Source organism: Danio aesculapii, chromosome 18, assembly GCF_903798145.1.
Source record: "Danio aesculapii chromosome 18, fDanAes4.1, whole genome shotgun sequence".
Classification (NCBI taxonomy): domain Eukaryota; kingdom Metazoa; phylum Chordata; class Actinopteri; order Cypriniformes; family Danionidae; genus Danio; species Danio aesculapii.
The window spans coordinates 21,348,142-21,492,320 of NC_079452.1; the positions used below are offsets into that span (position 1 = coordinate 21,348,142).

The 144,179-nt window shown below is 34.6% G+C and overlaps 4 protein-coding genes and 1 pseudogene across 5 annotated transcripts; 4 read left to right on the top strand and 1 right to left on the bottom strand.

Moving 5' to 3' along the window:
* The first annotated feature begins 1,759 nt into the window (after window positions 1–1,759).
* On the top strand, window positions 1,760–30,963 carry LOC130245877 (uncharacterized protein C14orf132). The gene is made up of 3 exons (XM_056478659.1): window positions 1,760–1,833; window positions 20,116–20,389; window positions 30,644–30,963. Exons 1-2 carry the CDS (start codon window positions 1,807–1,809, stop codon window positions 20,332–20,334), a joined length of 246 nt encoding a protein of 81 aa, XP_056334634.1. The 5' UTR covers window positions 1,760–1,806; the 3' UTR covers window positions 20,335–20,389; window positions 30,644–30,963.
* A 14,134-nt stretch (window positions 30,964–45,097) lies between these two features.
* si:ch211-136a13.1 (HHIP-like protein 1) lies at window positions 45,098–73,208 on the top strand. The gene is made up of 9 exons (XM_056478513.1): window positions 45,098–45,558; window positions 53,197–53,843; window positions 56,002–56,145; window positions 61,513–61,841; window positions 62,300–62,426; window positions 64,094–64,239; window positions 64,330–64,411; window positions 65,845–65,927; window positions 70,565–73,208. The coding sequence occupies exons 1-9, from the start codon at window positions 45,295–45,297 to the stop codon at window positions 71,203–71,205; spliced, it is 2,463 nt and encodes an 820-aa protein (XP_056334488.1). The 5' UTR covers window positions 45,098–45,294; the 3' UTR covers window positions 71,206–73,208.
* A 2,705-nt stretch (window positions 73,209–75,913) lies between these two features.
* Window positions 75,914–95,663, top strand: LOC130245590 (protein YIF1B). Of its 2 annotated transcripts, none has more exons than XM_056478339.1 (8): window positions 75,914–76,112; window positions 77,505–77,725; window positions 80,148–80,252; window positions 81,386–81,464; window positions 85,810–85,867; window positions 90,411–90,566; window positions 91,481–91,574; window positions 92,666–95,663. In XM_056478339.1, exons 1-8 carry the CDS (start codon window positions 76,067–76,069, stop codon window positions 92,819–92,821), a joined length of 915 nt encoding a protein of 304 aa, XP_056334314.1. In that variant the 5' UTR covers window positions 75,914–76,066; the 3' UTR covers window positions 92,822–95,663. The 2 variants fall into 2 exon arrangements, with proteins under 2 accessions (XP_056334314.1, XP_056334315.1); XM_056478340.1 differs by having other exon boundaries at window positions 75,914–76,103.
* Window positions 95,664–97,235: 1,572 nt separating this feature from the next.
* Window positions 97,236–113,626, top strand: LOC130245329 (protein YIF1B-like; annotated as a pseudogene).
* A 9,282-nt stretch (window positions 113,627–122,908) lies between these two features.
* On the bottom strand, window positions 122,909–137,169 carry si:zfos-464b6.2 (uncharacterized). Its single transcript, XM_056478888.1, has 2 exons — window positions 136,925–137,169; window positions 122,909–124,383 (listed from the first exon to the last, which is right to left on the bottom strand). The coding sequence occupies exon 2, from the start codon at window positions 123,766–123,768 to the stop codon at window positions 122,989–122,991; it is 780 nt and encodes a 259-aa protein (XP_056334863.1). The 5' UTR covers window positions 123,769–124,383; window positions 136,925–137,169; the 3' UTR covers window positions 122,909–122,988.
* Between the last annotated feature and the right edge of the window lie 7,010 nt (window positions 137,170–144,179).

Below are 144,179 nucleotides of genomic sequence, written 5' to 3' on the forward strand. Positions count from 1 at the left end.
GCTATGAGGGGAAATGATGCTGCCGACAGCTTCTGTTTCTTTTCGCCTGGTACTAGTTGTTTTCTGGTGGTACCAGTTTGCCCAGCAGTTCAGTGTGTAGTTCGCTGTGCAAAAAAATAAATAAATAAATAAACAGCAGGCTGAAAATGTGGTGAAATCATGTGATCGCGACGGCTTTTCTTTTCTAGATGGCTTTTGAAAACACTATCGCTTGGGTTTGGGGAAAGGGTGGGTAGGTCAGTCGCTCAGTCGACAGCAAGCTGGCCTGGTCGGCTAAAGTGTATGTTGCGCCCTCTGGTGGATTTACGTGAGAAGAGGACACACGAGTTCCTCAAAAAGCATACACACAGCGACCTCTGGTGGATTTGCAAAAATAAAAACTGCGAGCAGACGAACCTGCGGTTATGCATCTCGCTGTCCCCAGAAATGTAGACCCGGGTACGTATCCGCAATGAGCCTGGGTTGACATGAAGGGTTGATAAAAAAGTGTCTGGTGCATATGGAGAAGAGAGAGTGTGTCCTACAGGTGGTTTGTCAAGCCCACTCACCTGCATGGAGCACACTCAGAATTGCACAGTGTTAAGAAATGAGGATTGCTTATAACAAAGTGACTGAGGTAATTAGAGAGTGCTATTGTTGAGCAATTAAATGCTCAATTATTACTAAAACAGATGCATCCTCAGATGTTTCTTGAATGTTTTTTTTTTCTTATGAATTAGACATTTAGCCAATGATCTGAGGCTAAAGAGATTGTAATATAGCATTAATCAATTATCTTTAATTGTCTTATGATGTGTAATGATGTACAGTGATGTTTTTCAATATCATTTATTAATTTCCCTTTGGCTTAGTCTCTATTTTAGAGGTCGCCACAGTGGAATGAACCGCCAACTATTGCAGTATATGTTTTAAGCAGTGGATGCCCTTCCAGCTGCAACCTAGTGCTGGGAAACATTCTGATTCACACACATACTCATACACTATGGCCAATTAGTTCATCAATTCTCCTATAGCGCATGTGTTTGGACTGTGGGGGAACCTGGAGCACCCGGAGGAAACCCACACCAACACAGGGAGAACATGCAAACTCTACACAGAAATGCCAACTGACCCAGCCGGGACTCGAACCAGCGACCTTCTTGCTGTGAGGCAACAATGCTAATCACTGAGCCACCGTGCCACCCAGTTGTGAAATACTACAGACACTGTAAGAAACGTAGGGTTCCACTCAACTGATTTGTTTTAGGACAACATGAAGGAATTAAGTTAGCTTATAAATTTGTTCACATTTAAGTGGATTGAACATAAAATAATTAAGTTGTGCCCACAAAAATAGCAAGAAATGTGTTGTTTCAGCTCATATTAAATAAGTAGTTCGAACAAACAGCTCCAAGTGTAGTTTGCTGTTTTATAACTGGTCAGATATCAACTTCTTCCCCAAATCGCATATGCATAATTGCATTTTTGACTCAAAACCCATCTAATTACTGAGATCATGACGACTTGTGACGACTATAGCCACAGTTTAGCTGCTCGTATGTTAATGAAGCACAATAATTCATGAACTGGCATGATAAAAGGCATAACGTTTACAGCCCAATAGTTGTGGAGAGGTAGGAGGCAGTTCAAGTGTCAGTGTGTCTGACTGTCAAAAAATAAAGTTGCATGAATAATTCTGCGATGATGGCGTGCACGTGCGAGCCTGCAGCTAAATCCTCCACAGACGCGCGCGCACACAGCGGAGACAGACGCGCGCACGAGGAGCGGAAAACACATCAACACACACTCGCACACGACAGGACGAGGATGGAGTTGTCACTGATGGCAGCGCAGGTAGGCTTTTTTGTCACAAAGTCATTTTTATAGTGATGTTTGAGGCTAATTTGGTGATTATGTTGATTGTCTGGTTTACTTATCGAGTGTGTGTGTGTGTGTGTGCGTGTTCAGCGTTTAGTAACTTTTGATAGCGACACACACCGCAGCGCAGGTACGATTTACCGCGCTTTTTGTCATAAAATTATCATTTATATTCATAATTGAGGCTAATTTGGTGACTTTCGCTATGTTAATTGTGTGTTTTACTTATTGTGTGTGTGTTTTAAAGGGGTTGTGTAACTTTTGATAGCCACACACAAAAATACTACAGTAAATTATAGTTAATACTATGGTGTTTTTGAATATATATATATATATATATATATATATATATATATATATATATATATATATATATATATATATATTTATATATAGACTGTATATATAGTAGTACACTCAAAAAATTGTGTTGACTTTTTTGTTTCAACACAATTCTTGAGGTTTTTTTGGACAACATAATGTTTTATGTTCAATCTACTTAAATTTGTTAAAACTATTAAGTTAGTGTAAACTATTACACTACCACCCAGCGTTATTTACAGTATATTTCCAACTCTTTGTTAATGAACACTACAGGATACTTCAGCACTATCTTGAACTAATAAGCTGTAATAAATTCTGTAGTATACATTTAGTTTTGAAAGTGTCGAAAGGTTTGTACAGTGTTTAGTTGTTTATATTATCTGTATGTTATGTTATATCTGTATCTATATCGGTTTGTTTATTATATTGGTTGGATTTGTTGCATTACCATGTGCATTATAGAATTACGACAAAAAATACAATATATGACTGTAGTATGTTCCTACTTATAAATTGCTTCACTATTATAACTCACTACAGTACTTTTTCATACTGGTTATGTTTGAGCAGAGTGCTTAATAACATTAAACATGGTATTATTCATCATGTGGAAGTAAAAACGAAGCACTTCAAAATGTGTTGACTGATACAATTAAATTATATCTGTAAATCATTTAATAATCAAGTCAAGTACTGATGTGCATATATTGTACATACACTTAAAATAAAGCATTTGTGCTGCTTGTTCAAACTACTTGTTTAAAATGAGCTGAGTTTTTTGGGGCAACTTGGTGTTTTGTGGTTGATCCTCGGGCTGCACGATCCTGGAAAAATCTGACATTGCGATATTTTGTTGTGCTGCAATATATATTGCAATATAAATATAATTTCAGGAGATGATTTAGAATGAACTGGAAGCATATCAGAATCAGAATCAGAAAGAGCTTTATTGCCAGGTATGTTCACACATACGAGGAATTTGTTTTCGTGACAGAGCTTCTACAGTGCAACAGCATTACAGAGACAGGACAAAAAACAGATAATAAATATATTTTAAAAAATAGAAGTAAGTAGTGAGTGCAAATTTACAGATTGACAAGTGTATGTACATGTTTATTACTATATACAACGTTATATGTGCAGCTGTTATGTGCAAATTGGCATGTAAAGTGTGTTGTTAAATAAGTGTATATGTGTATAAAAGTGTATAGCAAGTAGTGATGTTGGTTCAGCAATTATTATCATCAAGTGTTCATGAGATGGATTGCCTGAGGGAAGAAACTGTTCCTGTGTCGGGCTGTTCTGGTGCGCAGTGCTCTGTAGCGTCGACCAGAAGGTAACAGTTCAAAGAGGCAGTGTGCTGGGTGTGAGGGGTCCAGAGTGATTTTGGCAGCCCTCCTGCTCGCTCTGGATAAGTACAGTTCTTGGGGAGTAGGAAGGGTTGTACTAGTGATTCGCTCAGCAGTCCGAACTATTCGGCGTAGTCTTTGGAGGTCGTATTTAGTAGCTGAGCTAAACCAGACAGTTATTGATGTGCAGATGACTGATTCAATGATGGAGGTGGAGAACTGTTTCAGCAGCTCCTTTGGGAGGTTAAACTTCCTCAGCTGACGAAGAAAGTACAGCTTCTGTTGAGCTTTTTTGACAATGGAGTCAATGTGAGTGTCCCACTTCAGGTCCTGAGAGATGGTGGTGCCCAGAAACCTGAATGACTCCACTGCTGCCACAATGCTGTCCATGATGCTTGTTATTATTATTATTATTATTATTATTATTATTATTATTATTATTATTATTATCATTATTATTGTTATTATTATTATCATTATTATTGTTATTATTATTATTATTATTATTATTATCATTATTATTGTTATTATTATTATTATTATTATTATTATTATCATTATTATTATTATTATCATTATTATTGTTATTGTTATTATTGTTGTTATTATTATTATTATTATTATTATTATTATTATTATTATTATTATTATTAATTCCATATCTGTTAACCAAAACAGCATATTGAAAAGTTTATTAAAATAAGCAAACTCTGAGTGCATCAGTGCTGTCCTCCATTAAGACGTGCATGCAAATAATATGAAATGATTTTCCATTATTTAAATTTAAACTTAATTTAAAGGTGATTTGGACTATTCATCGTACTGAAGTTGACCTGAAAAGGCTCAGTTATGGTCATGCAGTGAAGCATCTGGTGTTGAGAGAGAATTAATCAACCTGATTTTTTTCTTCAGGCTCTTTATTATGAAGTGACAGAATGCTAATGAGAAATGTTAAGTGGACACAGGCCACATCTGTTCCCAAACTCACCCAGACCTGATCACAGAGGCAAATACGTGACCATGGACGCAGTGTAAAAAAACTGCAGCAAAATTGACTATTTTACTGGCATATTTGGTTGCAATGTGAAATAACAATTACAATTGTGCTGTAATTTTACTGAACAATTGTAATTGTTTAATTACAGTGCACTTATCAAATTTACAGTATTACCAACAACCAAAACTGCCAGTAACACTGTCAATTTTATCAACACAGACTCACTCTGAAAATATACCCCCGTATACATTTCTGGAGAGCACGAATTATGTAGCCAGAGCTATATATGGCTGCATTTCGTCTTTAAAACAAACGTTATGAGGCAGAATTACGCCGCCGACGGCTTCTGTTTCTTTTTGCGCTACCAGCTGACCGCTTACCTCCTTGTGGACGGCTTTTCCATTCTTACTAGTTTGCCCTGTACGTCGGCAAACTTGAGATGCAGAGAAGAGATGACTGTGACGACGAGGTTTGAGTCCGGTGAAGAACGGTTCCAGAAAGCAGGTAAATCAAAAACAGACAAAAAATAAAATTAACAAGTAAATAACAGGGTGAAAACGTGGTAAAATCTGAAAACGTGGTAAAAATCAGGCAAGGGCTTTTCTTTTTCCGGATTACTTTTGAAAACACTTTCAGTTGGGTTTAGGGGATTGGTTAATCAGCCAGTCATTCAGTTAGTCAATTGACAGGAGCCTCTGGTGGATTTACACGAGAACAGCAGGGACGAATATCACTTGCGAGAGAAATTTGAGATCTGAAAAAGCGTATACAGCGGCCTCTCGTGGATTTGTGAAAACAAAAACTGAAAAAACATGTATCTCCTAGGACGTATTTGGTGCTCTCCAGAAATGTATACAGGGTTACAGTACGTATCCATAATGAGCCTGGGTTGAATTTTACAGCAGTTCTTCACAGTGCAGCCTTGAGTCCTCATTCATGCTGTTTAGTTGTAAAATAGAGGTAAATATTGATCACACAGTGATCAAACAGTTATTGATTACATAAACATGATCAGATGTAAGGGGATTCCTTGGATTTACTTGGATTTTTGGTTGTAAACAATTAATTTGGGCTGAATTTAAACAAACAAATTAAGTTGAACATTATTAAATTTAATTTGTTTAAATTCAACACAAATAAATGGTTTGCAACAGTTTTGCAGACATCATTTTTTTCTCTTGATTGCAATTGGATGGATATTTTTGTATGACGCTAAAATGTTTCTCCAAACATTATAAATAATTTCAGCTTTTAAATATTTAATATCCATTTGCTTATTTTTTTATGTTTTTATAATGTGTTAGCGGAGCATTTTTGCAGGCGTGTTCACAGTTTAACATTCTCAGTGTGTCGGTGATGTGAGTTTAGGCGTTGTTTATTTCTGAATCAGGAGTGAAGTTGTGTTGTGTTTTCATATTTAATGCACTCAAACATCGCTCAGCCCTTTGGAAGTCAGAGTTTGGTCAGGTTTACATGAAAGGCATTTTAGAGTTTCTGAAGCAGCTGCACTCAATGCCCCATCAGGACATTATAATCATCTTCATCATGTTCATCATCCTCCTCCTCAGCAGGACTTAGTAACAGTCCAGATGGATGAGGAGGTGAAGAGAGACTTGCAGAGGTTTGGGCAGCAGATTCATCTGCAGAAACATTTAACCACCGAGGACGATAATTATAGAGTTGAAGTCAGAATCATTCGCCCTCCTGTGATTTTTCTTTTTAAGCCATTTTAAGGTCAATATTATTAGCCCTTTAAGCAATATTTGTTTTGGATTGTCTCCAGAATAAACCACTGTTATACAATGACTTGCCTAATTACCCTAACTTTACCCTAATTAACCTAGTTAAGCCTTTAAATGTCACTTTAAGCTAAATACTAGTATCTTGAAGAATATCTAGTCTAATATTATTTACTGTCATCATGACAAAGAGAAAATAAATCAGTTATTAGAAATGAGTTATTAAACTATTATGATTAGAAATGTGCTGAAAGGAAACGCCTCTCTGGTAAACAAAAATTGGGGAAAAATATACAGGAGGTATATAATAATTCAGACTTCAACTGTGTATGTTAATGTCTGTGTGTGTGCCATTCTATTCATTGAGGGTTCACTGCAAGTGTTTAATTATTAGCCATTATATTCTATATGGAACATTCCACCAATCAGAGAGTTGCAGCAAGCAACAAGCCTTTTAGCTCCACCCATCCCATGTACAGTTGAAGACTAAATTTTTTAGCCCTTCTGTGAAATTAGTATTATTTTTCAAATATTTTTAAGTTCACCCAAAAATGAAAATGTTCCAAACCTAGTTGAGTTTGAGCACAAAAGAAGATATACACCACCTTACAAAAGTCTTGTGGCCTATTTAAGTTTTGGGAACAGCAAATAATATCTTGACTTCTAGTTGATCATTTGGTATCAGAAGTGGCTTATATGAAAGGCAAAAGCCTCTAGATTACACTTATTTGAGCACAATAAAATCTGATCATGCCTTGATTATTAATGATTTGATTAGGACAGTAAGGTCTGACTCTGCTTAGACTAAAGTCTCATCACTGAACCTTCAATAATGTCCAGTATAGAATATGTGGTCATGCTGCAGTGGAAACAGAATGAATATTGTGTCTGACTCCATCATGAGCTTGGAGGACTGCATCCATACATCTCTGACATGACTCAAATCACTGATTAATAAAGTCATCTGGAATGGCAAAGAGAGCATTCCTGCAGGACTCCCAGAGTTCATCAAGATTAGGATTCATCTTCAACACCTCCTCCTTCATCTTAACTCAGACATGCTCAATAATGTTCATGTCTGGTGACTGGGTTGGCCAATCCTGGAGCACCTTGACCTTCTTTGCTTTCAGGAGCTTTGATGTGGAGGCTAAAGTATGAGGAGCGCTATCCTGCTGGAGAATTTGCCCTCTGCTGTGGTTTGTAATGTAATAGGCAGCACAAATGTCTTGATACCTCAGGCTGTTGATGTTGATCATCCACTCTGCAGATCTCTCGCATGCCCCCATACTGAATGGAACCCCAAACCATGATTTCTCCTTCACCAAACTTGACTGATTTGTTTGAATCTTGGCTTCATGCGGGTTCCAGAAGGTCTTCTGCAGTATTGGTGATGATTGGGATGAATTCAACAGAGGATTCATCATCTTCTGACACTTTTGCAAATGATCAACTAGAAGTCAAGCTGTTATTTGTTACTCTCACAACTTGGATCCACAACAAAGATTTTTTGGGGGGTTGTTTTGTACTATGGAAGTCAACTGCTGATATTTTCCTCAAAAGTTCTTCAGAAAATCTTCTTTTGCGTCAAACAGATGAACTTCATAAAAGTTTAGAGCCACTTGAGTGTGAGTAGATGGTGATATATATATATATATATATATATATATATATATATATATATATATATATATATATATATATATATATATATATATATATATATATATATATACTTATTTTTAGGGTCCCAAATCTGTATGATGCTTTCTTCTCTAAAACAACGGATGAGAGAGTTTTAGGGGATATTATGGGTGAATATGAGTGGGTGGTCCTGGTACTCTTCACATGCCTGAATGTCTGCTAAAGTACCAATACCAGTCATTCTTGATTATGTGGGGACATTTTTTTGTCTTCATGAGGAAAACGATTCATAAATCATCCGGAATATTTTGAGAATGTAAACCTGCAGATTGTTTTGGGAGGGGGGAGGGTGTAGGGTTGGAAAGAGGACAGAATCTGTACAGTATAAACATAATTTCATCTGTCGGAAGAGCCCATAGAACACAAAAACCCAACATGTGTGTGTGGCATGTTTACAGCGGTGTAGTTAATGTGAAATGTCGTGCATCAGTCAGATATCTGCAGCACAGTGATTCACTTGAGGTTATTATCTTCTGTAATGTGAATGTCAGATCAGCTGGAGACGGATTGATTTTTCATGTTTGGTTCATCCCCTTTTGGGATGTTAGTGCATTATTGAGTTCATGAAGAAAAAATGATGACATTTGATGAGCTTCTCAGGAAATCTGATCAGCATTAGAGTGCATATGAACTAGTTTATAAACTATAAAGAAACATTTGAGCTCTAGAAATAAAAATGTCATGACCATATGCATTATTTAACATGTTTATTGTTTGTTTAACATGTTGCTAACATGCTTTTGGTATGTTTTTAGCTTTCAAAAAAATATATTTTTTTACATTTTAGCATTTCACCACTGTGCTAATAATGCTAGACATTAATTAAGTCACTGGCATGTTTTAATACACTGTTTACATGTTTTAACATATTGCTAGCATGAACTAGCATTTCTAACATACCCTAAGGATAGAAAACATGTTTTATGCTACAAAGCTGTCATGACCATATAACATATGCATTATTTAATATGTTTCTTGTATGTTTAAAATGTGGCTAGCATGTTATACAACAATGCTAGACAATAATTAAATTGTTAGCACGTTTAAACATACTTTTTACATGTTTTTAACATAGTGCTAGCATGAATTAGCATCAAACAGATCTTAAAGATGTTAAACATGTTTCATGCTACAACTGCAGGCTGTCATGACCATATAACATGCATTATTTAACATGTTTATTGTTTGTTTAACATGTTGCTAACATGCTGTTGGTATGTTTAGCTTTCAAAAAAATTTTTTTTTTACATTTTAGCATTTCACCACTTTGCTAATAATACTAGACATTAATTAAGTCACTGGCATGTTTTAATGCACTGTTTACATCTTTTAACATATTGCTAGCATGAACTAGCATTTCTAACATACGCTAATGATTTAAAACATGTTTCATGCTACAAAGCTGTCATAACCATATAATGTGTATTATTTAATATGTTTCTTGTATGTTTAACATGTTGCTAACATATTATATAACCATGCTAGACGTTAATTAAGTTGTTGGCATGTTTTAACATACTGTTTACATGTTTTTACCATAGTGCTAGCATGAATTACCATCAAACAGATCTTAAAGATGTTAAACATGTTTCATGCTACAATTGTAAGCTGTCATGACCATGTTACATATGCATTATTTAACATGTTTCTTGTATGTTAACATATGGCTAACATGTTATATAACAATGCTAGACATCAATTAATTTGCTATCATGTTTTTAACATACTGTTTACATGTTTTTAACATATTGCTAGCATGAATTAGCATCAGACATATCTTAAAGATATTAAACATGTTTCATGCTTCAACTGCAGGCGTGCATGACCATATAACATGTGCATTATTTATGTTTCTTTAATGTTTAACATGTAGCTAACTTGTAATATAACAATGCTAGACATTTTTAACATACTGTTTGCATGTTTTAACATATTGCTAGCATGAGCTAGTATTTCAAACATGCCCTAAGGATGTTAAACATGTTTCATGCTACAACTGTAGACAGTCATGACAGTAACATATTCATTAATTAACATGTTTAGTGTTTGTTTAACATACTGCTAGCATGAACTAGCATCTCAAACATGCCCTAAGGGTGTTAAACATGTTTCATGCTACAACTGTAGACAGTCATGACAGTAACATATTCATTAATTAACATGTTTAGTGTTTGTTTTACATACTGCTAGCATGAACTAGCATCTCAAACATGCCCTAAGGGTGTTAAACATGTTTCATGCTACAACTGTAGACAGTCATGACAGTAACATATTCATTAATTAACATGTTTAGTGTTTGTTTTACATATTGCTAGCATGAACTAGCATCTCAAACATGCCCTAAGGATGTTAAACATGTTTCATGCTACAACTGTAGACAGTCATGACAGTAACATATTCATTAATTAACATGTTTAGTGTTTGTTTTACATATTGCTAGCATGAACTAGCATCTCAAACATGCCCTAAGGGTGTTAAACATGTTTCATGCTACAACTGTAGACAGTCATGACAGTAACAAATTCATTAATTAACATGTTTAGTGTTTGTTTTACATATTGCTAGCATGAACTAGCATCTCAAACATGCCCTAAGGATGTTAAACATGTTTCATGCTACAACTGTAGACAGTCATGACAGTAACATATTCATTAATTAACATGTTTAGTGTTTGTTTTACATATTGCTAGCATGAACTAGCATCTCAAACATGCCCTAAGGGTGTTAAACATGTTTCATGCTACAACTGTAGACAGTCATGACAGTAACATATTCATTAATTAACATGTTTAGTGTTTGTTTTACATATTGCTAGCATGAACTAGCATCTCAAACATGCCCTAAGGATGTTAAACATGTTTCATGCTACAACTGTAGACAGTCATGACAGTAACATATTCATTAATTAACATGTTTAGTGTTTGTTTTACATATTGCTAGCATGAACTAGCATCTCAAACATGCCTTAAGGATGTTAAACATGTTTCATGCTACAACTGTAGACAGTCATGACAGTAACATATTCATTAATTAACATGTTTAGTGTTTGTTTTACATATTGCTAGCATGAACTAGCATCTCAAACATGCCCTAAGGATGTTAAACATGTTTCATGCTACAACTGTCATATAAGCTGATGGTGGCAGATGTTGTTTGTCATCATGACCCATGATCCTCTTGGATTTGGTTAGTTCTCCTGATTTGCATACGAAACCCTTTCTGACGTTTCAAAGCTTGAATATTTTAAGTCAGATCAAAATACACGCATGCATATGTTTCAGATCACATATGGAAGTTGTGTATAACAAGAAAACACAAAGGCTGAATAATCAAATTGAGGAATTATTGATTTTCAAATGTATAATATGAGATGTAGAGAGCAGATCAGTGCAGACGGGCTCTATAATCTGCCTCCAGCAAGATTACTCTCTCTATAACACACACACACACGCACACACGCATGTTTGATGTATTAAAACTCTTCATTCGTCTGTCAGCTCAGCAGCACAAACACAGAGGTACTCTTTTATTTATTCAACATATGCATTTTTAAATCAAACACATTGTTGTATCATATTATAGTGAGTTTCGTGAGTTGGAGTGTTTGTGATATTTGTGTATTTTGATGCATCGGCATGTGTTTTATTCTTGTGATGTTCCTGCATTTTGTTCTGTTACTGGAAATGCATTTGACTTTGAGAACATTTTGATTGTTTGTTTACATTTTCAATTACATTAATGTACCACGCTAAAAACAATTCTAGAAGTATATATAATATATTTAATAATGTTGTAGAGAATATATTTAAAACACCACAAGAAAAGGGGAAATATTTTATATATTTATATATTCCATTTTTGCTTTATTAACCATTATTAAGGTTTTAAAATACAAAAACTAAAAGAACTAAAATAAAGAACAAACTAATAACCTAATCTGAAAATGTAAATAAATAATAAACAAAAACATAAAAAAGACATTAATATTTTAAATAAAAAAGTAATATAACTAAAATAATTAAATAAATATATAATAAACAAAAAATATTTAAATAGATAAAGCTGAAATAAAATAGAAAATACTATATTACTATACTATATATTAGATATTATTTTGAAATATTTAAGCAGTGTTATTGCATCCATTTTTACTTTTTAAACATTATTAAGATTTTAAAATAAAGAAAATAATATAATAATAAAATAATAAATAATAGAGAAAAAATAAATAATAAAAAATAGAGAAAAAAATAATAAACACAAAAAGAGAAAGAATTTAATAAATAATAAAGAAAAAATAGAGAAAAAAGTAAATGAACAATAAACAAAAAACAAATTTTAAATAAAGCTGAAATAAAATAAAAAATACTGCATGAAAACCCCATATAATACATAGATTAGATATTATTTTTACTTTATTAACCTTTATAAAGTTTCTATAATATAAAAGTAAAATGACTAAAATAATGAATAATCTAATAATATAAAAACAGAAAATAGATAAATAAATAAGTAATAAACAAAAAATATTATTTAAATAAAGCTGAACTAAAATATGAAATACCACATGAAAACTCTATAATAAATATATTAGATATTATTTTGAAATAATTAAACAGTGTGATTGCATCCTTTTACTTTATTTAACAATTATGAAGATTTTTAAAATAAATGAACTAAAATAGCTGAAATAAAGAAAACGCTAATAGAAAGTAAATAAACAATAAACAAAATATATTTAAGTAAAGCTGAATATAAATTACTACATGAAAACCCCTATAATAAAATTATTAGATATTATTTTAAAACAATTAAACAGCAATAGCATCTATTTTTGCTTCATTAAACTTTATTTACTGTATGTATTAAGATTCTAAAATAAAATAAAGAAAAAAAAGTACATAAATAATAAACAAAAAGCTTAATTTAAATAAAGCTGAATTTATATATAAAAAAAACTGCAAGAAAACTCTTTAATAAATATTATTAACTTATTTAATCAGTGTAATTGCATCCATTTTTACTTTATTACCCATTATTAAGATTCTAAAAAACAAAGACTAAAATAAAGAAAAATAAACAATAAAATAATTAGATAACAAAATATTTTTATATAAATTTACTAAATAATAAACAATAAATTAATTTGTTTTATAAATAATAAAAAAAATTCTATTAAATAAAAAGATCATTAATATATTCAATATTATTTTGAAATATTTATCCAGTGTAGTTGCATCTATTTTTTACTTTATTAAACATTATTAAGGTGGAAAGGTGGCTCAGTGGTTAGCACGATCGCCTCACAGCAAAAAGGTCGCTGGTTCGAGTCCCGGCTGGGCCAGTTAGCATTTCTGTATGAGTTTGCATTGTTCTCCCAGTTTCCCCTACAGTCCAAACACATGCGCTATAGGTGAATTAATGAGCTAAATTGGCCATAGTGTATGAGTGTGTGTGTGTGAATGAGTGTGAATGGGTGTTTCCAGGGGCGTAGCAACCAGGGGGGACGGGGGGGATCCGTCCCCCTCACTTTTAGGGGCAGACCATTTAGAAACAGGTAATTAATAATTATATGAACATATGATCTCGTACAGCCCCCCCCCCCCCCCCCCCCCCCCACTTTTAAAATGTCCGCTACGCCCCTGGGTGTTTCCCAGTACTGGGTTGTGGCTGGAAGGGCATCCACTGCGTAAAACAAATGCTGGATAAGTTGTCGGTTCATTGCGCTGTGGTGACCCCAGATGAATAGAGGGACTAAGTTGAAGGAAAGTGAATGAATGACTGAAATAAAATATAAAATACCACATAATAAACCCATGAGCTATTATTGTAGTCTTGTTTTTGATTATAGTGTCCTGCTGAAGTGTTTGTAAAAGCAGCATACATGAGAATGAGCAGCATGAATCTGTTGACCTTTCAGTATCCAAAAGAGGAGTGCGACATGTGGCAGCGGGACGCCTGATTATGCACATGACTTCAGGAGCAAAATCTGCGCTGCTTGTTCTCTGCATTTTAATCTAACGCCGCTTTACCTTGAGCTTCATCCAAAAGTTGTCTTCACGCTCCTTGGGTTTGGTTTTGCGATGGGCTGGAAGTAATGAAGAGAGCCGTTTCGCTGGAAATCTGTCCTGAGAAAACAATATAAGATGAATTAAATATACATGTCTCCGGGATCATGATGATTGTGATGCAGTCTGTGCGCTCATCAATTATTACGCAGTATGCATAAGTGGAAAACCGGTTTATATTAGCACAGTTTAAGCTTGAAGTTATGTTCAAAGGGCCCTTTTTTAAGAGTTAATATAAGTCTTTAGTGTCTCCAGAATGTGTGTGAAGTTTCAGCTCAAAACACCCATCAGATTATTTATTAGAGCTTTCAGAGTGTTGGATTTTCAGCTCTAGGGTTGGGCGATGTCCACCAATTTGTTATCGTACGATGTCTAATGTGAAACATCGTGATTGATGATGTCATCGTCATCATTTGAATAGCGGGGGTGGGGGAGGGGGGTGGTTGTTGATAGACTGTGCACGACGAGTCTGAAGAGGATCCGAGGGTGAGAAGGGTGCGTGACGTACTTGAGGACCGGGAGGGAGACGCGCAATTTCCGATTATCACTCACTCGTTTGCGGGCATTATGAGTCCCGCAAATGTATAGAGACTCCCGGAACTTCTGGGAGACTTGGGATGTCTGAATATCACGTTTAACAACTGTTGTGAGCCGCGATCGGTACAGCCTTGATAAAGACGTGCACTGCTGTCTGTCTATCAAAGCTCAGAGGAGCGCTTGGCTGTGTGTGTGTGTGTGTGTGTGGGGTGTGCTCTGCAGTGAGCACCACTTGCACCTACTCAGCATCGTATTGGCCATCGGCGATGGACGATGGCATTGTCTATCGGACCAACCCTACTCTGAACACACTGTAGCTGTTTTTGTTGCCTGTGCCTTTAAGGCTGGTTCTCCCCGCCCACCGTTCCCACATGCCTGTCAGTGTGCCTCAGTCTTCGCCTCAGCTGCGTCAGGTAACAGACAGACATGAAGGAAGCAGATCTCACGTAACGTTTGTGAGAAATACTACAGTAAGAACTTTTGCAATGAGTATTTGATGTATTTGTTGTGGAGTTAATTCAAGCCTTTCTGCAACGATGAGTTACACATGTTGTTACAAAGTACACGCACAGACACACACACAGCGCGTGCGTTTAACTATGCACTGTTTTTGCACGCAAATGTGACAGGATACAGGTTAATATCCACTGCTGTATGGATATCCGTTATGTTAATGTACAAAATAAACCTCTTTTAACGTCCACAAACTGGGATTAAAGCGTTTTCTTTTGTGATTGTACTGACACACGGCTGTGGTGAAGTAAAGACAGTAAAATCGCTGTAATTCATTTCAAACATGCACTGTTTTAAAAACATTTTAACCTCATCACGTTTGATGATGACTGATGATCACAGAGCGCTGAACAGATCTTTTAATCCCGGCTGCTTTGCGCACGTCCTGTCTTGTTGATATGATTATACGTGTTACTACGGAGATATGTTAATACACGGCTGTCAATCAATTTAGTGGGCGGGGAAACTGCACTCCTACATCACGTTGCTGTCTGCCTCAAAATGGGAGGGGTTGGGATCCTATATGTAATGTCAGGAAATTTAAAAAAGAGACTTACTGTGTTTCTATCACCCCAATATGACTGTAGACACACTGTATGTACACTCACTTCTGTCCAAACAGCTTACAGAAGATGATTTTCATCATGGGTGCCCTTTAAATATGTACCAGGTGTGTGTGAATCAGAATCAGAATCAGAAAGAGCTTTATTGCCAGGTATGTTCACACATACGAGGAATTTGTTTTGGTGACAGAGCTTCTACAGTGCAGCAGGATTACAGAGACAGGACAAAAAACAGATAATAAATATATATTTAAAAAAAAGTAGTGAGTGCAAATATACAGATTGACAAGTGTATGTACGTGTTTATTACTATATACAACGTTATATGTGCAGCTGTTATGTGCAAATTGGCATGTAAAGTGTGTTGTTAAATAAGTGTATATGTGTATAAAGTGTATAGCAAGTAGTGATGTTGGTTCCACAATTATTATCATCAAGTGTTCATGAGATGGATTGCCTGAGGGAAGAAACTGTTTCTGTGTCGGGCTGTTCTGGTGCGCAGTGCTCTGTAGCGTCGACCAGAAGGTAAAAGTTCAAATAGGCAGTGTGCTGGGTGTGAGGGGTCCAGAGTGATTTTGGCAGCCCTTCTGCTCGCTCTGGATAGGTACAGTTCTTGGGGAGTAGGAAGGGTTGTACCAGTGATTCGCTCAGCAGTCCGAACTATTGAGGATTATTTTTATATTAGGATTTTGTTACAGAATTTCGGTGAGTTGTCAATTTGTATTTATTTTTTATTTTGAAACTGGGATGATTTACAGTATTTGTAGGGAATATTCTGGAGAAAGGCGACGCGGTGGCGCAGTAGGTAGTGCTGTCGTCTGACAGCAAGTAGGTCGCTGGTTCGAGCCTCAGCTGGGTTAGTTGGCGTTTCTGTGTGGAGTTTGCATGTTCTCCGCATGTTTGCGTTCTCCGGTTTCCCCCAAAAGTCCAAAGACATGTGCTATAAGTGAATTGGGTAAGCTAAATTGTCCATAGTGTGTGTGTGTGAATGAGTGTGTATGAATGTTTCCCAGTGATGGGTTGCAGCTGGAAGAGCAATGCTGCGTAAAACATATGCTGGATATGTTGGCGGTTCATTCCGCTGTGGCGACCTTAGATTAATAAAGGGACTAAGACAAAAAGAAAATAAATGAAATAGAAATGTGCATAACTAAAAAATAAGTTCACTTAATTACGCCTATAATTCATGAACTTAATAGTTTTATGGCAATGCTACTCACTTATTTTTAAAAGTAAAGTCAACTAAACACTTTTTACAGTGTAATGGATGACAAGTGATTATGTGTGAGTGTAAAAACAGGGTTTATTTCTGTCCTTACGCATTTGTAGCTGACCCGATCTGAACTTTGGGTATTTTTGGCTCTTAATTAAATCATATTCAATCTCGAGGAGAAGTATAAAAACTAATGAGTCATATTCAGTAATCTTAAAGATAATGAGAGAAAACTGTACGTCACATGATGTTAGTTTCAACGTGACACATCATTAATTTGTATTAAGACTCAGAAGGGTTTCTGGATGTTCACTCGTGCCTTTATATGCCTCAGAATCATTTATTCTTTAACTTTTATGAAATACAAACTTAAAGTCTAGTCTAAATGCAAGTTACAGATGTTTTTTCTGAACGACTCGATGTGTTTAAAGACACCAAACATTCATTTATTCATTCATTCATTTTCCTTCAGCTTAGTCCCTTTATTCATCAAGGGTCGCGACAGCGGAATGAACCGCCAACCTCATCCAGCATATGTTTTACACAATGGATGACCTTCCAGCTGCAACCCAGTACTGGGAAACACCCATACACACTCATTCACATGCACTCATACACTACGGCCAATTTACCTATAGCGCATGTGTTTGGACTGTGGGGGAAACCGGAGCACCCAGAGGAAACCCACGCCAACACGAGGAGTACATGCAAACTCCACACAGAAATGCCAGCCGGGACTCGAACCAGTGACCTTCTTGCTGTGAGGTCACAATGCCGCCTATACAAATACATGATTTGAAGAGGTAATACAATTTCAGATTTCTAAATGAAGGTCAGACTTACTTTGAAAGTGGCTTTTTTTGGTTCAATCCTCCACCTTCAGACAGCTGTTCTCGGGTCAGAATGAGAGCGATGAGTGTTTCTGATGAATGCAGCTTGTCATCGTGCAGACTGAGGGCCATTGAGGTGACCAACGCATTGATCATCTCCCAGAATGCAGGCTGTGAGGCTCCAGACTGGTGACATCATAGACCAGACGGGAGCCATCCGAGGGTTACATGATAAATGGAGATCCTTCTGGAGCCTGCTGCTACAAAACTATCACAGGAGATTTTTCAGTTCTTTGTCTATTATCTTTTTATCCTGGAGAAAGTCTTGATTTTTTTGGGTGGGCGACACAGTGGCTCAGTGGCCACACAGCAAGAAGGTCGCTGGTTCAAGTCCCGGCATTTCAGTGTGGAGTTTGCATGTTCTCCCTGTGTTGGCGTGGGTTTCCTCCGGGTGCTCTGGTTTCCCTCACAGTCCAAACACATGCGCTATAGGGAATTTGATGAACTAAATTGGCCGTAGTGTATGAGTGTGTGTGTGAACGAGTGTGTATGTTTCCCAGTACTGAGTTCTGGCAATGTTGAGTGTTTCCCAGTACTGGGTTCTGGCTGGAAGGGCATCCGCTGCATAAAACATGCCAGAATAGTTGGCGGCTCATATACTATATAGTTACGAACCCCCAGATTTTTAAGGCTCGTCTAGAGAAGGGGTTAGCAACATAAGGACACGGAACTCAAAAGTACAATTCTCTATTTATTTAGAGACCAGAAAATAAGTGTCCTATCAAAAATAAGGTGTCAACAAAAATATAAATAATAAATTAAACAATATTTCTTACATTATTTCTTACTTAACCAAACAAACATACACAAAACATAAATAAACCATTGAGAAAGCATAAATAAAGCATAGAGAAAACATAGATCAACAATGAATTAAATAACAGCAACAACACCAGCATGGCTCCTCAGCTGCGGCTGCTCAAGACATGCACAGAAGTCTCAGACCTTCATCAGGACAAGATACGTTGAGATTCTCAACAAGTACGGGTCATACTCTCAAGAGAGCAAAGATCGGGAGGACCAGTCAGACACGCGCTGGAAAACAAAGAGCCACCCCGACACACACTCGGCTTCCGCTTTTAAAGCCGCCAGTCCAATGAGCCGCAGGTGCGAGGCGGAGTTAACCTCAAAGAAAAGAATCGTCTATTAATAACTCAATAAACTCCAACACAATAATAATAATTATTATTATATTATAGAAATAAACCGTGACAATATATATAACTGCTGTGGTCAATAATATGTGCCCCCTTGAACATTATTATTTTTATAATTGGCTATACTGAACCACTGTTGTCCAATGGATTGCTTAGTTAACCTAATTAACCTAGTTAAGACTTTCGTTAATCCTTTAAAAAGGCCTTTAAGCTGCGGTCACACTGGGCTTTGTGTGTGCGAAATTCTGTCGTGTGGCGCTGCGAAAAGGGGCGGGATTAAACAAGATGATTAGACATTAATAAAGTGAGCGATTGCTCCATGTTTTTAATTTCTGTCTAGAGAGGTCCTGTTTTGATGCTCGATTCATCTCACGCAGTCAAGTGATGCGATTTCGCAGGTTAGAGTTCACCAAGCTTGAACTTTGCACCGCAGCAACCTGTGAAACTCGACGCATGACCCCGCGTTTCCGGTCTGACGCATTCGCGTGCGTATGAATGGAAGTCTACGGAAGGAAAAGTCAAGTGTGACCGCTCCTTTACAATTATGCACACACACTAGTGTTGGGCGATGTCGAATAATTTGGCATCGTACGATGTCTAATGTAAAACATCTTGATGGATGATGGCATCGTCAATTTATAATGAATTAATAATTTGTAGCCTACCGTTTCAACTACGTGACCCACATGGTCTTAGTTTTACCCATAACCAAATCATAAATAAATAAAGAGAAGTTACACACAAATGACCACCTGTCAGTCACTTTTTCTGTGTCGTTATAATGGCGTCGACAAACTTGGTTGGTAAAAAATTTGCACAAACAACAGGAACCAACCAACAGTATCTGAGGGTTACACTAAAATTACTGAGCACAAGTGTGAAAGCGAAAGATTAAAGCAGTGTACTGACGCTGTGACACGTTACCTGATAGATTCAAAAGACCGAACAGTCGTAAGATAGAGACAAGATGAATTAAATATCACCTTTAACAACTATAGTGAGACGAGATGAATAAACACACTATGGAAGTCAAAGTGTTTTACAAAATCTCTTCCTTTCTGAAACTCAGACAGGTAAAAGGGGGGGAAAGTAGTAAATGATGGCAGAATTTTCATTTTTGAGTGAACTATCCCTTTAAGACCTCAACAAATTACATAAATGTTTACAGTTTTAGTGCATGAATCAGCTTCTCTCCATTGCTTTCCAGCATTTTCCAGCCGTCAGCGGAGCCTTCATGGACTCTCCATACAACGGCAGCGCGTCCCTCCAGACCTCCACCTCCAACCTGAACACCAGCATCTCCAGACCGGCCGAGCAGGAGGAGGAGGGGAAGTTCTCCAGCGACGCCATCTGGCTGTGGGTCGCCGTCATCGCCACCATCGGGAACATCGTGGTGGTTGCGGTGGTCTGCGCCTGTGCCTTTTAGACCCCGTAGTGCGCAAGAACACAGCCTGAACTCCTGATCCCCCCTCACTAGCGCAGTATGTACAGTACAGTAGTGTGTGAGACATCCTTGTGCATCCTTACTCCAGAGATGAGCGCATTTAAAGACAGCCTATCTGATTGACTGATTGATTGATTTGAATTTAATTATTTAACAAAATTATTAGATCTATATGATTTATTTATTTGTTTGTTTTTTTAAACAAATTTAATTTAACTAATTATTTTATTTATTTATTTTAATTACACAATTTATTTAACTAAATATGTATTTATTTATATAAATAAATAAATAATTTAACTGATTTATTTTATTTACTAAATTGATAGCTTTATATGATTTATTTGTTTGTTTAAATGAATAATTTAATTAATTTTATTTATTTTAATTACATTATTTATTTGTTTGTTTAAATAAATAAATAATTTAACTAATTTTATTTATTTACTAAATTGATAAATTTATATGATTTATTTATTTGTTTAAATGAATAATTTAATTAATTTTATTTATTTTAATTACATTATTTATTTATTTATTTGTTTAAATAAATAAATAATTTAACTAATTTATTTTATTTACTAAATTGATAGATTTATATTATTTATTTGTTTGCTTAAATGAATAATTTAATTAATTTTATTTATTTTAATTACATTATTTATTTATTTGTTTAAATAAATAAATAATTTAACTGATTTATTTTATTTACTAAATTGATAGATTTATATGATTTATTTATTTGTTTATATAAATAATTTAGTTTATTTTATTTACTAAATTAGATTTATACAAATTTTTTGTGTTTAAATAAATAATTAAATTAAAATTTAATTTATTTATTTTAATTTGATAAATTTAATTACATTATTCAACTAAATATTTATTTACGTATTTATTTATTCGTTTGTTTGAATAAATAATTAATTAATTAATTTTGTTTTATTTATATATTATAACTATTATTTTATTATTGTTATTATTAAATATTTTATATTTATATTCACCGTATTTATGATCCTGGAGCACACAACCAGTCTTCTGTTGCATGAGTGTATTTATGGGAAAAGCCAAAAATGCATTGCATGAGATTTTAATTATATGCCAAAAAAACATTAGAATATTAAAGATCCTCTTACATTAAAACATTTTGTACATTGTCTTCTCTAAGTATTTCGAATGTAATATTTGCATTGCTTTGTTTGTTCAACTTTAAAGGTAATCTTCTCAATATTTGCATCCATTTTTTCCATCATCAGATTTCCCCATAGTTATATCTCAGCCAAATATTTTCCAGATTTGCACCATTATATCCCACGTTGTACCTTTATTACTGGTTTTGTGATCCAGGGTCATGCTTTGCAATGCAAGCTCTACTATGAATGTGCTATGGCTTTATAATTACTAAAATTAGCAAATGTCACACTCAAACTACATGGAGCACAAGCCAGTGTGTCCATGAAAATAATGATACTGTCTTAATTCATGTTGAAATATTATTAAAAAATAACAGTTTGCAACATCGAGCAGCATAACAAGCTCTTTATAAGGCAAAGAAGCTGTATTTGTATAGCACATTTCATTCGTAATGGTAATTCAACGTACTTTAAATAGAACAACAAGATTAAATAACAAAATAATGAGAACTAAAAATCATTGAAGGATTATAAACAGGTTAACAAAGTATAAAAACTGTAAACACACACACACACACACACACACGCACAATGTAAAAAATGCTGGGTTTCACACAGTTCCTTTAAGTTTTCCCAACACAAATTGATACAGATCATTAATCGAATACGTCACATCCAGCAGAAACAGCGTCAACACGCCACATATTAATAAAAAAAGAGCTGTGATTGAATTAATGAGCTGTAACTCAGGATGAGAGTCAGGATCATATTAGAGATCAGCATTAGTATTATCTGTGCTGGTGTTAAACTATTAACTTGTGGCTAATGTTTTAACAACAGCATTATAAAAACATTTAGATGGGAGAGGAGTGGCAATGCTTTATTGTTAATGTGGAGCTGATTTATCATTTACAATTGCTGACAATTTCAGTGTCATATATTAGTCATAAATGCCCCAAAATGGGGTTGAAGAGGAATGGACAGAATGACCAGTGTGTGCGTGTGTGTGTGAGTGTGTGTGTGTGCGTGTGTGTGTGTGTGTGTGTTCATGCCAGATAATTCATGTTTAATGTGCAGACCAGTCACACAGCCACCATCTGTCTAATTCAGCCTGCTCTGACACACACACACACGCACACACACACACACACACACACACACACACACACTCGTCTCAGAGATTTGCTTTATCGTGTTGATCAACAACTGGACCGATGGCAGATGTTACGTGATGCTGGATTATATAATCAAGAAAACTGAACGGGCGCTGCATGGTGGCTCAGTGGTTAGAACTGTGGCCTCACAGCAGGAACGTTGCTGGTTTAAGTCCCGGCTGGGTCAGTTGGCGTTTCTGTGTGGAGTTTGCCGTGTTGGTGTGGGTTTCCTCCGGGTGCTCCGGTTTCCCCCACAGTCCAAACACAAGCGCTATAGGGGAATTGAATAAGCTAAACTGACTGTAGTGTATGTGTGTGTCTGTAAATGAGTGTGTATGGGTGTTTCCCAGTACTGGGTTGCAGCTGGAAGGGCATCCGCTGCATAAAACATATGCTGGAATAGTTGGCGGTTCATTCTGCTGTGGCGACCCTTAATAAATAAAAGGACTATAGCCGAAGGAAAATGAATGACAACTGTGAATGACCAATCACACCACAGATCTATCCACTTTATTTTTCATACATTCATTCATTCATTTTCTTTTCGGCTTAGTCCCTTTATTAATCTGGGGTCGCCACAGCGGAATGAACCGCCTATTTTTCATGCAATGCATTTTTAATGTATATTGTTATATTACTTTTTATTTATTTCCATGGCAACTTAAATGTGTTGAGACTTCCAGTCTCATTTACTTACATGAATTCTTTGTTTTCTTTTCTTATAATATTCATTCAATTCATGTATATTTACACTCACCGGCCACTTTATTAGGTACAACTTACTAGTACCGGGCTGGACCCCTTTTGCCTTTAGAACTGCCTTAATCCTTCATGGCGTAGATTCAACAAGATACTGGAAATATTCCTCAGAGATTTTGCTCCATATTGACATGACAGCATCACGCAGTTGCTGCAGATTTTTCGGCTGCACATCCATGATGCCAATCTCCCGTTCCACCACATCCCAAAGGTGCTCTATTGGATTGAGCTCTGGTGACTGTGGAGGCCATTTGAGTACAGTGAACTCATTGTCATGTTCAAGAAACCAGTCTGAGATGATTCACGCTTTATGACATGGTGCGTTATCCTGCTGGAAGTAGCCATCAGAAGATGGAGACACTGTGCTCATAAAGGGATGGACATGGTCAGCAACAATACTCAGGTAGGCTGTGGCGTTGACACGATGCTCAATTGGTACTAATGGACCCAAAGTGTGCCAAGAAAATCTCCCCCACACCATTACAGCACCACCACCAGCCTGAACCGCTGATACAAGGCAGGATGGATCCATGCTTTCATGTTGTTGACGCTAAATTCTGAGCCGACCATCCGAATGTGGCAGCAGAAATAGAGACTCATCAGACCAGGCAACATTTCTCCAATCTTATATTATCCAATAAGATGGTTGTGCGTGAAAATCTCAGTAGATCAGCAGTTTCTGAAATACTCAGAGCAGCCCGTCTTACACCAATAACCATGCCACGTTCAAAGTCACTTAAATCCCCTTTCATCCCCATTCTGATGCACGCTTTGAACTGCAGCAGATCTTCTTGACCATGTCTACATGCATTGAGTTGTTTCCATGTGATTGGCTGATTATAAATTTGCGTTAACAAGCAGATGGACAGGTATACCTAATAAAGTGGCCGGTGAGTGTGTGTGTTCTTATCTGATTCTTATCTTGGATTACAGCTCATTAATTTAATCACAGCTCATGTTTTTTATTAAGTTGTGGCGTGTTGACACTGTTTCTGCTGGATGTGACGTGTTCTCCAGCATCATTAATACAGTGCTGAGGAGACTCAGGATGTAAACTCTTTCAGCATGCAGTCGCTACGTGTTAGCCAATCATTACTGAACTCATTTCAGTTCAGAGGTTTTAGAGACAAGGTTTTCTGAAAGTCTTAAATCTCAAAATGACCTCAGGGTTTTCACTTATGACATATGAGACACATTGGATTATGAGAATATAGGTTTAACTATTTATTGGGTGAAAAAAGCATATATTAGGATTGATTACATATACAGTCAAGCCAAATTATTCATACCCCAGGCAAATTCTGACTTAACTCTTTTGTTCAACGGTCATAAAAGCATAACATTTATAAAGTTTTGTAATGTATCGCTTCAGGCCCTATAAAGTGTTAATAATGAATGGGTTATAATGATTGTTTTTAACAGAGATGCATTTAGAGGCCTATAAATGATATGTAATGAAGAAGTGGAATGGAAATGAATGTAGCAGGATTTATTTATTTATTTAATTAAATGTAACAAATTTTATACTTATAATTGTTATTTATATATAATTTTATATTATATAATGTTATATTATTGCATTTAAATGTGACAAAATATACTGTTGTTCTTAAATATGAATATGTAATGTTCTATATATATATATGTGTGTGTGTGTGTGTGTGTGTGTGTGTGTGTGTGTGTGTGTATATATATATATATAGTTTGTTTGTTTGTTTACTTATTTAACATTTAATTTTATTTTATTGTGGTTTATTATATTAATTAATAGTTTATGTAAAGTTGCATCATGGGATCTTGAGCTCTTATTTTCTATTATTTTGTATTTACATTTTTACTATTATATTTCAAGAGCAGAGTACTGCACTGCAAATCATTCTGATGCTTTTTAATATTATATTTCTATATACATATTTTCCTTATTCCTAATATATTTTCAAACTAATAATAATATTAATAAATACACTTTTAAAGCCCACATGAACTCAAAATTTACAATGTTTATTTTGCCAACACACGTATAATCTTACGGTAAACATTTAATCTAATTTAATTGCACAAAAACTGTTTATTTTGGTAATCTTTAATCAAACCTGACCATTTGCTTCCACTTTGAAATGCCAGTCCTTCTCTGAGGACTCTGATTGGGCGAAATATGCTTAGCCACGCCCCTTCAACCATTAGTTAATGATAAAAGGAGGCAACAGTATCTGTATGCAGCCTTTATGATGCATCGCTCAGAGATGCAATGTCAGACACAATGCACTCAATGGAGCTAGTGACGTCACTGTTAGGGGTGGGGTCAGGTGAGCGCATTAAAAAGCATCGGATGCAGCTCAGACTGCATCTGCACCAAGTCTGCAGCCAGACCCCTCTCAAAGGAGGAGCTCAAAATAAAAATGCCCCCTAGTAAATATTCTGTTTAATTGGAAATGCATGATCATCAATTTCAGTTGACTCGGACTTTAAATTATTTATTGAGCAAAGATCAAGGTCCCAAAATGCAATTCAACCATGTAAATAAATAAAAACACCCATATTTACTATATATAGTTGCATATATTTTGTTAATATAGTGTAAAGCTGTCTTTAAATGCTCTGTTTCTTGTCTGCCGCTCAGCTTTTCTCTGTGGTCAGGCTGACCGGTTCCTCCTTCAGGAGTTTGGCACGAGCGCTGTGCCGTTTTTCTGCCTGTATTTAGGCTTCAGAAAAGCGGCGCAGCTCAGTGCCCTGTCTTTACCGTCTGTGTGCTTGTCTGCGGGGTCAATGGAGACGCAGGTGTTCATCACACACGCTAACACACACACACCACAGTGCCTTAAACGACACAACACAACGCTAGTGATGATCTGAAGTCGCATTTCAGAGGTACGCTTTCATTCTTATACAGCTGAAGCACAATTATTAGCAAATTAGTTTTCAAATATTTCCCAGTTAATGTTTAACAGATTCAGTTTTTCACAGTTCATTCATTCATTCTCTTTTCGGCTTGGTTCCTTTATTAATCTGGGGTTGCCACAGCGGAATGAACCACCAACTAATCCAGCATATGTTTTACACAGCGGATGCCCTTTCATTTCTCACAGTATTTCCTCTAGTATTTTTTCTTCTGGAGAAAGTCTTGTTTCTCTTATTTAGGCTAGAATATAAGCTGTTTGGATTTTTTTAACCCATTTTAAGGTCAATAATATTAGCCCTCTTATGCAATATTTGTTTTGGATTATCTACAGAACAAACCACTGCAATTACTTGCCTAATTACCCTAACTTTACCCTTATTAACCTAGTTAAGCCTTTAAATGTCACTTTAAGCTGAATACTAGTGTCTTGAAGAATATCTAGTCTAATATTATGTGCTGTCATCATGGCGAAGATAAAGAAATCAGTTATTAGAGATGAGTTATTAAAACTATTATGATTAGAAATGTGTTAAAAAAACTCTCTGTTAAACAGAAATTGGGGAAAATATATACAGTGGGCTAATAATTCTGACTTTAACTGTATAGACACCCAACCTGCCTGCATCCATCTGATTTACTGCTCTTTTTGCTATCATTTAGTCTTTGTTTTACTCTCTTTTTTATTTTGACTTCAGATCAGTTGAGTATATGTTTTCTCCTTCCCACACCATCGTACGCTCCTCATGTTTTATTTCCAGCATTCAATGAAAGTCAGACCGGCCACAGAGCGACAGAGAATAAACGACCTGCAGCGAGAATGCCAATAATTCCTCAGGAAAGGGAAATTAGGCAAGTTTTCCACTTTTATTCGATAAATATTGAGCGGAGGCAGAAACGAGATGCTTGTGAAGTTGTCACCGATGAGCTGAAACAGAGAATCACACTGACATACAGCTGAAGTCAATATTATTAGCCCTCCTGTTATTTCTGTTTTAAATATTTCCCAAATGATGTTGAACAGATTCAGGAATTTTTCACAGTATTTTCTATAATATATTTTCTAATGGAGAAAGTCTTATTTGCTTTATTTCGGCTAGAATAAAAGCAGTTCTTAATTGTTTTAAACCAATGTTATGGTCAATATTATTAGCCCCCTTAAGCAATATTAGTTTTGGATTGTCTCCAGAACAAACCACTGTTATACAATGACTTGCCTAATTACCCTAACTTTACCCTAATTACCCCAGTTAAGCCTTTAAATGTCACTTTAAGCTGAATACTAGTGTCTTGAAGAATATCTAGTCTAATATTATGTGCTGTCATCATGGCAAAGAGAAAATAAATCAGTTATTAAAACTATTATAGAAATGTGTTGAATTACATCTCTCCGTTAAACAGATATTGGGGGGGGGGGGTATACAGGGTGTGCTAATAATTCTGTCTTCAACTGTTTGTTCGATAAAAATTGAACCACAAACTCAGGGTTTAATAATTATAGATCAGCATTAGCTAATGTATCATTAACATCCAAATTCATGCTTGTTAACGTTAGTTAATGCACCGTGAGTTAACATGAACTAACAATGAATGATTGTATTTACATTAAAGGTGATTAAAAATCAATTGAATCTTATTTAATCTTTAAATAAACTGTTTAAACACAGTTGTGTGGCACCAGTGAGTGAATATAAGCAGCTTCTAATGGTTCAAATGTATTAACTTCAGGCTTTATACTCAGTCTTTATAAAACAGTCTGCAGATTGACATTCTCCAATTCGACGAGTAAAACTAATCTCGTCCCACCGGTCTAATAATGTATAGTTGAGAGTGAATAAATACTGAATAAACTCCCTTTAAAGGGCACCTATTATGCAAAAATCACTTTTGTAAGCAGTTTTAACACAGTTGTGTGGCGATATAGCCAGCTTATAATGATAAAGATGAATTAATTCTATATTTCTATAATCAGACTGGATGTAAACAGTCTGCAAAAACACTTTGATTGACATTCTCCCTTTGTATGTGTCATCAGAGGGGAAGAGCCCCGCCCACTAGTGACTATCCCTCATTAGCATAGGACGTTAATCTTGTTTGTGAATCTGCCACTATGCTGAGATACAGGCATTTGTAGCTCCGCCCTCTTTTGTAAAGAGCAGTCGCATTTGAATTTAAAGCGACAGTCACCGAAACTCCACAATTAGGATCAAAGCCTTAAAGGGTCAGTTTCAGAGAGCTATACAGCATTATCTGTGTGGTATTTTGAGCTGAAACCTCACACACACTCATCAGAGACTTATTTTACATCTTGTATAAAGGGGCATATTAGATCTCCTTAAACTAACATTAACAAATAATAATAAATACTGTAATAAATGTATTGTTCATTGTTTGTCCATGTTAATGTTATTGTAAAGTGTTAAACTAATAAATGGAGAAAAAAATCACGAGTCAAAAGATACAGGCAACTATTAGTTAAATAACTATTAATATTAATAACTAAATAATATTTTAGTGCAACATTGAGTTGAGTTTTATTTTCCGACACTGACCACTGAACAGGGCACTCAGTGGTTAGCACTGTGGCCTCACAGCAAGAAGGTCGCTGGTTGGAGTCCCAGCTGGGTCAGTTGGCATTTCTGTGTGGAGTTTGCATGTTCTCCCCGTGTTGGCGTGGGTTTCCACCGGATGCTCCGGTTTCCCACCACAGTCCAAACACATGCGCCGTAGTTTATGAGTGTGAATGAGAGTGAATGGGTGTTTCACAGTACTGGATTGCAGCTGGAAGGGCATCTGCTGCGTAAAACATATGCTGGAATAGTTGGTGATTCATTCCACTGTGGCGACCCCTAATGAATAAGCTGAAGGAAAGCGAATGAATGAATGACCATGAACATGTTTGCTTGAAATGCATGCAGTCCTTGATTCTTTGCTGCAATAAATAAAATTGATTTTCCATTCCAAAACATTTTCAGAAAGATGATAAGAGCTCGTCATAACTGTCCTTGACATGCATAAATCTGGAGCTTGTCAGATTTGCTTGTGTTTGTTAGTCACATGTGGTTTGCAGGCTTTAATTTGCATCATGGTTTACAGTAAACCATCTTGATGCCATTATGCATCATGTACTCTAAATACAATGGGTTGATTTAACCCAAAAGCTTTGGGTCAAATATGGACAAACGCAATATTAGGTCCATTATTGCAATTAAAGGGAGAGTTCATACAAAAAATGTTAATTCTGTCATCATTAACTTGTTCCAAACCTTTAGGAGTTTCTTTTTTCTGTTCCAAACATTAATTCATTAATTTAACACAAAAGAAGATATTTTGAAGAATGCTGAAAACCTGTAACCATTGACTTTTTATTTGTTTTTCCTACTGTGGAAGTCAATGATTCCAGCTCTATTCAGAATATCTTGTTTTGTTTTGAGTAATTAAACGAACAAATGAATGAATGAATGAATGAATGAATGAATGCTAAAAGCCTGTAACCATTGACTTCCATAGTCTTTCTAGACTTCCATTGACTTTCCTTTTAATGAAGTCAATGTTTACATGTTTCCAGCTGTATTCAACATGTTTTTTTTGTGTTAAATAAATAGACAAACAAATAAACAAACAAATAAACAAACAATCAAACAAACAAATAAATAAATAAACAAATAAATAAATAAATAAATATTTGGAAACACTTAAGTATATAGTGAGTACATCTTCATTTTTGGATGAACTATCCCTTTAAATTAGTTAAACTTTTTAACCCAGTGGTTGGGTTTTGTCCATATTTGACCCAACGTTGAGTTAAACAACCCAGCTTTTTTATTTTTTGAGTAAAGCCTGTTTCTTCTGTTCAACACAAAGGAAGATATTTTGAAGAATGCTGAAAACCTGTAACCATTGAATTTTTGATAGTATTTGTTTTTCCTACTATGGAAGTCAATGGTTACACGTTTACAGCTCTGTTCAAAATATATTTTTGTGTTAAACAACCAAACAAACAAACAATAAAATAAACAAACCACACAAATAAATAACTAAATGTTTGGAAACACAAGTGTATAATGTGTACATCTTCATTTTTGGATGAACTATCCCTTAAATTGAAGTTATACTTTTTAACCCAGTGGTTGGGTTTTGCCCATATTTAACCCAACATTTAGTCAAACAACCCAGCTTTTTTTTAAAGCCTGTTTCTACTGTTTTTTTAAATAAAGCCTGTTTTTTTTTGTTGAATACAAATGAAGATATTTTGAAGAATGCTGAAAACCTGTAACCATTGAGTGTTTAAAACTGTAATATGAATCATGTACTCAACCTTCAACACACGTCTCCTTGTCTTTCAGACTGAAAGAAGCACACTGCAGCCTGCTAAAGGATGTCTAAATGAACGTCTGTGAAGAATAAAAAACTTTGAGGAGCTCAACAGAAACTCGACATCCAGACGTGGACAACCCTGACATCCAGATAATACCACACTGATTCATTAGCAGCGGCTTTTCTGTTGAAGAAACAGAGCGGATACATAACTGTTCACGTTTTTAACACGCTCTGTGTGCATATATAATAATAAAATTAGTAGATCTGTTTTTTTTCTTGTGGAGTTTCCACAGCTGAATTACAAATGTAGTCAAACAGTCTGAACCAAAAGCGAGCAAAAATATTTAAAGGGGACCTAATATACAAGATGTAAAATAAGTCTCTGATGAGTGTGTGTGAAGTTTTAGCTCAAAATATCACACAGATAATGTTGTATAGCTCTCTGAAACTGACCCTTTTAGGCTTTGATCCTAATTGTGCCATTTTGGTGACTGTCGCTTTAAATTCAAATGAGACTGCTTTTTTTTATAAGAGGGCGGAGCTACAAATGCCTGTGTGTCAGCATAGTGGCAGATTCACAAACAAGACTAACGTCCTATGCTAATGAGGGAGAGATGGTCAATAGTGGGCGGGGCTTTCCCCCTCTGATGACACGTATAAATGTCAATCAAAGTGTTTCTGCAGACTGTTTATATCAAGTCTGATTATAACAAATACAGTTAGTACATGTTTACCATTAGAAGCTGCATATATTCACACACTGTTGGCACACAACTGTGTTTACACCCCTTATAAAAGTGATTTTTCATAATAGGACCCCTTTAAATAAGACAGCTTAATTTATTTCTGTAAGACTTTATTTTAAGGTGTCTTGTTACACATGTTCTATACTAGAATACTAGTGTATTTACATGCCTAATTACATGTAACTAATCCTAACAGTCTAGCCCTATGCATATACATGTCTTTATTTAATATTACTCAGTAATTACACTTTAACAAAGACACATTAAAATAAAGTGCAACCAGCAGATATGTTATTAATATTATGAATCAAACTGGGCGGAACCTGTGGCTCAGTGGTTAACACTGTTGCCTCACAGCAAGAAGGTTGCTGGTTTAAGTCCCGGCTGGGTCAGTTGGCATTTCTGTGTGGAGTTTGCATGTTCTCCCCGTGTTGGCGTGGGTTTCCTTCGGGTGCTTCGGTTTCCCCCCACAGTCCAAACACATGCGCCGTAGTTTATGAGTGTGTGAATGAGAATGAATGGGTGTTTCCCAGTACTGGGTTGCAGCTGGAAGGGCATCTGCTGAGTAAAACTTATGAGAAAAAAATTGAGACATTAAAAATGCACTTTATTTGTTCAAACTAATCTAGCAGGAGAGATTTTGATGGCTTTCAGTGGAAGTTTCATTGTTAATTCATTGATATCATCATATGTGAGTGACAAAAATGGCCTGTTTCATCTGTACCATGTGTAATTTGTGAATGAACATCACTGGATCATCATCAGAGGCGCTCTTGTGAACATATTTGCATATTTAACAATGACATTTAACAGTGAATTTGCTGAAAAATCATCAGTAAACAGCATTGAGGAACACACAAACCACATCAGGTGACAGAAATGGAGGAAAAAACAGGAATTAAGTGAATGAAAAAGACGAGTTCTTGATAAAGCTGTGGACAATTAATCATATCGTTATGTAAATATTCCTTCTTTAATCAAAAAATACATTCAGTAAGCTGTCAGAAAGTGTCTCAGGATATCTGTATTTACAACTGATCTGACCAGAATTAATGCACGACTTATACAGCTCAATAAGTGGATTAATTTACTGTAAATCATGCCATTTATTTCTTTATTTACTTTCTTTATTAATATGCACAAATGATTTCATTAATACATATTGATTGCATAACTGATGCTGTCTTGCATGTTGTAAATCTCTCCGTCCTGCTATTTTATGCACATGTTGTTGTTAATACTGTACATAAGTGTAAAAAATGAATTTTAATAAAATGTTTATGAACCAAAAAGTTACACTCACACATACAACACGCTGTTTTTGTTTGTTTTGGACACAACCAGCAAGCTCATTTATATGCATTTTAATTTTGACCTATAAAATATGATGTTTAAAGGTATAATACATTTGTGAACTTAATAATAAAAAAACTACAACTTTTTCAAGAAGTGTTGTTATTTACTTCTGTTTCAGTGCATCTTAAAAGTCACCATGAAAGTATATAGATATTTTATACAACAGTTCTCTCTGGTTCTCGAATCTGATTGGCTGATAGTCTTGAGACATCAACTCACACAGCCTCTTTACACTTATGTACTACTCCACCCACATGACAAGCAGAGGAATAAGCTCACTACAGTCTGACAAATATTGCAGCTGTGTAATAACATAATGTACTTTTGAGGCATTTCACGCAAGAGTATAGTTGTTTAGATTGCAACAATGCAGTTTTTTTATAAGGACAGCGCCATTCAGCACGACGGCGGCCATCAGCAGAGCAAAGAAATTGACGGGTGACCGTCCCAAGATGGCGACAGAGACCGCATATTGAGTCCTGAGGGAGAAAAACAGCCTAAATTTCAAACTACAGCTGAACAAATCATGATAGAAGAGGTAAGTGACATTCTAAGTCGATCTCTCTCTTTTGTATGTTGTAGTGCTGTATTTATACCATAGTAATAGCAGTGTTTGCTTTGGCTTTTTCGATGTTAATTATTGTTATATCCTGATTGCAACAGGAAAATTTCTCTAGGCTAATGGCATTTCATGCTGTTTAATCATATAGTCTTAAAATGTGAGCAAAATTTGTCATGATTATCCTCAAGAATCATTTAAACACTAGCTCTAAAGGGACATTTGTGAATGTGAGCAACGGTTTCTATTGCTCTGACGGTCAGCTGCAATGTGAATGAATGGCGGAAGAAAGTAGTTCCTCATACAAAAGGGTTTTTGAGACTCTCCGTGTTTAATTCTCTTATTTATACACACGATCTATGTTGCACACTTTTTAACCTCATATGTTTGACCTGGAATGACCTGCGTCTGCTGTCTATCCTGGGAGACTCCACCATCTGCTTGAAATGGATTGCGAAAAGCCTGTCTGTGCATTTAATGGCCACTCAGCAGTAATTACAGACCACAAACAAGCCAGAGATGTCTGATAAAGCAGCATTAAATGATATAACACAGGCTCTCTCCGTCTCCCACACTTATGTTGTCCTCCATCAAGCAGCTCTATCAGGAAGCTCCCTTTTTTCCATTCATTCCAGAGTTAAGGGGATAGTTCACTCAAAAATGAAGATTTACACCTTTTATTTACGCTCATGTGGTTAATAACCTAGTTTTTTTATTATATAAATTATGAAGTATTATGGTAAACTATGCATTTTGTGACACCATGACATAAACAATAGAGCATAATTTTAAATGAGAGACTTTTTGTCTTGTCCATATAATATATAGGCCTATAGTCATTTTGCACAGTTTAATGTCATTTAGGGCCTGGGTTTGGGCTGGACAATAATTCGATATCAATAAACATCGCGATGTGATATGATTTTTAAACCCATTTCCTGTATTTCAATATAAATTTGCATATATATATATATATATATATATATATATATATATATATATATATATATATATATATATATATATAATATTTTATTATTGTATATAAAATCTTATACATTATCACTTGCCAGTGCTCAGCCGTCAGAAAGAGTGCGATGTTACTTGCATGATGAAGTACATTACAGACACTCTGCCAGCGCTCAGCAGTTGGTTAAGCTCAGGTTAAGCTTTGTTGCTAAGTTTTAGCTACACAATAAGTGCCCTGAATACAGATGTGAATGAACAAGCTTCCACAAGTAAGAATGCCGACCAAATAGTTGATAAGAGAGGAAAGACTAATGCAGTGGTGTGGAAGTGGTTCGGCTTTTTAAGTTTAGATAAACTTTTGGTTTTGGTGCTTTGCAGCTTTAAACCAGTGGTGTCAGAAGAGAAGGCATTGATGCAGACACAGATGGCTATGAGGCGCCGTGTAGGATTTAAATCAAACTTCACTCATCAACATAACACAGGCATATTACTTGGATATGCACATATACCACTGAATGTTCAAAACATGTATGAAACTTGCACATATACATATAAACTTGATCCATGCATACACCAACGCACACACGCACGTAGATATAAACTCGATCCTTGCATAAACACCCACATTAACACACGCACGTACATCTCGATCCTTACATGTACTCCTTCCTCGCATAAACACCCAAATTAACACTCACATACACATAAACTCGCTGCAAACATATTTATCAGGAATCTGGTTATTGCAAAGCTGATGAAAAAATTTTATTATTAGAGGTATTAAATCTGTTAAATAATGAAACTGTTTTAAATAAAATAATATAAAATATTTGTCGATAAAAAGACTATATAAAATATATAAGAAATATTTAATTTAATTGGATAATTATACACAAATATAAATAGTCAGATAGAACCCTTAAAGGATGTTCAAGATGAAAAGCAACCAGAACTATCAATATACTCTATACAACTCTTTTCTATTGCAAATATTAATGTAACCTACACTCGTTTTGATTTATTATTTTTGTTATTATTCTTTTTCTATGATTGGATTCTTTTTTACGATGTGGATATCATAATTGTATTATTTTGATTGTTAAATATTCAGCATATATAAAAAAAAAAAACGCTAATAAAAAGTTTCTGTTCATCACGTTGGTCAAGCTAACCCCCACAAACTATCTCTATATATTGTTTATATATATATAAATAAGCTGAGAGTCTGAGAGTTTTATTTATTTGACAGTTTATTTAACATTTCTTGTTTGTAAAGGCTAAATACAAATAAAAAGTGAACATAATTTTTTTTTGTACTGTTTTTATTATTTTTTTAAGAAGTTGAAATAACCTGGAGGTATTATAGACTTTGCAAATTCAGTTTGCAGACATTTGTGGGCACAGACATCCATTGTGTGTGTTCTTGGCCGTTTTTTCCTGGCTTTTTAATATTGTCCATATCGATATCGGAATTATATCGTATTGACCGAAATTAAGAAATATATCATGAAAGAATTTTTTGCTATATCGTTCAGTCCTATTTACAGTTTTTTATTCTTAAATTCTTTCTGCAGCAGATTTAATTTTCTTAACCAACACAGCAATGCTCTTTCCATTTGTTGTCATCATGACATATCTAAACACTTTAATCTCCAGTGTTTAATCACATCTTGTGTTATTCATCTTCACCAAGGACCTTGTGAATGTCTCGTCAAAACACAGACAGTGACTAACATTGACTAAACACACTTTATGAAGAGTTTGCTGAGTAACGTCTGTTTCATGTCATGCTTCAAGGTCACTTAATCTCGCTGATAACTGGTTTAAGTTCATACCGTCCTGCAGACTGAAATAAACACACTGGAACATTACGGTAAAACGTAAACACTGCAAAAAAAATAGTTTTTGTGTCTAGTCCAAATATCTAAAAGAAATCTTAAATTAAGAAGCGTTTCCTAGAGATTGTCTTGTTTTCAGAAATAATATGTCAAAATTGAGTGCGTTTTTCCTTAAAACAAGCTAAATAATCTGCCAAAATAATAGTTTTTCCTTTTGACAGAGCTCCTTTTTTTAAAAAAGAAGTAAACCCCCTGCAAGTTCTGAAAGAGATCAAGCCTCAGCAAAGGTAAAGAAAAGTAATGTAAAAGTAACTCCGAAGTAACGTAAAGCATTACTTACCGAAGCCAAAGTAACTCAACATTATAATGTGTAACCTTCACCAACACTGCTTACATCCACATTCATATTTTTGTATCTGCTTGTCTGTCACGCCACAGTTTTGACTGTTTGGCGCCATCTTTTTAAGGAGTAATAGCCGTTTTAAGTTACTATTTCTTTAAGCTTTGCGTTTGACTGTTTGGCGCCATCTTTTGAAGGAAACATAGCCTATTTATGTAATTATTTCTGTAAGCTTTGTGTTTTTTTAACTGTTTGGCGCCATCTTTTTAAGGAGTAATAGCCTATTTAAGTTGTTATTTCTGTCAGCTTTACATTTTGACAGTTTGGCGACATCTTTTGAAGGGATAAAAGCCTGTTTAGGTTAGGTCGGTGTTGTTCGTTTCTGTCAGCTTTGTGTTTTTGGCGCCATCTTGTGACTGAATAATGCGCGGGCTTTTATCGGATTCCCTCAGCCGGTTTATTTACAGTCTGCTTTGTGTTTAATTAAAGAATTTATAAACTATGACGGCTCAGAACAATATTTAGCGTCAAGTTTTTAATGTTTTCTGTCAAGTAGCCATGTAATAAGCAGGATAAAGTACATCCAGGACGATTGTTTTCACAGAATAAACTCCTTAAGCTTATACAACAGTGATCCGCTAAAAAACTTACATCAATCAAACTGACAAAATATTAAGTTAAACTTTGTATAACTTTAAAAAATGTAGTTGAAATCTGATTAAAATTTAATCCAAGTCTATTTGTGTAGCGCTTTTCACAATAAATATTGTTTCAAAGCAGCTTAACAAAAGTATCACTGCATTACAATCAAATTCAGAATAGCTAAGGTTATTAGTATCATAACTTTATTAGTTACTAATAATATTAACTAATTAACTAGTACCTAATAGCTTTTAACAGTTTAAGTTATTATATATAAACATAGTTAACCTGTAGTTATGTAGTGTATAGGTGATACGTACAGTACATGTTCAGTGAAGTGTATTTGTGTATCTGTGTTGTCCTCGAAGTCTTCATTGCTTTACATCCTCTCATCATTGTCTTGATCTCAAATTTTAAGATTGTAAAGTAAGTTAAAGCAACATAAAAATATGTGTTGTCTTAACTTGTTGCCATTTCATTTTTTACACTGTACATCAACCTTTATTCTAGAATAGCCTCCTGGATGTATTTGTTCACTTATTCAGCATATATCAGGCTTTTATGATCAGTATGGAAAGTGAATGCTGGCTTTAAATCAGAGGATCTTCAAAAAGAGGAATCCCATTTGAAATGCATTCAAAAAAGCTTTTTCATGACTGTACAAACATCCTTCAGACATTAAATGTGAAGCAGCATCCAAAAGTCTTCTCATTATTCAGGATGTCTTTAAAGCTTTGGCCAAAACACACTGCTGCCACGTTCGTCTTCTCTACAGTATATCTGCTGCCTTTAGGAGTCTCAGTCACGTTGACAGCGGTTGTTAAATTACCCATTAGACGCAGTTTCCCAGAAGGTCTCCACATGGTGTGGCTCAGTTTACTGGACTTCCTTCTCAGATGATAGAAACGGCCCCTTTTACCTCTCAGACACAGTGGGAAATAGTTCAACCTTTCTTATTATTCTTTAGAAAGAGTCTAGAAAGAGTGTTTAAAAAATCTGTTAATTACAGTTTCTGTCTTTTGTGTTCTCGCTTTTGCATTATGGGATGTTGATCTATGCCTTGACATTTGATGTTGAAAATTCAACTCTACAGTTTAACAACGTGACTTTTATTGACATTTTAGTACAACCTCAAATCAGAAAAAGTTGGGATGGTCTGGAAAACGCAAATAAACAAAGGAATTAGTGATTTCCAAATTTACTTTGACTTGTATTGCATTGCAGACAATACGAACATGAAATATTTCATGTTTTGTCTGGTTAACTTCTTTTCATTTGTAAATATACATCCTTTCCTGTCATTGAGACCTGCAACGCATCCCTAAAAAGTTGTTACAGGAGCAGTTTAGGGCTAGTAATCAGGTAAATTGGTTAAATTGGTGATTGTGATTTGGTACATCAGCAGCATCCAATAAAGGTCTAGACCTTTAGGTGTAAAGATGGGCAGAGGATCGTCAGTTTGCTAACAAATAGAAAAGTATTGAAATTATTAAAAGACAATGTTCCTCAAAGAAAGACAGGAAGACATTTGGATGTTTCCAACAGTGCAGAACATCAGAGATTCAAGGAATCTGGAGGAATTTAACTAACGTAAAGGACAAGGGCACAAGCCTAAGATGAACAACTGTGATCTCTGATCCCTCAAGTGCCACTGCATCAAGAATCCTCATTCATCTATAAGCCATATCACCACATGGGCTCAGGACTACTGTGGTAAATCTTTGTATTGTGCCAAAAGGAAGCCTTTTGTTAACAGTGTCCAGAAGCGCCGTCGACTTTTCTGGTCTCAGAGGCATCTGGGATGGAGAGTCACACAGTGGAAATGTGTACGGTGGTCAGATTAATCAGTATTTCAGGTATTTTTTGGGAGAAATTGAAACAAGCTAAATAATCTGCCAGTGGGGTAAAGAAAATAATCTATTTTTGTTTTGAATTAAGATTATTTTGCTTACTCCATTGGTGGATTATTTCGCTTGCTTAATAAATTAATTAATATTAATAAATTAATTGGAAAAACTCACTTCAATTTTGACTCATTATTTCCAAAAACAATACAATGTTTTTTACTTGTCTAGAAAATGCTTCTCGCTTTAGGAAGCCTCTTTTTGCCGTGTTTTAAGTCTTTGGCAGACAGTCAATAGCAATCAAATGCATTCAAAGCAACTGGAGCTCTTGTCAGGATTAAAGAGGAAAAGAGTCGTCTTCTTTATCTGTTATATAAGCATGCGAGATTAAATTTTAATTTTTAAAAGACAAATCTAATGTGATATTCAGAGCAGACAGGGAGAAAGAGAGCATCAGGGGTGAAGTGAAAAAAATGGGTTTACAAACATTCACCAACTGAACAAGAAATACAGCACAAAACAAGGATTGTTTTTTTAATATAAGATAAATAATAAAAGGGCTGCACAGTGGCTCAATGGTTAGCACTGTGTGCCTAAGTAAGAAGGTCGCTGGTTCGAGTCCCGGCTGGGTCAGTTGCCGTTTCTGTGTGGAGTTTGCATGTTCTCCCCATATTGGCGTGGGTTTCCTCCGGGTGCTCTGGTTTCCCCCACAGTCCAAACACATGCGCTGTAGGGGATCTGATTAACTAAATTGGCCGTAGTGTATATGAGTGTTTGTGTGAATGAGTGTGCATGGGTTGTTCCCAGTAGTTGGTTGCAGCTGGAAGGGCATTTGCTTTGTAAAACATGCTGGAATAGTTGGCGGTTTATTCTGCTGTGGCAACCCCTGATAAATAAAGGACAAAGCTGAAGGAAAATGAATGAATGAATAATAAAACAGAGAGTTAAGGCATAAACTCAGATTTCTTAGAAAAAATGTCAACTTATTGAGAATGATGAGAATTATTAGAATTATGATTTTACTGAAATGTGAAAGTCAAAGGTTTGAAGAATGATAATCTATCTTGGAAGCCTCAGAATAACAAGTATAAGATCAGAATCATGAGATATTAACGCGGATAGTGAGATGTCAGAATTCTCAGAAAAAAGGCAAAATCGTGAATTAAGACTTCCAAAACATAAACGCAGAATTCAAAGGAAAAAAGTCAGAATCATAATATGGAAATTCAGAACTCAGAGAAAAATAAATAATATTGAGATGTAAATTCAGAGAAAAAAGTCCAAGCAAATAGTTTAATTCCAAGATCAGAATTACAGGAAATAGTCAGAATTTCAGCATGTAAGAGAAAAAAGGTCAGAATAGTAAGATGCAAATTCAGAATTCAGAGAAAAAATGTCAGAATCACGAGATTCAGAAGTAGGGAAACCTGAATGGTTTAATTATATAAAATCATAATTACAAGGAAAAGTCAGAATTGCAAGATGTGAACTCAGAAATCGGCTGAAAAAGTAAAATCTTCAGATAAGTCACAATTCTAAGAACTTGGAAATATAAATTCAGAAGTCCAAGAAAGTAGTTAGAATTTCAGGATGTAAATTCATAATTCTGAGAAACATCATAATGTTAAGAAGATTTTCAAATGTGAAAATCAAAGGTTTGAAGAATGATAATCTAGCTTTCAAGCCTCAGAATAACAAGTATGAGATCAGAATCATGAGATATTAACGCGGATAGTGAGATGTCAGAATTCTCAGAAAAAAGGCAAAATCAGGAATTAAGACTTCCAAAACATAAACGCCGAATTCAGAGGAAAAAAAGTCAGAATCATAATATGGAAATTCATAATTATGAGAAAAATAAATAATATTGAGATGTAAATTCATAATTCTGAGAAACATCATAATGTTAAGATGTTTTTCAAATGTGAAAGTCAAAGGTTTGAAGAATGATAATCTAGCTTTCAAGCCTCAGAATAACAAGTTTAAGATCAGAATCATGAGATATTAGCGCGGATAGTGAGATGTAAAACTGCAAAGTCAGAATTCTCAGAAAAAAAGGCAAAATCGGGAATTAAGACTTCCAAAACATAAACGCAGAATTCAGAGGAAAAAAAGTCAGAATCATAATATGTAAATTCATAATTCTGAGAAAAATAAATAATATTGAGATGTAAATTCAGAATTCAGAGAAAAAATGTCAGAATCACGAGATTCAGAAGTAGGGAAACTGAATGGTTTAATTATATAAAATCATAATTACAAGAAAAAGTCAGAATTGCAAGATGTGAACGGCTGAAAAAGTAAAATCTTCAGATAAGTCTAAGAACTTGGAAATATACATTCAGAAGTCCAAGAAACATCATAATGTTAAGATGATATTCAAATATAAACTGAGAGTTCAAAGAAAAAAGAAAAGCCATAATAGTGAGATAAACTAAATAGATATACCTAAACTCAAAAGTCCAAGAAAATAGTTTGAATTCCAACAAGTAAACTCGGAATTCAGAGTAAAAAGAGTCAAAGTGAAGTTTATTTATAACTAATTTCAAGAGGAGCTTGTGCTAATGATGAACTAATGCATGATTCCCCATCAGATGATTCCTAACTCACTATAAATAACCAGAGTTTCCTACTTTAGTTATCTTCGACTTGAAGAATCCCCCCTTCCACCCCTACTCCTCCACCTTTCTCTTTACAGGGCAGCACGATGGCCCAATGGTTAGCACTATTGCCTCATAGCAAGAACGTCACTGGTTCAAATCCCTAACAGGCCAGCTGTCGTTTCGGTGCGGAGTTTCCATGTTCTCCCTGTGCTCGTGTGTTATACCGGCCCATGTATAGACTCATATTTCCTAGAATAAAGTCAGAATGAATTGTTGTGTGCTTCCATAGATCAAGAATCACCCTGAAGCTCAAACACAAAGATCAGAGCTTCACCATCTAAACATTTATTCCTCAGCAAAATCAAGCTTTCATCACTGTTTGATGCTGATTGTATGATTTGAGAAAGCAGAGCTGATGTGGTGAAGGAGATGTGGTTGATCTGTGCTTACGTGAGGGAACAGATGCTCCTCATGGCTGTAGACATACAATCAAAACCAGATGAGAGTCACATATAGAGCAGACACACGGAGGAAAACACTGCCGTATGATGTTCAGATGCCTACAGGGGCTGCTCTTTAAGTCATGTTTCACGATGAAGATATAGAACTGTTGATACTGCTTAACCCTTATGTACTGTTGGGGATGTTTTCATCCACTCTGGGGTGATTTTGAGTCTTCATTTGGCCATATTTTTTCTGTTTCAGCTAGCAGAAGGATTTTTGTTGACAAATTCAATTAATGTTTATTTCTATAGCGCTTTTATAGAGCTGCAGTCTAGGCGCTGGAGGCTGGAGAAAGCTGGACGTCCATTGTGGAGAACTGCAGGAGTGAGTAGGTCACCGGCGGGTGTTCAGACTGGCCCACAGGATCAATGCGGAGACTCGTCTGTCACTGGAGTCTTTCAGGAATCAGTCTCACGCTCTCCACTCCTCCATGACCACCACAGCATCAGCTCAGGATACGGCCTGGTCCAGGATTATGGGTACTTTGGCATCATTTCTTCACAGGTCTTGGATCGCATCAATGGCACTGCACTAGAGGCCTCAGGAAGAGTATCCCCAGGTGGAAATAGAGAATAAAGATAATTAGCATAGCTGCTATTCATAGTGTATTTAAACGAGATGCAAAAGTGAAGTGTTATAAATGAAAGTAGTAGTTATACAGACAAACATACAAACAAACAAACATGTAAAGCATATGAGTATTCCTAACAAATATATGGTGCATTAAGACAGGAGGAGTTTGTCCTACAGGTGGTTTGTTAAGGCCACTCACCTGCGTGGAGCACACTTATGCATCATACCATTATGCGATGCATTGTGTGTATGCTTTACTACAGGGGTGGGCAAACTCGGTCCTGGAGGGCCAGTGTCCTGCACAGTTTAGCTCCAACTCTGATCAAACACACCTGCTTATAGATAATTAGTGATCTTGGAGACACTGATTAGCATGTTCAGGTGTGTTTGATTAGAGTTGAAGCTAAACTATGCAGGACACCGGCCCTCCAGGACCGAGTTTGCCCACCCCTGCTTTACTAGATAGATCTTTAATCTAGTTTTGAACTGAGAGAGTGTGTCTGAGCCTCGGACATTATCAGGAAGGCTACTGCAGAGTTTAGGAGCCATAAATGAGAAGGCTCGACCTCCTTTACTTGACTTTGCTATTCTAGGTACTACCAGAAGCCCTGAGTTTTGAGATCTTTCAAGAGCGGGTTGGATTGTAGCGAGACAGAAAGTTGGCTAAATCTTATTTTGACTTAGAAAATTCTTCAATTTATGTATATATATATATAAAAACCTCTACGATACACTCTGGGCAAATTGACTACCCTTTTGTTATGTTTGGGATGAAAACATCCACTGAATTAAACTGCTATAAAAATGCATCAAATTAATATTTTTTCAAATAATTTTGCATAAATCTGTTAATCAACCTCAGTCCTGATCAAAACTACTAAATTGTTGAGAAAATGACAGGATTTTAACTCTTTAATCGCCAAATTCACAGATGATGTCACTGATTTGGTGAAAAAAACCACACAAAATGACGTATTTTCAATATATAAAGTAATAGTGGACTGGAGGTTTTATCCCTTTTATCACAGTCTCGGACATGTGAAACAGCAATGCCTTTGATGCAGTGTTTTTCTCCCTGATTTACTGTTGGTGGCCGTTTTTGCCCCATTGACTTCTATTATAACCACATTTTTTCAATTACAAAGCCATGACACCATATGATCATGCATTTTTGATTGTTGATGCTTTTCCCTGTTGGGAAGAGGTAAAATTTGTCATTTCCACTGTTGATCATCAGTTGATAGATAGATATAATATAATGTAATGTAATGTAATATAATATAATATAATATAATATAATATAATATAATATAATATAATATAATATAATATAATATAATATAATATAATATAATATAATATAATATGGAATGTAATATAACATAATATAATATAATATAATATAATATAATATGGAATGTAATATAACATAATATAATATAATATAATATAATATAATATAATATAATATAATATAATATAATGTAATGTAATATAATATAATATAATATAATATAATATAATATAATATAATATAATATAATATAATATAATAAAATATAATCTAATGTAATGTAACATAACATAATATAATATAATATGGAATGTAATATAACATAATATAATATAATATAATATAATATAATATAATATAATATAATATAATATAATGTAATGTAATGTAATGTAATGTAATAAAATAAAATAAAATAAAATAAAATAAAATAAAATAAAATAAAATAAAATAAAATAAAATGTAATGTATTGTAATGTAATATAATATAATGTAATGTAATGTAATATAATGCAATATAATATAATATGATATAATATAATATAATAAAATATAATATAATATAATATAATATGATATGATATGATATGATATAATATGATATGATATGATATGATATGATATGATATAATATAATATAATAAAATAAGATATGATATGATATGATATGATATAATAAAATATAATATAATATAATATAATATAATATAATATAATATAATATAATATAATATAATATAATATAATATAATATAATAAAATATAATTTAATATAATATAATATAATGTAATGTAATGTAACGTAACCTAACATAACATAACATAACATAACATAACATAACATAACATAACATAACATAACGTAACGTAACGTAATGTAATATAATATAATATAATATAATATAATATAATATAATATAATATAATGTGATATGATATGATATGATATAATCTATCTATCTATCTATCTATCTATCTATCTATCTATCTATCTATCTATCTATCTATCTATCTATCTATCTATCTATCTATCTATCTATCTATCTATCTATCTATCTATCTATCTATCTATCTATCTATCTATCTATCTATCTCTCTGTCTGTCTGTCTGTCTGTCTGTCTGTCTGTATGTGTGTATGTGTGTGCGTGCATGTGTGTGTGTGTGTGTTGACGGGGGAGGGAAGCTGAGAGCGTCTGATGCAAGAAGGAATGTATGAGCTGAGGACAGAAAAAGCGAGGGAAAAGAGGAAAGCAGAGGAGTGTGAGAGAGAGAGAGAGTGTGAGAAAGAGAGAGATAGAGTGTGTGTGAGAGAGAGAGAAGGAGGGAATAGAGCAGAGCAGTGTGTGTGTGTGTGCTGAATGAGTGGGCCTGGTGTGTGCAGTGTGTGTGTGATGGTCTGTGCTGCAGTATGCGCGGCCCGACTCTGTGCGTGTGTGTGCTGCTGCTCGTGCTCTCTCCTCCGCAGGGTAAAGCCCACCCGCAGTGCCTGGACTACAAGCCCCCGTTCCAGCCTCTTGAACCCCTGCTCTTCTGCAAGGAATATGCCAAGTTTGGGTGCTGTGATCTGGAGCGGGACCAGCAGATCTCCCGCCGCTTCCAGCACATCATGGATTACTTCGATCACACGGGATTCACGGCCTGTGGGAAATACATCCGCAATATACTGTGCCAGGTGAGGCTCTCGGGTCAGGGGTTACTGCGCCTTCACATCAGCAGGATATAGTGAGTAGATATTATAATGTAATGTAATATACACTGTAAAACATGCTGGATTCCACACTATACCTTCATGTGGTCCTAAAACAAAAGTTAACCTAATTGTTTTTACAAATTTAGGTTGTCCCAAAATTTCTTAGAATTGTTTTTTATTTTACATAAGTAGTTTGAACAAGCTATAATGTAATATAATATAATATAATATAATATAATATAATATAATATAATATAATATAATATAATTTAATATAATGTAAAATAATGTAATATAATGTAATATAATATAATAAAATATTATGTAATATAATATAATATAATATAATTTAATATAATGTAATGTAATGTAATGTAATATAATGCAATATAATATAATAAAATATAATATAAAATAATATAATATAATATAATAAAATATAAAATAATATAATATAATAAAATAAAATATAAAATAATAAAATATAATATAATAAAATATAATATAATAAAATATAATATAATAAAATATAATATAATAAAATATAAAATAATAAAATATAATATAATATAATATAATAAAATATAAAATAATAAAATATAATATAATATAATATAATATAATATAATATAATAAAATATAAAATAATATAATATAATATAATAAATATAAAATAATAAAATATAATATAATAAAATATAATATAATAAAATATAAAATAATAAAATATAATATAATATAATATAATATAATAAAATATAAAATAATAAAATATAATATAATATAATATAATATAATATAATATAATAAAATATAATATAATAAAATATAAAATAATAAAATATAATATAATATAATATAATATAATATAATATAATATAAACATAATATAATATAATATAATATAATAAAATATAAAATAATATAATATAATATAATAAAATATAAAATAATATAATATAATATAATATAATATAATATAATAAAATATAATATAATAAAATATAATAAAATATAATATAATAAAATATAATATATTAAAATATAATATAATAAAATATAATATAATAAAATATAAAATAATATAATATAATAAAATATAATATAATATAATAAAATATAATATAAAATAATATAATATAATATATAATATAATATAATAAAATATAATATAATATAATATAATATGGCAATTAATATATATATATATATAGTAGTAATAATAATAATGTAATAATAATAGTTATTTAACATTAATATTAATATTAAATATTAACGTTATTTAATATTGAATTATATTTTAGAGATTACATAATTATATTAAAATAGCACCAGCATGAATAATTGTATAAACATTTATCCAATATTTATATTAACTCAAACTCATTTATTCTGTTTTAATAAACGATAATATGTTGTACACTACGCTTCATTCGTCAGTGTTTACAGTACAGAGGAAGTGACATCATAGCATGAGTTACATCACTTTTGCTTCGGCTTTGCTTTAGGAAGCTGAAGGATTTCTGCACCAGTTATGAGCTATTTTTAAAGGCGACGAAGGCAGTTTAGATGTAAGATATCACGAGCTATGGTAATCAAAAATAAACTCACATATTATCATCTGACGTCAGCCAAAATAAAAGTACAACACATTACAAAAATCTCCATTAATAGCTATCTGAACGCTGATATACAGGAACAAATGATCTCAGTTTTCAGTCTCCTATTAAGGTCATGAAGAAACTTGAAGGTTGCTGGGATTAAATGGAGATGTTTTCCCATATGGTTTAGAGATTGCAGTGGGATTGAGGTTAGCAAAGGGAGCACCTGATTTATTGGACTGCTCAGAACTCAATGATGGTCTTTGTCGAATCATTTTCTAAAAATACAGGGAGCTGCTTGTGTTCTCCAGCTGGATATTATTGGATGCCTCCTTCCTAACCAGGCATATAGGATGTATCATATTCCTGAGTAAACAACAGGCGAGCAAAGAGAGAAAAAACTACTAAATATTCATAGTTGGGTGGCATGGTGGCCCACTGGTTAGCACTGTGGCCTCACAGCAAGAAGGTCGCTGGTTCGAGTCCCGGCAGGGCCAATTGGCATTTCTGTGTGGAGTTTGCATGTTCTCCCCGTGTTAGTGTGGGTTTCCTCCGGGTGCTCCGGTTTCCCCACCAGTCCAAACACATGCGCTATAGGAGAATTGAATAAGCTAAATTGGCTGTAGTGTATGAGTGTGTGTGTGTGTAAATGCAAGTGTATGGGTGTTTCCTAGTGCTGGGTTGCGGTTGGAAGGGCATCCGCTGTGTAAAACATATGCTGGAATAATTGGGAGTTCATTCCGCTGTGGTGACCAATGATTAATAAAGGGACTAAGCCGAATGAAAATGAATGAATGAATGATTGAAATATTCATAATGCATGAGTTTTACAGTGATCTGATTGGTTGAAAAGTCAGTCTAAATGCAATGAGTGTCTGCCATGTGATTGGCTGATTAGAAATTAGCATTAATGAGCAGTTTGACAGGTGTACCTAATAAAGTGGCCGGTGAGTGTACTTAACTTGAGTGTACTTGAGTGGACTTAATCACTATCAATAGTATCAATAGTCAGTATTACTCGTTCAAACATGGACACCAACAGCAGGGCTGCAGAAATATAAACCCCAATGATGACTTGCACACAATAAAGCCAACATCTGGAAAGAGCACAAATCTCCAGTGATGTTGTATATCTCGAGGATCTTATGAGCTCAGCGCTCTCTCGCGGGACAGCATGCCAAACAAGCTTTATAATCAATCATCAGCTAAGTGTGAACTCTTGAAACCATTATTGGGAAGCACCCATACACTCATATTCACACTCAGACAATATACGGCTGATTTTGATTACCCAATTCACCTATAGTGCTTGTGTTTGGACTGTGGGAGGAAACTCACGCCAACATGGAAATGCCAACTGTCCCAGTCGGGACTCAAACCAGCGACCTTCTTACGTTGAGGCCACAGTGCTAACCACTGAGCCACCGTGCCGCCCCAAACCAGATTCAGTACAAGTACAAAGCTGTTTCATAAGCCATTTCATTTCCTATCAATACGTTAAATTAATTACTCACGACAGAGAAGATCTTGAAGGCAACGCTATAAACTCATCACTGCCAAATGAGTGATGAAGAGCACAAACACACACACTAATGGCATTTAAGAAGCAATCGAGTGAAGCAAACGATGAGTGAAGGCCTGCGGAGAGCATCTGTTCAGTGAAATCTATTGCCTACAGAGTCTCATAATTACACAAACACATAAACACAATCATACGAGACACACAAAGACTGGACAAGAACTCACATCGGCATCAGGAGGCATGGAGGACAAAAATATACAGTAGATCTGGAGGAAGGAGAGCTTGCGGATTGGTGCTTTTCCCAGCATTGTTTTTAAAACACTTGGCATTGAGCTCAGTGATGCTTACTATAATCTCGCCTGTAAAACAATAGTGCAAACTAAACCTTAACTCATCATATCCATAAAGAAGAATAAGATAGAGACTTGTTGAAGTGAAGAACCAGCTATAGAAGAACTGCTGATTTATATTACATGTAAAGAAGCATTTTCACTTTAAAAAACATGCTATGCATGGATTTTTAGGTTAAAAACAGTGTTATACTTTATTTCTAAGACTTTAAGTCTTTTATTAGTCTTGTAGGGCTGATATATTAATCTTTTGTCTTCATAAATCATGAAATGAAGCTTGTAAACTACAGTGGAATGTACAGGTTAGCTTTTACTGGGCATACGCGTGTAGAAATTTGGCAATATATGACTTACAAGTACATGTTTAGATTTCACACATATAAATTTCATACATGCAACATATATTTCAGAATATTGCAAAAATGTCCAATTGCATATATTTTTTTCGACCACTAGAACCAGAATATATACTCACCGGCCACTTTATTAGGTACACCTGTCCAACTGCTCGTTAATGCAAATTTCTAATCAGCCAATCACATGGCAGCATCTCAATGCATTTAGGCATGTAGACATGGTCAAGACGATCTGCTGCAGTTCAGACTGAGCATCAGAATGGAGAAGAAAGGGGATTTAAGTGACTTTGAACGTGGCATGGTTGTTGGTCCCAGACGGGCTGGTCTGAGTATTTCAGAAACTGCTGATCTACTGGGATTTTCACGCACAACCATCTCTAGGGTTTACAGAGAATGGTCCGACAAAGAGGAAATATCCAGTGAGCGGCAGTTCTGTGGGCGCAAATGCCTTGTTGATGCCAGAGGTCAGAGGAGAATGGCCAGACTGGTTCCAGCAGATAGAACGGCAACAGTAACTCAAATAAGCACTCGTTACAACCGAAGTCTGCAGAAGAGCATCTCTGAACATGTCCAACCTTGAGGTGGATGGGCTACAGCAGCAGAAGACCACACCGGATGCCACTCCTGTCAGTGGTGGTGGTGTAATGGTGTGGGGGATATTTTCTTGGCACACTTTGGGTCCATTAGTACCCAAGCATTGTTTAGTACCTGATTAGTACCTGAGTATTGTTGCTGACCATGTCCATCCCTTTATGACCACAGTGTCTCCATCTTCTGATGGCTACTTCCAGCAGGATAACGCACCATGTCATAAAGCGCGAATCATCTCAGACTGGTTTCTTGAACATGACAATGAGTTCACTGTATTCAAATGGCCTCCACAGTCACTCAATCTTAATCCAATAGAGCACCTTTGGGATGTGGTGGAGATTGGCATCATGGATGTGCAGCCAACAAATCTGCAGCAACTGTGTGATGCTATCATGTCAATATGGAGCAAAATCTCTGAGGAATATTTCCAGTAGCTTGTTGAATCTATGCCATGAAGGATTAAGGCAGTTCTGAAGGCAAAAGTGGGTCCAACCCGGTACTAGTATGTAAAGTAAACCTAATAAAGTGGCCGGTGAGATATTCCTGTTTGGCCATATATTATATTTCCATATGATATCCCACTCATGCGAGCTACTTATTCTCTATGCTACATTATATTACATAGCCTTGTGTGTTGTGTTTAAAATGCTAGACTCATTTACACCCCATAACCCCCTTGGAAGGTTTATATTTAGCTTTATTTGCAATCAAACATCATTAGAGAGACCCAAAAACACCATTCGCCCACATACTGGCTCCATTACAATGTCTGTGATGTGTAATGAGCGAGTTTCCCCGTCGATACAAACCACTTTGAGCTTAATTATTTGTTTAACGTCATTATAGTAATCTCAGATGTGTTCCAGTCTGAGCTGGCAGTGTCTTGGCCAATGCTGAGGGGTGTGGTGTTGTGGCTGGGACATAATGAGGGTTCGGTTAGCCTAAAACGTCAAAGAGTTACTGTATTTATAGCCCGAACCATCATCACCAACTGCTGGACTGAGTCCCGGGATCCCGGCGGCAGAGAAGACGTGCAGAACGCCACGTTTGCCAGACTTTGAGGAGAAGAGAAAAGCCTCACACAGCAAATAAGTGTCAGATGAATGTGCTGCTTGAGCAAACACAGGGTTAACTCGAGGTTTATTGATGTTAGCGGCAAGTCAGTGTTAATAGGCCAATGACATGACGCTTGTTCTCTTTCTGGATCCTTTTTTTTCTTAGCTAAGACATGCACACGTAAAATTTGGGGTTCTTAAGAATAGCGGCGGCACGGTGGCTCAGTGGTTAGCTCTGTCGCCTCACAGCAAGAAGGTCACTGGTTTGAGTCCCAGCAGGGTTAGTTGGCATTTCTGGCATTTCTGTATGGAGTTTGCATGTTCTCCCCATGTTGGTGTGGGCTTTTCTCAGAGTGCTCCATTTTCCCTCACAGTCCAAACACATGCGATATATAGTACTGGGTTGGCGGTTCATTCCACTGTGGTGACCCCTGATAAATAAGGGTCTAAGTCGAAGGAAATGAATGAATGAAAGAATAGTATCTTAATAATAGATCCTTATTGTAAAGTGTTACTGAGTTTGGATTTCTCGTTCATGTTCATACATCTTTACACTATTAAGCTGTTTAATCTCACCGGCGGTCAAGATAGTGTATCCCTCTTACTTCTGGAAGCTCTAAAAGTGCGGTTGTCAGCTTTTGGCAAGTAATTCAACTGTTAAATGAAAATATATTTAGATAAAAAATGGTCATACGACCAAATCAGTTTGCGTTCTGCTTGCACATCTAAAGAAGTAAGAGATGGAAATCTGTCAATGGTTATAACTGTAACTGATCATGAACATCATGCATGTCTATCTAGTTCATGTTTACATTAAAAAACATTATTAAAGTGTTCTGTCTACATTAAAACTGAGCAGTTTAAACACAGGAGTTCATGAGTAGTTAAGAATGAGTTAATGATAATGTGACCCTCCAAGTAAAGTCATGACATGAACATACATTAACAGGTCATGAGTTCATGTTAGATACATTTAGTGTTATTAATATCTTAATTAACACATGCGTAGAGTAGTGAAGTTTGTCCTTCATGCTTACGGTTTTTAAAGAAACTTCTTTGGTGCGTTAATCTTGTCAGAACTACTGTTCAAAAATATCATGATTCGCTCTTATCAAATAATTGCTTCGTGCTGTTTTTATTTTTACGTTCTTCGGGTGATACAAAAACACATACGTTTCGGCACAATGCCTTCCTCAGTGTGTGACACAATCCTCTCACTCCACCCTTTTATCCCATAATCAAAACAGCAACACACCAACAATGCGCATTAACCAACCCAGGCTCATTCTGAAAACGTACCTCCACGGACGTTTCTGGAGACTGCGAAATACGTCCCGGCGGCACGTTTTTCTGCAGATTTTGTTTTCGCGAATCCGCCAGATGTCGCCGTGTACGCTTTTCGAGATCTCAAATTTCCCTCGCGAGTGCCATTTGCGCCTGCTCCTCTCGCGTAAACCCACCAGAGGCCGCTGTCGACTCTCTTTTGGACAGACTTTCTGACTGACTGAGCGAACGATCAGCTGACCCACCCTCCCCCTTCCCTAAACCCAACCAATTTGATCGATTGACCCGCCCACACACTTCCCCAAACCCAACCAACACGTTTCAAAAGCAATCCAACAAAATAAAAGCCCTCGTCTGACTTTTTTTTTACCACATCCTCACCCTGCTATTCACTTGTTTGTTTTATATTTTGGATTCTGTTGGATTCGAACCCCCGTCTTCGTAGTCAACTCCTCTCTGCGTCTCAAGTCCGCCGACATACATGGCCCGCTAACGGTACAAACTGGTTGCAGCCGGAATGCCGTCCATACGGAGGTAAGCGGTCAGCTGGTAAGCGTGAAAAGGAACGGCGTCACACTGTCCCGTAGCGTTCGTTTAAAGAAATGAAATGCAGCCATACGTACCTCCGCCTACGTAATTCGCTGTCTCCAGAAACGTCCGCAGGGCTACGTTTTCACAATGAGCCTTTGTTGGCATTAACACACCTCCTTTTCAGACCAACATTTCAAAAAACAGTTGCGTCGCACATGCCAACACATTGCCCCAAGTCCCTTTGGGATTAAATGAGTTAACAGACAATAGAGATGAATCTGCTAAATGAACACTATTGAGTAAACGTCAACACTTTTGCTGTGTTTTCAGGAATGCTCTCCATATTCAGCACATCTGTACGATGCAGAAGACGCAAACACACCGATGCGGGAGCTTCCAGGCCTCTGCGGAAACTACTGCAATGATTACTGGCTCCACTGTCGATACACACTCAGCCTCCTGACCAATAACAACCACACTTACGCTATCGAAGAAGACCGAGGCAAGTTCTGCAAATACCTGGAGCTGAAAGATCCCGAGTACTGTTACCCAAACGTCCTGTCCAACGATGAGCTCAATGCAAATCTGGGAGACGTCAAGGCGGATCCGCAAGGGTGTATTCAGTTATGCCTTGAAGAAGTGGCTAATGGGCTACGCAATCCAGTAGCGATGGTGCACGCTAATGATGGTACGCATCGATTCTTTGTGGCCGAGCAGCTGGGTTTTGTGTGGACTTACTTGCCGAATGGTTCTCGGATTGACAGGCCGTTCCTGAATCTGACCCGAGCCGTTCTGACATCGCCGTGGGCTGGAGATGAACGCGGGTTTCTCTGTATCGCCCTGCATCCGCAATTCACCAAGGTGAAAAAGGTCTACGTTTACTACTCGGTGTCTGTGAAGAGGCAGGAGAAGATCCGCATCAGTGAGTTCACCGTGTCCGAGTCAGATATGAACATGCTGGATCACTCCTCAGAAAGGTGAGCTTAAAGTCTGCATGAGCTGGAAGCTGGGAGGGAGTCACGGTAGCGCAGTGGGCAGCACGATCACCTCACAGCAAGAAGGTCGCTAGTTCAAGCCTCGGATGGGCCAGCTGGCATTTCTGTGTGGAGTTTGCATGTTCTCCTCATGTTGGTGTGGGTTTGCTCCGGTTTCCCCCACAGTCCCAAATTGGCTGTAGTGTATGTGTGTGAATGCAAGAGTGTATGGGTGTGGTGTCTGTGGGTGTTGTCGCAGATGAAAGCGAAGATGGTTAGGGAGTCGCGGAAGAAAGTGAAAGTAAACAGCGGATGGGGGAGGAGGGCGGTTGAGGAGGAGGAGGGGGTCGATAAAATCAGGGGCCGGATCAGATTTCAGAGGTGCCGGATCCGGCCCTGGCCACGCCCCAATGCCTCAGACAGATGTAATCTGAGAATTTAACTGAAAACAAACAGGAAGTGCATTTTCAGATTTCAGTTTTAGATTTAGGCGTCACGGTGGCACAGTGGGAAGCACGATCGCCTCATAGCAAGAAGGTTGCTGGTTCAAGTCCCGGCTGGGTCAGTTGCCATTTCTGTATTATTAATAAATAAATGTGACAAATCTGTTTACATCAGTATTACGTCAAATAAATAAATAATATTGAACAAATATATATATATATATATATATATATATATATATATATATATATATATATATATATATATATATATATATATATATTTACAAAATTTCTAATTTGACATCAACCATAAATTTTTGATGTATTATCATCTATCTCTCCAGCACTATTAAAAAAGATTAGTTGACTTTACTTGAAATAAGGGAGTAAACCCATTGCATTCAAATTTTTAAGTAAATCCGTAGTGTATGTGTGTGAATGCGGGAGTGTATGGGTGTTTCCCAGTGATGGGTTGCTGCTGGAAGGGCATCCGCTGTGTAAAACACATGCTGGATAAGTTAGTGGTTCATTCCGCTGTGGTGACCCCAGATTAATAAAGGGACTAAGCTGAAAAAAAAATCAATGAATGAATTTTAGGTTACAAGAGCAAACTATTTTCTTTTTCTGAATGACATATGCAGATGAATTGTTTACTACAGAACTAGCAATGTGAGCTAACACAATCAGTATGGTTAGATCTGATTTCACGTGTACTTTAAAGTGACAATATATCCGAATATTTCATTGAAATGTCCAAAAACCAGTAGAGTATTTACATTCATTTAGCTGACACTTTTTTCCAAAGTGACTTGAGGATAAAAGAAGCACTTCAAATCATCAGAGAGTCGCAGTATAGAAATGCACATGACAAGTCTGTGTTGATTCAGATCAGTTCAATTAATTGTTGATTGTTCTGAAAATTGAATTCGTCACAAAACTACGGCGTGGCTTTCAACATGGCTTTTATTTGTGATATGATGTCCAATGTTCTGATATGTTCTGATGTCTTATGTTGTGTGTTAAAACACCTGATGATGATTCATTCATTTTCTTTTCGGCTTAGTCCCTATATTAATCAGGGGTCGCCACAGTGGAATGAACCGCCAACTATTCCAGAATATGTTTTAGAAATACAAAACTGAACTTTATCTTAAAAATTGTTTAGCTGTTGGCGCCAATAGCCTTGTGGTTAGTGCGTCGACACATGGCACCTAGGTGTTCACGGCGACCTGAGTTCAATTCCTGGCTCGAGGTCCTTCGCCGACCCTTCCCCTATCTCTGCTCCCCACACTTTCCTGTCTGTAAAATCTCCACTGTCCTGTCACAATAAAGGTGAAAACCCCTAAAAAAAATTTAGGAGGCGCTGGTTCGAGTCCCGGCTGGGTCAGTTGTCATTTCCGTGTGGAGTTTGCATGTTCTCCCCGTGTGGGCGTGGGTTTCCTCCGGGTGCTCCGGTTTCCCCCACAGTCCAAACACATGCACGACAGGTGAAATTGATTAACCATATTGGCCGTATTTTATGAGTGTGTGTTTGTGTGTGTGAGAGAGTGAGTATGTTTCCCAGTACTGGGTTGCAGCTGGAAGGGCATCCACTGTGTAAAACATATGCTGGAATAGTTGGCGGTTCATTCCGCTGTGGCGACCCCTGTAGAATAAAGGGACTAAGCTGAAGGAAAACTAATGAATGAATGATTTTTGCTTATTTTGTTTCTCAGGACACTTCTAGAAGTCGATGAGCCGGCATCAAACCACAACGGGGGCCAGTTACTGTTTGGGTTGGACGGATATCTGTACATATTCATAGGAGATGGAGGAAAAGCGGGAGACCCTTTCGGAAAGTTTGGCAATTCTCAAAACAAGTAAGCGACAAAGTAAACTCTTTATTTTACACTCCTGCCTTAGTGTAAGAGAATATCTTCAGATGGTATGTAGAGTATGGCTATAATTACATATACTGTATGTTCATAGTTTTCATAGATACTATCTATAGTATTTTTATTAGTTCATTACTTAAAGGGACAGTTCACCGAAATGAAAATTCTGTCATCATTCACTCACCCTTCACTTGTTTCAAACCTGTTTGGTTATCTTTCTTCTGTTGAACACAAAGGAAGATATTTTGAAAAATGTTGTGTGTATGTATGCATAAGTGTAAATGGCTGCTTCCTTCTAACTTTCTTCTAAATATCTTGTTTTGGGTTTTACAGAATTATTTATCATTCATTTTCCTTCGGCTTAGTCCCTTTATTCATCAGGAGTCACCACAGCGGAATGAACCGCCAACTATTCCTGCATATGTTTTACACAGCGGATGCCCTTCCAGCTGCAACCCAGTACTGGGAAACACCCATACCCACTCATTCGGGGACACACTCATATACTACAACCAGTTTAGTTAATCAATTCCCCTATAGCGCATGTGTTTGGACTGTGATGGAAAACGGAGCACCCGGAGGAAACCCACACCAACACGGGGAGAACATGCAAACTCCACACAGAAATGCCAACTGACCCAGCTGGGACTCGAGCCAGCGACTTTCTTGGTGTGAAGTGACAATGCTAACCACTGAGCCACCGTGTCACCAATTATTTATCATTCATTCATTTTCTTTTTGGCTTAGTCCCTTTATTAATCAGGGGTCGCCACAGCGGAATGAACCGGCAACTTATCCAGCATATGTTTTACGCAGTGGATCCAGCTGCAACCCAGTACTGGGAAACACCCATGCACTCTCATTCACACACATACACTACGGACTTAATTTAGCTTACCCAATTCACCTGTACCACATGACTTTGGACTTGTGGGGGAAACCGGAGCACCCGGGGGAAACCCACACAAACACAGGGAGAACATGCTAACTCCACACAGAAACGCAACTGACACAGCCGAGGCTCAAACCAGCGACCTTCTTGCTGTGAGGCGATCGTGCTACCCACTGCGCCACCGTGACCACCCCTATTTATTCATCAATTATTTGTAAATTTATTAGCTGCTCTTTTCCATACTGAGTTTGCCGAGCTTCAAATATGATCTTAAAAAACAAACAAACATCACAAATCATACTCGAATCACAGGCTTCAATACATGTGGAATATAATGTGCAAAAATACGCAACTTTAATGAGGATTTGCCATTTTCCTAGCTTGATACGGCCTCATTTGTCTCAGTTGAGTAATGTACATTTAGCCAGACAGACACACAGCCTCTAAATATTAGCCTTGGCCTCGATCTTCCTTTCCCGTTGTGACATAAGCAGAGCTGGCAGAGCTGTGAATATACAGACTGGCACGACAAAAATCACAGTTTCACCACAGCAGAGCAGGACTTTCAGCCTCACAGAGAGTCCTGACGCGGACACTGAAATCTTATTACTAAAGTGCATCCCAAATATGCACTGTTCTACATCAGAAATAGTATAACGCTGCTTTCTAATTTGCATACTTACAGTATACCACATCCTAAAGTACTTTTACTTCTGTGAAGAAAACGCACATGTTTTTGAGTGTGTAACAGAAGAGTGTGCAGGTTGATGCTAAAAGGGATACAGCTGTGGCTGGAAGTTAACAAGAATTATTTACATTATCCGTTAGTTGTATTTTTTAGCCCCCAATCCTAAACACAACCATCAAAGCAATGTAAAAACAGTAATTATACAGAGTATTATTCATATTATTTAATAAATGACTCATTAAATTGTATTTTATTAACATCTACCCCAATCCTAAACCCTAAAACCTCACAGTAATGCAACAATATGAATTATTGTTGTACAGCGTCACAAAAATACTATATTGATGTGAGTATCCGAAGCTGGATGTCTCATCTAGACTTTACAGAGTATGCAAACTTTGGTACAAACTCCTTCCTCATTAACATAATCATAACATCTCGAGGCATTTCTTTCATATTTAATTTGCTCCTTATTGGAGATTTAAGCAGCAGGTTAATCTGCCATTCACGAGTCTCTCATGCTGAGAAATCTCCTCAGGTGTTTGGATAACTCTGCATTGTCTTTATATAAGTTCATATTATTGTTGCAGATAATATATATCATGGAAAACATGATTGAAATCATTTCCAGTTGGCGAGATATTAATTAATAGTCTGTCAAACAACTTTACAGAAGCCTTTCTCTACCTGACGATTGCTCACGCTTGTCCGCCATGTTTGTAGTTTGTTTATACTTTGTATCCGAGTTTGTAGTTCTAATCGAATTCACATCCAACTCTTAATGTATTGTGGACAATATCACTAGCAATATCAGCAGTTCCACACTTCTACACTAGAAAATGCTTCTGATTTTAAGATTTTTTTTAGATATTTGGACTAGAAACAAGGCAAAACCCACTTTTTTTGCAGCGTGCAAGTCAGTTCTGTGGCTTCAATTCTTTCACAGGACAGAGAATAAGTAAAGAGGGTTTGTTGTCAGACAGTCCAGCCCACGCCAGGGTCAATATTGACATAGGGAATTGTAGGCTATGAGAGGGCTAACATGAAGTTACCAACCATGCAGATGAGAGAGAAAAGAGGAGACGCTGCTAATGTTCATAGGGCAGCTTCAAAAATACAGTCTTATCAGTGTGTTTGTCAATCATATTATTTGAATGGCTCTCTATGCAGCACAGATCATTTATTTGCATGGAAAAGTTTACAGGTCTTATTATTATTGTTATTATTATTATTATTATTATTATTATTATTATTATTATTATTATTATTGTTGTTATTATTATTATTATTATTATTATTGTTATTATTATTATTATTATTATTATTATTATTGTTATTATTATTATTATTATTGTTGTTATTATTATTGTTATTATTATTATTATTATTATTATTATTATTATTATTATTGTTATTATTATTATTATTATTGTTATTATTATTGTTATTATTATTATTATTATTATTATTGTTATTATTATTATTATTATTATTATTATTATTATTATTGTTATTATTATTATTATTATTATTATTATTATTGTTATTATTATTGTTATTATTATTATTATTATTATTATTGTTATTATTATTATTATTATTATTATTATTATTATTGTTGTTATTATTATTATTATTATTATTATTACTATTATTATTATTGTTATTGTTATTATTATTGTTATTATTATTATTATTATTATTATTATTATTATTATTATTATTATTATTGTTATTATTATTATTGTTATTGTTATTATTATTATTATATTTATTATATTTATTTATTAAGGTAAAAACACAGTTTTCACAGTACAAAAAAGTTATAAAAACTAAATTCTACAAAAGGATATATATATATATATATATATATATATATATATATATATATATATATATATATATATATATATATATATATATATATATATATATATATATATATATAAAACATTCATCATTAAAGGAAAATATAAATAATACTAATCTCTTTTTTCAAGATAGTTTCAAAGTAATGCAGCATTTCAGTATATGTATATATATAGTTTCTGGTTTATACATTTGCATTTGTGTATATAACATTTTGTTAATAAAATAAGATTAAAGGTGCCGTATGTAAGTTTGACACCCAGTGGTTGAACTAGATATTGCACTCCTGGATCAAAACAAACACAAGTGCTGGTTGCCAGATTGAGGACAGGAGCGAGTGATTCCAACCGTGTTCTGAATAAAAGCAACGGCACCCGATTGAAGGAATATTTTCCATATTAAAGGGAGTTTTAGTCCTAACCAACACCTCGAATTGATATATTAGAAACGACTTCTGTTTCTCACAGCTGAACAACAGGATAGACTGTGATCAGCTCAGGGACACCTCATGTGCTTTATTCAGTGTAAAATGCTAATAATGTGAGTTTGAATGCCATTTTACTTGACATTTATTGCCATACTACTGAAAGCAGCAGCAGATTGCTCACCTCAGATCTGGAAAATAAAATAAACCCTTAGAAATTGAACTTTAGAACTGTGAAATAATGGAAACCAACACATATCAGTGATTCAGCATCTATAATTAATAATGTTAGAGAGGGTTAATATGTAATAATAGATTATAAACTTTACCATTTCGTGAGTGAGTGCATATTCTGTGTCGTGTTTCGTATGGTGCAAATCGTCATGTAGCGTATTGTTAGGACACGGGCTTACAATGTAACCTGCTCACCTAATGTTTACGCTCGTAATATTTATGTTATTTGCTAATTAATAACCACCTCATGTGGAACTCTGAATCTGCATCTCATTTTGGGGCTGTTTCTGTCCACCGGAGGTTGCATTTCGGTCACAGACGCATACTTTCAGAGCCTTCCTGACTAAATGAATGAATGAAATTCAAGGCAACCCGGGGTGCTGACATATAATTGGCTAAACTGGCATTGGAGGCGGGTTAAAAGAACCAAAACAAAGACAGCGTTCCAGCACATCCTGCACATGTTCAAAGCAGAATGTCTGACTTCAGCATTGTTTTTCAGATAAACAAGAACGTTCACTGAGCATGTTTCTAAATATCTGCAAACATATGATGGTGTTTTTATGCTTTAGAAGAGTCAAAAACTTACAAATACATTTTGTATGAAGACGTTTAATTAATAAAAGCAAACAAAACATTTTCCCAAAGTAAGGAAAATTTTTCTCAGTGTTGTCAATTACGAATTAGAACAAACGAATTAGTTTTTAATTGCAAGGGTGGCACGGTGGCGCAGTGGGTAGCACTGTCACCTAACAGCAAGAAGGTCTACAGTCCAAACACATGTGCTATAGGTGAATTGAATAAGCTAAATTGGCCGTAGTGTATGAGTGGGTGTGAATGCAAGAGTGTATGGGTGTTTCCCGGTGTTGGGTTGCAGCTGGAAGGGCATCCACTGCATAAAACATATGCTGGATAAGTTGGCAGTTCATTCCGCAGTGGCGACCCCTGATTAATAAGCTGAAGGAAAATGAATGAAGGAATTAGAATAATTGTTTGGCCAAATTAATTGGAGTAAAGTCTGGACTACAGGAATTGTTTACAAACAGAACAGTTTGTATCAGTATATTGTTTTATATTTTATTAATAAAGTATTGATTGGAAATGCACAATAGATCATTCCAATTTAAACCTTTTAGCAACCTTATTAAATCATATTATTTAATTAAGCATCTATTTGCAATTGACCAATTAATATCAGGGACATAAACAATGCCAACATAAAAAGTAATGTTTGTGTTTATGCAGGTCCACTCTTCTAGGCAAAGCCCTGCGGATTGACGTGGACAATAATGACTACGGCGCCCCCTACAGCATCCCACCAGACAACCCGTTTGTGGGAGAAGCAGAATCCAGACCTGAGATCTACGCCTACGGTGTGAGGAACATGTGGAGATGCTCAGTGGACAGAGGAGATGCAATCAGCGGAAGCGGACGAGGACGGATGCTCTGCGGAGACGTGGGACAGAACAAATACGAGGAGGTGGATCTGATTGAAAAAGGAGGGAATTATGGGTGGAGAGCCAAAGAGGGATTCTCCTGTTACGACAACAAACTCTGCCATAATTCATCACTTGGTAAGCAAGCAAACACTTCACAACTTAGTTTGATTTTAATTAAAGCATCTCACAACTTAATGTTGGCTCAGTGGTTAGCACTGTGGCCTTACAGCAAGAGAAGGTCGCTGGTTCAAGTCCCGGCTGGGTCAGTTGGCGTTTCTGTGTGCAGTTTGCATGTTCTCCTCGTGTTGGTGTGGGTTTCCTCCAGGTGCTCCGCTTTCCCCCACAGTCCACACACATGCGTTGTAGGTGAATTGTACAAACTAAATTGGCCGTAGTGTGTATACCGGAATAGTTGGCGGTTCATTCCGCTGTGGTGACCCCTGATAAATAAAGGACAAATCTGAAGTGGAATGAATGAATGAATATATGAAAAAAATCAATGCATGTTTTCATATACTACAGTTGCTGTTCTTGATCCGAGAGTTTTGAGGAAACTATATGTGAGTAAATATCTTTGTTTCTCTTCTACTTAGATGACATCCTTCCGATTTTTGCTTACCCGCATAAAATTGGCAAGTCTGTAACGGGCGGCTACATCTACAGAGGCTGTCAGATGCCCAATCTCAATGGTCTGTATATCTTTGGGGACTTTATGAGTGGGTATGTACACATTCTCAACATTCTCTCTATGCTCTTTTATAATATGCGTTACTTTATAAACAACAATACAAGCGTAAGACCTATAGTTCAGGGATAGTTCACCAAACAAAGAAAAAAATACAGTTTACAGTTAAAACCTTAAAGAAATAATTCATGCAAATATATTAATTGACTTGAATGTTTCCAGCCTTTTACAAGTTTCTTTTTTTGTTGTTGAACACAAAAAGAGATGTTTTGAAGAATGTTGGAACCAGTAACCATTGACTTTCCTAGCAGGAAAAAGAAATGCTTTGGAAGACAATGTCTACTGATTTCCAACATTCTTCAAAATATCTTATCAGTGGGTACGTAGATTTTTCTCTACTTTATGCTAATTTATAGTCAAATATGATACATTATAAACAATAATATCAACTACAATGGAAGTCAGTGGTTACCGGTTTCCAACATTCTTCAAAATATCTTTTAATATGAGTGGGTGAGTACATTTTCTCTACTTTATGCTTCTTTATAATCCAATATAATATGCTATAAACAACTACTATGGAAGTCAGTGGTTACCGGTTTCCAACATTCTTCAAAATATCTTATAATATGGGTGGATAAGTACATTTTATCTACTTTATGCTTCTTTATAGTCCAATATAATATACTATAAACAACTACTATGGAAGTCAATAGTTACCGGTTTCCAACATTCTTCAAAATATCTTATAATATGGGTGGGTAAGTACATTTTATCTACTTTATGCTTCTTTATAGTCCAATATAATATACTATAAACAACTACTATGGAAGTCAATAGTTACCGGTTTCCAACATTCTTCAAAATATCTTATAATATGGGTGGGTAAGTACATTTTATCTACTTTATGCTTCTTTATAGTCCAATATAATATATGATGAGCAATAATATCAACTACTATTGAAGTCAATGGTTACCCATTTCCAACATTCTTCAAAATATCTTTATGAGTGGGTACATAATTTTCTCTACTTTATGCTCCCTTATAATCCAATTTACTAGATTATAAACAATAATATCAACTACTATGGAAGTCATTGGTTACCTTTTTCCAACATTCTTCAAAATATCTTACAATATAAGTGGGTAAGTTCATTTTCTCTACTTTATGCTCCCTTATAGTCCAATTTACTAGATTATAAACAATAATATCAACTACTATGGAAGTCAATGGTTACCGGTTTCCAACATTCTTCAAAATATCTTTCAATATGAGTGGGTAAGTACATTTCATCTACTTTATACTTCTTTATAGTCCAATATATTATATTATAAACAATAATATCAACTACTATGGAAGTCAATGGTTTCCCTTTTCCAACATTCTTCAAAATATCTTTATGAGTGGGTACATACATTTTCCCTACTTTATGCTCTTAGTCCAATATAATATATTATAAACAATAATATTAACTACTATGGAAGTCAATGGTTACCCGTTTCCAACATTCTTCAAAATATCACTTTTTGTGTTCAACAGAATAAAGAAACTCAGGTTTGATTAAAACAAGTTGAAGATGAGTAAATGATGAGGGAATGTAATTTTTGGGTGACTGTCCCGTTAAAAATGTTCACTTTCCTTTAATGACTGATTAATTTCAGTTTTCTTCATACTAATTCAACTATATTTTTCCCACCGCAGGCGACTGATGTCCCTAAAGGAGAATCCTGAGACTGGAAAATGGAGCTATAAGGAGATTTGTATGGGCAACGACAAAACCTGCAGTTTCTCCAAGCTCATAAACAGCTACTACAAGTACATCATATCATTCGGTGAAGACGAGGCCGGTAATATGAGATGGGATTATTTAGAGACTCAGCTTTACGTTCTTTAATAGTGAACACATTTTTACTGTCCTCTTTTTCTTTTTCTTTTAGGTGAGCTCTACTTTCTTGCTACAGGAGCGGCTAGTGCTACAGCCAGAGCTGGAGTGGTGTATAAAATAGTGGATCCATCAAGGTAAACAAACACTACTATACCAAAGACTATAGACTATATCTAAACACACAAGACGTTCATTCGTTCATTTTCCTTCGGGTTACTATTCCAGCATATGTTTTACATGGCAAAAGCCCTTTCAGCAGCAACCGAGTACTGGGAAACACCCATACATACTCATTCACCCACACACTCATACACTACGGCCAATTTCATTCATTCATTCATTTTCTTTTCAGCTTAGTCCCTTTATTAATCAGGTGTCGCCACAGCGGAATGAACCACCAATTTATCCAACATATGTTTTACACAGCTGATGCCCTTCCAGCTGCAACCCAGTACTGGGAAACACCCATACACACTCATACACACACACACTCATACACTACAGCCAATTTCATTCATTCATTCAGTTTCTTTTCAGCTTAGTCCCTTTATTAATCAGGGGTCGCCACAGCGGAATGAACCACCAATTTATCCAGCATATGTTTTACGCAGCTGATGCCCTTCCAGCTGCAACCCAGTACTGGGAAACACCCATACACTTTTACATTCACACACATACACTACGGCCAATTTAGTTCAGCCAATTCCCCTATAGCGCATGTGTTTGGACTGTGGGGGAAACCGGAGCATGACAACGCCAACGCCAACACCAACACGAGGAGTACATGCAAACTCCACACTAAAATGCCAACTAACCCAGTTGGGGCTCGAACCAGCGACTTACTTGCTGTGAGGTGATCGTTCTACCCACTGCGCCACCGTGCTTCCTACGGCCAATTTAGTTTCTCCAATTCCCCTAGAGCGCATGTGTTTGGACTGTGGGGGTATCCGGAGCACCCGGAGAAAACCCACACCAACACGGAGAGAACATGCAAACTCCACACGGAAAAGCCAACTGACTCAAACCAGCGACCTTCTTGCTGTGAGGTGACAGTTTTGAATGGAGAAAAGTGTAACAGTCAATATTGCAAATTAAACCCCGCCTTCTAGTACAGGTGCCAATCATTGATCACTATATACTGACGATTCTTCGGGGGAGGGGCTCCATCCATACTTGTGTTTATGACAGTTTCTGCAGCTTCATTATGACTCCTCGGGTCAGCAAATGCACTGGAAACTCAGCCAATACTTGCTTTACAGACATGAGAAATATATCTCCATAAAGCTTGGCATCTCTACTTTTAAACGAACCCACTACACTTGAAAACAAACGTTCTCTAATTCTGTAATCTGTATGAAATGATCTCGAGGTACAGTCGGGCCCATTAAACACACACCAAATGCCTGCAAACTTGTAAACAAAGAGGCCGCTGTCATTCTGTGAATTAACATGTCCTTAATGTTGTCATGAATTGACGTGTTTAGCAAGTTGCTCTGTCATATACTGTGTGTGCTTTGATTTCAGCATCTGTGAAATAAACATCTTGATAATTTCCTTGATCATTTAGGAGGGCTCCACCAGGGAAATGCAGCTTCAAGCCCAGTCCAGTCAACATAAAGGGCAAACTGATTCACTTCAATCCCAAAGAAGGTAAGAGAGTCAGTAAACACTGGGTGCGTCTCGATCAGCACCCTTGTTCACCAGGCTGATCAGTAGGGATGGCTGACATTTCGACACAGTGTCGAGATCCCGAAGCGTAAGTGTTTCGAAACACTGCACCGAAGCAAGATCCAAAACACCCAGGTCACGTGACTAAAGCGATTCAAAGCATCGATCACTTCAGAAACGTTTCGAGACCTGGCGAATCTGCATTTGACTTGCAGGGTCAGAGTACAACTGACTAATACAGCCTGGTGGACCATGCGTGTATACAGGGTAACAGTGCTGCTAATGGCTTTTGGGTTCGAAGCCTAACTTGTAAATGCTCAGAAATTATGATTTTATGTATTTTAATAATGTCATTGTTTTATGGTGAAGTCTAGATAGAATACAGCTGCAGATACAATTTATATATTTATTAAGGGTGTAACGATACGCGTAACACTACAACAATAGTAGTGTTAAGCGTATCGTTACACCCTTAATAAATATATAAATATATATGTGTGTGTGTGTATATTAAGGGTGTAACGATATGCGTATTCAAATTGAACCATTCGGTACGAGACTAACATCTAAATATATATATATGACTAACATCTATATATATATATGACTAACATCTATATATATATATGACTAACATCTCTATATATATATGACTAACATCTCTATATATATATGACTAACATCTATATATATATATGACTAACATCTCTATATATATATGACTAACATCTCTATATATATATGACTAACATCTATATATATATATGACTAACATCTCTATATATATATGACTAACGTCTCTATATATATATGACTAACATCTATATATATATATATGACTAACATCTTTATATATATATGACTAACATCTCTATATATATGACTAACATCTCTATATATATATATGACTAACATCTCTATATATATATGACTAACATCTCTATATATATATGACTAACATCTCTATATATATATGACTAACATCTCTATATATATATGACTAACATCTCTATATATATATATGACTAACATCTCTATATATATATGACTAACATCTCTATATATATATGACTAACATCTATATATATATATGACTAACATCTCTATATATATATGACTAACATCTCTATATATATATGACTAACATCTCTATATATATATGACTAACATCTATATACATATATATGACTAACATCTCTATATATATATGACTAACATCTATATACATATATATGACTAACATCTCTATATATATATGACTAACATCTCTCTATATATATGACTAACATCTCTATATATATATATGACTAACATCTCTATATATATATATGACTAACATCTCTATATATATATGACTAACATCTATATACATATATATGACTAACATCTCTATATATATATGACTAACATCTCTATATATATATGACTAACATCTCTATATATATGACTAACATCTCTATATATATATGACTAACATCTCTATATATATATGACTAACATCTCTATATATATATATGACTAACATCTCTATATATATATGACTAACATCTCTATATATATATATGACTAACATCTCTATATATATATGACTAACATCTCTATATATATATGACTAACATCTCTATATATATATGACTAACATCTCTATATATATATATGACTAACATCTCTATATATATATGACTAACATCTCTATATATATATGACTAACATCTCTATATATATATATGACTAACATCTATATATATATATATGACTAACATCTCTATATATATATGACTAACATCTCTATATATATATGACTAACATCTCTATATATATATGACTAACATCTATATACATATATATGACTAACATCTCTATATATATATGACTAACATCTCTATATATATATGACTAACATCTCTATATATATATGACTAACATCTCTATATATATATGACTAACATCTATATATATATATGACTAACATCTCTATATATATATGACTAACATCTCTATATATATATATGACTAACATCTCTATATATATATGACTAACATCTCTATATATATATGACTAACATCTATATACATATATATGACTAACATCTCTATATATATATGACTAACATCTCTATATATATATGACTAACATCTCTATATATATATGACTAACATCTCTATATATATATGACTAACATCTCTATATATATATATGACTAACATCTCTATATATATATGACTAACATCTCTATATATATATGACTAACATCTATATATATATATGACTAACATCTCTATATATATATGACTAACATCTATATATATATATGACTAACATCTCTATATATATATGACTAACATCTCTATATATATATGACTAACATCTCTCTATATATATGACTAACATCTCTATATATATATGACTAACATCTCTATATATATGACTAACATCTCTATATATATATGACTAACATCTCTATATATATATATGACTAACATCTATATACATATATATGACTAACATCTCTATATATATATATGACTAACATCTCTATATATATATGACTAACATCTCTATATATATATGACTAACATCTCTATATATATATGACTAACATCTCTATATATATATGACTAACATCTATATATATATATGACTAACATCTCTATATATATATGACTAACATCTCTATATATATATGACTAACATCTCTATATATATATATGACTAACATCTATATATATATATATGACTAACATCTCTATATATATATGACTAACATCTCTATATATATATGACTAACATCTCTATATATATATGACTAACATCTATATACATATATATGACTAACATCTCTATATATATATGACTAACATCTCTATATATATATGACTAACATCTCTATATATATGACTAACATCTCTATATATATATGACTAACATCTCTATATATATATGACTAACATCTCTATATATATATGACTAACATCTCTATATATATATATGACTAACATCTCTATATATATATGACTAACATCTCTATATATATATGACTAACATCTATATACATATATATGACTAACATCTCTATATATATGACTAACATCTCTATATATATATGACTAACATCTCTATATATATATGACTAACATCTCTATATATATATGACTAACATCTCTATATATATATGACTAACATCTCTATATATATATGACTAACATCTCTATATATATATGACTAACATCTATATATATATATGACTAACATCTCTATATATATATGACTAACATCTATATATATATATGACTAACATCTCTATATATATATGACTAACATCTCTATATATATATGACTAACATCTCTCTATATATATGACTAACATCTCTATATATATATGACTAACATCTCTATATATATATGACTAACATCTCTATATATATATGACTAACATCTCTATATATATATATGACTAACATCTATATACATATATATGACTAACATCTCTATATATATATATATGACTAACATCTCTATATATATATGACTAACATCTCTATATATATATGACTAACATCTCTATATATATATGACTAACATCTCTATATATATATGACTAACATCTATATATATATATGACTAACATCTATATACATATATATGACTAACATCTCTATATATATATATGACTAACATCTATATACATATATATGACTAACATCTCTATATATATGTGACTAACATCTCTATATATATATATGACTAACATCTATATACATATATATGACTAACATCTCTATATATATATATGACTAACATCTCTATATATATATGACTAACATCTCTCTATATATATATGACTAACATCTATATACATATATATGACTAACATCTCTATATATATATGACTAACATCTATATATATATATGACTAACATCTATATACATATATATGACTAACATCTCTATATATATATGACTAACATCTATATATATATATATATGACTAACATCTCTATATATATATGACTAACATCTATATATATATATGACTAACATCTCTATATATATATGACTAACATCTATATATATATATGACTAACATCTATGTATATATGACTAACATCTATATATATATATGACTAACATCTCTATATATATATGACTAACATCTATATATATATATATGACTAACATCTATATATATATATGACTAACATCTATATATATATATGACTAACATCTATATATATATGACTAACATCTATATATATATATGACTAACATCTCTATATATATATGACTAACATCTCTATATATATATATGACTAACATCTATATATATATATGACTAACATCTATATATATACATGACTAACATCTATATATATATATATATATATATGACTAACATCTATATATATATATGACTAACATCTATATATATATATGACTAACATCTATATATATATATGACTAACATCTCTATATATATATGACTAACATCTCTATATATATATGACTAACATCTATATACATATATATGACTAACATCTCTATATATATATGACTAACATCTATATATATATATATTTTTGCCTGTTGTTTGACACAATCTGTTTGCTTTGTTCCACAGAGTTTGTCATCAACAAAAAACCCTCCACAACTCCCGCACCCAAGCCCAAACCCACCAAACCCAGCACAACCACTCGTCCCCAAACAACAACCCGCAGGACTCCTCCAGCGCCCACCGTCCGCCAATCCACACCGCGACCACGAGTCCACCACACGAAACCTCCATCCCTGACCACAGCCAGACCAACATACTGGACCACAGCTCCCAGAACCACTGCAAAAACACAAACCAGCAGACCCAGCAAACGAGGACGGGGCAAACCCAGGAGGAAAGGGGACCGGCGGGGGCGTCCTCGAGCCGGGACGGTGAGGATAGTCAGCGCAGATTTACGGAAAGATCGTGGGCGGGTGGAGATATTTGTGCGTGGGGAATGGGGAACAGTGTGCGATGATTTGTTTAATATACAGGCGGCGGCGGTGGTCTGCAGACAGATGGGCTTTCCTGTGGCAGTACGAGTGGCCAAAAGAGCCGAATTTGGGGCTGGAGGCCTAGGAGTCCGGATTATGCTGGACGATGTGGAGTGTGAAGGAACAGAACGCACCTTACTGCACTGCAAACACGCCAAACTGGGCAAAAACAACTGCTCTCATGACGAGGACGTCGGGGTGGTGTGTGGACATTATGAGCATGCAGTTGAGTGAATGGGTGGTGATGTGTTTCCATCCAGTTTTATGAGTTTTTGTTTTGTTTCTTGTCCAAATATCTACAAATTCTTACATCAATGAGCATTTTCTAGACAAGTAAACAACTTTGTCTTGTTTTCAGCCTTTGGATGGAAACATTGCTAGTGATCAGATGCAGGTTGTGATGGAGGGTTGCCAGGTTTTCACAACAAAACTAAACCAATCGCCAGCCACTGAAAACTGTTCGAATATACCTACACTTCCTGACAATAGTCTTGTCGCCTATCCAAGTTTTAGGAACCGCAAATAATAACTTGACTTCTAGTTGATCATTTGGTATCAGAAGTGTCTTATATGAAAGGTAAAGGCCTCTAGATTACGCTTATTTGAGCACAATAAAATATGATCATGTCTTGATTATTAATGATTTCATTAGGACAGTAAGGTCTGACTCTGCTTAGACTAAAGTCTGGTGACTGAAGCTTCAATAATGTCCAGTATAGAATATGTGGTCATGCTGCAGTGGAAACAGAATGAATATTGTGTCTGACTCCATCATGAGCTTGGAGGACTGCATCCATACATCTCTGACATGACTCAAATCACTGATTAATAAAGTCATCTGGAATGGCAAAGAAAGCGTTCCTGCAGGACTCCCAGAGTTCATCAAGATTAGGATTCATCTTCAAGGCCTCCTCCTTCATCTTACCCCAGACATGCTCAATAATGTTCATGTCTGGTGACTGGGCTGGCCAATCCTGGAGCACCTTGACCTTCTTTGTTTTCAGGAGCTTTGATGTGGAGGCTGAAGTATGAGAAGGAGCGCTATCCTGCTGGAGAATTTGCCCTCTCCTGTGGTTTGTAATGTAATGGGCAGCACAAATGTCTTGATACCTCAGGCTGTTGATGTTGATCATCCACTCTGCAGATCTCTCGCACGCCCCCATACTGAATGTAACCCCAAACCCCATGATTTTTCCTTCACCAAACTTGACTGATTTCTGTGAGAATCTTGAGTCCATGTGGGTTCCAGTAGGTCTTCTGCAGTATTTGTGATGATTGATGCGGCCAACAGATGATTCAGCAGAAAAAAAGTGATCTACTAGAAGTCAAGTTATTATTTGTTGATCCTACAACGGGGATCTACGACAAGACTTTCGTCAGGTAGTGTGTTGTCAAATTATGAGAAATTACCAGGAAATGCCCCATCACAAGCATATAAGAGTCTTGTGTTTTTGAATGTAGAGAAATCTCTATATAAAACTAAACTGTAAAAATATGATTCACTTGTAAAACCAATCAGTCAAACAATTAATTTAAAACCAACATGTTTTCACATGAATCGTGCACTATTTACACTGGTGTGAGTTGTTGACCATCTTACACAATCAAGATACAATTATTATTATTATTTTTTTTATCTTACATGATTTCTGGCTCAGTGGTTAGCACTGTGACCTCACAGCAAGAAGGACACTGGTTCCCGGCTGGGTCAGTTGGCATTTCTGTGTGGAGTTTGCATGTTCTCCCCGTGTTGGCGAGGGTTTCCTCCAGGTGGACAAACACATGTGCTTTAGAGGAAGTGATGAACTAAATTGGCTGTAGTGTATGAGTGTGTGTGTGTGAGAGAATGAGTTTGTATGGGTGTTTCCCAGTCTTGGGTTGCAGCTCGAAGGGCATCCGCTGCTTAAAACAAATGCTGGAATAGTTGGCGGTTCATTCCGCTGTGGCAATTCCTGATAAGTAAGGGACTAAGCTGAAGGAAAATGAATGAATGATTTCTGTATCCTTAAAAATTTGGTGAAATTACATTTTTAAAGCATATTAACTTTAGCAGTCATGAGGTAAAGTCTTTCCCCATTGAGTCTTTTTCCAATTATCCAGGTTACCGCTATGTAAATATTGCATTTCTGTTGCACATATACATTTCTCGTCTAATTCCAAATGATTGTCGTTTTAAAACAAATGCTGGACATTCTTTGTTACATTGTAAAGTGTAAATAAAATGGTTTGCATAATCATTTTATGTGGTGGTTATATTGAGATAAATCGAGGTAATATTTCAGTATAAACTCTAACATCTTGTCAGACATCGAGGGACTCTCTCAGCCTCCCTACTGAATTTTCTAATCGATGACATCATCATGTGGCTCCTGTTACTTTTCTCTGCGCTGCTCGGGGTAGCCCAATCACGCGTGTGCTTCGTCAATCGGGTTAGATCACCACAAAATGAAAAGTCTGTCATCACACGAATGAAGACATTTGAACAAATCTCCTTTCATTCAGCTAACTCTTAGAAAATGTATTATATTTGAATCGAACGGGTTATAACCCCCACAAAGACGTGAAAATAGCACACAGACTTTCATCGAATAAATCACGTGGTGCTTGTTACTTTTCTCAGCGCTGGTTAGACTAGACCAATCACGAGTGTTTTGTGATGTTCATTAAGAAATCGCTAAAAACATAAACCTAACATAAATCATATGTTATAATAATAAATTTTAATGCTAGCTACCAATCATAAAGTATTAAACTGTTTTCTTTATTATTAAAATAACCTTTCTTTAACAATATGCGTGTGTATTTTCTGTAGAACTATTCCATAATTGGTGGCATCATACATTTAATTATTTTATCTATAAATAAAACCAAAACCAGATACAATTTCAGATTACAACTATGATTAGCGAGAAATACTAAATAATAGGTAATGAGAAACAGTAACATTTATGACAAAGATTTACTCTCTCGGCTTATAATCCACATTTTTTTATATTTATAAAATGTATATATATATATATATATATATATATATATATATATATATATATATATATATATATATATATATATATATATATATATATATATATGTGAAGTTTTGAAACTGTATGTTTAAATGTGCCTATTGTTTTATCATCAGACATATTTGAATAAGTGTATATCTCGCGTGCACACAGCCCATATACGACAGAAATGAGGCGTGAGGGACATGTCTATATGCCTGCAAGTTCCATCATGGACACTGAACTACATTCAATATTATTATTTCACGAATTACAGCGAAAAGCAGCCTATACAATCACATATGCTATACATTTTAAGGAGGGGTGTAAATATTGCAGTTATAACAGAGTTAAATGTGTTCAGATGAAGAAAAAACTGACGAAAAATCCTTTGATCACGTTTAAATGACAGTTAATATGTGTGTATTTCTTACATATTTATTCACTCGTGAGAGCAGGAAAGAGACAGGCTGCACTGGTAAGCAGTTTCCCCATAATAGCGTTTAATTAAAATAAACGATCAACAAATGCATCTGTATCGACAGTCTTTACAAGTGAAGGGATTATCTACACACAATATGAATTCCCAATTAGAAAAGTACTACAAACAATTAAATACTAATCATGAAAATACTTAAATAACAGACAAATCCAACTGCCCAAGCGAGCTGCGCTCCAGACGAGTTCAGCTTGATGACGTATGATGTCTTCGACACTGCCTGTAGTCCCATTTAGCCATAGATATATACATTAGATGTCGCCTACCCTGTTGTTGTCTATTGGAAGGAATGCGTCAGTAGAGCCGCCATTTTAGTACAGACTAGCGCTCCTTTGAAATGAATGCGGGACCAAGCTGCAGTGGAGGACTGTGGCCATCCAGAGCCAGAGAAATACACATATACACATATATCTGCATTTTTTTTTAAATTACGAAACTTATAATTTTACATCACTTTTCTACATTGATCGATAGTGATCACTCAGGCATTCCTGACAAAAAGCTTGTGCTTGTGTGTATGGAAATGTACTATACACCATCCCTGTTAAATTTGATCACATCTGTGTCCTGAAACACACCTCCTCACCTGCTTTCACTTCTCATACTGACGGAGGGAGCGATTCGTTTGTGAATGAATCTCCATTATGAACGACTCCTTCGCTAGCCGACAATAATACAGGTTTCTGGTGTAACGGAGGCCAGCTATAAGTGCTGTGCAGGTAAACCTCACTCCTCTGACCTCTAAAGGTGCTCTAGCGACAGATGCTAGAGGCCATGGTCTTTAGCCTCCTTGGTAGGGCAACCGATTCCCATTCGGAAAGTCGCCGGTTCGATACCAACTCTGAGCTGTTTGGGTGGCGTAGGACTGGCAGGGTTACACTGGCACCGTAGCATCTTGTTGTCATATTTCTTTTGCTTTGTTTGCTGATTTTATTCAACAAAACTAGCATAAGCCGAGTGTTTAGTGCGAGCTGGTGCAACTTTGCCTTATGGTGAATGCAGTAGGTGACTATATTATCATCAATAACGTTACCTGTTTAGCACAAAGGTTCATAACATACAAACACGTAAGAAGCAAGATCTTTGTGCTTTGTTTTCTTTGTTTGCTCGTTACTACTCTTGTACACAGCGCTAAAGCATCTTCACGTAGTAACACTGTCTTGACTAGTGCGGTTGACTGACGCTTGTCCTGGGAGCACTGTATAAATATGGCGGCGCTATTGACGCATGCTCAGGGTCCGTTTGCGATATGTAGTGTATCTATGCCATTTAGCAACTTGATAGCAACCGTCTTTTTAAAGAAGCGTAACCGATTAAAAAAATCAAGAGTGTGATGTAACTGATGTGTTTTATGTCGTAGAGTAAAACGTGAAAGTATCTTGAGTTTGCTACGAGTAGCTGATCCGTGTGCGTGACCCGGAAGTAATGTCAGTGCGACGCTCTCTTATCCGCCCGAGTTTCCCTGCCGCTGCTAATTTTAGTTTCTCTACACCGGCAGCTTGTCGGTTACAAGTCTAAATGTGTCAATAAATACATATATATATATATGTTTTTCGTAACTATTTAACAACGTATACCATTGAGGGGAGAGATGATGGAGTACCCGAATCAGAGTGGGTTCAGACAGCGTAAGTTACGTACGTGAACATTTGTGCTTTAGAGGCGTTGAGTTTCTTTCTGTCAGCGAGTAAACAAGCTGCTGTCATTTCATTTAAGCTTCATACAAACGTCTGGAGGATATCTGAACACTCGTGTTCGTGTTGTTCTGTTAGATACGTGTGTGTTCACCTTATTCTGACATGTTCGTTTTCCTTTCATGGTGTGTTTATTTTCATTGAGGTGAAGTTGGTTTAATATTCGCACGTTCGTTAATTTTAGAACAATGACGACAATATACACTCACCGGCCACTTTATTAGGTACACCATACTAGTACCGGGTTGGACCCTCTTTTGCCTTCAGAACTGCCTTAATCCTTCATGGCGTAGATTCAACAAGCTACTGGAAATATATCTCAGAGATTTTGCTCCATATTGACATGATAGCATCACGCAGTTGCTGCAGATTTGTCGGCTGCACATCCATGATGCCAATCTCGTTCCACCGTATCCCAAAGGTACTCTATTGGATTGAGCTCTGGTGACTGTGGGGGCCATTTGAGTACAGTGAACTCATTGTCATGTTCAAGAAACCAGTCTGAGATGATTCACGCTTTATGACATGGTGCGTTATCCTGCTGGAAGTAGCCATCAGAAGATTGAGACACTGTGGTCATAAAGGGATGGACATGGTCAGCAACAATACTCAGGTAGGCTGTGGCGTTGACACGATGATCAATTGGTACTAATGGACCCAAAGTGTGCCAAGAGAATATCCCCCACACCATTACAGCACCACCACCAGCCTGAACTGCTGATACAAGGCAGGATGGATCCATGCCTTTATGTTGTTGATGCCAAATTCTGAGCCGAGCATCCGAATATGGCAGCAGAAATGGAGACTCATCAGACCAGGCAACGTTTCTCCAATCTTCTATTGTCCAGTTTTGGTGAGCCTGTGTGAATTGTAGCCTCAGTTTCCTGTTCTTAGCTGACAGGAGCGGCACCCGGTGTGGTCTTCTGCTGCTGTAGCCCATTCGCCTCAAGGTTGGACGTGTTGTGTGTTCAGAGATGCTCTTCTGCAGACCTCGCTTGTAACGAGTGCTTATTTGAGTTACTGTTGCCTTTCTATCAGCTGGAACCAGTCTGGCAATTCTCCTCTGACCTTTGGGATCAACAAGGCATTTGCACCCACAGAACTGCCGCTCACTGGATATTTCCTCTTTTTCTGACCATTTTCTGTAAACCCTAGAGATGGTCGTCTAAAGTTCAATCTGAAATCGCATGTAAATATGATTACAAAACAACATCCATCCATCCATCCATCCATCCATCCATCCATCTGTTTATTCATTTATTTTTGTAGTGTACAGTCAGTTGTTTATCTAATGTACATGATTGCTTAAATTAGATGTGATTCTCTGTATTTCAGAGCCGCAGGTCAGGATGCGAGGGTCCACGATGGAGCCTAGTGACCCCACACAGTTATTTGACGACACCAGTTCTGGAGTGAACAAACATGAGCCTGGCGGGGTCGGAAAAAGCCCGGATGTGTTTTCAGGACAGAACCTGCTCTCTGACCCCATGTCAAACCTCGCCATGGCATACGGCAGTAGTCTGGCGTCCCACGGCAAAGAGATGATGGATAAGAACGTATGTTTTGGTTACACTTCATTTCAATGTACAATTCACGCTATTAACAAACCATTAAGTAAGACTTTTAGCTCAATAAACTGCTAATTAGCTGCGTATTAATGTAGGATAAGGGATGTAAAATACAATCATATGTTAAAAGTACTAATAAACAATCAATATCTTAATATTAGGCAGGTAATAAGCTAAATGGTGTGAATTGTTACTTAAACTAAAGTCTTACTAAATTTTCTTGTTGTGAGTAATTGCTTAAGCTTTTATATGAGTATATGGTATTATCATGATATTGATTTAAGCTGCAAATTAAATATTAACAAACATACTTTTAACCAACAAACAATATTAAATATTAACTAACAAATATTAGTTTATATACAACCTTTACAAAGGATTATAAAGTGCAATAGGTAACACTTTACAATATAATAAAGGAGATGTTTTTAGTACATTAAAATCAGCAGTGAGAAAAAGGTAGATATAATACGGCTGCTGTGTTAATATCAAATTAAAAAACACAACTGAGTTATATTATTAGTTGTTAGTTTTATATAATGAAACGATTATGACTTGTAATCAGATTACGACTATGATTTTAATGCTTTATTAGGCATTAGCTAAGAAATTATCACTGAATTTTCAGTCAGTAGTAGAGAAAATGAATGTAAAAATTTTCATGTTTGAAGTATTACGCAAAACTTTAGCTTAAAAATGACAAATAAAATACATTTTTAATTAAAAAAAGGTCTCCAAGCATTTGTTTCTGTTATTACCACTGCAAAATCAATGTGAATATTCTTAAAAAAGCACTCTAAACGTTTAATTAATAAATAATTATTGTAGAGGCTTTCCAATTGCCCCTGTTGTTGGTTGAGTGAGCAAGTTTTTAACGCGTAAAGTCAGAGTCCGTTGGCAAAATAGATGCAAATAAAAACGTCTTTATTTTTCAATCAACAGAATTACTTCATCAATTTTCCTTAATCTATATGCACACTTCTCTGTTACCTTAAGTTGTTTCAAACCTTTGAGTTGAGTTGAGTTACGATACGGTCAAAAGCTGTGTGCTTCCTACCAACGCTCTCTCCTTCCATGCAGTGAAGCACAGTTATATACTCTCCTACTGACATCTTGTGGCCAATCACCAATTTACAATGTATGGCTCCTACAATTATCCATTATTAATCATCTATGAATATATCAAACTGAATTGGATTAGTTGTTAACTCCATTTCATAAACAGTTATGACTGGAAATCAGATTATGACTACGTTATAAATGTGTTATCATGCATTAATTAAGAAATCATCACAGAATTTTCAGTCAGTATTTGAGCATGTAGTAGATCACGTGTGAAGATGATCATGTTTGATCCTTTAAGCATACTTGAAAGCTTAAAAATGAACAATAAAATATATATTTTTAAAAATAACATTAATTCTCCGTGCATTTGGTCCTGTTATGCACACCCCTGCAAAAATGATGGGAATATTTTTTTAAAAGCACTCTACATTTTTAAATAATAAATAATTATCCATTATTAATTATCTATATTAATATCAAACAGAATTATATTAGTTATTAACTCCATTTCATAAAAACATCAAATTATGACTATGGTTTTAATGCGTTATTTTGCATATACTAAGACATTATCACATCATGTTTAGTCAGTATTTCAGCATGTAGTAGATCGCATTAAATATTAAGCATAATGTTAGCTGAAGAATTACAGATTAAGTAAAATTTAAATAAAAAGTTTGTTCCTGTTATTACCACTGCAAAAACAATGTGAATATTCTTAAAAATACACTCTAAAAGTTTAAATAATAAATAATTATCCATTATTAATTATCTTTATTAATATCAACCTGAATTATTTCTTTTTTAATTTATTTATAAAATTATTTATTTATAATAAAACCACTATAACTTTTAGGCATTAGCTAAGAGAATATTATATTTCATAATATTTAATACATATAATATTTCATGTAGTAGATCACAGTAACATGTAAATATATGTAAAAGAATTAAGCTAAACTTTAGTTAAAAAAAATTAATAAATTACATTAATAAATCACCAATTATTTACCCCCAAATACAATTTAAATATACTTTAAAAAGCACTCTTAAAGTTTAAATAATAAACAAATATCCACAGTATTTAAAGTGCCAAATTATTATGAAGTGAGTCAATTATTATTATTATTATTAATGATTAAAAATGAGCATATATCAAGTCCAAATGATGATGTCCGTGTTTGTTTTGCTGAAGAACAGCATGTGATGTGTCGAAACAAGATGTGTTTTGTTTCTCCTCACAGAGCCGCAGGATTCATTCTGAACACATTAGTCATTTTTATGAACCACGATATTATTTTGATAATGGATTCTAAAGCAAAGTGTCTCTCTCTTTGGTCTACAGCTGGACCGTTTCATCCCCATCTCTAAGCTGAAGTACTACTTTGCAGTAGACACGGTATATGTTGGAAAGAAGCTCGGATTGCTGGTTTTTCCCTACATGCATGATGTAAGACCACCACACTTATGGAAGTAATTTTATAAACTGTACATTTAATATATATTGCTGCATACCTTGAATGCTACTATTCACTGAAAGAAAATATATTAGTTTAAATTGTAATTGTAAGTAAAGGATTAATAAACTATTCAAATGATCACTTATATATTTTATTATCTAGGCGTATAATAATAGTTCCTTTGTATGTTAGTAAATGCTTTATTAACTCAACATCATCGAGTTTTGTAACCCAATCTAAAGTGATGCTTTTTGACTCTCTTATAAATGACAAAGTATGAAAACACAATCATTAAGCAGATTATAGATGTGCTTACAAGTCAAGACTATAGCAGTTGTAGCTGTATTTATACTTCTGCTTACTAGCATCTATTAATGTAGAGTGAAAGCTTAACAAATGACGAATTAACCATGTGCTAATGCCTAATAAATGATTCATAGTGTGTAGTTATTATAAAATGTGACCGATATTTTATTTTATTTTATTTTATTATTATTATTTTTTTCAGGATTTATTTTAGGCCTTTTTGCCTTTATTAGATAGGACAGTATTGAGACAGGAAGCGAAGTTGGAGAGAAAGAGGCGGGTAGGGTCGGGAAATGTCCTCGAGCCGGGATTCAAACTCAGGACACCCTGACGTGCTACTGCACCATATGACGACGCGCTAACCACAAGGCTATTGCGCCGACTGTGACCGATATTTTTAAAGAATTCATTCATTCATTGTTAGCCGGTAACCATCGACTTCCATTGTAGGACAAAATATATGGATATCAATGGTTACTGCTTCAAAATAGTTTGGAGTAAGTAGAGGCTGCTTGAAATTTCATTTTTTTGTGAGGGTAAACAATGCATTTAAAGAGATTTGTCATTGCTTTCATGTTTTTCCAAACTTGATTTACTTACTTTTCTCATTTACACTCAAAAACAAGAGGTTTGAAGGCCGATACTGTGACTAAATATGCTGAATACAGTATGCACTACATAAATCTTATGCACTGTTGTTGTTTTTGATTGGGAGCTGCTCTTGATAGCTGTGCGTTCAGATGTACAGCAAGTATTATTTGGGCTGTCTGAAAGAAATGATCGTGTTTTAATTTCTGAATGTTTGTTTATGGTGTAGAACTGGGAGGTGAGCTATCAGCAGGACACACCAGTCGCTCCACGCTTCGATATCAACGCCCCTGACCTCTATATCCCTGGTACGCCTCCAAACTTCAGATTTTGAGTAATGCACATTCAAAATAAAAGCTTGTATTTACATAATATATGCGTATACAGTGCTCCGCATGAGAACACCCTTATTTTGAAGTAAGGGAAATATATAATATAATAATATTTTATTTGTTTGTCTTGATCCTTCCTCTTTTTAAAAATATTTTGCTAACATTTATATTCCAGTGTACTGATTTTTGGACCGTTCTGGCTTTAGTACTGACTAATCTAATGTGCATGCATAAATATAATACTGTAAAGCATCCTATAGAAAATATTTAGTGATGTGCAGTAGGGCTGTGCGATTAATCGAAATTGAATCGCAATTGTGATTTGAAGCGGTGCGATTAGCTAATCACAAGAGGCTGCAATAAGAAATATGTATTATTTAATTTCCTCCACACAGAGCAAATAGATTCATGGCGTCTGTGTGTGACAGTCTTACTAGCCAATTGAGTGAGCACGCTTTCGTTCTGCCCAATCAGAATTGCGCAACCGAACTATGCGGAACGCCCACAATAGAAAAAGAAAACACAAACGGGAAAGCACGGACGAGTGGGATGATGGTGTCTGGCGCTTCAGAAGCATTAATAGACGAATTAATTTCAAAGAAAAACAGAACATCGGTAATATGGGAATGTTTTGGTTTCAAAGTCACACAGAATGAAAGTTTAAAGGGCACATAGTTTACCTCTTTTTTATGATGTAATATTAATATTATGGTTCTTCTGAGTGTGCCAGTTTAGGTTCAGTTTAAAACACAATTCAGATTGTTTTATTATAATGTGTTAAAAAGTGTCATGTTGGGGGCGTGTCTACAGCTCGCTGATTTAGGGGTGTGTTGCTTCACATGTAGATTAGTTTCGGCTTCCCGCCCGACGTAACAAGGGGGCGGGGCCATGAGCTCACCTGCTCTGCGTTTGCAACAGAGTCTGACAGGCAGACTGAGAGGAGCAGGAGTGAGAGGATCTGCATTCAGTCGTACATATACGACTCGGACACAGACCAAGCAGAGAGTACAAAATCATTTGTGTCTCTGTACAGTTTTACAGCCAACTGTGTGCTAGTTTCAAGTGCCGAGCTTGTACACAGAAACTAATAACCACACACACTGAATTAACTTTGACTGAGGCACGGGATGCGCCGCTCGAAGCCGCGACACGGCACACCAGACACTCTCTGTGGCGCGGCAGAAACATGAAGTGTCCCGAATCTTCGCGCCGTTGTGTGTACCCTGATAGAAACCTATGTTTAGAATTCTAAAACGCATGGCACAGCGTCAGGTACAGCTGCACCTAGTTAAGATCACAGGGAGCTTCTGGGATCACGAGAAATGCAAACGGCTGAAGTATAAGGTAGACTCAATGAGAAGTACACATGTTTGCAAACCTACCTTTAGATACAACCAATAATTCTGATTAGAGCGATAATGTGGAGAATATTGATCTTGTGTTGAGCCCAATGAGCCTTGCATCTAAAAATAGAGCTAGCGTGTTCCTTTAGTGATATCGCTTCGACTCACGCTGAAAATGGCGGACGTGAATCAACAAACTGAGGATATGATGACGCGCCTGTCAATCAATATTGGTGGGCGAGGGGACCGCTCTCCTACGTAAAGTTGCGGTCGATCTGAAAACCGCTCCAATTGGTCCACTGTTTTTTATGTTGTTAAATTGAAAACAAAAGCACTGGGTGTGTTTATATCACCCCAATATGACACTCTATACACCATACATGCACATATGTCTGTCCAAACAGCTTGAAAAGTAGATTTTTCACCATAGGTGCCCTTTAATGTTTTGATAACTTCATGTGTATTTCGTGTGCATTCACGGCTCACGATGCAGGTATGTATGTCGTCTGTAGTGACTGACTGTAATGTAATGTACTATACAAATATCATTTGTCATTTCATTTTCACAGGACAGTTCTATACAGATGCATTAATTGCAGAATTTTAAAGCAGTTTAATGATTAAAATGCTTCTTATTGGATATTACGTCATTCAATGGGACTATACGCATGACTTTACGGAGAGCTCACGACTTACTAACCACGGTTTGCTTTAAGAACATGTTAACAAATTTACTTACAAACTAGCTAGTAGTTACAAAGCCCCTAGTGTAGCCCTTCCAGTTTAAGAATGAACTTATAAACAGCTGGTGCAACCCTACCCATGAGACGACTAATGCCGTGACGCACGACCTCGCTAAAGACACGCTGCCTTTTAATGCAGTGAACTCATCTAAATGAAGGATAGGAGATATACTCTTCTGTCTTGCACCTATTTTAGCCAGTTTGAAGTACCACAGCTGTACGTTTAACATCATAGTATTTTGTGTAGCATCTGTGATAATTATTTTGTGTTAGACAACATAAGCTACACAAAGGCTCTTATCAGCCATATTAGTTTGCTGAGTGTTCTGTATTATTATTATTATTAATATTGTTTGTATAATAAGCTATACTATCTCCTTAATTTGAGTTCAACTTGTTTACAGAAAGGTAAGGTCATTTTATTTGTTATTTTATTGAAAAATTAATTTCTGAATATTTAAAAGCTAATTTGAATAAATATTTGAGGGAGTATTTAATATCTGTTCAGTTCCTTTTATTAACTAACACTCACTGCATTTTAGCAGTAAGAAGCTACCGTACAGATTATTACGGAGACCCGGAAGGGACATGGTGGTGGGGAAAAAAATAGGTGGAAGCAAAAAAAAAAATTGAGTGATAGGAAAACAACATATTTTTTAAGTTTTTTTGCGTTCCCTCGCAAAGATGTCATGTAAACCCTGACGTTTTTGCCGAAATTCTTCTGTATTTTACCATTCTATCCCACTATCATCCTATCATTAAGTATTTTCTCATATTTTTGATATATTTCTAATCTTAAAGGCACGCTGAAATGAATATTAAAATGTCTGCTTTCACTTTCTTTACATTAAAGTTGTGCGTCGATCATCTGCCTTCATATGCAACCTCATATGTTATCAAACAAAACAAAACGAGAGACTCACTTGCTGCTCACTTGTTTGATAACAGAGGTGTCACTTTAAATGGCGTGAGCAGAAGCTGATCTGGGATCAGTTTATTGTTTGGAGCACGTCTGTCAGTCAGCGCTTACACATGCATTCACTGGTTCAGAGGTTGCAAATGAAAGGCGACGATCGATGCACAGCTTTAATGTAAAGAAAGTGAGACAGAATGGTAAAATACAGGAGAATTTCGGCTGAAACGGGAGGGTTTACATCAGGGGTCACCAAACTTGTTCCTGGAGGGCCGGTGTCCTGCACATTTTAGCTCCAACCCTAATCAAACACACCTGAATAAGCTAATCAAGGTCTTACTCGGTATACTTGAAACACCCAGGCAGGTGTGTTGAGGCATTTTGGAGCTAAACCCTGCAGGGACACCGGCCCTCCAGGACCGAGATTGGTGACCCCTGGTTTACATGAATGAAGTGAACAGGAAGTGTTTGTGGAGGGACAGTTTTGCGAGGGAACCCAAAAACCTTAAAAATATGTTTTCCTATCACTCTGTTTTTTTTTTTCCCACCAATTTTTTCCCCACCATCACGTCTCTTCCGGGTGTCCGTACATTATTGAGCTAAAACTTGATTACAAAATTAAATCGCAAATCAAATCGAAATCGAAATCGCAATGAGATATTTTCCCCAAATCACACAGCCCTAATATGCAGTTTAATAGTCTTGATGAGGGGTGTGCAGTTCATCAAAATGATATTGCATATTCATATTAAAGTGTGCAGTCATGAAAATGTTACACATGGACTTGATATAGTACTTACAATTAATTATGCATAATTACATGCAACTAAACCTAACCCACAACCATGTAGGTCGTTAATTGAATAGTTACACTGTAAATACACATTAAAAATATTTGGTCCCTTTTTATTATGTATTTATTTATAAAGTGCAGTGTTTTTATTTGTTATTATTATGCTTTGTAATTATTATTATCATCTTCATTTTTCTTCTACAGCACAGTGGTCTATTATTATTGTGTTTATTTGTGCTTTATAAGTAAATTAATGAAATTAAATGACTGTAACAAGCAACCTCACACTCTAAAAAAAAACTTGCTACCATTTAGTTGAATCAAATAGACTTTTCTTGTCGTCTCAACTTACATTAATCAAACTGACTAAAAATATACAAATAAAACAAGTTAATCTTTGGGTAACTTAACAAATGTAGTTGAAACCTAATTAAAGCAACATAAAAATACTCGTTTTCATGACTTTTCTCATTAAGTTTTTTACAGTGTGCAATAAAGTGCAAATGACATGCTGTGTTTTCATTGGCAGTGATGGGATTTATTACATATGTCCTGGTTGCAGGCCTGGCTCTGGGCACACAGAACCGGTAAGAGTTTAATTGGATTCTGAGAAAACTGCATGGGAATGTCATCTCTCTGTGTGGCCTGGCTGATAATGAGTGAATACTTTACTCTGATGTTAGTGTTGGTTTATCTGTTATCAGTGTTGTTCTGAAGACTTGCCCTCCAGCCGGTTTACAAGAATTCAGAAAATGCCTTTAAGAGTAAAACCTCCTCCACTTTAACTTCCCATCAAACACTAGCAGAGCTCAGAGAGTCCACTGTTTATGTTCTGGCTTTATCTGTTCAACAAAACTGATTCTTACAGAATCTGCCATGCGAGAGTGAAGAAATGAAAGATAATAATAATTATAATTATTATGTTAGGTGTTTTAGTATTATTATTATTATTATGTTAGGTGTTTTTAGTATTATAATTATTATGTTAGGTGTTTTAGTATTATTATTATTATTATGTTTGGTGTTTTTAGTATTATTATTATTATGTTAGGTGTTTTAGTATTATTATTATTATGTTAGGTGTTTTAGTATTATTATTATTATGTTAGGTGTTTTAGTATTATTATTATTATGTTAGGTGTTTTAGTATTATTATTATTATGTTAGGTGTTTTAGTATTATTATTATTATGTTAGGTGTTTTTAGTATTATTATTATTATGTTAAGTGTTTTTAGTATTATTATTATTATGTTAGGTGTTTTAGTATTATTATTATTATGTTAGGTGTTTTTAGTATTATTATTATTATGTTAAGTGTTTTTAGTATTATTATTATTATGTTAGGTGTTTTAGTATTATTATTATTATGTTAGGTGTTTTTAGTATTATTATTATTATGTTAGGTGTTTTTAGTATTATTATTATTATGTTAGGTGTTTTAGTATTATTATTATTATGTTAGGTGTTTTAGTATTATTATTATTATGTTAGGTGTTTTTAGTATTATTATTATTATGTTAGGTGTTTTTAGTATTATTATTATTATTATTATTATTATTATTATTATTATTATTATTATTATTATTATTATTATTATGTTAGGTGTTTTTAGTATTATTATTATTATTATTATTATTATTATTATTATTATTATTATTATTATTATGTTAGGTGTTTTTAGTATTATTATTATTATTATTATTATTATTATTATTATTATTATTATTATTATTATTATTATTATTATGTTAGGTGTTTTTAGTATTATTATTATTATGTTAAGTGTTTTTAGTATTATTATTATTATGTTAGGTGTTTTAGTATTATTATTATTATGTTAGGTGTTTTAGTATTATTATTATTATGTTAGGTGTTTTAGTATTATTATTATTATGTTAGGTGTTTTTAGTATTATTATTATTATGTTAAGTGTTTTTAGTATTATTATTATGTTAGGTGTTTTAGTATTATTATTATTATGTTAGGTGTTTTTAGTATTATTATTATTATGTTAAGTGTTTTTAGTATTATTATTATTATGTTAGGTGTTTTTAGTATTATTATTATTATGTTAGGTGTTTTTAGTATTATTATTATTATTATTATTATTATTATTATTATTATTATTATGTTAGGTGTTTTTAGTATTATTATTATTATTATTATTATTATTATTATTATTATTATTATTATTATTATTATTATGTTAGGTGTTTTTAGTATTATTATTATTATTATTATTATTATTATTATTATTATTATTATTATTATTATTATTATTATTATTATGTTTGGTGTTTTTAGTATTATGTTTGGTGGATTTTTTATTATTATTATTGTCTACAAATATTAGTTATTATAACATTTTAGTACAATAATATTAAACGTCCCATTAATAATATTACAATAAAATATAAGTAAAATATTATTATCATGATTATTAAGTCATATTAATAATGAAAAACATATTTAAAATATCATTAGCCCTTTGAACATTTTAATACAGTAATATTGAAATGTTCCATTAAGAATATTACAGTAAAATGAAAATATTATTACCATGATTATTAAATGATATTAATAATATTGTCTAAAAATATATTTAATATATCAATTTCCCTTTGAACGTCTTAATAAAGTAATATTGCAACTTGCATTGTAGCAACATTAATAATATTATAACTGTTTATTATTACCATAATTAAGTACCACAAAAGAGCAATTTAATACTGTGGTTCAGTGATGGTATCAGATAGTAATATCACCATTCTTTAAACCTATACTGAATTACTGTAATATTTACAGTTTTTACCATATTATGACAAGTAAAGTTATGTATTACTATAGAGAATGTCCCACAAAAATATGACGAATAATGAAGCGTGTATTATTATTATTATTATTATTATTATTATTATTATTATTATTATTATTATTATTATTATTATTATTATTATTAATAATAAACGCATCATATTTATTAAATCATTTTAATACATTAATATTAAAGTGTTCCATTAACTATTACAATAAAATATAAATATATTATTACCACAGTTATTATTTAATAATAAAAACATTGTCTAAAAATATATTTAGAATACCATTAGCCCTTGAACATTATAATACAATAATATTGTAACATACATCGTAGCTGTAATTACTACCAAGTTGCTCTTACCATTAGACAACATTTTTATAAGGAGAGTACTTTGATGGATATTTTTAAAAAGGTACCACCAGGAAGAATCTTTTATTATTAAAAATTATTTATCAAAAATTGAAATGAAAAATCATATTTAACTTTGAAAATATTTTGTGTGATTTTATTCATTTCTAAATATTTGTCTATTATATATATATATATATATATATATATATATATATATATATATATATATATATATATATATATATATATATATATACTATATATTTGTCTAAGTAACTTTTGCTTGTAATACAAATTTGTTTTTATCATGTAATATTTTTATGTATATCCATTTTGCCATGAAATGGCCATAAGTTGCCGATGTGGCAGTCAATAAATAAAGAATAAACATACATCAAACATCATTTATTATTACCATCATTAAATACTAAATAGCTAAATAGGTATAAGATGGTAATACCACAGTTCTTTCATCATGAAGGAATTACTGTAATATTTACAGTATTTACCATATCATTATAGAGAATGTCCCACAAAAAAATATTAGGAATAATGAAATGTTTATTATTATTATTATTATTATTATTATTATTATTATTATTATTATTATTATTATTATTATTATTATTATAGACACATAATGACTATTATTAATCATTTGAACATTTTAATACAATAATATTGCATTATATGTTTTCTTAATAACATTAAAAATAAAATAATAATATAAATTAAACATTTAATTAAATATAATTATTTGTTTTTATATTCTTGTTTTTTGTTATTATTATTATTATTATTATTAATAATAATAATAATAATAATAATAATAATAATAAACACACACTATTATTAACCTTTTAAACATTTTAATAAAGTAATATTGAAATGTTCCCTTAATATTAAAATAAAATAATAATATAAATTAAACATTTAATTAAATATAATTATTTGTTTTGTTATTCTTGTTTATTATTATTATTATTATTATTATTATTATTATTATTATTATTATTATTTATAAACACACACTATTATTAACCCTTTAAACATTTTAATAAAGTAATATTGAAATGTTCCCTTAATATTGAAATAAAATAATAATATAAATTAAATATATAATTAAATATAATTATATTATGTTTTGTCTGGTTATTGTTGTCTTAAACAAATATATTACTGTCTAAAATATATTTAAACTAGTATTACACCTTTGAACATTTTAATACAATAATATGTGGGTAACACGATCGCCTCACAGCAAGAAGGTCGCTGGTTTGAGCCTCGGCTGACTCAGTTGGCGTTTCTGTGTGGAGTTTGCATGTTCTCCCCATGTTAGCGTGGGTTTCCTCCGGGTGCTCTGCTTTCCCCCTCAAGTCCACAGACTGTTTAGGGGAATTGGGTAAGCAAAAATTGACCGTGGTATATGTGTGTAAATGAGTGTGTATGGATGTTTCCCAGTGATTGGTTGCAGCTGGAAGGCCATCCGCTGCGTAAAACATATGCTGGATAAGTTGGCGGTTCATTCCACTGTGTCGACCGCAGATTAATAAAGGGACTAAAATGAATGTATGAATGAATGAACCACATTAATAATATTATAACTAGTTCTATACTAATTTACATTATTACATAATTAGATACTGTTAAATAGGTGTTAAAAACATATCGGGAAACATTACTTGCAATATCACAGCCATCACTCCCAGTTCAAATCATCAAAAACTGTATGATTTTTTATTTTTCTTATAAACTTGAGTGTTTTATGAGCGGATTTCTCAGGGGCACAGCATGTTAATGATTTCCCGAGTTGCAGAGGGAAATGGGAAACTGCTGAGACGTCAAACAGGACTTCCTGCGATTGTCTTGCCTTCGCTTGACCCATGTTTTCGTGCTTGTTAATAGTGATAATAAAGCGTTTGTTCCTGATTTCTTTGCTCTCGCTTCTCATTTTCAGGTTTTCTCCAGAAATTCTGGGCATTCAGGCCAGCTCAGCATTGGTGTGGCTCATTATTGAGGTTTTAGCCGTCCTTCTCAGTCTTTACCTGGTAACGGTTAACACTGACCTCACCACCATCGACCTGGTGGCCTTTTCTGGATACAAATATGTCGGGTAAGGCTGGATTTACATAGGCTTCCCGGTATATAATCATTGTTACTCTAATTTCTACATTCAATCTAATTGGATATGTATCTTGGACACTAGGTGGTGCTATTGGCTGCACTCTCAATTGTCTTAAATTCTTGATTATAGTCATTTAATAGTTTTTAATTAAGTAATTACAATAAAACTAAACAAATAGTAAAATTTGTAAAAGCAAATAGTCCATGAACACATCATTATATTCATTTCTATTATGAAGTTCAGCAATTTCCACATCATTTTTACCCTCCCCAGAGAAATGCAGAATCATTTCTGGTCAAATGACTTGCTGATTTCAGACAGAAGTGACCAATAAGTCTGCGGATGATATTTGAAACATCAGGATGTGAAAGTGACTGGAGACAAGCTGCTGATCCTGAATGACGAACACTTCCTCAGATATCAATATTAAGAGCAGACTTGTAGATGTAAGGTTTAGTGGATTCAATAAACACACTCACAGCGGAAAGATCGTAAAAGACAGCGTCATGTTCGCTCACTCAGATAAGACCAAGCCATTGTTTGAAACTGAATAGAGTACTTTTTAATTTGAGCACTCACAATAACAGGAAAACATTCGGGTTTTGCGATCTAAAGTCAAACATGGTGCACTTTTGACGTTTGAGTCATTTTTATGACATGAGATATTAATCTAGTATATCCCCGAGCCAGTCTGGAATCTTGCAATCTGTCTATTTGAGCAACTTTTTTAGTTTCAAGTCCACTGGTGTTATTCAACCAACCACACTGGGTATGGTTTGCAGTATCTGCAATATGATTGGTCAGATCAGCTGTCAATCAAACACCTGGGGAAGGTTAATCTGCATATATGTATTTGTTTTCATTGGAATAAGCATCTGTGAAATGTGTGTTTGTTTCCTCAGGATGATTGTGGGAGTGGTTGCAGGACTTCTGTTTGGACGGACGGGATATTATCTCACTCTGCTGTGGTGCTGCGCCTCCATTTTCGTCTTTACGGTGCGTTTCGAGAAATGAAATCGTGCACTGTTGTATTTTAAAGCTAAATGATATATTTAAGTTTGGAATTTCTTAAATAAGTGCTGTATTTGTTAAAAAGGCACCTATTTTACCTCTTTTTCAAGATGTAAGGTAAGTCTTTGGTGTCTCCAGAATGTGTCTATAAAGTTTCAGCTCAAAACACCCATCAGATTATTTATTATAGCCTCCGGAATCTGCCCATTTTGGTGTCTGAACATAGTGTAGCTGTTTAGCCTGTGGCTTTAAATGCAAATGAGCTGCTACTCCCCGCCCACTGTTCCCACGTGCATCTCATCATGCGTTACGTCAGATAAACAGACACAGATGAAGCTGAAATACAGCTCATTAGTCAAAAACGCCAAGTACGTTTATTTTGATGTATTTGTTTAATCAAGAGTTTAATCAGAGTTTAATCAAGCCTTTCTGATATGATGAGTCTCACACAAATGCCAATTTCCCAATTAATCATCTGTTGAACTGCATCCTAATCATCACAAATACTTCAGAAGACCTACTGAAACCTGGATAGACTCAAGATTCTCATAGAAATCAGTCAAGTTTGGTAAAGGAGAAATCATGGTTTGGGGTTACATTCAGTATGGGGGCGTGTGAGAGATCTGCAGGGCAAATTCTCCAGCAAATTCTCCAGCAGGATAGCGCTCCTTCTCATACTTCAGCCTCCACATCAAAGCTCCTGAAAGCAAAGAAGGTCAAGATGCTCCAGGATTGGCCAGCCCAGTCACCATATATGAACATTATTAAGCATGTCTGGGGAGAGTCAGAGTCAGACCTTACTGTCCTAATGAAATCATTCAAAATCAAGTCATGATTATATTTGATTTGGGTCAAATAAGCGTAATCTAGAGGCCTTCGCCTTTCATATAAGCCACTTCTGATACCAAATGATCAACTAGAAGTCAAGTTATCATTTGCTGTTCCTAAAACTTGGATAGGCGACAATACTTCTGTCAGGAAGTGTTTAAAGTGTTAAGGTGAACACTTTTATGAACTTGTTAGCCAATCCAGCTTCGCAGTACAGGCCCCTGATGCTCTTGTGCTTTTGGTTTTAGATTCGTACGCTGCGGTTAAAGATCCTCTCTGAAGCTGCAGCAGAGGGACGGTTAGTGAGAGGAACCAAAAACCAGCTGCGGATGTACCTGACCATGGCCATCGCTGCAGCTCAGCCCATCTTCATGTACTGGCTGACCTTTCACCTGGTCAGGTAGAGGAGTAAAGGTCATGAACACACAACTCCTCATCAGCCTGTTTGCACACATTCACACACACACATACGAACACACGCACACAGAACAAACCAACGGACACGCGCTGAGAGCACAATATCACTGTCTGAACTCGACTCGGCCTGCCGTCTTTTGTATGTTTTGGGTTTGTACATTTCTGTTTTGTATGATGTACAGTGTAATTGTATTTGTTTATTTGTTTTGTATGTTGATGCGACGGCATTGTTCAGATGCTGGGACTGTGCCAGGCCATGGATGGGAATGTTTTTGGTGACTCAAACCAAATGAATCCACCTCTGTGTGATGATTTATTTTAATCCATATTAAAGCGCTCTGTCGTTGTTGCCAGACTAACAGATGCATACAAGTATAGAGCTTAAAGGGATAGTTCACTCCAAAATTTTACATTTATTCACCATTTACTCTCCTTCAAGTGGTTTCAAAGATTTTTTAATCTGTTGAACACAAAAGAAGATATTTTGAAGAATGTTGAAAACCTGTAACCATTTACGTCCATAAAAAAACAAATACTATGGAAGTTAGTGGTTACAGGTTTCCAGCATTCTTCAAACCATCTTCTTATAAAGATTCCTTATAAAGACTTACCGTTTACTTGATTTAAACCTTTGTAAGTGTCTTTTCTTATGCGAAACACACAAGAAGATACTTTGAAGAATGCAGAAAAACTGTAACCACTGACTTCCTTAGTAGAAAATAAACAAATACTATCGAAGTCAATGGTTACAGAAGATAACCTGTAAAACCTGTACTCATTGACTTCAACTGTATTTTTTTCCTACTATGAAAGTAGATGGTTATTGGTTTCCAGCATTTTTCAAACTATCCTCCTTTGTGTTAAGAATAAGAAAATACACTCATAAACTCTGAAACAAGTAAAGGGTGTGTAAACAATGACAATTTTTTAAAACTCTTACTTAAAGCTTTATAAGTTCCTTTCTTCTGTTGAACACAAGAAGATATTTTGAAGAACCCACAAACCTGTAACCATTGACTTGTATAGTAAAAACAAATACTATTGAAGTCAATGGTTACTTGTTTCCAGCATTCTTCTCTCACAAACCTTAATAACCTTAATAATAATTTTCTACCTTCTGTTGTTTGAGTATATTTTTAAGAAACTGAAAACCTGTAACCATTGACTTCCATAGTAAAAACAAATACTATTGAAGTCAATGGTTACTGGTTTCCAGCATTCTTCTCTCACAAACCTTAATAACCTTAATAATAATTTTCTATCTTCTGTTGTTTGAGTATATTTTTAAGAAACTGAAAACCTGTAACCATTGACTTCCATAGTAAAAACAAATACTATTGAAGTCAATGGTTACTGGTTTCCAGCATTCTTCTCTCACAAACCTTAATAACCTTAATAATAATTTTCTATCTTCTGTTGTTTGAGTATATTTTTAAGAAACTGAAAACCTGTAACCATTGACTTCCAGAGTAAAAACAAATACTATTGAAGTCAATGGTTACAGGTTTCCAGTGTTCTTCAAACTATCTTATAAAATATTTTGAAGAATGCTGAAAAGCTGTAACCATTGGCTTGTATAGTAAAACCAAAAACTATTAAAGGATAAGTAAACAATGATAAAATTTCTTTTATAAGTGTCTTTCTCCTGTTGAACATGAAGATATTTAGAAGAAACCGAAAACCTGTAACCATTGACTTCCATAGTAGAAACAAATACTATTGAAGTCAATGGTTACAGGATTCCAGTATTCTTCAAACAATCTTCTTGTAAAAATATTTTGAAGAATGCTGAAAAGCAAATACTATGGAAGTCGGTGGTTACAGTTTTCCAGCATTTTTCAAACTATCTTCTTTTGTGTTTAGCATTAGAAAAGACAATCATAAAAATTTGAAACAAGTAACCAATGACAGAATTTTACTCTCCCTTAAAACTTTATAAGTTCCTTTATTGTGTAGAACACACAAGAAGATAGTTTGAAGTATGCTGAAAACCTGTAACTATTGACTTTAATAGGAAAAACAAATACTGTTGAAGTCAATGGTTGCAGGTTTCCAGCATTCTTTAAATTATCTTCTTTTAAAAACATTTTAAAGAATGCTGAAAACCGGTAACCATTGACTTGTATAGTAAAAACATACTATAAAAGTCAATGGTTACACGTTTCCAGCATTCTTCAAAATATCTTATTTTGTGTTTAGCATAAAAAAGACACTCCTAAAGGTTTGACACAAGTAAAGGACAAGTATTGACAGAATTTGTACTCTCCCTCAAACCTTTATAAGTTTCTTTCTTCTGTTGAACAGAAAAGAAGATATTTTGAAGAATTCTGAAAACCTGTAACCATCGACTTCCATAAAAAACTAACACTATTAAAGTCAATGGTTACAGGTTTCCAGCATTCTTCAAACAATCTACTCATAAACATATTTTGAAGAATGCTGAAAACCTGTAACCATTGACCTAAATAGTAAAAACAAAAACTATTGAAGTCAATGGTTATATGTTTCCAGCATTCTTCAAACTATCTTCTTTTCCGTTTAGCACAAGAAAAGACACTCATTAATGTTTGAATCAAGTAAATGATGTCAGAATTAATTTTTTAGATGAACTGCCCCTTTAATGTTAGACTGCCTTTATGCACGACCGTTTCAGAACTACCCAGGATAAACTCGCCTCATGCATTTCAGGGTCAGTTGCATTTTCTGTTTCGTAATTTGTAAATGAAATAAATGGATGTTCCCAAGAGCTTCCAATGCAAGGCTACTTTTTTAAATCGCTATTTGTAGTCATTTTAACAATAAATAACTGCAGTGTTGTGTGCAACGTTATATCGTGCTACATCAGAATGGCTAATTGAGCAATATTGCATAAATCTGCCTGATCATAACTGTCATGTGTTTTGGTCGCTGTGTGATACAGTAACCAAAAGCTGATAGTGAAGGGTGGAAAATGTATGTTAGCAATTGATATATGAGAGAAGCTGAGGCAGTCTGTGATACTCATGTAATGAAAACAATCTCCAAAACTGTACTGAGATGTGTGGAATGAAGAAAAGGCAGGCCAGAAACATTAGCACTGCATCTGAAATTGCATACTTCTATAATAAGTGAGCTGAGTCTGATTTCACTCCCAAAATAGAGCAATTACAACCTACTATTTTCACAAAGATCCTGATTAACACTTGACCATGCATGGGCTTTTGTCCAAATACACACTCTTGTGGACTTTGCCACTACCACTGCTATGCTGATGATACCCAGCTATACCTCTCTTTTCACCCTGATGATCCCTCGGTTCCAGCTCGCATCTCAGCCTGCCTGTCAGACATTTCACTCTGGATGAAAGATCATCATCTTCAGCTTAACCTCACGAAAACAGAAATGCTTGAAGTTTCAGACTCTACACCATAACTTTTCAATCCAGATGGACGGAGCAACCATCACTGCATCCAAAATAGTAAAAAGCCTTGATGACCAACTAAACTTCTCTGAGCACATTTCTAGAACTGCTGGATCTTGCAGATTCGCACTCTATAACATCAGAAAGGTCCGACCCTTCCTATCTGAACATACAGCTCAACTCATTGTTCAAGCTCTTGTCCTCTCCAAACTGGATTATTGCAACTCTCTACTAGCCGGGCTTCCAGCTAACTCTATCAAACCTCTTCAGCTGCTTCAGAACGCAGCAGCACGAGTGGTCTTTGATGAACCCAAAAGAGCACATGTCACTCCGCTACTCACCCGTTTGCACTGGCTGCCAGTTGCTGCTCGCATCGAATTCAAAGCTCTGATGTTTGCTTAAAAAGCGACCTCTGGCTTTGCTCCTTCTTATCTGCTCTCACTTCTGCAGATATATGTGCCCTCCAGAAACTTGCGTTCTGTGAATGAACGTCGCCTCGTGGTTCCATCCCAAAGAGGGAAGAAATCACTTTCCCGAACTCTCGCATTCAATCTGCCCAGTTGGTGGAATGAACTCCCTAACTACATCAGAACAGCCGAGTCACTTGCTGTCTTCAAGAAACGACTAAAAACTCAACTGTTTAGTCTCCACTTTCCTTCCTAATCTGCTAAAACTTACATTTCTAATGCTTTGCTTCTTAGACTTTACACACCTCAAACTTGCCTACTAATTCACTGCTGCTCTTATAGTTGTGTAAACTGCTTCCTTGTCCTCATTTGTAAGTCGCTTTGGTCTGCTAAATGACTAAATGTATAACTGAATAAGAGATCGCCTATATAATTTACATTTTAGTTTGTAGAAAAGCTCGCAATTCTCTTAATTAAAAACACCACAGATAGGGAGTGAACAGTGTAGAGTTTTACTTACATGTATAAAAGAGGCTCTGTGTCTCACTGGCAGAGCTCGGTCAGACGGTCCACTTTTTCCATCTTCACACCCACATGAGCGCTCAGACCAAATGCAGGATATACGTCATTAAAGCAAACAAGTGCAAAGACCGCAACTGTGGGTATTGGGACGGAGACAAGAACAAATTCCTGTGCATACACACGTGCTGTTCATTAGGTTTTCTGGAAAATCTGAATAAAACTCTATATTTGATGATATTCCTGTGAAATAATGTAAAAAAAAAACATCTAAAAAATGAATAATATTAATTATAAATACATATACACTCACCGGCCACTTTATTAGGTACACCTGTCCAACTGCTCGCTAACACAAATTTCTAACCAGCCGATCACATGGCAGCAGCTCAATGCATTTAGGCATGTAGACATGATCAAGACGATCTGCTGCAGTTCAGACTGAGCATCAGAATGGAGAAGAAAGGGAATTTAAGAGACTTTGAACGTGGCATGGTTGTTGGTCCCAGACGGGCTGATCAGAGTATTTCAGAAACTGCTGATCTACTGAGATTTTCATGCACAACCATCTCTGGGGTTTACAGAGAATGGTCCGACAAAGAGGAAATATCCAGTAAGCGGCAGTTCTGTGGGCGCAAATGCCTTGTTGATGCCAGAGGTCAGAGGAGAATGGCCAGACTGGTTCCAGCTGATAGAACGGCAACAGTAACTAAATAAGCACCGCGTTACAACCGAGGTCTGCAGAAGAGCATCTCTGAACACACAACACGTCCAACCTTGAGGCGGATGGGCTACAGCAGCAGAAGACCACACCGGGTGCCGCTCCTGTCAGCTAAGAACAGGAAACTGAGGCTACAATTCACACAGGCTCACCAAAACTGGACAATAGAAGATTGGAGAAACGTTGCCTGGTCTGATGAGTCTCCATTTCTGCTGCCACATTCAGATGGTCGGGTCAGAACTTGACGTCATGAAAGCATGGATCCATCCTGCCTTGTATCAGCGGTTCAGGCTGGTGGTGTAATGGTGTGGGGGGATATTTTTTTGGCACACTTTGGGTCCATTAGTACCAATTGAGCATTGTGTCAACACCTTTATGACCACAGTGTCTCCATCTTCTGATGGCTACCTCCAGCAGGATAACGCACCATGTCATAAAGTGCCAATCATCTCAGACTGAACATGACAATGAGTTCACTGTACTCAAATGGCCTCCACAGTCACCAGAGCTCAATCCAATAGAGCACCTTTGGGATGTGGTGGAATGGGAGATTGGCATCATGGATGTGCAGCCAACAAATCTGCAGCAACTGCGTGATGCTATCATGTCAATATGGAGCAAATCTCTGAGGAATATTTCCAGTGGCTTGTTGAATCTCTGCCATGAAGGATTAAGGCAGTTCTGAAGGCAGAAGGGGGGTCCAGCCCTGTAATAGTGAGGTATACCTAATAAAGTGGCCGGTGAGTGTATACACTGTAAAAAATGTCTAAATTAGCAGTTTTCCATTTTTCTGATTAATGTTTTTATTTTTCCCTGTTTATTTCTGCTTTTGAATTGCATTATGTGAGCTTGATCTTTCTTCTGACAACGTTTAACCTTGAAAAGCTGGAAAAAAAAGTGGCTTTTCTGGTCATCTTTAAAAGTTGGCAGTGCTATATTACCCTACAAACACCTCATAATAAACTGCAGCACATTTTCTGTTATTTTACACTCTTATTTCTCTATATGTGATTATTTCTTATACATGATGTTGTTATTTCGAACTACTAAAAGTCACTTTGTTAAACTGCAGAGTTGAATTTTCAACATCAAATGTCGACAGAGCAGAGATCAACATCCCTGCAATTCACAACCGAACCAGAATAAACACCTGAGAATCACATCATATATATATATACACACACATTTTAAAGCCCACATTACAGCTACAGTGTTAATGTTGCTAATGCACATTGTTATAGTCTTAAAGTGAACTATTAATCCATGCAAGTTGATGCACTGGACAGAATCAAAGGGTTTAGTTAATTGTTAATCAAACCCTGAGCATGTTATTATTTTCATCTCTGAGGATTATGAGTTTGCTGTGAATAAAGTGAGAGGTGAAGCACTAATAGCTGAAGATACACTGTCATACTGAAATGGAAGTCTGCTGTAACCGCGGACAGAAGCAAGCGTTAAAGTGGGTGTGAAGACAGAATGTTTGATCACAGCTGTAAAATGAAAGGGGAAGATTTACAAAGCTGTTTTTCCTTCAGCGGTCAGTCAGCGAGTGGAAACTGAAATTCAGATGGAAACAAACAGCGCATGTCAATGGTTACAGGTTTTCAGCATTCTTCAAAACATCTTCTTTGTGTGTTCAACAGAATAAAGAAAACTCATAAAGGTTTTCAAATTCTGTCATTGTTTACTCACCAGCGACACGGTGGCTCGGTGGTCATCACTGTCGCCTCACAGCAAGAAGGATGCTAGTTCGAGTCTGGCTGGGCCTCGTTGGCATTTCTATGTGGAGTTTGCATGTTCTCCCCATGTTAGTGTGTGTTTCCTCCGGGTGCTCCGCTTTCCCCCACAGTCCCAAACACATGCACTATAGGGGAATTGAACTAAATTGGCTGTAGTGTATGTGTATGTGTGTGAATGAGTGTGTATGGGTGTTTCCCAGCACTGGAAGGGCATCTGCAGTGTAAAACATAAGCTGGAATAGTTGGCGGTTCATTCCACTGTGGCGATCACTGATAAATAAAGAGACTAAGACGAAGGAAAATGAATGAATGTTTACTCATCCTCGTTTCAAACCTTTATGAGTGTCTTTTCTAATGCTAAATCCAAAGTCAGATAGTTGGAAGAATGCTGGAAACCTGTAACTGTAACCATCGACTTCAATAGCATTTGTTTAGTCTTGAGGAAGTTTTGGGGAGAGTAAATAGGGAGTAAATGTTACTTTTTTGGGTCAACTGTCCCTTTAAGACCAACAGTGAAGTTTCTGTAGACCAGGGGTGTCCAAAGTCGGTCCTGGAGGGCCGGTGTCCTGCATATTTTAGTTCCAACCCAATTAAACACACCTGAACCAGCTAATCAAGCTCTTTCTAGGTATACTAGAAACTTCCAGGGGTGTGTTGAAGAAAGTTGGAGCTAAACTATGCAGGACACTGGCCCTCCAGGACCGACTTTGGACACCCGTGCTGTAGACAAAGAGGCGTCTTTTTTCCCCTTCCTTCATTGTGACCTTGGTTGTTTTGGCAGTCATTTAGCTAAGTATAAATTCAGATGAGCAGTGGGAAAACTTTAAACTAATCAGTATTACTACTTTTCCAGTTTAGTTAATTCTAAACATTGTATAAAACTATTTGGGCAAAATTATTAGTGGAATTAATATACTTTTATTATGATATTTCCCAAGCGATGAATTTTTCACAGTATTTCCTATAATATTTTTGCTTCTGGAGAAAGTCTTATTTGTTTCAGTTTGGATGCAGTTTAATAATTTTATTTTATATTTAAGGTCAGTATTATTAAGCTCTGTTATACAATGACTTGTCTAACATAACCTAGTTAAGCCTTTAAATGTCACTTTAAGCTGAATACTAGCATCTTGCAAAAATGCTAGTCAAATATTAACTAGACAAAGACAACATAAACGAGTTATTACAGGCCTGTAGCCAAGGGGGATTCGGCTGATTCGGAAGACCCACCCCTCACTGATAAAGGTCCAGAATTTGTCCCATTCATGAGCTCATTTGTCTTATTTGGACTGCTATGGCCCCATAAATAGTAAAAGTAACCCATCGAAAAGGCTTTACGACCAAGCGGAATCCTGGCGTGATTTTTCAGTTAATTAGTCCAACATCTAGCCGTGCAACAAAACATCTGACATAAGCAAAGTCATATTTCATCACTGTATTGTTTTTGAATAAGGTACTTTTACAAGAGAGGCATGATGCAAATCTCCCGTTCCACCACATCCCAAAGGTGCTCTATTGGATTGAGCTCTGGTGACTGTGGAGGCCATTTGAGTGCAGTGAACTCATCGTCATGTTTAAGAAGCCAGTCTGAGATGATTTGTGCTTTCTGACATGGTGCGTTATCTTGCTGGAAGTAGCCATCAGAAGATGGAGACACTGTGGTCATAAAGGGATGGACATGGTCAGCAACAATACTCAGGTAGGCTGTGGTGTTTACGTTATGCTTAATTGGTACTAATGGACCCAAAGTGTGCCAAGAGAATATCCCCCACACCATTACACCACCACCACCAGCCTGAAACCGTTGATATAAGGAAGGATGGATCCATGCTTTCATGTTATTGAGGCCAAATTGTGAGCCGACCATTCAAATGTGGCAGCAGAAATGGAGACTCATCAGACCAGGCAACATTTCTCCAATCTTCTATTGTCCCAGTTTTGGTGAGCCTGTGTGAATTGTAGCCTCAGTTTCCTGTTCCTTAGCCGACAGGAGTGGCACCCGGTGTGGTCTTCTGCTGCTGTAGCCCATCCGCCTCAAGGTTGGACATGTTCTGACCATTTTCAGAGATGGTTGTGCGTGAAAATCCCAGTAGATCAGCAGTTTCTGAAATACTCAGAACAGCCAATCTGGCACCAACAACCATGCCACGTTCAAAGTCTCTTAAATCCCCTTTCTTCCCCATTCTGATGCTCAGTCTGAACTGCAGCAGATCGTCTTGACCATGTCTACATGCCTAAACGCATTGAGCTGCTGCCATGTGATTGGCTGATTTTAAATTTGCATTATTGAGGCAGGTGTACCTAATAAGTGGCCAGTGAGAGTATATATATATATATATATATATATATATATATATATATATATATATATATATATATATATATATATATATATATATATATATATATATACATACACAATCCTTGTCGTTTAGACCTCTCTAAATCATTATTTATTCATTATTTTCTCCCATGTTGTTTGATTCTGTTCATAGCTGGTTGGTTGGTATATTGATGGATTATATATTGATAACCAAAACCTTTTAAAAAAACTCTACAGGAAAAAATAACTCTGATACCAGAATAATAAAACAAATGAAGCAGTGATGCTTGAAATAACAGATGAGCACTAGTGCACTCAAATTATGACGCCTTACTTCTGCTTCATCTGAACACACATTTACTGTTTTGACATCTTTGCTTTTTATTAAACTTTGACAGCAACACCCCAGTGCAGTAAAACCTAACCCGTAATGAACCCACAGTCCTGTAGAACTTTAGTAACAGCAGGTATCAGCTCGTCCGCATAATCCAGAGACGATAATCAGTGATGAGGTTTGTGTTGAGCGGATACGTGAAGTTTTTACTGTGGTACATTCGAGCGACATCTCTATCCACCCTGACCGTGTGCTGACCGAGATTCACAGTATCCAGCAAGCCATGTACAGTAGCCATCAGAACCAGCCGCGGGTTCACGATCACCTTATAGTTATTAAAAGCTTTGGGGTTATTAGGCCTCGCTGGATGTATTTCAGTATATTAGTTTCCCCGTACGCTCTCCCCATTGTCTTACATCATATTTCCCATTGTCTTTAGATGTGAAAGGGAATTGGTTGTTCTCAAACTCAAACCCTAAGCTATCCCCGTATGTTTTCTCCAACTTTGGAACATCTCCGTCCATGTTTTCACGCCGAAAGGTAAAATGAGTTCATCCATGTCATGTAGAGCCACATATTGGCTTTGGTACATATATCGATAAACACAATCATTGAGTGCCAGGAATCTGTCCATAATAGTGCAGCTCGCCTCCTGATATATCCTTCCTCCATCCGCTGGACACCTTGACGTGTTTTTTAATAGTCCACGGGATGACTTCGATGAATCCTTGCGCTACGTAATAATCCAAAACCTTCTGTACGTCTGAATCGCAAGTTCGTCCGATATATCGCGACTCTTGTCGCACCGAGAAGTCGAAACATCTCTTGCTTCAACAAGATTGAGGACGTTTTTATAGTCGTACATTACAGAGATGCAGATGTGGAAGTGATGTGGGAACGTCGTAGAACGTCTCTGTTCCTGATGCTTGGAATGATGTGATGCCTCCCGAGTGATCGGTTGATGATGTTAAAGCAACATGCGTTGGTTTAAACACTCGTTATTTAATAGCATGTAATAGTAGCTGTGCCGTATTTCAAAATTGAAGTGGTCTGAATGAATAGTGTAATGCGCTAACGTAGTCACGTTTTTCCCACCGCAGCATAGCACACATGTATACGTCACAAACTGATTCCGATAAACAATCGCAATTGATTTAATCTCTTTGAAACGGTGGTCCATATAAGAGCCGGTCACGTATGTGTTTAGATCGCCTACTTTAATCACAGGCCCTTCGTTGATTATAACACCGCAGGCCGTGGGAGTTTCTTCGAGGAATGTTTTGTTTGTTGGAGGATAGTCTGAGGGTTTGGCTTCGTAGATTTGCCAGTTTGCGTTTTGGGCGTAGTCTTGGAAATAATAAAGGCGATGAGGTGAACGCTGATATAAAGGCGATGCCGTAGAAGATCTTCAAGGCACAAATCCTCTTGCTTGAAGGCTTGGCTTCCGATTCACTTTCGAGGAGTTCATATTTCCCTGGAGGAAAAAAAAAGGGAGGAGGAAGAGGAAGAGTTTAGAGCTTTTTGCAGTAATGGATGAAAACACTTTGCTGGCTTGTGATGGGATCGGTTTCTGGTGCCTCTGGGAAATGCAGATTGAACTCTAAACAATAATAGCTGAGTATTTCGGCTGTGCTGTGTGTGAACAGATCCATTTATGAAAGGACTTGTTGTTGAAATTAGAGCTTTTAAACAAACAAATGAAAGAAAGAAGGAACACATTCATTCATTCATTTTCATCCGCTTTTCCGAGGCCGGGTTGTGGGGGCAGCAGTCTCAGGAGAGAACTCCAGACTTCACTCTCCCCAGACACTTCCTCCAGGGGGATCCTGTGGCGTTCCCAGGCCAGCCGAGAAGACATATTCCCTCCAGCGTGTCCTGGGTCTTCCCCTAGGCCTCCACCCGGTAGGACATGCCTGGAACACCTCCCTAGAGGCGTCCAGGAGGCATCTGAAACAGATGCCCGAGCCACCTCAGCTGGATGTGAGGAGCTGCGGCTCTACTCCGAGCTCCTTCCAGGTGACAGAGCTCCTCACCTTATCCATAGGGTGCAAGGAAAACTCATTTCAGCTGTTTGTATCGGAGATCTTCTCCTTTTAGTCATGACCCAAAGCTCATGACCATAGGTGAGAGTAGGAACGTAGATTGACCGGTAACTCAAAAGCTTTGCCTTTAGGGCCAGGGATGGGCAAACTTAATCCTGGGAGGGCGGTGTCCCTGCATAATTTTGCTCCAACCCTAATCAAACACACCTGCTTGTAGCTTTCTAGTGATCTTAAAGACACTAATTAGGGTGTTCAGGTGTGTTTGATTAGTGTTGGAGCAAAACTCTGCAGGGACACCGGCCCTCGAGGATCAAGTTTGCCCATGCCTGCTTTAGGCTCAGCTCCTTCTGTACCACAACGGACTGGTTACACCGACCGCATTACTGCACCCATCCGCCTGTCAATCTCACGTTCCATCCTTCCCTCACTCCTGAACAAAACCCCAAGACATATTTAAAGTTCATTTAATTTAATGTTGAAATTGGGGCTTAAATAAAGTAATTTAATTCAGGATGCAGGAAACACAGACTGTATGTGATTTATTTATGAAATTACTTCATCTATTGCTGAATGAACAGAGGTGAAGATTGAGATTGAGGGCATTGTGGAAAAATATGGCAAATAAATACATAACACACATTAATTTTAGCAGCATCACAGTGACATAGTGGTTGGCACTTTCAGCTCACAGCAAGAAGGGTCGCTGGTTCGAGTCCGTTGTCATTTCTGTTTGTATGTTCTCCCCATGTTGGTGTTGGTTTCCTCCGGGGTGCTCCGGTTTCCCCCACAGTCCAAACACATGCGCTATAGGAGTATTGATGAACTAAATTGGCCGTGGTGTATGAGTGTGTGTGTGAACGAGTGTGTTTGGGTGTTCCCAGTACTGGGTTGCAGCTGGAAGGGCATCGGCAGCAATTTTTGCACACTAGAAACTACCAGGTTTGAGTAGATGTTAACTGTATGACATCCATAGTTTGTTGCTTAATAATTAAACAGCGTATTCTAATGTACAAAAATGCTATTGTCATTTACTGTGGTAACCCTTTACAATAGTTATAGTTCATGTTACTTAACCTAGTTTACCCCTTTTTCAAGATTTAATATAAGACTTTTGTGTCTCCAGAATGTGTGTGTAAAGTTTTCAGCTCAAAACACCCATCAGATTATTTATTAGAGCTTTAGGATATTGGATTTTCCGCTCTGAACACACTGTAGCTGTTTTTGTGGCCTGTGCCTTTAAGGCTGGTTCTCCCGCCCACAGTTCCCACATGCCTGTCAGTGTGCCTCAATCTCCAGCTGTGTCAGATATACAGCACAGTGACAGACATGAAGGAAGCAGACCTCACGTACCGTTTGTGAGAAATACTACAGTGAGAACAGTACAGATGATTATTTGATGTAGTTGTGTGTGGAGTTACAACAATGAATCACACACAATGCCATTACAAGTTCACACACACACACACAGCGTTTGCACTGTTTTTGCATGGCAAATGTGACAGGATACACATTGATATCCACTGCTGTATGGATATCCGTTATGTTAATGTACAAAATAAAGCTGATATAACGTCCACAAACTGATCACGTTTGATGATCACAGAGCGCTGAACAGAACTTTTAATCCTGGTTTGTTTGTGCACGACCTGTCTTGTTGATATGATTATACGAGTTACTATGGAGACATGTTAATACGCGGCTGTCGATCAATTCGGTGGGCGGGGAAACCACCCTTCTTCACGTTGCAGTCGACCTCAAATGGATTATATTTTAAAGCCAGGAAATTAAAAAAAAAGACTTATTGTGTTTCTATCACTCCAACATGACTGTAGACACACTATACCTACACACAGTTCTGTCCAAACAGCTTACAGAAGATGATTTTCATCATAGGTCCCCGAACTAAAATCCAATATTTGCTCTTAAACTCTATGCAAAGCATCGTGGTACAGTAAAGTTAATGGTGAAGTATAAAGATGACAGTTTAACTCATTGTTAATTATTATTTTGTGGCCAAACTGTGTTCATGTTTAAACAGTTAATCCCTAATAGAGTCTTTTAATGCGTCCTTGAAAGATCATTGTTCTGTATCAGCCAGACAAGATTGTTGCACATAGAAACTAATGTTAAGGTGAATAGATTTGACTATGATTGTCATTATTTTTGGCTCAAATAGTAAAAAAATAAATAACGGGACATAATCTGAAGTGCAAAAATAACATTTCAATTTAATTTACTTTATCGTATACATAGAACAATGAAATACCATCTGCATGGTGAATATCAGCTCACAAAATATTTAGCAATTAAATTAAATTTTAAAAAATGTTTCATTTGTTCATTATTATTATTATTTATTTATTTATTTGAAAGCCCTATTTTCAACATTAAATTAATTTAAATAATGTTATTTATTTATTTATTTATTTATTTATTTATTTATTTATTTATTATTATTTTCATTTATTTATTTATTTAAAAGCCATACTTTCAACATTAAATTAATTTAAATAATGTTATTTATTTATTCATTTATTTATTTATTTATTTAAAATCCATACTTTCATCCATACATTCAATCCATACATACATTAAATTAATTTTAAATGTGTTATTTATTTATTTGAAAGCCCTATTTTCAACATTAAATTAATTTAAATGTTATTTATTTATTTATTTTTATTTATTTATTTATTCATTTATTTATTTATTCATTCATTATTTATTTATTTGAAAGTCCTATTTTCACATTAAATTAATTTAAATAATGTTATTTATTTATTTATTTATTTATTTTTATTTTATTTATTTATTTATTTATTTATTTAAAAGCCCTACTTTCAACATTAAATTAATTTAAAATGTGCTATTTATTTATTTATTTCTGTATTTTATATTCATTTATTTATTTTTTTAAAAGCCCTATTTTCAACATTAAATTAATTTAAATAATGTTATTTATTTATTTATTTATTTATTTATTTATTTATTTATTTATTTATTTAAAATCCATACTTTCATCCATACATTCAATCCATCCATACATTAAATTAATTTTAAATGTGTTATCTATTTATTTATTTATTTATTATTTGAAAGCCCTATTTTCAACATTAAATTAATTTAAATAATGTTATTTATTTATTTATTTATTTATTTAAAATCCATACTTTCAACATTAAATTAATTTAAAATGTGTTATTTATTTATTTATTTATTTATTTATCTATTTATTTATTTAAAAGCACTACTTTCAACATTAAATTAATTTAAATAATGTTATTTATTTATTTATTCATTTATTTATTTATTTATTTAAAATCCATACTTTCAACATTAAATTAATTTAAAATGTGTTATTTATTTATTTATTTATTTATTTATTTATTTATTCAATTATTGAATTATATGAAAGCCCTAATTTTAAGATTAAATTAAATTAAATTTAAATGTGTTATTTATCTCTTAATCTATGTGTTTGTTTGTTTGTTTGTTTGTTATTTGTTAAATAGTTAATCTCTAATATACCCTGAAGTGCTATATATTGCTTTTATTTGGCTTTCTGTGTATATAAAATAACTTTTGGAAACTGAGTTTGATGCAGCACCACAGTTGCATTTAAAGAGCCTCTGTCCTGTGTTTGTCTCGGGTTAGCCTTGTGCTGAAGATAACTATAGAGTTTGTGGCTGCGTAGTGAAAAAGATGATTATCATTTTGCTTTGTAAAAGTCACCATGGAACTGAAATTGCAACTCATTTGCTTTTGTCTTCTTCTTTCTCTCAGATATATAAATGTGTCACTGTGAGGCAAGACAGTAATAGCGAGAGAAACTAAACGCAACTGTGTTTAACAGGAATAAGAAAAGCACTGAAGAACACACACCAGCATGAACTAAACTAAAGGGAGCTATTATGCAAAAACACAGTTTAAACACAGTTGTGTGGCAGCAGTCTGTGAGTATGACCAGCTTCAAATCGTATAAATTAATTAATTGTATTTATTATAATCAGACTTGATGAAAACAGTCTGCAGAAACACTTTGATTGACATTCTCCCGTATATGATGTCATCAGAGGGGGAAAGCCCCACCCACTAGTGACCATCTCTCCCTCATTAGCATAGGACATCAGTCTTGTTTTTGAATCTGCCACTGTGCTGATGCACAGGCAACTGTAGCTCCGCCCTCTTTTAAAAACATCACAGTCTCATTTGAATTTAAAGCGACAGTCACCAAATCTCCACAATTAGGATCAAAGCCTGAAAGTTCACCCAGTCCACTCATGCTGGTCAAAGAAAATTGGTATCAATAGTCATATTGATATTATCATTCATTTTCTTTAGTAATATTGCAACTTGCATTGTAGCAACATTAATATATTATAACTGTTTATTATTACCATAATTAAGTACCACAAAAGAGCAATTTAATACTGTGGTTCAGTGATGGTATCAGATAGTAAATCACCATTCTTTAAACCTATACTGAATTACTGTAATATTTACAGTTTTTACCATATTATGACAAGTAAAGTTATGTATTACTATAGAGAATGTCCCACAAAAAATATGACGAATAATGAAGCGTGTATTATTATTATTATTATTTTATTATTATTATTATTATTATTATTATTATTATTATTATTATTATTATTAATAATAAACGCATCATATTTATTAAATCATTTTAATACATTAATATTAAAGTGTTCCATTAACTATTACAATAAAATATAAATATATTATTACCACAGTTTATTTAATAATAAAAACATTGTCTAAAAATATATTTAGAATACCATTAGCCCTTGAACATTATAATACAAAATATTGTAACATACATCGTAGCTGTAATTACTACCAAGTTGCTCTTACCATTAGACAACATTTTTATAAGGAGAGTACTTTGATGGATATTTTTAAAAAGGTACCACCAGGAAGAATCTTTTATTATTAAAATTATTTATCAAAAATTGAAATGAAAAATCATATTTAACTTTGAAAATATTTTGTGTGATTTTATTCATTTCTAAATATTTGTCTATTATATATATATATATATATATATATATATATATATATATATATATATATTATATATATATATATATATATATACTATATATTTGTCTAAGTAACTTTTGCTTGTAATACAAATTTGTTTTTATCATGTAATATTTTTATGTATATCCATTTTGCCATGAAATGGCCATAAGTTGCCGATGTGGCAGTCAATAAATAAAGAATAAACATACATCAAACATCATTTATTATTACCATCATTAAATACTAAATAGCTAAATAGTATAAGATGGTAATACCACAGTTCTTTCATCATGAAGGAATTACTGTAATATTTACAGTATTTACCATATCATTATAGAGAATGTCCCACAAAAAAATATTAGGAATAATGAAATGTTTATTATTATTATTATTATATTATTATTATTATTATTATTATTATTATTATTATTATATTATTATAGACACATAATGACTATTATTAATCATTTGAACATTTTAATACAATAATATTGCATTATATGTTTCTTTTATAACATTAAAATAAAATAATAATATAAATTAAACATTTAATTAAATATAATTATTTGTTTTTATATTCTTGTTTTTTGTTATTATTATTATTATTATTATTAATAATAATAATAATAATAATAATAATAATAATAAACACACACTATTATTAACCTTTTAAACATTTTAATAAAGTAATATTGAAATGTTCCCTTAATATTAAAATAAAATAATAATATAAATTAAACATTTAATTAAATATAATTATTTGTTTTGTTATTCTTGTTTATTATTATTATTATTATTATTATTATTATTATTATTATTATATTATTTATAAACCACACTATTATTAACCCTTTAAACATTTTAATAAAGTAATATTGAAATGTTCCCTTAATATTGAAATAAATAATAATATAAATTAAATATATAATTAAATATAATTATATTATGTTTTGTCTGGTTATTGTTGTCTTAAACAAATATTACTGTCTAAAATATATTTAAACTAGTATTACACCTTTGAACATTTTAATACAATAATATGTGGGTAACACGATCGCCTCACAGCAAGAAGGTCGCTGGTTTGAGCCTCGGCTGACTCAGTTGGCGTTTCTGTGTGGAGTTTGCATGTTCTCCCCATGTTAGCGTGGGTTTCCTCCGGGTGCTCTGCTTTCCCCCTCAAGTCCACAGACTGTTTAGGGGAATTGGGTAAGCAAAAATTGACCGTGGTATATGTGTGTAAATGAGTGTGTATGGATGTTTCCCAGTGATGGTTGCAGCTGGAAGGCCATCCGCTGCGTAAAACATATGCTGGATAAGTTGGCGGTTAATTCCACTGTGTCGACCCCTGATTAATAAAGGGACTAAAATGAATGTATGAATGAATGTAACCACATTAATAATATTATAACTATTTATACTAATTTACATTATTAATAATTAGATACTGTTAAATAGGTGTTAAAACATATCGGGAAACATTACTTGCAATATCATAGCCATCACTCCCAGTTCAAATGATCAAAAACTATGATTTTTATTTTTCTTATAAACTTGAGTGTTTTACGAGCGGATTTCTCAGGGGCACAGCATGTTAATGATTTCCCGAGTTTCAGAGGGAAATGGGAAACTGCTGAGACGTCAAACAGGACTTCCTGCGATTGTCTTGCCTCGCTTGACCCATGTTTTCGTGCTTGTTAATAGTGATAATAAAGCGTTTGTTCCTGATTTCTCTGCTCTCGCTTCTCATTTTCAGGTTTTCTCCAGAAATTCTGGGCATTCAGGCCAGCTCAGCATTGGTGGGCTCATTATTGAGGTTTTAGCCGTCCTTCTCAGTCTTTACCTGGTAACGGTTAACACTGACCTCACCACCATCGACCTGGTGGCCTTTTCTGGATACAAATATGTCGGGTAAGGCTGGATTTACATCGGATTCCCGTATATAATCATTGTTACTCTAATTTCTACATTCAATCTAATTGGATATGTATCTTGGACACTAGGTGGTGCTATTGGCTGCACTCTCAATTGTCTTAAATTCTTGATTATAGTCATTTAATAGTTTTTAATTAAGTAATTACAATAAAACTAAACAAATAGTAAAATTTGTAAAAGCAAATAGTCCATGAACACCTCATTATTCATTTCTATTATGAAGTTCAGCAATTTCCACATCATTTTTACCCTCCCCAGAGAAATGCAGAATCATTTCTGGTCAAATGACTTGCTGATTTCAGACAGAAGTGACCGAAAAGTCTGCGGATGATATTTGAAACATCAGGATGTGAAAGTGACTGGAGACAAGCTGCTGATCCTGAATGACGAACACTTCCTCAGAGATCAATATTAAGAGCAGATTGTAGATGTAAGGTTTAGTGGATTCAATAAACACTCACACGCAGCGGAAAGATCGTAAAATACAGCGTCATGTTCGCTCACTCAGATAAGACCAAGCCATTGTTTGAAACTGAATAGAGTACTTTTTAATTTGAGCACTCACAATAACAGGAAAACATTCGGGTTTTGTGATCTAAAGTCAAACATGGTGCACTTTTGACGTTTGAGTCATTTTTATGACATGAGATATTAATCTAGTATATCCCCGAGCCTGTCTGGAATCTTGCAATCTGTCTATTTGAGCAACTTTTTTAGCTTCAAGTCCACTGGTGTTATTCTACTTCCCACACTGGGTATGGTTTGCAGTATCTGCAATATGATTGGTCAGATCAGCTGTCAATCAAACACCTGGGGAAGGTTAATCTGCATATATATTTGTTTTCATTGGAATAAGCATCTGTGAAATGTGTGTTTGTTTCCTCAGGATGATTGTGGGAGTGGTTGCAGGACTTCTGTTTGGACGGACGGGATATTATCTCACTCTGCTGTGGTGCTGCGCCTCCATTTTCGTCTTTACGGTGCGTATCGAGAAATAAATCGTGCACTGTTGTATTTTAAAGCTAAATGATATATTAATATAAATGCTGTATTTGTTAAAAAGGCACCTATTTTACCTCTTTTTCAAGATGTAAGGTAAGTCTTTGGTGTCTCCAGAATGTGTCTATAAAGTTTCAGCTCAAAGCACCCATCAGATTATTTATTACAGCCTCCGTAATCTGCCCATTTTGGTGTCTGAACATAGTGTAGCTGTTTAGCCTGTGGCTTTAAATGCAAATGAGCTGCTACTCCCCGCCCACTTTCCCCGTGCATCTCATCATGCGTTACGTCAGATAAACAGACAGAGACACAGATGAAAACAGCTCATTAGTCAAAAAACGCCAAGTACGTTTATTTGATGTATTTGTTTAATCAAGAGTTTAATCAGAGTTTAATCAAGCCTTTCTGATATGATGAGTCTCACACAAATGCCAATTTCCCAATGAATCATCTGTTGAGCTGCATCCTAATCATCACAAATACTTCAGAAGACCTACTGAAACCTGGATAGACTCAAGATTCTCACAGAAATCAGTCAAGTTTGGTAAAGGAGAAATCATGGTTTGGGGTTACATTCAGTATGGGGGCGTGTGAGAGATCTGCAGGGCAATTCTCCAGCAAGCAGGATAGCGCTCCTTCTCATACTTCAGCCTCCACATCAAAGCTCCTGAAGAAAGAAGGTCAAGATGCTCCAGGATTGGCCAGCCCAGTCACCATACATGAACATTATTAAGCATGTCTGGGGAGTCAGAGTCAGACCTTACTGTCCTAATGAAATCATTCAAAATCAAGTCATGATTATATTTGATTTGAGTCAAATAAGCGTATCTAGAGGCTTCGCCTTTCATATAAGCCACTTCTGATACCAAATGATCAACTAGAAGTCAAGTTATCATTTGTGTTCCTAAAACTTGGATAGGCGACAAGACTTTGTCAGGAAGTGTTTAAAGTGTTAAGGTGAACACCTTTATGAACTTGTTAGCCAATCCAGCTTCGCCGTACAGGCCCCTGATGCTCTTGTGCTTTTGGTTTTAGATTCGTACGCTGCGGTTAAAGATCCTCTCTGAAGCTGCAGCAGAGGGACGGTTAGTGAGAGGAACCAAAAACCAGCTGCGGATGTACCTGACCATGGCCATCGCTGCAGCTCAGCCCATCTTCATGTACTGGCTGACCTTTCACCTGGTCAGGTAGAGGAGTAAAGGTCATGAACACACAACTCCTCATCAGCCTGTTTGCACACATTCACACACACATACGACACACGCACACAGAACAAACCAACGGACACGCGCTGAGAGCACAATATCACTGTCTGAACTCGACTCGGCCTGCCGTCTTTTGTATGTTTTTGGGTTTACATTTCTGTTTTGTATGATGTACAGTTGTAATTGTATTTGTTTATTTGTTTTGTATGTTGATGCGACGGCATTGTTCAGATGCTGGGACTGTGCCAGGCCATGGATGGGAATGTTTTTGGTGACTCAAACCAAATGAATCCACCTCTGTGTGATGATTTATTTTAATCCATATTAAAGCGCTCTGTCGTTGTTGCCAGACTAACAGATGCATACAAGTATAGAGCTTAAAGGGATAGTTCACTCCAAAATTTTACATTTATTCACCATTTACTCTCCTTCAAGTGGTTTCAAAGATTTTTTAATCTGTTGAACACAAAAAAGATATTTTGAAGAATGTTGAAAACCTGTAACCATTTACGTCCATAAAAAAACAAATACTATGGAAGTTAGTGGTTACAGGTTTCCAGCATTCTTCAAACCATCTTCTTATAAAGATTCCTTATAAAGACTTACCGTTTACTTGATTTAAACCTTTGTAAGTGTCTTTTCTTATGCGAAACACACAAAAGATACTTTGAAGAATGCAGAAAAACTGTAACCACTGACTTCCTTAGTAGAAAATAAACAAATACTATCGAAGTCAATGGTTACAGAAGATAACCTGTAAAACCTGTACTCATTGACTTCAACTGTATTTTTTTCCTACTATGAAAGTAGATGGTTATTGGTTTCCAGCATTTTTCAAACTATCCTCCTTTGTGTTAAATAAGAAAATACACTCATAAACTCTGAAACAAGTAAAGGGTGTGTAACAATGACAATTTTTTAAAACTCTTACTTAAAGCTTTATAAGTTCCTTTCTTCTGTTGAACACAAGAAGATATTTTGAAGAACCCACAAACCTGTAAACCATTGACTTGTATAGTAAAAACAAATACTATTGAAGTCAATGGTTACTTGTTTCCAGCATTCTTCTCTCACAAACCTTAATAACCTTAATAATAATTTTCTACCTTCTGTTGTTTGAGTATATTTTAAAGAAACTGAAAACCTGTAACCATTGACTTCCATAGTAAAAAAATACTATTGAAGTCAATGGTTACTGGTTTCCAGCATTCTTCTCTCACAAACCTTAATAACCTTAATATAATTTTCTATCTTCTGTTGTTTGAGTATATTTTTAAGAACTGAAAACCTGTAACCATTGACTTCCATAGTAAAAACAAATACTATTGAAGTCAATGGTTACTGGTTTCCAGCATTCTTCTCTCACAAACCTTAATAACCTTAATAATAATTTTTCTATCTTCTGTGTGTTTGAGTATTTTTTAAGAAACTGAAAACCTGTAACCATTGACTTCCAGAGTAAAAACAAATACTATTGAAGTCAATGGTTACAGGTTTCCAGTGTTCTTCAAAACTATCTTATAAAATATTTGAAGAATGCTGAAAAGCTGTAACCATTGGCTTGTATAGTAAAACCAAAAACTATTAAAGGATAAGTAAACAATGATAAAATTTCTTTTATAAGTGTCTTTTCCCTGTTGAACATGAAGATATTTAGAAGAAACCGAAAACCTGTAACCATTGACTTCCATAGTAGAAACAAATACTATTGAAGTCAATGGTTACAGGATTCCAGTATTCTTCAAACAATCTTCTTGTAAAAATATTTTGAAGAATGCTGAAAAGCAAATACTATGGAAGTCGGTGGTTACAGTTTTCCAGCATTTTTCAAACTATCTCTTTGTGTTTAGCATTAGAAAACAATCATAAAAATTTGAAACAAGTAACCAATGACAGAATTTTACTCTCCCTTAAAACTTTATAAGTTCCTTTATTGTGTAGAACACACAAGAAGTTTGAAGTATGCTGAAAACCTGTAACTATTGACTTTAATAGGAAAAACAATACTGTTGAAGTCAATGGTTGCAGGTTTCCGCATTCTTTAAATTATCTTCTTTTAAAAACATTTTAAAGAATGCTGAAAACCGGTAACCATTGACTTGTATAGTAAAAACATACTATAAAAGTCAATGGTTACACGTTTCCAGCATTCTTCAAAATATCTTATTTTGTGTTTAGCATAAAAAACACTCCTAAAGGTTTGACACAAGTAAAGGACAAGTATTGACAGAATTTGTACTCTCCCTCAAACCTTTATAAGTTTCTTTCTTCTGTTGAACAGAAAGAAGATATTTTGAAGAATTCTGAAAACCTGTAACCATCGACTTCCATAAAAAACTAACACTATTAAAGTCAATGGTTACAGGTTTCCAGCATTCTTCAAACAATCTACTCATAAACATATTTTGAAGAATGCTGAAAACCTGTAACCATTGACCTAAATAGTAAAAACAAAACTTTGAAGTCAATGGTTATATGTTTCCAGCATTCTTCAAACTATCTTCTTTTCCGTTTAGCACAAGAAAAGACACTCATTAATGTTTTGAATCAAGTAATGATGTCAGAATTAATTTTTTGATGAACTGCCCCTTTAATGTTAGACTGCCTTTATGCACGACCGTTTCAGAACTACCCAGGATAAACTCGCCTCATGCATTTCAGGGTCAGTTTTTTTTTCTGTTTCGTAATTTGTAAATGAAATAAATGGATGTTCCCAAGAGCTTCCAATGCAAGGCTACTTTTTTAAATCGCTATTTGTAGTCATTTTAACAATAAATAACTGCAGTGTTGTGTGCAACGTTATATCGTGCTACATCAGAATGGCTAATTGAGCAATATTGCATAAATCTGCCTGATCATAACTGTCATGTGTTTTGGTCGCTGTGTGATACAGTAACCAAAAGCTGATAGTGAAGGGGGAAAATGTATGTTAGCAATTGATATATGAGAGAAGCTGAGGCAGTCTGTGATACTCATGTAATGAAACAATCTCCAAAACTGTACTGAGATGTGTGGAATGAAGAAAAGGCAGGCCAGAAACATTAGCACTGCATCTGAAATTGCATACTTCTATAATAAGTGAGCTGATCTGATTTCACTCCCAAAATAGAGCAATTACAACCTACTATTTTCACAAAGATCTGATTAACACTGACATGCATGGGCTTTTGTCCAAATACACACTCTTGTGGACTTTGCCACTACCACTGCTATGCTGATGATACCAGCTATACCTCTCTTTTCACCCTGTATGATCCCTCGGTTCCAGCTCGCATCTCAGCCTGCCTGTCAGACATTTCACTCTGGATGAAAGATCATCATCTTCAGCTTAACCTCACGAAAACATGAAATGCTGAAGTTTCGACTCTACACCATAACTTTTCAATCCAGATGGACGGAGCAACCATCACTGCATCCAAAATAGTAAAAAGCCTTGATGACCAACTAAACTTCTCTGAGCACATTTCTAGAACTGCTGGATCTTGCAGATTCGCACTCTATAACATCAGAAAGGTCCGACCCTTCCTATCTGAACATACAGCTCAACTCATTGTTCAAGCTCTTGTCCTCTCCAAACTGGATTATTGCAACTCTCTACTAGCCGGGCTTCCAGCTAACTCTATCAAACCTCTTCAGCTGCTTCAGAACGCAGCAGCACGAGTGGTCTTTGATGAACCCAAAAGAGCACATGTCACTTCCGCTACTCACCCGTTTGCACTGGCTGCCAGTTGCTGCTCGCATCGAATTCAAAGCTCTGATGTTGCTTAAAAAAGCGACCTCTGGCTTTGCTCCTTCTTATCTGCTCTCACTTCTGCAGATATATGTGCCCTCCAGAAACTTGCGTTCTGTGAATGAACGTCGCCTCGTGGTTCCATCCCAAAGAGGGAAGAAATCACTTTCCCGAACTCTCGCATTCAATCTGCCCAGTTGGTGGAATGAACTCCCTAACTACATCAGAACAGCCGAGTCACTTGCTGTCTTCAAGAAACGACTAAAAACTCAACTGTTTAGTCTCCACTTTCCTTCCTATCTGCTAAAACTTACATTTCTAATGCTTTGCTTCTTAGACTTTACACACCTCAAACTTGCCTACTAATTCACTGCTGCTCTTATAGTTGTGTAAACTGCTTCCTTGTCCTCATTTGTAAGTCGCTTTGGTCTGCTAAATGACTAAATGTATAACTGAATAAGAGATCGCCTATATAATTTACATTTTAGTTTGTAGAAAAGCTCGCAATTCTCTTAATTAAAAACACCACAGATAGGGAGTGAACAGTGTAGAGTTTTACTTACATGTATAAAAGAGGCTCTGTGTCTCACTGGCAGAGCTCGGTCAGACGGTCCACTTTTTCCATCTTCACACCCACATGAGCGCTCAGACCAAATGCAGGATATACGTCATTAAAGCAAACAAGTGCAAAGACCGCAACTGTGGGTATTGGGACGGAGACAAGAACAAATTCCTGTGCATACACACGTGCTGTTCATTAGGTTTTCTGGAAAATCTGAATAAAACTCTATATTTGATGATATTCCTGTGAAATAATGTAAAAAAAAAACATCTAAAAAATGAATAATATTAATTATAATACATATACACTCACCGGCCACTTTATTAGGTACACCTGTCCAACTGCTCGCTAACACAAATTTCTAACCAGCCGATCACATGGCAGCAGCTCAATGCATTTAGGCATGTAGACATGATCAAGACGATCTGCTGCAGTTCAGACTGAGCATCAGAATGGAGAAGAAAGGGAATTTAAGAGACTTTGAACGTGGCATGGTTGTTGGTCCCAGACGGGCTGATCAGAGTATTTCAGAAACTGCTGATCTACTGAGATTTTCATGCACAACCATCTCTGGGGTTTACAGAGAATGGTCCGACAAAGAGGAAATATCCAGTAAGCGGCAGTTCTGTGGGCGCAAATGCCTTGTTGATGCCAGAGGTCAGAGGAGAATGGCCAGACTGGTTCCAGCTGATAGAACGGCAACAGTAACTAAAATAAGCACTCGTTACAACCGAGGTCTGCAGAAGAGCATCTCTGAACACACAACACGTCCAACCTTGAGGCGGATGGGCTACAGCAGCAGAAGACCACACCGGGTGCCGCTCCTGTCCGCTAAGAACAGGAACTGAGGCTACAATTCACACAGGCTCACCAAAACTGGACAATAGAAGATTGGAGAAACGTTGCCTGGTCTGATGAGTCTCCATTTCTGCTGCCACATTCAGATGGTCGGGTCAGAACTTGACGTCATGAAAGCATGGATCCATCCTGCCTTGTATCAGCGGTTCAGGCTGGTGGTGTAATGGTGTGGGGGGATATTTTTTTGGCACACTTTGGGTCCATTAGTACCAATTGAGCATTGTGTCAACACCTTTATGACCACAGTGTCTCCATCTTCTGATGGCTACCTCCAGCAGGATAACGCACCATGTCATAAAGTGCCAATCATCTCAGACTGAACATGACAATGAGTTCACTGTACTCAAATGGCCTCCACAGTCACCAGAGCTCAATCCAATAGAGCACCTTTGGGATGTGGTGGAATGGGAGATTGGCATCATGGATGTGCAGCCAACAAATCTGCAGCAACTGCGTGATGCTATCATGTCAATATGGAGCAAAATCTCTGAGGAATATTTCCAGTGGCTTGTTGAATCTCTGCCATGAAGGATTAAGGCAGTTCTGAAGGCAGAAGGGGGTCCAGCCCTGTAATAGTGAGGTATACCTAATAAAGTGGCCGGTGAGTGTATACACTGTAAAAAATGTCTAAATTAGCAGTTTTCCATTTTTCTGATTAATGTTTTTATTTTTCCCTGTTTATTTCTGCTTTTGAATTGCATTATGTGAGCTTGATCTTTCTTCTGACAACGTTTAACCTTGAAAAGCTGGAAAAAAAAGTGGCTTTCTGGTCATCTTTAAAGTTGCAGTGCTATATTACCCTACAAACACCTCATAATAAACTGCAGCACATTTTCTGTTATTTTACACTCTTATTTCTCTATATGTGATTATTTCTTATACATGATGTTGTTATTTCGAACTACTAAAAGTCACTTTGTTAAACTGCAGAGTTGAATTTTCAACATCAAATGTCGACAGAGCAGAGATCAACATCCCTGCAATTCACAACCGAACCAGAATAAACACCTGAGAATCACATCATATATATATATACACACACATTTTAAAGCCCACATTACAGCTACAGTGTTAATGTTGCTAATGCACATTGTTATAGTCTTAAAGTGAACTATTAATCCATGCAAGTTGATGCACTGGACAGAATCAAAGGGTTTAGTTAATTGTTAATCAAACCCTGAGCATGTTATTATTTTCATCTCTGAGGATTATGAGTTTGCTGTGAATAAAGTGAGAGGTGAAGCACTAATAGCTGAAGATACACTGTCATACTGAAATGGAAGTCTGCTGTAACCGCGGACAGAAGCAAGCGTTAAAGTGGGTGTGAAGACAGAATGTTTGATCACAGCTGTAAAAATGAAAGGGAAGATTTACAAAGCTGTTTTTCCTTCAGCGGTCAGTCAGCGAGTGGAAACTGAAATTCAGATGGAAACAAACAGCGCATGTCAATGGTTACAGGTTTTCAGCATTCTTCAAAACATCTTCTTTTGTGTTCAACAGAATAAAGAAACTCATAAAGGTTTTCAAATTCTGTCATTGTTTACTCACCAGCGACACGGTGGCTCGGTGGTCATCACTGTCGCCTCACAGCAAGAAGGATGCTAGTTCGAGTCTGGCTGGGCCTCGTTGGCATTTCTATGTGGAGTTTGCATGTTCTCCCCATGTTAGTGTGTGTTTCCTCCGGGTGCTCCGCTTTCCCCCACAGTCCAAACACATGCACTATAGGGGAATTGAACTAAATTGGCTGTAGTGTATGTGTATGTGTGTGAATGAGTGTGTATGGGTGTTTCCCAGCACTGGAAGGGCATCTGCAGTGTAAAACATAAGCTGGAATAGTTGGCGGTTCATTCCACTGTGGCGATCACTGATAAATAAAGAGACTAAGACGAAGGAAATGAATGAATGTTTACTCATCCTCGTTTCAAACCTTTATGAGTGTCTTTTCTAATGCTAAATCCAAAGTCAGATAGTTGGAAGAATGCTGGAAACCTGTAACTGTAACCATCGACTTCAATAGCATTTGTTTAGTCTTGAGGAAGTTTTGGGGAGAGTAAATAGGGAGTAAATGTTACTTTTTTGGGTCAACTGTCCCTTTAAGACCAACAGTGAAGTTTCTGTAGACCAGGGGTGTCCAAAGTCGGTCCTGGAGGGCCGGTGTCCTGCATATTTTAGTTCCAACCCCAATTAAACACACCTGAACCAGCTAATCAAGCTCTTTCTAGGTATACTAGAAACTTCCAGGGGTGTGTTGAAGAAAGTTGGAGCTAAACTATGCAGGACACTGGCCCTCCAGGACCGACTTTGGACACCCGTGCTGTAGACAAAGAGGCGTCTTTTTTCCCCTTCCTTCATTGTGACCTTGGTTGTTTTGGCAGTCATTTAGCTAAGTATAAATTCAGATGAGCAGTGGGAAAACTTTAAACTAATCAGTATTACTACTTTTCCAGTTTAGTTAATTCTAAACATTGTATAAAACTATTTGGGCAAAATTATTAGTGGAATTAATATACTTTTATTATGATATTTCCCAAGCGATGAATTTTTCACAGTATTTCCTATAATATTTTTGCTTCTGGAGAAAGTCTTATTTGTTTCAGTTTGGATGCAGTTTAATAATTTTATTTTATATTTAAGGTCAGTATTATTAAGCTCTGTTATACAATGACTTGTCTAACATAACCTAGTTAAGCCTTTAAATGTCACTTTAAGCTGAATACTAGCATCTTGCAAAAATGCTAGTCAAATATTAACTAGACAAAGACAACATAAACGAGTTATTACAGGCCTGTAGCCAAGGGGGATTCGGCTGATTCGGAAGACCCACCCCTCACTGATAAAGGTCCAGAATTTGTCCCATTCATGAGCTCATTTGTCTTATTTGGACTGCTATGCCACCATAAATAGTAAAAGTAACCCATCGAAAAGGCTTTACGACCAAGCGGAATCCTGGCGTGATTTTCAGTTAATTAGTCCAACATCTAGCCGTGCAACAAAACATCTGACATAAGCAAAGTCATATTTCATCACTGTATTGTTTTTGAATAAGGTACTTTTACAAGAGAGGCATGATGCAAATCTCCCGTTCCACCACATCCCAAAGGTGCTCTATTGGATTGAGCTCTGGTGACTGTGGAGGCCATTTGAGTGCAGTGAACTCATCGTCATGTTTAAGAAGCCAGTCTGAGATGATTTGTGCTTTCTGACATGGTGCGTTATCTTGCTGGAAGTAGCCATCAGAAGATGGAGACACTGTGGTCATAAAGGGATGGACATGGTCAGCAACAATACTCAGGTAGGCTGTGGTGTTTACGTTATGCTTAATTGGTACTAATGGACCCAAAGTGTGCCAAGAGAATATCCCCCACACCATTACACCACCACCACCAGCCTGAACCGTTGATATAAGGAAGGATGGATCCATGCTTTCATGTTATTGAGGCCAAATTGTGAGCCGACCATTCAAATGTGGCAGCAGAAATGGAGACTCATCAGACCAGGCAACATTTCTCCAATCTTCTATTGTCCAGTTTTGGTGAGCCTGTGTGAATTGTAGCCTCAGTTTCCTGTTCTTAGCCGACAGGAGTGGCACCCGGTGTGGTCTTCTGCTGCTGTAGCCCATCCGCCTCAAGGTTTGGACATGTTCTGACCATTTTCAGAGATGGTTGTGCGTGAAAATCCCAGTAGATCAGCAGTTTCTGAAATACTCAGAACAGCCAATCTGGCACCAACAACCATGCCACGTTCAAAGTCTCTTAAATCCCCTTTCTTCCCCATTCTGATGCTCAGTCTGAACTGCAGCAGATCGTCTTGACCATGTCTACATGCCTAAACGCATTGAGCTGCTGCCATGTGATTGGCTGATTTTAAATTTGCATTATTGAGGCAGGTGTACCTAATAAAGTGGCCAGTGAGAGTATATATATATATATATATATATATATATATATATATATATATATATATATATATATATATATATATATATATATATAATATATATATATATACATACACAATCCTTGTCGTTTAGACCTCTCTAAATCATTATTTATTCATTATTTTCTCCCATGTTGTTTGATTCTGTTCATAGCTGGTTGGTTGGTATATTGATGGATTATATATTGATAACCAAAACCTTTTAAAAAAACTCTACAGGAAAAAATAACTCTGATACCAGAATAATAAAACAAATGAAGCAGTGATGCTTGAAATAACAGATGAGCACTAGTGCACTCAAATATGACGCCTTACTTCTGCTTCATCTGAACACACATTTACTGTTTTGACATCTTTGCTTTTTATTAAACTTTGACAGCAACACCCCAGTGCAGTAAAACCTAACCCGTAATGAACCCACAGTCCTGTAGAACTTTAGTAACAGCAGGTATCAGCTCGTCCGCATAATCCCAGAGACGATAATCAGTGATGAGGTTTGTGTTGAGCGGATACGTGAAGTTTTTACTGTGGTACATTCGAGCGACATCTCTATCCACCCTGACCGTGTGCTGACCGAGATTCACAGTATCCAGCAAGCCATGTACAGTAGCCATCAGAACCAGCCGCGGGTTCACGATCACCTTATAGTTATTAAAAGCTTTGGGGTTATTAGGCACTCGCTGGATGTATTTCAGTATATTAGTTCCCCGTACGCTCTCCCATTGTCTTACATCATATTTCCCATTGTCTTTAGATGTGAAAGGGAATTGGTTGTTCTCAAACTCAAACCCTAAGCTATCCCCGTATGTTTTCTCCAACTTTGGTAACATCTCCGTCCATGTTTTCACGCCGAAAGGTAAAATGAGTTCATCCATGTCATGTAGAGCCACATATTGGCTTTGGTACATATATCGATAAACACAATCATTGAGTGCAGGAATCTGTCCATAATAGTGCAGCTCGCCTCCTGATATATCCTTCCTCCATCCGCTGGACACCTTGACGTGTTTTTTAATAGTCCACGGGATGACTTCGATGAATCCTTGCGCTACGTAATAATCCAAAACCTTCTGTACGTCTGAATCGCAGTTCGTCCGATATATCGCGACTCTTGTCGCACCGAGAAGTCGAAACATCTCCATTGCTTCAACAAGATTGAGGACGTTTTTATAGTCGTACATTACAGAGATGCAGATGGTGAAGTGATGTGGGAACGTCGTAGGAACGTCTCTGTTCCTGATGCTTTGGAATGATGTGATGCCTCCCGAGTGATCGGTTGATGATGTTAAAGCAACATGCGTTGGGTTTAAACACTCGTTATTTAATAGGCATGTAATAGTAGCTGTGCCGTATTCAAAATTGAAGTGGTCTGAATGAATAGTGTAATGCGCTAACGTAGTCACGTTTTTCCCCACCGCAGCATAGCACACATGTATACGTCACAAACTGATTCCGATAAACAATCGCAATTGATTTAATCTCTTTGAAACGGTGGTCCATATAAGAGCCGGTCACGTATGTGTTTAGATCGCCTACTTTAATCACAGGCCCTTCGTTGATTATAACACCGCAGGCCGTGGGAGTTTCTTCGAGGAATGTTTTGTTTGTTGGAGGATAGTCTGAGGGTTTGGCTTCGTAGATTTGCCAGTTTGCGTTTTGGGCGTAGTCTTGGAAATAAATAAAGGCGATGAAGGTGAACGCTGATATAAAGGCGATGCCGTAGAAGATCTTCAAGGCACAAATCCTCTTGCTTGAAGGCTTGGCTTCCGATTCACTTTCGAGGAGTTCATATTTCCCTGGAGGAAAAAAAAAGGGAGAGGAAGAGGAAGAGTTTAGAGCTTTTTGCAGTAATGGATGAAAACACTTTGCTGGCTTGTGATGGGATCGGTTTCTGGTGCCTCTGGAAATGCAGATTGAACTCTAAACAATAATAGCTGAGTATTTCGGCTGTGCTGTGTGTGAAACAGATCCATTTATGAAAGGACTTGTTGTTGAAATTAGAGCTTTTAAACAAACAAATGAAAGAAAGAAGGAAACACATTCATTCATTCATTTTCATCCGCTTTTCCGAGGCCGGGTTGTGGGGGCAGCAGTCTCAGGAGAGAACTCCAGACTTCACTCTCCCCAGACACTTCCTCCAGGGGGATCCTGTGGCGTTCCCAGGCCAGCCGAGAGACATATTCCCTCCAGCGTGTCCTGGGTCTTCCCCTAGGCCTCCACCCGGTAGGACATGCCTGGAACACCTCCCTAGAGGCGTCCAGGAGGCATCTGAAACAGATGCCCGAGCCACCTCAGCTGGATGTGGAGGAGCTGCGGCTCTACTCCGAGCTCCTTCCAGGTGACAGAGCTCCTCACCTTATCCATAAGGGTGCAAGGAAACTCATTTCAGCTGTTTGTATCGGAGATCTTCTCCTTTTAGTCATGACCCAAAGCTCATGACCATAGGTGAGAGTAGGAACGTAGATTGACCGGTAACTCAAAAGCTTTGCCTTTAGGCCAGGGATGGGCAAACTTAATCCTGGAGGGCCGGTGTCCCTGCATAATTTTGCTCCAACCCTAATCAAACACACCTGCTTGTAGCTTTCTAGTGATCTTAAAGACACTAATTAGGGTGTTCAGGTGTGTTTGATTAGTGTTGGAGCAAAACTCTGCAGGGACACCGGCCCTCGAGGATCAAGTTTGCCCATGCCTGCTTTAGGCTCAGCTCCTTCTGTACCACAACGGACTGGTACACCGACCGCATTACTGCACCCATCCGCCTGTCAATCTCACGTTCCATCCTTCCCTCACTCCTGAACAAAACCCCAAGACATATTTAAAGTTCATTTAATTTAATGTTGAAATTGGGGCTTAAATAAAGTAATTTAATTCAGGATGCAGGAAACACAGACTGTATGTGATTTATTTATGAAATTACTTCATCTATTGCTGAATGAACAGAGGTGAAGATTTGAGATTGAGGGCATTGTGGAAAATATGGCAAATAAATACATAACACACATTAATTTTAGCAGCATCACAGTGACATAGTGGTTGGCACTTTCAGCTCACAGCAAGAAGGTCGCTGGTTCGAGTCCGTTGTCATTTCTGTTTGTATGTTCTCCCCATGTTGGTGTTGGTTTCCTCCGGGTGCTCCGGTTTCCCCCACAGTCCAAACACATGCGCTATAGGAGTATTGATGAACTAAATTGGCCGTGGTGTATGAGTGTGTGTGTGAACGAGTGTGTTTGGGTGTTTCCCAGTACTGGGTTGCAGCTGGAAGGGCATCGGCAGCAATTTTTGCACACTAGAAACTACCAGGTTTGAGTAGATGTTAACTGTATGACATCCATAGTTTGTTGCTTAATAATTAAACAGCGTATTCTAATGTACAAAAATGCTATTGTCATTTACTGTGGTAACCCTTTACAATAGTTATAGTTCATGTTACTTAACCTAGTTTACCCCTTTTTCAAGATTTAATATAAGACTTTTGTGTCTCCAGAATGTGTGTGTAAAGTTTCAGCTCAAAACACCCATCAGATTATTTATTAGAGCTTTAGGATATTGGATTTTCCGCTCTGAACACACTGTAGCTGTTTTTGTGGCCTGTGCCTTTAAGGCTGGTTCTCCCCGCCCACAGTTCCCACATGCCTGTCAGTGTGCCTCAATCTCCAGCTGTGTCAGATATACAGCACAGTGACAGACATGAAGGAAGCAGACCTCACGTACCGTTTGTGAGAAATACTACAGTGAGAACAGTACAGATGATTATTTGATGTAGTTGTTGTGGAGTTACAACAATGAATCACACACAATGCCATTACAAAGTTCACACACACACACACAGCGTTTGCACTGTTTTTGCATGGCAAATGTGACAGGATACACATTGATATCCACTGCTGTATGGATATCCGTTATGTTAATGTACAAAATAAAGCTGATATAACGTCCACAAACTGATCACGTTTGATGATCACAGAGCGCTGAACAGAACTTTTAATCCTGGTTTGTTTGTGCACGACCTGTCTTGTTGATATGATTATACGAGTTACTATGGAGACATGTTAATACGCGGCTGTCGATCAATTCGGTGGGCGGGGAAACCACCCTTCTTCACGTTGCAGTCGACCTCAAAATGGATTATATTTTAAAGCCAGGAAATTAAAAAAAAAAGACTTATTGTGTTTCTATCACTCCAACATGACTGTAGACACACTATACCTACACACAGTTCTGTCCAAACAGCTTACAGAAGATGATTTTCATCATAGGTCCCCGAACTAAAATCCAATATTTGCTCTTAAACTCTATGCAAAGCATCGTGGTACAGTAAAGTTAATGGTGAAGTATAAAGATGACAGTTTAACTCATTGTTAATTATTATTTTGTGGCCAAACTGTGTTCATGTTTAAACAGTTAATCCCTAATAGAGTCTTTTAATGCGTCCTTGAAAGATCATTGTTCTGTATCAGCCAGACAAGATTGTTGCACATAGAAACTAATGTTAAGGTGAATAAGATTTGACTATGATTGTCATTATTTTTGGCTCAAATAGTAAAAAAATAAATAAACGGGACATAATCTGAAGTGCAAAAATAACATTTCAATTTAATTTACTTTATCGTATACATAGAACAATGAAATACCATCTGCATGGTGAATATCAGCTCACAAAATATTTAGCAATTAAATTAAATTTTAAAAAATGTTTCATTTGTTCATTATTATTATTATTTATTTATTTATTTGAAAGCCCTATTTTCAACATTAAATTAATTTAAATAATGTTATTTATTTATTTATTTATTTATTTATTTATTTATTTATTTATTATTTATTTATTCATTTATTTATTTATTTAAAAGCCATACTTTCAACATTAAATTAATTTAAATAATGTTATTTATTTATTCATTTATTTATTTATTTATTTAAAATCCATACTTTCATCCATACATTCAATCCATACATACATTAAATTAATTTTAAATGTGTTATTTATTTATTTGAAAGCCCTATTTTCAACATTAAATTAATTTAAATGTTATTTATTTATTTATTTATTTATTTATTTATTTATTCATTTATTTATTTATTCATTCATTTATTTATTTATTTGAAAGTCCTATTTTCAACATTAAATTAATTTAAATAATGTTATTTATTTATTTATTTATTTATTTATTTATTTATTTATTTATTTATTTATTTATTTAAAAGCCCTACTTTCAACATTAAATTAATTTAAAATGTGCTATTTATTTATTTATTTCTGTATTTATTTATTCATTTATTTATTTTTTTAAAAGCCCTATTTTCAACATTAAATTAATTTAAATAATGTTATTTATTTATTTATTTATTTATTTATTTATTTATTTATTTATTTATTTAAAATCCATACTTTCATCCATACATTCAATCCATCCATACATTAAATTAATTTTAAATGTGTTATCTATTTATTTATTTATTTATTTATTTGAAAGCCCTATTTTCAACATTAAATTAATTTAAATAATGTTATTTATTTATTTATTTATTTATTTAAAATCCATACTTTCAACATTAAATTAATTTAAAATGTGTTATTTATTTATTTATTTATTTATTTATCTATTTATTTATTTAAAAGCACTACTTTCAACATTAAATTAATTTAAATAATGTTATTTATTTATTTATTCATTTATTTATTTATTTATTTAAAATCCATACTTTCAACATTAAATTAATTTAAAATGTGTTATTTATTTATTTATTTATTTATTTATTTATTTATTCAATTATTGAATTATATGAAAGCCCTAATTTTAAGATTAAATTAAATTAAATTTAAATGTGTTATTTATCTCTTAATCTATGTGTTTGTTTGTTTGTTTGTTTGTTATTTGTTAAATAGTTAATCTCTAATATACCCTGAAGTGCTATATATTGCTTTTATTTGGCTTTCTGTGTATATAAAATAACTTTTGGAAACTGAGTTTGATGCAGACACCACAGTTGCATTTAAAGAGCCTCTGTCCTGTGTTTGTCTCGGGTTAGCCTTGTGCTGAAGATAACTATAGAGTTTGTGGCTGCGTAGTGAAAAAGATGATTATCATTTTGCTTTGTAAAAGTCACCATGGAACTGAAATTGCAACTCATTTGCTTTTGTCTTCTTCTTTCTCTCAGATATATAAATGTGTCACTGTGAGGCAAGACAGTAATAGCGAGAGAAACTAAACGCAACTGTGTTTAACAGGAATAAGAAAAGCACTGAAGAAACACACACCAGCATGAACTAAACTAAAGGGGAGCTATTATGCAAAAACACAGTTTAAACACAGTTGTGTGGCAGCAGTCTGTGAGTATGACCAGCTTCAAATCGTATAAATTAATTAATTGTATTTATTATAATCAGACTTGATGAAAACAGTCTGCAGAAACACTTTGATTGACATTCTCCCGTATATGATGTCATCAGAGGGGGAAAGCCCCACCCACTAGTGACCATCTCTCCCTCATTAGCATAGGACATCAGTCTTGTTTTTGAATCTGCCACTGTGCTGATGCACAGGCAACTGTAGCTCCGCCCTCTTTTAAAAACATCACAGTCTCATTTGAATTTAAAGCGACAGTCACCAAATCTCCACAATTAGGATCAAAGCCTGAAAGTTCACCCAGTCCACTCATGCTGGTCAAAGAAAATTGGTATCAATAGTCATATTGATATTATCATTCATTTTCTTTTCGGCTTAGTTCCTTTATTTATCAGGAGTCACCACAGCGGAATGAACTGCCAACTATTCCTGCATATGTTTTACACAGCGGATGCCCTTCCAGCTGCAACCCATCACTGGGAAACACCCATACACTCTCATACACTACGGACAATTTAGTTCACCCAATTCCCCTATAGCGCATGTCTTTGGACAGAGCACCCGGAGGAAACCCACGCTAACACGGGGAGAACATGCAAACAAGAAAAATGCCAACTGACCCAACCGAGGCTTGAACCAGCGACCTTCTTGCTGTAAGGCGATCGTGCTACCCACTGCGCCACCGTGATGCCCAAATATGAGAATATGTGACATGTTAAACATGTTTTAGTAGCACTAACTGGTTCAAATGTATAATTGATAATCAAATAACTCACTATTTACTGACTCAAGTGGTCCTAAACTTTTATTAATTTTATTCTTCTGTTGAACACAAAGCAAGATATTGTGAAGACAACAAGGAGCTTTTGACATCCATCATAGGAACAACATATATATATATATATGTACAACAATTCTGTCTGGTTATCGAATCTGATTGGCTGATAGCCGTGCAGTATTCTGCAATAACAGCACTCATACAGCCTCTTCACCCTTGTGTATTACTCCACCCACATAGAGGGCCAGCAGATCAATAAACTCACTACAGTCTGACAAATATTGCAGCTGTTGGACAACATAATGTACTTTTGAGGCTATTTTAGGCAGGACAGTGCCTGTTTTAAATATTTATCATTTCGGAGATTCAGCTCATTGAGCAGAGCACAGATGGATGATGTTCCACCACAAGATGGCGACAGAGATCCCATAGAGGAAAAAAGCTCAGGGTAATTTCCAACTACAGCTGATCAAGTCATTATAGAACAGGTAAGTGACTTTCTAAGTCCATCTCTCTCTTTTGTATGTAGTAATATTGTATTTATACCATAGTAATCTGCTTGTGTTTGCTTTACTTTTTCATGGTGATCTACCGATTGCAACAGAAATACTGGGAAATCTCTGTAGACTGATGGCATTTCATGCTGTTCAGCCTTATAATCTTACAATGTGAGTAAAATCAGCTGTTTTATCATCACATTAGACATTACACTAGAGAATCATTCATTTAAACACTAGCTCTAAAGTGATGTTGGTGAATTAGCAGTGGTTTCTGCTGTTCTGACGTCAGCTGCAGATGTGAATGAATGGCAGAGGAAAGTTCCTCATACTAAATGATTTTTGAGACTCTCAGTGTTTGATTTTCTTGTTTATAAACACGATTATGCCGTCGAACTGTTTAATAAACACAATATTACACGAGTAGCAGTGCAATATGGCTGTATCTCGTCACTGGTGGGACACTAAGGCACTTGGGCTCCCACTAGTGCCGATATACAGCCATATCACACTGCTACTAGTGTAATGATAATAATAATAAATAAATAAATATATTATAAATATATTTATATACACATACATTTATTCATTCATTTTATTATCATTTTACTCCCTTTATTAATCTGGGGTCGCCACAGCGGAATGAACCACCAACTTATGCAGCTTATGTTTTATGCAGCGGATGCCCTTCCAGCTACAACCCATCGCTGGGAAAATATATATAAAAATATATATACAGTTGAAGTCAAAATATTTCCCAAATATTGTTTAACAGATTCAGGAATTTTTCACAGTATTTCCTATAATATTTGTTCTTCTGGAGAAAGTCTTAATTGTTTTATTTCGGCTAGAATAAAAGCAGTTATACTTGTTTTGAACCCATTTTCAGGTAAATATTATTAGCCCCCTTAAGCAATATTAGTTTTGGATTGTCTCCAGAATAAACCACTGTTATACAATGACTTGTCTAATTACCCTAACTTTACCCTAATTAACCTAGTTAAGCCTTTAAATGTCACTTTAAGCTAAATACTAGTGTCTTGAAGAATATCTAGTCTAATATTACTGTATGTGCTGTAATTATGGAAAAGATTAAAGAAACAGTTATTAGAAATGAGTTATTAAAACTATTATGTAAAAAAATACACAGGATGGCTAATAATTCTGACTTTAACTGTATATAAGAAACTCAAACAGGTTTGGAACAAGGTAAGTCAATTTGGACAAAAGTGTCTGCTAAATGACTGAATGGAAATATTGACAGAATTTTAGATGACCTGTCCCTTTAAAATGCTTGAAGACGAACATAGAAAGCCTGTAATCCAACTAAAAGGCAATAAACGCACAGCAGAGCAGAGCAGAGCACAACACAGACGTTACCAACAGATATACGGAAACAGAGAAACCACAGAGCAAACGAGCTGATCAATGATACAGCAGCTCAATGAAATTACAGTAGAAATTAGTTACCATGACGACGAGCACAGGAAGGAAATCTAAATAACTCATACTGTATTACAAAAGTTCTGGAAATAGAGCTTCGTGCACGCGGTCGGCCTTATTACACTAAATATGTTATGATGCACGCATTTTATTTCCTCATTCAGCGACATCTGATTATTCTTATATTGTATATGTCATAATATATCACATTATTATAATAATTATATTATAATAATGTGATATATTATGACATATATAATATAATAATCATACTATATTGCAAATATAATATAATAATGTGATAAATTATGACATATATGATATAATCATACTATAATGCAAATATTATATAATATAATATAATATAATATTGTAATATAATATAATATAATATAATATAATATAATATAATATAATATAATATAATATAATATAATATAATTTAATATAATATAATATAATTTAATATAATATAATATAAAATAATATATAATAATGTAATATAATATAATATAATATAATATAATATAATATAATATAATATAATATAAAATAATATAATATAAAATAATATATAATAATGTAATATAATATAATATAATAATATAATATAATATAATATAATATAATATAATATAATATAATATAATATAATATAATATAATATAAAATAATATATAATAATGTAATATAATATAATATAATATAATATAATATAATATAATATAATATAAAATAATATATAATAATGTAATATAATATAATATAATATAATATAATATAATATAATATAATATAATATAATATAATATAATATAATATAAAATAATATATAATAATGTAATATAATATAATATAATAATATAATATAATATAATATAATATAATATAATATAATATAAAATAATATATAATAATGTAATATAATATAATATAATATAATATAATATAATATAATATAATATAATATAATATAATATAAAATAATATATAATCATTTAATATAATATAATATAATATAATATAATTTAATATAATATAATATAAAATAATATATAATAATGTAATATAATATAATATAATATAATATAATATAATATAATATAATATAATATAATATAAAATAATATATAATAATGTAATATAATATAATATAATATAATATAATATAATATAATATAATATAATATAATATAATATAATATAATATAAAATAATATATAATAATGTAATATAATATAATATAATATAATATAATATAATATAAAATAATATATAATAATGTAATATAATATAATATAATATAATATAATATAATATAATATAATATAATGTAATATAATTAATATTATATAATATAATATAATATAATATAATTAATATTATATAATATAATATAATATAATATAATATAATATAATATAATATAATATAATTAATATTATATAATATAATATAATATAATATAATTAATATTATATAATATAATATAATATAATATAATATATAATATATAATAATATAATATAATACAATATATAATAATATAATATAATATAATATAATATATAATATATAATAATATAATATAATACAATATAATATATAATAATATAATATAATATATAATAATGTAATATAATATAATATAATATAATATAATATATAATAATATAATGTAATATAATATAATATAATATAATATATAATAATATAATATAATATAATATATAATAATGTAATATAATATAATATAATATAATATATAATATAATATAATATAATATAATATAATATAATATAATATAATGCAAAAACTGGCAAATATTTGAACATAAAGCCATGTTAACAACAATGAAGTTATTTATTTATTTATTATTCAGCACAATATGCTGCAGCATTATAATACACATCATCTGACTATCAGCTATTAGTTTGAGGAAAAACAAAAAGATCAGCTGTCACAACACAAGGCTTTATCATCTCAAATATCATAAAATACTAAATCTATCCATCACTTATGTAACACACGTTTATGTTTGGATATGACAGATAAACTTAGGCCTATGTGAAATATCTACACAGTTTTCCATATTTTTCCATATGGGATCTTAATCTTTTATTTAACAACTATACCTTTGAAAAGATGTAAAAAAGTGACTTTTATTAACATTTGAATAGTTTAAAAGTGCTATATTGTCTGCGCTGGTGTTATATATTATGCAACAAAAGCCATGTAATAAACTGCAACGAGATGTTCTGTTATTTGACAGACTTATTACTCTATATATTATTATTTCTAATACATTATATTATTTCAAACAACTAAAAGTCAATAAAAGTCACTTTGTTAAGCTGTAGAGTCTAATTTACAACATCATAAGTGGACAGAGCAGAGATCAACATCTCTTAACGCAATTCACAACCGTAAATAAATGCAAAACCATTGTGAATCACAAAATAAGTTGATTAACAAATATTTTTTATAGTGCTCACATGCAACACATATTTCAGAATACTTCAAAAATAACCATTTACACTGTATTGATTAAAATGACCCATTACATGCATATTCAAATACATCAACTTTAAGTTTTTATGCACATAAATGAGATGTGCTAAGGGAAGGCCAGGCCTTATCTAAGCATGTCAGACCCCATCATGTTCAAACACGTGCTGAAACACTGTCAGAAGCTCAGGCTTATACTGCTGTAGTGCACATGCTTTCAACACTGCTGAATTTTGACTGCCATATTAAAACTCCCATTGTTAAAGCTTCTGCTTGGCTCCTAATCCTGAGAATAACCATTACCTATAGTCTTCATCATTTTACCTTTCAGAAAGTACTATAAGAGCATGTGCAAGTCAAAATAATCACAAAAGAATTGTTATTTATATATTATGGCATATATAATAAAATATAATAATCATACTATAATGCAAATATAATATAATAATGTGATATATTATGACATATAATCATACTATAATGTAAATATAATATAATATTGTGATATATTATGACATATATAATATAATAATCATACTATAATGCAAATATAATATAATAATGTGATATATTATGACTTATAATCATACTGTAATGTAAATATAATATAATAATGTGATATATTATGGCATATATAATATAATAATCATACTATAATGCAAATATATTATAATATTGTGATATATTATGACATATATAATATAATAATCATACTATAATGCAAATATAATATAATAATGTGATATATTATGACATATAATCATACTATAATGTAAATATAATATAATATTGTGATATATTATGACATATATAATATAATAATCATACTATAATGCAAATATAATATAATAATGTGATATATTATGACTTATAATCATACTATAATGTAAATATAATATAATAATGTGATATATTATGGCATATATAATATAATAATCATACTATAATGCAAATATAATATAATAATGTGATATATTATGACATATAATCATACTATAATGTAAATATAATATAATATTGTGATATATTATGACATATAAAATAAAATAATCATACTATAATGCAAATATATTATAATAATGTGATATATTATGACTTATAATCATACTGTAATGTAAATATAATATAATATTGTGATATATTATGGCATATATAATATAATAATCATACTATAATGCAAATATATTATAATATTGTGATATATTATGACATATATAATATAATAATCATACTATAATGCAAATATAATATAATAATGTGATATATTATGGCATATATAATATAATAATCATACTATAATGCAAATATATTATAATATTGTGATATATTATGACATATATAATATAATAATCACAATATAATGCAAATATAATATAATAATGTGATATATTATGGCATATATAATATAATAATCACAATATAATGCAAATATAATATAATAATGTGATATATTATGACATATATAATATAATAATCACAATATAATGCAAATATAATATAATAATGTGATATATTATGACATATATAATATAATAATCATAATATAATGCAAATATAATATTATAATGTGATATATTATGACATATATAATAAAATAATCACAATATAATGCAAATATATTATAATAATGTGATATATTATGGCATATATAATATGATAATCATACTATAATGCAAATATATTATAATAATGTGATATATTATGGCATATATAATATAATAATCATAATATAATGCAAATATAATATAATAATGTGATATATTATGGCATATATAATAAAATAATCACAATATAATGCAAATATATTATAATAATGTGATATATTATGGCATATATAATAAAATAATCACAATATAATGCAAATATATTATAATAACGTGATATATTATGATAAATATAATATAATAATGTGATATATTATGGCATATATAATATAATAATCATACTATAGGGCAAATATAATATAATAATGTCATATATTATGGCATATATAATATAATAATCACAATATAATGCAAATATTATAATTTAACATAATAATAAAAAGAGGAAAAATCAAGAAAAGCTAAAAAACTTGCAATTTTTGTTACAATATTTTGCTTGAATTTAATTGTATTATCTTTCAATTTATAATCCTGTTTAGTGACCAAAACATTATTTTAATAAATAAATCTGTTTAATACATCTGTTTTGTTTCAATGCACCATTATTCACAGAGAAATGTAGCTGTAGACTAATAAAATGACAGGTCATCAAGTAGGCTAATTTGTTTGGTTATGAAATATATTACATTTCTATCTAAAATTAGCTCAGCCTAACCAAACTTTAACCCAATTTAATGATGATGTAACAATACGCGTATATGAGCACCCTTCTCTATAGCCTAACCTGTATATGCGCATGATATTCATATTTACATGAACACATAATAATAGATCTGCGCTTTATACAGACGCACGCACTTTATAACGGTTCTGCTTCCTCCATTCACAGGCTGCTAGACACATTTAGTCTCTCAGGTTTGTCACATTAGGCTTTTTTCAGAGATAAAACCATGATATATGTAATGCTGAAAGTCATGGGTGTGGATCTGTATTCATGCATTTGGGTTGAAATTAGCAGCTGAATTTATATAAATTAAAAATCAAAACCGAAAGTAACTTCCCAGTGGTTGAACGGGGTTGGTTTATACTGGGTTACGAGACTTTTATGAGAGGGAGAGACATAAAAAAGACAAAATGTACGTAAGAAAAGTTAGTTTACCTCTCGAACACATGCCGACAGAAGTGATGAACAGTCATAATCCGCGGAGTTTTTCAGGTGTGACGCTCTGAAACTGATCCATTTCTGTAAAACATCCGGAGCTCACGAACGCCTATCTTTGCATATCCCTCTGTTATATTCATGTTTTGTCTTCTTCAAGTCGCTCCTACAGGTTGAAGAATACGCAGTTGACAAATCTTCTGTGTGCGCGTGCTTTGTGTGTGCGTGTGTGTGATGTTCTCACTGGTTGGTTGCGCAAAACAGCAACGAGTGAAATATTTGACAGAAAAAAAAGGGAAAGATTTCTGTCCAAAGCATACAAGTCGGGGTTATGTTCCCTAGGCTATGCAAACCTGCTTAATTTGTTACTCATTTCAAGTAGGCCTATTTTTTACTTCACCTGCCAAAAGTTTTGGGCATGTTTCTGAAGCGCTGTCTTCACTGAAAACACAGGGAAATCAGTATATTGTGAAAATAGCGCTTTCATTTAAAATAGAGGTTTTCCATGTGAATGTACACTACTGGTTACAAGTTTGGGGTCTGTAGGATTTTTATAAATGTATTAGAATAAGCTTCTCCTGCTCTCCAAGGCTGCGTTTATTTCATCAATAATACAGCACAAATTGTAAAGTTGTGAAATGTTATTGCACTATAAAATAACTGTTCAAAATTTAATTTACTCATTTATTCCAGTGATTTTAAAGATGAATGTTCAGCTTCATTACTCCAGTCTTCAGAGTCACATGATCCTTCAGAAATCACTCTAATATTAATAATAATTATTACTATTATTACTATTCTTATTATTGATGGTAATATTAATTAAAGCAATAATGACCGGAGTAATAATTTAATTTGAAACTATATACAAATAAATATTTAATAAAAACTGGCCCCAAACTTTTGACTAGTAGTGTAAACTCTAAGATTTAATCCAGTGTTTTAAAGCTGGATTTTGCTCACTCGTCAGGATCACCTGATTTATACAAATCATTATTATATATCTAATATTATGATTTGATGATCAATAATTATTTTTTCATTCGTATCAATATTTAAATCAATATTGCAGCTTTATATTTTTGGACATCATGCTATAATCCAATTTAAATACATAAATACATACATACACTCTTAAAAATAAAGGTACTGGAGGTGTCACTGGGGTGGTACCTTTTCAAAAGGTACACATTTGTACTTAAAGGGTCCATATTGGTACCTCAAAAGTATATATTAGTACCTACAAATTAAGAGGAACACTTTTGTACGTTTTAGATACTAATATGTACCCTTGAGGTATTAATATGGAGCTTTTAGCTACAAATGTGTACCTTTTGAAAAGGTACCACCCCAGTGACAGCTCCAGTACCTTTATTTTTGAGAGTGTATATATGTATGTATGTATTTATTTATTTAAATTGGATTATAGCATGATGTCCAAAAAAAAATACAAGTCAAAAACCTTTATTATTAAGAGTGTACATCAATAAATACATCCCTTTTTTCTCAAAATGTTGATCTTTTTGCAGTTATTCTCTTCAATGTGTATTAAATTATTGAAATACTGCATTTCCGTGACATTTGAAGCACTACTCTTTGCTGAATTAGCTGATAGTCGGATGGTTATCATAACCACACTTTTTGATGCAACAAAAACACAATTTTGTCAAAGTGCTGACCATACTATTTTACCACAAGGTGTTTATTTAGAAACGTGTGTTTAAACTGTGAGCTATTACAAATGTATAAATAATGTGATGAGATTTCAATTTTAAACCAAACATTTTGAATAAAGAGCTCATTTTTAAAACACAAATGTATTATTATGCATCATAAAAAGTAAATAAATAAAAATAAGGACGCTCTAGATACTTGTTAAAAAACATATTAAAAGCTGTAGCCTGTTGATAATAACACACTGGCCAGCTCATTAGAAGTCAGAAGCTGTACACTTGAATAATTAAAAATGAAATCGGTCTTAAAATCTCATTATTAAGTCAGTTATTTTCACTATTTATGAAGGCATACTGCTAAAAATGGGACAAATGAGCTCATACAGGGGCCAAACTCTGGAATTTGTCAGTGGGGGTGAGTCCTTCTGAACCCCCCCCCCCGACCCCCCCCCCCCCCCCCCCCCGGCTATGGGACCAATAAATAAATAAATAAATTAATTAATTAATAAATGCACCAATAAATAAATAAATGCTAAAATGCAGTATTTAGATCTATCTATCTATCTATCTATCTATCTATCTATCTATCTATCTATCTATCTATCTATCTATCTATCTATCTATCTGTCTGTCTGTCTGTCTGTCTCCATCCGTCCGCCCGTCCGTCCATCCGCCCAACCACCCACCCACCCACCTACCTATCCATCCATCCATCCATCCATCCATCCATCCATCCATCTATTTTTGTTCTATAAATGAAATGTTGCTATTTTATTCATCAAATTGACCAACATGACAGTAAAACTATTTATAATGTTACAAGGAATATACAAAAAAGAAAAAAAGTCAAACCCCCAAAATAAACACAGAAAACACCACCACAAAACACTTATGGGAGAATTAATATTAATATTACATTTAAATGAGTCAAATGATTTTTAGGAGGAAGTTTATAAAATTGTATAAAGGTTTAGATTTAGTTAGCTATTTTTAGAAAATATTTCAGGTAAATTGGGAGCTTTTCCTTGGTCAACTCAATGGCAAAAGTCTCCCAAATGACCTGAATTCACCCTAAGCTTTCGAATCACCTGAAACTTCCTGGCTATGGGCCTGCATAAATAAATGAATACTACTATAGTTTTGTTTTATAAATGAAATGTTGCTATTTTATTTATCAAATTGACCAACAGAACAGTAAAACTATTTATAATGTTACAAGGAATATATATATAAGTTGAGTCCTGTTTTTTCAGGAAGGACTTTAGAGGAAGTTTGTAAAAAAGGTTCAGATTTAGTTAGGATATTTTAGAAAATAGGGTTAATTCAGGTTAATCGGGACACTTTTGCTTGGTCAACTCAATGGCAAAAGTCCCCCAGTTGACCTGAAATCACCCTAAGCTTTTGTCATGTATAAAACTTTAGAGTTTAAAAGTTTATAAACTCTCCAGTCTATATTTTGAGTTTCACAACATTCGCATTATATAGAGCATGCAATCAATAAATCTAGAATATCAAAATGAATGTATTTCCAGGAGCAAACTTAACTAATAAACGAGGTAAGCAGCCGCTTAGGGAACCGAGGAATTAGGGGGCTCCGACCAATAAGAAGCCTATATTAATCAAATAGCTCTTCTATATATTTTTTTATCATTCATTCATTCATTTTCATTTCGGCGTAGTCCCTTTATTAATCTGGTGTCGCCACAGCGGAATGAACCGCCAACTTATCCAGCATATGTTTTACGTAGCGGATGCCCTTACAGCTGCAACCCATCACAGGGACACATGCATACACACTCATATACTACGGACAATTTAGCTTACCCAATTGACCTATACCACATGTCTTTGGACTTGTGGGGGAAACGTGAACATGCAAACTCCCCACAGAAATGCCAACTGAACCAGCCAAGGCTCGAGCCAGCGACCTTCTTGCTGTGAGGTGATTGTGAGACCCACTGCGCCACCCTAAGTTTTCTTTTCAAAACCAGAGGCTCCCATGAATGGAAATGGAACGTTCTTTCCAAACTGCACATGCAGATATTAAATCAATCTAATATTAATCTAATCAATCACAACTATGGCTAGATAACTGTACATATAGTTAGCTTATGAACGCGTTTTTTAATTGTGAATTTAATAAATTCACTATTAAAAACACGTTAAGAAGAAGATAAAGCATCCAAGAAGATAAAGAAGATAAAGTTTTTCTACTTAAACTATATTTTTAACATGCAGTTTATTAAACAAAATGAATCTGTAGAGAAAAAAAATACATCTATAGAAAAAGAGAGTGTTTTGAGTTTTAATGTTAGGGCTAAAACCAATGACTGTAAAAGGCTAAAACTCATTAAAACTCGCCATTTAATTTGTGGCTGTTAATGACTATAAATTCATGCCAAGAGGTGGCGACAAGGGAACGAAAAACAAGGGAGCCAAGAGAGTCATTTGAATCATTCATTCGAGTGATTGGTTCATTCAGGAATACGAGTCATTGAATTGTTCACTCAGCGTAGCAGAGCGACAGCTGAACATTCACAGGAGAAGCAAAAAACATTACATGTAAGTCTAAATATTGACTTCTTCATTGAACAGTTGTATGTAATTCTTTATAAAAGCAGAATCCTGAAAATCGTGCTGTTTTTTTGGTATTTCAGAGCAGCTGTGTTTACTTTAGCATGTAGCTGTGTTTACTTGCATGTGTGCTACAATGTTTTTGATATTTCCGCTTAAACGGATGGATGATCTTATTTCGTAAAAGTGAAGCTTTGTATTTTTATGTGGTTCATACCTGCCAACACTCCCGTTATTTCCCGGAGTCTCCCGTATTTCACACCCATCTCCCGTTTTTTTGTCTCCCGGAAAATTCCCGGAATTTAACCCCGCCCCGGTCCTCAGCTTGTCGAGTTCAATCAAACATGGCAGAGAATCATTCACACGGGCTTAAGTTAACTTGCACTATAGTAATATGCTCACTCAATGTTCACAGTTTACTTTTCTAATGACAAAAGTTGTGTTGCCATGTTTAAATGTCTGATTTAAGTTATTTGTTTATAATTATTTTAATTACTATATTAACTTGAATGCGTAGTATGTACTGAAGAGACAGCATAGTGTAGGTTTATGTCCTTTTGTGTCTCTTTTATAGGGACTACATGCATTTAATCTTGATAATAGTACTATTTTAAATACATACATATTATTATTATTATTATTATTATTATTATTATTATTATTATTATAAATAAACAAATATAGAAGGGAACAGTAGTGGATGGATGTGGTGTGCTATTGGTTGACATCCTATGAGTGACCGGTAGATCCTGCCCTCATGCCTAAACGCTAATACAGAAGAGTACAGAAAAGATGTCATTAAAGAAAGTAAAGTTACTTAGATTTAAAAGGGCACGTGAATTAACTTTAAAAGTCGTATTTAAAAAGTAAATACTGAAATATTGAATACAGGAATGTTTTGTTTTTAAGAATGCTCTCTTTTAGTAATCTAAAGTTCAACTAATAGACGGATACTGTGTTTTGTATGTGAGACTCAAGAGTGAAGAAACTGTGTTGCGCAGTATGAGTTCATGTCAGGTCTAGTTTGTGTTGTCTGGTGTGTTTTAATGTTTATAGTTTTTAATCACTGAATATTACACACACTAAGCATAATAAAGCATAATAATATCTTGGGCAAGTTGAACTTCGCTTTGCAAAATGCAGCGGACATCAGCTTGGGTTGGGTTTGCAGAATCATTGTGATAGAACTTCCTGTAGTTTATCACAGCAGGACCAAAATAGATGGACCCTGTGGCCTGTGTGTGTGTGTGTGTGTGTGTGTGTGTGTGTGTGTGTGTGTGTGTGTATGTACGCTGTAAAAATGCTGGATTCCACACAATTGTTTTTTGTTGGGTCAACTTGAAGGCATTAAGTTAACTTAGTTTTTACAAATGTATATGGATTGAACATAAAACTATTAGTTTGTTGCAAAAAACTTAATAATTGTGTTGTTTCAGCTCATTTTAAATATGTAGTTGGAACAAACAGCAAAGCAAACACAATGTTTTGTGTGTATGTGTGTGATTGTATGTGTCTGTGTTCATGTGTATGCAGGGTTCAACGCTAAGGATTTTTTCTGCTGGCCCGAATGGGGATTAGTGGTTCAGATTTTTACATGCCCTGCCAAAATTTTCGCTGACCCCACCAAAAAAAAGAAGTTAATAGCTATTTCTTTACCACATATTTTACATAATGTGTTAAAAAAATAATGTCTGTGAATCAAAAATGTAAATATTTTTAAAAAGTGAAAATATTTGGCAGTAAAATACAGCAGTATAAAAATTGTGCAGGTATTTTATTGCAAAAAAAGGTGACTGATTTGCCAAACTGATGTCAAACTGTTTAGAACATCACTTCGTTTTTTTCATCGTGTTTTACCCACGTAAACGTCTGTTTCCAAGACATTACAAACAGAAGCTTTCTTTTAGCCTCATAATTTGATGTTGCCATCATGTTGCCGTCTCTTCTCTGCACTGATTTTCACCAGGTTACAGAAAAAATAACATGCTCACAACATCCAATCAGCAAAGAGGAACCGAAAAGCAATATGGTGTTTACGACTTCAGAGAGAAGGTAGCATTTAAATGCTGAAAAGCACAAACTGTTTCTCAAGTCTAAGACAATTAATAAATAGTTGCAGATAAATTAAAATTTAGTGATAAGGCAGCTCTACCGATCTGGTCAGTAACGAGTCCTGAGGGTCTCTCACACTGGCCCCGGGCCATCGGGCAGTCCTTATTGTTGAGCCCTGGTATGTGTTTTTGTTTTTGTGTGTATACTCTAGGGCTGGGCGATTTAGCCTAAAATCAAAAACATTTGAACTCAATTACGATTACTGAACGATTGTTTTATTTATTTATTTATTTATTTATTTATTTATTGTCCTCATAGTTCACTGACAGGTTTTGTTCAGTAAATATGGATATTATAAGTCAGAGATTTATTTATTTTATTTATTTATTTATTTATTTATTTTTTGTCCTCATAGTTCACTGACAGGTTTTGTTCAGTAAATATGGATATTATAAGTCAGAGATTTATTTATTTATTTATTTATTTATTTATTTATTTATTGTCCTCATAGTTCACTGACAGGTTTTGTACAGTAAATATGCATATTATAAGTCAGAGATTTATTTATTTATTTATTTATTTATTGTCCTCATAGTTCACTGACAGGTTTTGTACAGTGAATATGCATATTATAAGTCAGAGATTTATTTATTTATTTATTTATTTATTTATTTTTTGTCCTCATAGTTCACTGACAGGTTTTGTTCAGTAAATATGCATATTATAAGTCAGAGATTTATTTATTTATGTATTTATTTATTTATTTATTTATTGTCCTCATAGTTCATTGACAGGTTTTGTACAGTAAATATGCATATTATAAGTCAGAGATTTATTTATTTATTTATTTATTTTAGTCCTCATAGTTTACTGACAGGTTTTGTACAGTAAATATGCATATTATAAGTCAGAGATTTATTTATTTATTTATTTATTTATTTATTTATTTTAGTCCT

What these genes read in the sequence shown, in the direction of transcription:
- si:zfos-464b6.2 (XM_056478888.1), bottom strand. Translation starts at nt 123,768, where the DNA reads ATGTACGACTATAAAAACGTCCTCAATCTTGTTGAAGCAATGGAGATG.
- si:ch211-136a13.1 (XM_056478513.1), top strand. Translation starts at nt 45,295, where the DNA reads ATGCGCGGCCCGACTCTGTGCGTGTGTGTGCTGCTGCTCGTGCTCTCT. An exon ending in CTGGATCACTCCTCAGAAAG is followed by an intron (nt 53,844 to 56,001) that starts GTGAGCTTAAAG and finishes TTTGTTTCTCAG; the next exon opens with GACACTTCTAGAAGTCGATG. An exon ending in ATTCGGTGAAGACGAGGCCG is followed by an intron (nt 64,240 to 64,329) that starts GTAATATGAGAT and finishes TTTTTCTTTTAG; the next exon opens with GTGAGCTCTACTTTCTTGCT.
- LOC130245590 (XM_056478339.1), top strand. Translation starts at nt 76,067, where the DNA reads ATGATGGAGTACCCGAATCAGAGTGGGTTCAGACAGCGTAAGTTAC. An exon ending in GTTCAGACAGCGTAAGTTAC is followed by an intron (nt 76,113 to 77,504) that starts GTACGTGAACAT and finishes TCTGTATTTCAG; the next exon opens with AGCCGCAGGTCAGGATGCGA. An exon ending in TCTGGATACAAATATGTCGG is followed by an intron (nt 90,567 to 91,480) that starts GTAAGGCTGGAT and finishes TTGTTTCCTCAG; the next exon opens with GATGATTGTGGGAGTGGTTG.
- LOC130245877 (XM_056478659.1), top strand. Translation starts at nt 1,807, where the DNA reads ATGGAGTTGTCACTGATGGCAGCGCAG. An exon ending in TGTCACTGATGGCAGCGCAG is followed by an intron (nt 1,834 to 20,115) that starts GTAGGCTTTTTT and finishes ATTGCTTTCCAG; the next exon opens with CATTTTCCAGCCGTCAGCGG.